Below are 108402 nucleotides of genomic sequence, written 5' to 3' on the forward strand. Positions count from 1 at the left end.
TTCTGTCTTAATATGATTTAGTATGTATTAGTAGGTTCAAAAGTTTGTTGTTTGTAATTTTTTTTTGTTGCTAAACTAATATTGAAAATTTGTTAAAATTAAAATATGTTTTAGCTAGGATGCTGAGCTGAGAAGGTGTTGTTTTTACAATGATATAATTATTTTTTTGATTCACAATATCTTTTAAATTGCTGTACTTGCAGACCTGAAAGGTACTTTATTGGGGCAAAAATTAAAAAAAAATTCTTAGCTTAATTTTTCAGCTTAAAAATATGGTGCTTTTTCCCTTAGAAGGGATAGACATTTTTTTTTATTTCACTTTTTCAAGCAGTCTTAGGGATTTAGGTCTAAAACAAATTAGATTGAAGGTAGTTCTAGGACGGAACAATATGTACAATTTTTTCAAAAATGTGTAGTCAGACAAAAAAAAAAAAAGGAAAAATTATACTTTGACCGTAATCAATTCAGTCAGTTGTATGCGCTGAAGATGGTATGGAGTATTATTTTTGTGTTTAAGGGTTTGTTTAAATATTTTATTGTCTAATAATGAAAATATTTGCATTGTACTGTTGTGTGTAACTATGGCGATACATTTTTATAGACAGACATAATTATTGTCATTGGGCCATAACCGCTTTGATCGATATTTGTATTTTTATCTGTGAACACTGAACTTTCCTTAGGTCTTACTCTAACTAACTATAATGTGAAAAGGAATAAAACAATAAATTCTATACACGTATTAATTGTCTTAGCTTTAATGCAACTAGGTTGGATTTCATACCCATGCGGTATAATTACTTGAATTGGGAAAAAGTCTGCGTTATATCTTATAAACTATTAATTTTCAATTTTCTCTTAAACTATAGCTTGTCAAGAAGATACTGAATATGATTAAAAAAAAAAAAAATTATAAATAAACTAAGTTTATTACAGTTTAAAGTGTTTTCATATATAGATCTAACCGATGAATTGATTTTGTTATTTAGCCTGCAACTTAACCGTGAGTTTGAGATTTACATTGGACAAGTAATAGTAGTCGAATTAATTCGATACTTTTTCGGCTATTCGCATCGAATGTAAAATATAAAATAATTAAAATTCTTTAACAGTAAAAAAATAATTAATTTACATAAATTATTATTGTATATATATTTTTTTTTACGACGTTGTAACGAATAAAATGCTAGAATTATTCTCAATCTCGAAACGCTATTAAATATTAGCATAATACTATTGCATGGTGCAAGTAAAACATTAATAGAGAACTGCAATTTTGTGAGTGCTATTTTCTAATAGCATTTATTTACAGTTACTAGTATTGCACTTAAAATAATTTTCATGGGAATCGTGTTTTTATGCAAAAATGCGTTACAAGTAATATATATTAACATGGATTAAGAACAACACAAAATGTACTCAAGTAGTGGCCAACGTTCGGCTGGTATATCTATAGCAACGTTATGCTAGCAATGACAACTATACACTGATTTTAAAGAGTATTTTTTTTTTTTATAAAAATGTACATATGACAAGTAAAAATATATATAAATTGCAATTACCATGATTTGTACTTGTGCGTTCAAACGATCCGTTGTATACCTTGAATCCATATTTGAATTGCTACAGATTAAGTGTAAGAAATTGATATTTTACACGAACGTATTGTTGGTGAGTTTTATATTGTAATATTATTTTTATCGTTTATAAAAATTCCATTTGCATTAGGCAACTAACGTATTGTATTTTTTATTTCAGATAAAATACAGCATGATAAGATCTCAATCGCCGATCGATTGGTACATTGTCATTACCACGATAACGTTGCTGGTTTGTGCATTGTCTAATTAGTATTAATTTATGTTAAAACATATAAAATGCACTAATTATTGTCTAAGGAAAAATTACCACTATATACAGAATGCTGAGCAAAAACACTTGTTATGAAATCAAAAAGAGAATGACTTTAATGTTAAAAACTGATTCATTATCAATGTTCAAAAACATGTTCAATAAACAATTAACATCAGTGTCAGTCCTAATAAAATACAGACAATAGGTTTGGCTTAGAATAAGTGTTGGGCGAAAAAATTGGCTACACCTTTACTTTAATAGACAGCATAAGACGACTTATTAATAAATCATCTTTTTGGCATTTTAATTGTTACTATTATCGATCAATTGATTTGTCTGTCTATTTATTTTCAGCTGGAAGAACTGGTGATTTACATGAACAATAAAAACGAATGCGTCGCAGGCGAACGATGGCCAGTTATAATTTCGTATATGCCTAGAACCAAACAAAGATTCGACGCTTTTAGTTCGTATAAAAATAATTAAAATAAGAAGTTAGTTTTTTTTTTATTAAAATTACAAGTTTGTTTTGTTTATCCAGTCGGACGGTACTGTTTAGAAAATTGGTCGTTTTTATTGCAACTCACGTCGGTTGCTTGCGACCTCTTAGTGCTGGTGGCAGTTTATTATGTAAGTAGATGTACTAAATCTATTCTGCCAAATTTTCGACTGAATAATTCACAACAATTGCAGCCGGTTTCGCCAACTATTGTTAAATACACTCTTAAACACAATGTCAGTTAACAATTCATTTAAATTTACCATATAGTTAAATGAAATACGTTTCACCGTAACATTATTATTGTTAAATTATATTTGTTAAGTTAACAAAACGTCAGTTGGGTTACCTAAGCGGTTACCTCGATTCCAACGTTCTCATTGGTTATTAAGATATGTGATAACTGATAAGTGATTGTATATTTTAATTTGTCAGTTTGTTATTATTTGGCATTTAATTTTACTTTCTTTTAACGTTTCGGTTTATATAAATAATTTATATATTATAATTGTTTAGACAGTCTATACCTTTCTAAAAATAGTTTGCCATCAAAGTCATTAAAATAATTTTTTTCTATTTTGAAGGCCTAAAAAAACAAGTAGGCAGTGATAAGAATTATTTCCATTGTTATACTTAGGACAGGCAAGACATAATAATATTATCTAAATTAGGTACAAAATACAATAAATTATGATATTTGAGCTTATAATGCAAGTCTGTGCCATTCCTTTTTACCTAATCTACATAAAATAACTTCTGCTACCTAATGAAGAATTATCGAAGATGTCTTTTCTATTGTTTCCCTATAAACTCAATATAAAGAAGTTCCTCATCAAATATGTAAATCATTAACATACATTATTACTAGTATACTCAGTCAACAAAAATTATAAGACAATTTCTGAACTATAATAATATAAATATTATATATAAGTACTACTATACATTGTAACATGGCGATTAACTTTTTAACAAGCCGATTTCGGGTGATTAATTTAACAATGTGTTAAGGCTAACAAATCTCGATGAAACCAAATTTTCACTAACTAGTTGTTAAATATAATTAATAAATGTTGGTGAACTCGGCTGTTGATGGATAGTGGATTTAGGAACGATGATAAAAGGAAATTGCTAATTAATCAGAGATTATTGATAAGAGAATCAGCTGATAAAACTGAATGACCACTCTAACTAAATTACCGCGTCATAAATAAACGTAACTTGTATACAGATCAAGTATGTAAAACCAATATAATTATAAACTAAACGGTTCTTAAAAAATAATTTAAACTTAATTGTTAAACTAATTTTTTTAAAAAAAATTTTTTTTAATTTATTACCTATTTGAACGTGGGAGTTGAGTCTTAAATATTTTAGACACAAATTGGGACAAAGAGGCGTTTTCTTTGTAGGTATACCTCCATTGATATATTTGTATAACTGTATGGTCAGGACACTCTGTATATTACTTTATTGGTTATTGTTTCATTAACTGTGTATTTATTTAGAACGTGCCACAACTGACGCAACCTTGGCAACTGGTCGTAGGCATTCGTCTGTGCCTCGAGATCCTTTTCATCAACATTGACTATTTCAACTGTGGAATAAAACCTACTATTCAACAAGTATTGTGTACGGGTTAGTTAAATCATCTGAACATCTGAACCATCATGACATAACAGGCATATGTTTTTTTTAAACATAGATTTTTTATTAAAGTACAATAAAATTAAATAATTTTTTTTCTCAGAAATTTCGTTTTTAAATCAAAAAACCTATAATATGTACTATGAACCATCAACTAAGTATCATTTGTAAATTTATTAATATAAATATGAATTTGTTTAAAAATATATTCATTAAAACGAGAAATAATTGATCTATTCAACTAATGAATTACATGTTCAAAATAATAAACAGACAAATTTTTAGGTTTTAACAAGATTTGTAAAAATGTTTTTTTTAATTATTCGATATTGTACTACAAATAACAATTTTCAAATAAAATTGGCTACAACCTAAAAAATCTACAATAGATTAAACGAAACCAATGTATAATTTCATTAATCTATTGAACAGATTAAGATTGTTTCATTTTTTTTTATTCGTTAAATATTTCTTTAAACATAATTAATGATTTTGTTAAATCATCGCAGATTTTTGTTTGATTTACTGGAAAATTTGGTTCAATGTATAAATCAACAGCAGTCTACGCCTCTAAAACAATACCATTTAATTGACAAACGATTGCTTTTGTGTTTGAATTTAATTACATAAGAACGTTTACATGATATTATTTTTAGAAAACGACAAATTTAAATATTTTCTTTTATACTATTTTCCCACATTTGACTAGGCCCACTACGTCATACAATTTTTTAGGGTGTAACAATAATTGACAGATAGCTCTGTGTTTACATTGTAGTTTTACACTAATAGTGTGATTTTATTAATTTCAGCGCACATGGCGTACAACTGGAATTACATTGGCCAGTGGCAACGTTAAATAAAGGAAAATTTAATATTTAAAAATTCACCAAACCGAAACCCAAAAGAACGAATACAACGTTGAAATTTCCATTAAAATCCGTTTGACTTGCACTTGATGATAGTTTAATGATTCATCTGTCCTACCAATATAAAAATTGTAAGCAAATAATGTGTGCAAGTTTCTCAGTGTAATTGAATTTTGTTTGGACATGTTGGCATTTGACAATTACTCTGCAATGTGTACATATTATTATTATAAGTGTGACGTCATGCCTTTGGTATTGTTCGGATCTTGTTCGTCCTCGATGCTGATGACTAATATTATTACAATGACGGAAAGGGGTCTTCTTAGAAGATAAGATTCAAATGAATGAGTCTACACTACACGCCGTACACATTGTATTATTATGAAATTGTATAATAGTTTTAATATGTTCACTTGGCGCGCGTTTGTCACCAAATCTGGAGTTCGGTTGGTCTAATTGCATAATATTATGCGTGTCTTCACCGTCGATCAGCTGCTATTATGTTTTATAAGTCTAGCTGTGGAAACTCTCATGAAATGTTTAAGAAAAAACTACATTCCCTAACCCACAATGTGTAGTGTCTGTGGTAACTTCACAGTTAAGCTCTAAGACAAGCCATTCCTGATAGTGTATAAATATGCACACCAGACTTGACAGCTGGTTATTTGTCTTAGACCATAAATATACACCTAGTGGAATTATTAAAACATAGAACGCTTGAAAATGGTAAAATGTATTTTCAGTTGTTTGTACAACACAAATATATATATATATATATATTTCATTACATAATTATTCGACTTAACGTTAAGTACAGATATATTATAGGTAATGTACCTAATGAATAATAACAATTTACATAAGAGTATAATCGAATAATCTGATTTTATATTGAATTATTAATATTATAATAATATACTGTTATACATTTTTATTTTGCTCGTTTAAATATAATAATTAATATAGTTAAAAATATTATGGCGACCATTCAGAAGTAGCCTAAGGGGTAGCTTAGGTAAAAATATTAATAAGCATTATGAATACAGGTATAGATATATATATATATATATACAAAGTCATTAAATGTATAAATTTAAAGTAAAAAAACAAGTATAAAAACAAATAATGAACTAAAAATAGAATAATAAAATAATAAATTATATTTCTGCAATACAACATTAAGGCGGCACCACGGTCCAATGGAGTAGTACAATAATAATACAATAACAAAAATCATGCTAAAATTAAGAATAAATTTAATTTGTACAAGTTGTATAGGTTGTAATATTGTCAAAAGTTATCCAACTGGGCGTATAACCGAATTTTTGGGGATTTTTATTCTTAAGATATGCTCAAGATATGCTCATTGCATATTATATAGCAATAAGTTATAAGTAGTACACTAAAATTGCACGATTTTTTTTAAATTAAAACTAATAAAACAAAGTCTCAAGTAGTATCGATAAACATTCGACGGGGTACCGAATGCCAATATTATAAATTATAAAGTAGGTAATGTTATGTAGTAATTCGAGGGGTTGGATAGGCAATCACATTGCACGGATAACTAGACCCTTAGCAGATGTATCAATATGACATATTAAATTGTATCGCCACGGCAAAGGGTATTTTTTCAAGGTACAACTAATTACTAATTATTATAATAGTAATGATAATAATACCTAATAATAAGAGTAATAATTGTCAACAGAGGTATATGTCCAATGGCCCGGCAGAAGAAGGGTCTTGTGCTCTATTTTTACACATAAAACGATAATATTAGATAAATAATTTAATAAATAAAACACACTTTTAGTGTAATATGGTACATAAACCTAATGGTAACAAGTATGATGACGTTTACCGCGTTTTAATAATAATAATAATAATAATATTATAATGCATTTAAGTGATATTAAAATTAAGTATAAGTAATATTATGATATTATTATCTTCAAGACGCACAACCTTATGATAATAATTAATATACCACTTAAGTAAAAGGTTTTGTAATTTAATGATATTTAATAATGTAAATTTTATTAAACCTATTTATATGTATATATATATATTATATAAGTAGTAGTAGTATAACACTCGAAGAAACTAAACACAAATTTTCAATACTTGGCATTGTTTGGTACACATTTGACAGGGCAATATGATATATACTATTTTAATATACAAATTTCAGGATAATAATTATATATATATATATATTATATATTTGTGCCCTAACGATCCGTTTCGCTGTAACATAGGAGAGATGAGTGTCTCGAAATACTGAAGTCAATATATACAATAAGATAAGAATACAATATTGTAGACTGTAGTACATTGACATGATGTTCTCAATTACTGTTGCCGTTGGTTTCCGGAATTTTGGGCAGCGTTATGTGCGGTAAAGACGTTTTGCACACTTCGCTGGTGCTGATGGTGCCTTTTTCTTCCAAGTCTTTCCAATATTGATAATTGGTCCGCATGTAGTACAACATCTCCGGCATGTCTATGAACGCTGTGAAACAGTATAAGCGTTATTGCGACAATCAGAGTCTGAAAAATTTGGCATTTTATTAAAATACTAACAGTCCCAAGTTTCAAACATATCGTTTATGATGTAATCCATAAATCCTATTTGCGACTTCGGTATGGAACAAGTGGCTCTGTCAAACATTGGCATCACGACGGGCAGATGGTTGATTTTTTCTTCGTCAGTCTATGCAAAAAAATTTAGTTGTAGAAGCAGCAAGATAAATTCAGGATAAAGAAAACTAGGTGGAAAGATAATCTCGATAACTTTCAAACGGCTGTAGTTTGTGAAGTATTGGACCTACAGTGCTCTGGTAGGGCTTGAATGAAAGAGGGAGTTATCAAGTTTAGAATGACAGCCACTAGATGTCTCTCCACTTTCCCGTTTGTCAGAGACAAATAGTAGCAATCATTCGAAACTTGACAACTCCCTCTTTCATTCAAGCCCTACCAGAGCGCTGTAGGTCCAATACTTCACAACCTACTGCCGTTTGAAACCCCACCATTCATTTTCAGACACCCTGTATAATATTATCAACTATCTATTGAAATTGGAAAGAGCTTATTTTGAAAACTCAAAGCAAGACCTGATTGAAATATTCTTCGGCAATGCGTTTAGCCCATTCCACGCACTGTTTTAACGGTCTGGTCGGATTCGAAACGTCTGCACATTTAATCAACATCCTTTTAACTAGATTCACTTCTTCTGCGCTGGTCGGAGTCACCATTTCCGGACCGACTTCACTTGGAGACTAGAGAATACAACGCAATACAACGCCAGTGTTAGTTTTAATAATTTGTAGTCTTTAATTTGGCGGTAAAACTTACTAAACCGTCGGCTGTCGCATCGTCCTGTTGCGAAGGTTTGTTACAGACACTGACAAACTTGGCCAAGTGCTCAAAGTGTTTAGTCATTTCAGTGGCTAATATCATATCGATAATATTCTGTCTGACCACTTTGTAAGTATCCTTTTCTAGACCTTCAAAAAAAAAAAAAAAAAATGCACATATTTTAATAAGAAATTCTAAAATCTAATTGAGAATACTACCTTTGAAAATGTTCACCCGATCGTCTTTGATGGTGAGTTTGAACGTGAGGGCGGCATGATGCGATTCCAAGACGCTTATGTCGTTGTACAAGAGGGCCAAATCGTTTTGGGAATTGCACAAAAAAGCGCTACAAAAAAAAAAAATGTGCTTTATGAGGTAAATTATGATGTAAAAAATGTTACATTGTTGCTGTTCAATGAGTTAATTGGCTGGATTTTATTTTACAGAGATCCTTTCACAATTTATTGGTATTCCGGTTATCCGTCCAACTGTAACAACAACTATTTCAAATTGACTCTTTATAATATTTTTCACATCACGAAGACCTCCTCCCGGTGTTAACTATAGTAGTATGTCCACTATATAATACAACTCGTGTGTTGCATAATACGAACACACGTTGATGGAAAAGGTAAGAATCTAACATTCCAGTCGGTTCGAGATATTTTACCAACACACATATTTAGCTTATATAATATGTGCACAGAGGTCAGCTATCTAGTTAGTTGGTCTAATACTTAGCGAGTTACTTAACAATAATAATTGTGCACAGTAGAATAGTTATTTTTAAACGAGCTTATATAAAAGAATGTGTACAATTTTGAATCGAATTTATGTTGCCTTTTGGCCTCGTTTAAATCGTATAGCTGTGTATAATATATTATTCTAGAATAGTGGACCAGTAGAGAAAATAGGTCGAATTGATATATATAGCTTAGCATGTTATAAAGAGAAGACCAACCAGGCAAATCTAAACCTCGGTTATGTGAAGCGAGCTTTGCGCAATTGTAAGCGATTGGTCAGAACCTTTAAGACTGTACCAGCTTTATTGATTTTGGTTAAGTATGACGGGACAAAAAAGGGTACGATAGTTCGGCACACGTTGGTCTCACCTCGATTTACCAGGATGATCTATATCGTGAGTGATGGCGGCGATCAGACAGCAAGCCTGGTCCAATTGATCCAATAGTCGTTTAATGCGATCCTTCTCCAAGAACATAGCAGTCGCTTGAAGCACGTCCGCGGCGTGTGTAGAATTGTGGTAAGTGTTCTTGGAATGATAGTGTCCCTCGACCACAGTTAACCACCCTTGCAGAACGCGTTCGTCACAGCCCAACGTCTTGTGCACTTCAAAGTGTGTGAGTAAATTCATTCCCAAATGCACCAACGGCCTAGAATGCATTTAAATGAGTTTAAATGTCCTGCGGTGACAATAAAGATACAACACCGTCGCTGTGGCACGTACCTTTTCATGGTAAGTTCTTCGAGTTTGAAAATGTTGAAATCCCAATACAGAGACATGTCTAAAAGCTCTTTGATTTGAGGCGTTACGCTAGACATGAAGTTTGTCTTGGCCAGGCTCAACCCGTACGGTTGGTGCTTGACCGTGGCCGAATCGTTGGAGCTCCTTCTAGTGGACGTCACGTGCATAGGACCTTGCTGCAAATTGTGGAACATTAGTGCGAGAGAACACCGAATGAGAGGAAAATAGACGATTGGAGGAGTGTGTAAACGGAAAACCGATTTGAAGTTAGCAAAGGTGACGTACAGGGTAAGTAAGTCTAAGTATAGTATACCGTGATTAGAGCGCCGATCAAGTCCGAAGTAACAGGATCATCGTACTTAATGTTTTCTGTTTTCAGGTGAGACGAGTAAAGTTCGGTGACTCGCAAAATGTCTACGACCTAAGACACACCGGTTTTGTAAATATAATGAAATTTTAAATGGATTCACAGTAACCCAAATGAGCTGTTAATGGTATATCCTATACTAGATGATCCATGTAAGCATGATAACGTATGTATTTCAGCAAATACAGTCTAGTTCTCTACTCACTTTGTCGAGGATCTGTACCACTTGATCGCTGGAATTCTCTTGGGCCGCACAAATCAACGATATCACTTTGGTGATGGGTGCTTCTAGAGGCAAGTTGTGAAGTTTGGCCAAACTTTGTCTTCTAGCTGACTGAGCGCCTACCGTTAAAACGTACAAACATAATATTTTAAAACAACACGAGTAAAACTAAAAAAAAAAAATGATTAAAAAAGTTATCAAGTCTGATGTGGGCCTAAACAAATCACACTGACATCGATTAACCATTGAAATTAATCAGAACAACTTTTGGGATTTTTAAGATCGCATTTGCTGAGTTTTTTTGGCTGCGCTCTTTGTTAGAGGTAGACATTTTTGAAAATGTTTTATTTCATGTGTTTTAGGTACACATGGATTAGGTGTATCTTAAATCTAGTTTTTCAAGCTTAACCGCCTAAAACGGGAACCCTAAAAGAAGATGCACTAAAAATACTGACTTATTCAAGTAGGGAAGATTAGAGCTTTTTTTTTTTGACCTATAGATTAGATAAATTAATATTTTCACACAGTAACACCTCCCCCCCCCCCTTTAAGAAAAAGTATGAAGACCAATGACGTTTGAACTCCACGTCATAAGACAACATTTAAGATAACCGCACACAGATAGCTGCTTTTATCGAATAAAATGTAAATTAATATCCGTATTGACCTAAACTGGAATATCACGTTTTAATTATTTATTACATATTTTTGGTTATATTTCTTATAGACAGGTGTGTATTTTTTTTTACTATCAATAAAATAGCAAATGAAATATCTAATATTTCGTCTTACCATCGCTGTTGATAGATTTAAGATCGTATGATCCTTTGCGAATGGACGGTACACTTCCTCTGGGATATCCGTGACCGTCGCCTATGGTTTCTTGGACGTATACATAATTCGTAGTCTCTCTGAAAGTGTACAAGCCATTATTGTTAAACCAATTTTAAAAACGAAACATGCGAGTACACATTATTGGGTTGTTGTTTCCATTATGGTCCGTGGGAAACACATAATGTATTTGAAATAACATAAAAATATACGTTACAATAACAGCTCCGTCGTTTGTTTAGTTTGCTGCCTGTAAATGTGTTGGTTCATTCATATAAAACCAAATCAAACAATACAGCCGGCAAATGTAAGTACACGTTTTTACAAGTATAGTACAAATAAAACACACTTCTAGGACTTGAATCGAACGGTGAAACATTGTAACAGTTATACTATGATTGCTTATGATTGAAACCAATTGGGTATTTATTAGTTTTTACTGCAAATTAAGGCTAGTAGAACTTTATGTTTTTGAAGATAGCTTACTTCCCAAATGCTCTGAACGGGAATGCTCGGCACTGGAGGTAGACGTGTTCGCCGTTTTTGCACTTCCACGACACTTTGCCTTCCCACTCGATGTTCTTCTCCAGCTTCTTGGTTATCTGATCGATTTCACCGAGCTGATGGAACAGTGGCAACGGTTTGTTCAGCATGTCCTCAGCGCCGTAGCCCAGGATGGACGTACCCGACTTGTTCATGTACTGTCATAGAGGGTAAAAAATAATATCATATAAGTAAGTTACCTGAGTAATTAATATCGAAATTGCGGTGTATCGGTCCGGGCGGGTACACGATTAAAAGCGCTAAAGTAATTAATTTATTCATGTTTTAACGTTATCTTGCAGCTCAGTACATTAAGAAAATATCGGAAACTGTCTGTGTTTTCGCTCCAACTCGACAAAAACTTCTTGCAAACCAATTTGAATCCAACAAGGTGAATTGTTAATATATTATGTATATATTTCCCATCTACACTAGTCAATGCCCAGTCATTAAAATGTAAATTATTTATTATTTTCTCAATCGATAAATTACAGTAAAATTTGCATATTTTCTTTTGTTTAATGGCCACTTTCAGTACTGGTTTTTACACACAATGCCTGGTCTATGTGTATAGTAATAATTATCAACAAAGTGAGATATTAAAATATGCATATTTTATGTAAGCCATTATTGTTTTGTGTAATGCATAATGAATATTTTCCCTCGATTGAAATTGCTCATCAGCGTTCAAATTTAGTTTAAAACTAATATTTAGTTAAAAATACAAGCAAAGTTAGACTTAATATTGAATTTTTTTTATCAGTTAATTTAAATATTATATTTTTAATTATTTTTCACAAAGTGGCCAGAGTACTTGACGGATAAATGGTCAACTGTGGAATTGGACGCCACACGTTTCATACTCTTTTAATTACATTCGAATTAACATAATGCGCCATTCCGCCGAGTTGAATGTTCTCGGTGAAATTTTATTTAAATTTGTTTATTAACTGTATTAAAACTATAATTTATGTTTTAATTTCATGTGCATTCATAAAACTATACATAAACAATAGGAAACAATACGCTGACGTTTCCACTGGGCGTAAAAATCATTCGAGGCGTTCATAAAAACCTTAATAAAAGTTTATTAAATAAATTAAACTCGACAAACAGTGAAAAATATAGGTAGATGTATAGGTATACATATAATATAGGCATTATATTGATTAGCCCTTTTAATGTCTTTGTTACCTATATGCGGCTGCGTTAGAATATTTTTTATTTATTAGTTACTTATAGGAAAATAAAATATTATATCATACACTTTAGTGGGCAACAAAATATGTTAATTTTAAATAATAAACTACTCGGAAACAGTTGCAATCGTTTTGATGCATTCAACATCTATTGTTTTGTTATAGTAGTTTTGGTACGGTTAAACAAATTGAAAAAATAAGTAAAAATATATTTAGGTATACTTTTCAGGTACTTCATCTTATTAGTAATACTTTTTTTGGGGTCATTTTATGTTGCCAGCAGTGATTTGAATGTTTTGGGTGTACCTATGCGTTTTCTTATGATAAAAACCTGAATAATTGTAGTTAAGGGTTGTTTAAAATTATTTTTAAATATGTACACCGGAGGGTTTAATTGTGACGGAACAACTTCTGACTGTACATAAAAAAATGGAAAAACTCGGTTCAGCTGTTAAACGTTTACCAAGAACACTTTATTTATTTTATTTATTGAGCTGTAGTGTCGTAAAAACCGTAGCACTGCAACACAGGAAATCCCAAGTTCACTTTGGAACATAACATTATTTTATGTCCTTTTACTAGCTAATACCCTATACCTACCCGCCTACGGGGGTTTCTTATGAAAAACACTAATTGAAACTTACAAAAGCATTGCCCGACTGTGTGTGCACGTATATTATATTGTGTTGACAAAAGTTTGGCGCAACAATTGGAGAAAATTTTGTTTGTCTTTTAAGCCGAGTGGTCGTTTTGCATCGACATCGAGAGCAATACAAACAAAACCACCCGACCATTGCGGAATCGTCCGAGTAAACATCACGGTCGAATAACAGCTGTGGCAAACTGGTAAATTCTTTCAACGTGTCTTACACTCAAAAATAGTCTATACCGAACGGCGTACAAGAAATAAAATTGCCTGCCTAACCTTTACCACATCATACAAGGGTGTATCAAAAAGAATAGTGGGGTTTCAAACGGCTGTAGGTCCAATACTTCACAACCTACAGCCGTTTGAAACCCCACCGTTATTTTTGATACACCCTGTATAATACCTTGTACACAGCAACAAAGTAATCAAGAAGGCGAGCGACAGTGTGACCACTTCATATAAAAAATAAACACTTTATTTCATAAGTTGTTAAACACTGCACAGTATCACCCTTTTCAAGTATGTAGGATCAAACTTCTTTTTCTTCTCAGCTTACCGGTCCATTGCTGCCTTCAACAAGTCTTTCCATCTCTCTCTCTCTCCATTATAGGTTAGGTTAGGTTAAGTGAAACTATTAAGTGTAAATATTTTTCCTAGGGAAATGTAATTTCGTTGTTTTGGTCACACTGCATCTCGTCTTTTCGCTTGCTTCATAATATCTTATCTATTGCGACCAGTTTAAAGGGCGAGAACAGCTGATAAATTTACTTGTATGTTGTGCTTGAGGTCAGTAATAATGACTAGGTCTTTGGTTTTGTCCATAGCCGCTAAGACTGCGTCCTGCTGAGCCAACATGGATCGGACGGCCATGTCCTCCCTTTCCAGCTGTTGTAACTCCTTGATCCACAAATTTTTATTGTACGTTTCCACAATGATCTAGAACAGTGAAAAAATCAAAAAATAGTAAGCAAAAAATATTTTACATTTTTAATTAGTTATAACTTTGTTGTGTAACGCCATCTTAAAATATATAGAACATTTCCCTCATCCTCAGCATTTTAGTTCCCCCAAGAGATGATGTTAAACTTTTAAACAAAAAAATTAAAATCGATTTGGTAAGACACTTAAGAAAATTACTTGGAGTTGTAAGTTTTAATTTGTGGGTAATTTCCCTTTTTTTTTTTTTTGTTCCTCTAAAATCATTAATAAATCCTTTTTATTGAGATTATTAGAATTGACTGACAACGTTTATTTGTCATCTCAACAATTAGGTTTATGCACAAAATCCTTATTTACAAATGGATACCAAGATTTATAACTTGTCAAGTGTCAACTGACGTTGCAAACCATACTTCCACTCCATCATCACTCTTGGTAAAACTTAGTAATTATTTTTTTTTACTCCTAACATTATTGTTTTCATAAACAATTGATCATAGTGGAACATATAAAGCGTGTACAGTGGTATAGATGATAAATGAACACAAATATAGGTGTATGTACAATCAATTATAATACACTGACTGAAAAGTTAATAAGTCGACACTTACAGTATTTACAAAATTAATAAATATTTATACAATTTTTTATGCATTTAAAACTCTCTTTACTTCTTTTTTTTGCATCAATTATTTATTGGACTATGGCAAGCAAAACGATGCTTGTGATCTTTTAATAAAATTCCATTTAATCTTTTCAAGTTCTTAACAATTCATAATAATAACTTTATATATGGAAAATTTGATAATTAACATACCACGATAATTTGCGCTGCTAAATTTTTAATCTAAAAGTAATTAACTTTCGGCTATTTCGTTTTAATTTAATCAAGTTATAAAAGACCCAAAAGGGGATTGAAGTGTATTGGATATAAACCTATCACGGTTTAATCGTTTTACTTAAGCTCAAATTAAATTTACCCTAAGCCCGTCCTTCCATTTGTTCGCCATCCATTAATTATATTTGATGTCAATAAATATTTAATAGATATGTTAAACCATTTCATAATTTAATCAACATCCGTTTTTAGTACACATCTTGCCATGCATTTTTAATAACACTGTTCATTTTTATATTCTTCAAGTATGTTATATAATATTTCATCAGGTTATGGGCCCATATAATATAATATTTCATCATGTTACAATATTATGTCTTTGAGATATAATATAAGACCGAGCAGGACTTTTGGAATAAAATAATTATCTTATCCGCAAAAAAAAAAAATTATATTATATATTAATACTTAAACTAACTTAACTTGTATTGTAAAACTAGTATCATCTCAATTTCCAGATTTATAATATCCAAACTAAAAGTTAAAGTTTCAATTGTAAATTTCACAAGAGGTAGTTTTATTAAAAACTTAAGTCTTTTTTTTTTTTACTATACCACTAAACATTATTAATCCGGTAATATTGCAACGGTAATACCGATGAAGACAATATCCTTGTCGAGGGTTGTATGAACTAATATAAAAGTGGTCAACTAATTTTCAATAGATGACAGTGTTAAGTTTTAAAAAATGAATTTCAACAAATATGTTTTACATTATATGCTAAGCCAAAGTTGTTTCGTGGAAATGCAAAGAATTCGATAATAATTTATAATACTTTTGAAACTCATTAAAACTCTAATAGATTTTCTGGAAGAATACTCGTTATGAACAGTAAACGCATTCCAAAATTGACAAAATGTATCAGCTTTTGTCATCTTACCACACAAATTGAATATATACATATTAGCATTACTAGAAAACTATTTACCAACACTTTTCAATAGAATTTCACAGCCCTGTCAAATTTCTATAAACTAATAATGTTTTAAGTAAAACCAACTAACATAATATAATTTGAACAAATTACAGATACATGGCGAACCAGATGAAAGTGTTTTTTTAAGGCACCCCTGGCTGAACATTACTAGAAAATAATGGATCATCACCACCTTTTTAGTTACTTATTGATCTTGATCAACTGAATTAGTCAGATATTGTAGGTTAATAGTTTAAAAAAACCTCAATAATGTAATTTGTTTTAAAGAAAAGCAGTGGTTTTGACATACAGGGTGTATCCAAATTAAAAATCTAATCATAAGAGGTTATACAATAGTGCTGCAATGAACCATGGGAAATATTGAATGTTTTCTTCGAAAAATGTTGGATTTTTATGTATAATAAATATGAATGAAATAAACCTGTCAACGATATTTCTTGTACATGCTGAAACGTTTTCGATAAAGACAGTATGCCTACCTACCTACCTACCTATAGTGAATAATTGATAGAGTGTATATTGATCTTTTTTAGTTTCGCATAAAATATGTCAAAATAATATTCTTGCGTGATCAATCGTTTTAAGTGCGAACGTTTGCTGATGAAATAAAGATGAAAAGATGAAATAAAGTGGTTTTTATAACTTTTGACGACATGTCCTAAAAACGACAAATGTTTTTATATTATTATATTTTTATATTCGGTACAAAAGGGGTTTAACGGGTTCGGATACACCCTGTAGCGTATAAATCTTGGCTTTTATTATGCTTTCACGGTGTGAAACGTGCACGAACAAAGTTTATCCGGGGCCGACGGTGTGGTCTTTGTGGTGTAATAAGCGCCAATTTTACAAGCACCACACGACGTGCCACTATAGAGGAGCATTTATCTCCAGCAATAGGACCACAGCCGCCTGCAATGTTTTATACGGAAAATCTAATACCTGACACTTTTGAGTTTGTTATACGAGCACAAAACACACAGAGAAGTCGCCAAAGGTCCTCATATGTTACAGCGGTGCACCGGTATAACACACCCAACCTTACACAAAACAGTAGCTATGGGTACCAAGACATTATCTCGATCACATAGCCCTGCCTGGACCGTGTTAATCTGACGTTAATCAATTTACACCGGTGTAAACCCGCCTGGGTTGGCTTAAAGAGAATAGAATAGTATATATAAGAAAGAAATGCTCACTTTGTTAAATCCACTGGCCAATATTGATGTCACGTCTTTTTCATTTCTCTCGACCAGGCTGCAACACAAAATATTATTGCAGGTAAGTATTATATACATATATATATATATACTAATATAATACAGGGTGTATAAAAAATAATGGTGGGGTTTCAAACGGTTAGGTTAGGTTAGGTTTCCCTCTAGTGTTTGCGGTAACATGAAAAAAAAGGTTAGGTTTGGTTGGGTTTGGTTAGGTTTGGTTAGGTTTGGTTAGGCTAGGTTAGGTTTGGTTAGGTCAGGTTAGGTTAGGTGTGAAGTATTGGACCTACAGCGCTCTGGTAGGGCTTGAATGAAAGAGGGAGTTGTCAAATTTTGAATGACTGACACAGCCGTTTGAAACCCCACCATTCTTTTTGATACACCCTGTATAACATCAAAATTGTATTGTACAAAAGATAAAGTCTAGTTTACCTTTTCCTGACCAAAGCTACGAGTACGACGTGAGCGTTCCTTTTCATTGACCGCAACGACCTGTTGACAACAAAATAAGGTGTTACTGTGTTTTTTCTTAACAATTGATTATTTATAGATAATCATTAGTATCATTCTTGTCATAATTATTATAATTAATTGAACTTAGGACGGGACTTGTGCCCTCCTTAGGTAGGCATTGGATTCACTTCTATAAACTTAGGTTGGTCAGGTTAGGTTTGGTTCATGTCGACCGTCAAAACTGAATAATTATTAAATAATAGTAATATACAAACGAGTACTATATTGGAAACAATGTTTTAAAATTGCTCGGCTGTTTCTCTCGGTAGAGTTTTTAATTAAATTTGCTCTGTTTCAGTTCACATACCAAAAACATATTAAACCGTTTAGCTTTGTGTTGGATTTCTTGTAAAATGTTTTAGAGACAAAAAAAAACATTGTTTAATATCGAAAGCTATCTGGTAAGTAATTTAGAAATACCTTCTTATACGGTTTCAATAGTGGTTACAGTTAAAAAAACTTTACTAGTTTGAAAAAAGTAAAAACTGTTTTTTTTTACAAAAGAAATATTTAACAGTGGCCAAAGGTTAGGTTAGGTCAACTGAGATTATTTATTTAACCGTATAATTATTTTAATAATCTGCTGTATAATTAATTTTTGAACTGTGAATTACACATAATGTTTATTCAATCAGGAAACCTACAAAAAAGCGAGCAAATTATTCATTTTATTATTTTGATTGGCAAATTAATTTCGGTTCTCTTGTACACAATTCACAATATATATTTTGTTCTTTTTCTTAGTATATAAAGTGAATTACTGCCAGCAATTACAGTACAACAATTAGTTATTTATTTAGAGAGGAGTCGATAATACATGTTGAAACACTAGTAGCATCGCAGTAGCAACTCCAGAATAAAATATTTCCACTAACAGAATTGTGTGCGATATTTGTTTTTGTGACTTTCGGTGTTTTGTTTCTGAATATATTTTAAATCAAAAGTATTCTTTTTCTACATGAAACTTTTAACGAATGCAAAATATATGGATTGCTCCTGTAAACTTTTACAACAGATTTATCAGGCAAATCGTAAAAGTTATATTGGAATTGTGTAAAAGCCATTCTTGTTCGTCGATATAAAATTGTCTACTTTTTTTTTTTTTTTAAAGTAAAATATCTTACATGCAGCTACACTGAATCACATTGGCTGAATTGCAATTTTTTTTTATGATTTCTATTTTACTTTGACTTCAGCAAATAAGTACCGACCTCTTTCACACATTGGTACAATACCCTATTATGACCCCTCTATAACTCATGGGTTATTATTAATACTATACAACTGTGTGTCAACTGTGCCACAAAGTGGCTTAAATAATTAGATTTATGACTTGCGGTTGGATTGACAATGCTGGTGTGTTTGCTCAAGGTTTACTAATACAATTTTGGCATCTATTATTTTAGCGACCCCGTTGGTGGTAGAAGTAAATTTTTAAAATATTTATCTATAAGTTTAAAATGTGTAGGAAAATACAACAAAAAAATAGCTACAAGTGTTTAATTGAATTCAAAAGGACAAACAAACATTACGCTTGCGTTACAATTCCTAAACAAACATTTAGAACAAGTTAGAATAAATTTGAAACAAACTCTACATGGCCTGTGCTTGGTTATTAAATTTTAACGGTCTGAGTCCTCTGATGAACTTTTGGTTGCTTTAGGTTAAGGTCAGGTCAGGTTCAAGTATTGTAATGATCAACTACATTTTTAACGTTTCACTAATCTATACTTATTAACAACACTTAGTTCTGTTCACAAAATTATATTTAGAATAAAATTATTTCATGCACTTAAAACATACCAAAAAAAAAAACACCATTCTTATAGCATTGCACGTCCAACTCGAATATTAGATTAGCACTCTTAACTTGTTTAAAACTTTATACTTGTTATTTTTCTTACTAAAATGTTCGGGACACATAAAAGCATTAGTGTTAACTAAATAATAACTTTTCTTTGGATTTTTCAAAACTATTGACAAGGTTTTGAGTAAAAAAAAACTGAAAAAATTAACTACTACTTTCAAAACCTAGGCTACATTATATTCAAAAGGTGTCTCAAGTATGTTGCAAAGTTTTTAGTGCACATGTTTCACAGTCTAAATCTAAATAAATATTCCATTACTATTACCTCTAGTTTTTTTGCTATTAAACAATTATGTTTTTATGAGATAATCGAAATTTTACCCCAATAGTTTATTTTGAAATTAAAATGTTTAGTAATTATAAAAGTTGATAGCTAGTCTTCTTTTTCTTTGCAAACAGAATTTTGTGCTATGGACATCACATCTGTATCCAATGTAAACGTGAATGCATGTTGTAGTATTCTAATGATAATTACACCATTCAATTACTGGTACCGTGTGAATGTAGACAGCCGGGAGCATAGAAGATAAGAAGAAGAGCACAGAGATATCAAGTTGATATTGCACCCATCGAAATATTCAATTAGCCAAGTGAAACGTAAGTGGATTACAAAATCTAACAACCTAAGAATTTTTGAAGTATTTCAGTGTTTTCATATTATGATTTTCACTTTGTTTTTCTTAAAAAAAAAAAAGAAACTCAAGATGAACAAAATAATTTATTTATAAGCGTAGTACGGTTTACAAAGACTACATCCAAACTATTGTCTGCTTCGATTTTTTTTTAAGTAGCTTTGGAAAGTTTTAAAGATTAGCACTTATCGTTTTTGCATTATACCCGTCAAAATTATGCACGACATTGTGAATATAGTTTATGAGTAAAAGTTTGAATTTTAAAATTCATTTTTACTGGAAAGAAACCTCCTAAGCAGCCACTCTAACGCAGTTATTGGGGTTTTTTTTTAAAGAAGCAATATTCTGCTTTCTATTTATTTATTTCAAAGACATCTTTAATGATGGACGATGCTAATAAACATATGCAATAAATAACTATTAACATAAATATGAAATTGTCCAGGACAGACAGTTAAAGTTATTTGAAACAATGTATGTAAGTACAATTGTCAATGTACTTAGCGCACTCTAGTGGTGAAAAATTCAACTATGGAATTATTTATCTTGGCTTGTGAAAAGTATACACTTTTTTAATTCAACCATGCTATTATTCGCAATTTGAAAAAAAGTGCAGTTAATCGGTTTGGCATCTGACCGCCTCGTTTCTAATCTATAGAATAGCCTTGTTATAAAGAAATCGGTTCAGACACAAAAATACACCATTGTAATAATAACACCTTCTCAGATCCGTGTTTAGAGGTAAAACGCTCAATCCATAAAATGAATAGCGTTATCCGTTGAGTACAAAAGAAGTTTTAAATAAAAATGAATGACGTTTAATAAAAGGCTTGAATACAACTAATAACGATAAGAGAATTTTTTCCCAAATACATTTTCCCTCTTTGAAGAAACTAATGTCTTGAAGGGTATTTTTGTTCTCGTTCATTGTTGTGTAAAATAATTTGAAACCTACGTTTGATATGGTTTTTTATTTTTAAAGTAATATATACACATAGATATAGTCAATTTAATGTTTAATATAAGGTTTCGTTAAAACAAGTCTTCCAAATTCTTTTGTTCTTTAACACATCAAGTATTGTTTTTGAACCTTTCAAGTCTCCACCGTGTGGTTTAATTGCTCTCACCCTCGTATTAGTGATGTTTTATTTTAGAAAATTTAACTCTGTACTACTTAAAACCCTACATCATACAAATTATAAACCAAAGATTCATTGAGAGGCGACAACAAGAGTTATAATATTATAACCTGTGATCAACGTCCAAACAAGTCACTGTCTCATTCGTCAACTTAGTTTTTGGAATAACTAGAACTAGCATATGTATATTTCGATTGACCCTATTTATCTAAATTGTTTTATTAAAAAATCTTCTCAAAAATTGTAAGCAATTGAAATTGGATTTTTAACTAGACGTGTTGGAGATACAGTCTAAAGCCAAATTCTAGTTCAGCTAACAGAGATTCGCTGAACTCTCTGTTGTTCTCTTTTGTGTACATCTTCAATTGTAAATTAATAACATAAACAAATAAATAACACAGTTGAGTCCACATCAATACTGAAATCGTCACAGCTACGTTCGGTCCGGAAATTAATATATTTTTTTGTTCTCCAAACGGGGGGGGGGGGGGGGAATTTCAAAAGGCAATGAAAATTGAAATTTTCAAAAGCGTTTTGCCCCTAATTACTTTTGGATTGATTTGCTGTCGGCAAAGTGGTAGTAATCGGTCCATCGAATCCAGACAAATCGCCTGTGCTGACTGACGTTATTGTAAAACCAATGATGCTGAACGTGTCGAACTCTGAGGCGTCAAAGGTAGAGGTGTAAACGCAGCCAATGTAATATCCGAGTCCTCGTCGGTTCTGATGGGATTACCGACTCGGATGCGAGGGAGGTGCAACACACACACTTATACGTGAAGGTTTAGGAATAAATAAAGTCAGTGAAATACGTTACTGATGTAAATTTAAAACAGTACAAAAGTATCAAAGTGAACAAATGTAATTCGGTTGCACCAGTGTACATAGGTAAAAGTCGTTTTCAATTTAATCTATATAAAAAATACAGAGCACAACACACCCACTGTGTGACGTTGGTATATTTTATTTATTATCAAATAAGCAAAAGCCTGGAGGCATTTGGAAAATGCGACCTGTCGTTGGATACGTCAGTGTAACGTTATTATTTTCTCTGTGTAAAGTACACACACGTGCGTTGAGCCTTTTGGAAAATACAAATATTCCCCCAAATTCACTATACGAATACCCTATTATAAGTAATAAACATTATATAATGATCAGAATGATAAATTTCAAACCAAGTGCAAACTATACTTCAATGACACGATTTGTCGACCGAAAACTATTTTGGCTTTGAATGGTGACGTTACACTACCGAATTTCTGGCCTATACAAACACGCAAGTTGCTTAAATGATGTTAATTAAAATCGAGATTGTGAAATTCCATGTTAACCATCAGAGCAAAGATTTTCGAGGTAGAAAATATATAAACACCCTGTATACTAGGGTGGCGCGAAAAAATCTATCTTCGAAATGTTACTGGACTAACATTTAAATGTGTCCTACACATAAAAAAAGAGACTCGGTAAAAATTTGAGATTAAAAAAAAAATCGTTTACTGGTCGCTCAACGCGTTTTAAGTAAATTTGACCGAAAATTCTCAAAAGAAACAAAAAATGACTTAAATGATTTTAGGTCAATAATCATTATTAGCACATATAAATTGTAGTATTATTAGCGTTGAGTACAACTGTTTGCGTTTCAAAATCTCAAGTTAAAAATTGATTACCTAATTAACAAAACTTTGTAATTAATTGGTTAATTTTCAATTAAGCTTAAAGTAACTAAACAATTTTTTTAAAATACAAACATTCCATGTGCACCAAAATGAACATGGGAAAATGTATATTATATGTCAAATAATAAAATACTTATCGTTATGAATTTTAGCTAATAATTGCTATTACAATTTATTTAATTTATATAATATGTTTAGTAAGCTAGCCCGATAAGCGTTTCACTTAGATACCATAATTAATGTCCAGAATTATAGCCAAAGTTAAGAGTTTTTTTTAAAAATTTTTATCAACAAATTTTACTTTGGTACACATCTTTATATTGTAATAGTATTTAACAATTATATGATTTTCAAATGACTTAAAAAGCGTTTTTTTGAAAATCCGGATTTCGGATTCCATCACTACTTAATAGCTTTGGATATCGTCTTAATTGTATTTATAGATTTAGATGATTATTAGGTGCTTTATTAGCATATGAACTAGTAAACCAATATTTAATATAAACTTTTACAGTAGTAGAATTCCAGTACTTGGGCTGAATATAAAAGTTGTATGTTAACATATAATAAAGTGCAGTCATTATTTGAAGTGAATGATTCAGTCGAAAGAGGACTTGCTTTAATGACACAATTCAACAATTCTTTAACGGCAGATGAGAAGCAAATACAATTCTGGAAATTAATTATGGTAGGTATATAAGTGAATCGCTTATCGGGCTAGCTTACTTAACATATTATATAATAATTTAAATAAATTGTAATAGAATATAACAGCTAAAATTCATAACGATAAGTATATTATTATTTGACACCTAATATACATTTTCACATGTTCATTTTGGTTTAACATTAGTGAAAAAAAAATGTTTTTAGTTACTTTAAGCTAATTAAAAAATTGATCAATTAATTTCGAACTATTGTTAATTAGGTAATCAATTTTTAACTTAGGATTTTGAAACGCAAACAGTTGTACTCAACGCTAAAAATACTACAATTTAGATGTGCTAATGATGATTTTTGACCTAAAATTTTATCATTTAAGTCATTTTTTGAGAATTTTCGGTTGAATTACTTAAAACGCGTTGAACGACCGGTAGACATTTTTTTTTTATTCTCAAATTTTCACCGAGTTTCTTTTTTTCACGTATAGAACAAATTTAAATGTTAGCCCGTTAACATTTCGAAGATAGATTTTTTTTTGCGCCACCCTACTGTTGTTGTATAATTTAAACGGGAAACGTGCAACTTATTCACAAATATTGACCAGCCACAAACGTGCACGACGGCCAAAAACCCAGAAACGTGCAGGATTTCCGGTTTTGGCGACAACTTACGCGACTAGTTGTGCACCTTTGGAGTTTCAGTACAATAATATCCGACCGGGGGTGGTGGTGGTGGCTGGTGGAGTTCATACATATTGTATACTCGGGGCCGGCCATAAATTATTATGGCCGATATTACCACCACCGACTGCAGACTCGGCGAACGTGATGGAAATCGCGGGGTCGGTACTATAAAACGGGTTTAAACGTTTTCAGCATTTCATTAAAATCATTTCCAACGTAGGAAATGATCAACGGCAAATAACATGTACATATATATATATATTAAGCGGAAAACACCGTTGCCATGGGCACGTGGATCGTTCGGAATTCCAATGTCTATATCGTCGTCGTGCATTACGGTCGTTCCACAGCAATAAAAAAAAAAAAAAAAAATGAAAAAAGAAAAAGACGGCGATCCTAATTCAATCGTTTCATCAAAGACACCGCAGCACCGTCGTGGGTGTATATTTAGGAAAAGGGCAGCAATGATTATTAGTGAGCACACTAATTTACACACACTAAATGTATAATTGAATGTCGCCATACTTTTGCTGTGACCATTGACGCGTATTGATGTGTACTCGACTATGTTGTTTAATTTAAGATACTAGAATTTGGCCTCGGACTATATCTCCAACACGTCTAGTTAAAATTACAATTTCAATTGCTTACAACTTTTGAGACAATTACAAAAAAAAAAAAAAACAATTTACATAAATAGGGTTGATCTCAAGTTTAGTTCTAGTTATTCTCAAAACTAAGTTAGCCAATGAGTCGGTTACTTATTTGGAGTTACCACTTCTCTATCGTTTCTTATGCCTCATTAAACTCCATTGACACAATCAAAAGCTATAAAAGAACCAACCTTATGCTCTTTATTTAAATACACATTTTCAACAGTGTTTAACCAAGTTAAACTATACTACAATATAAGCCAGTACATCATTTTATAAATTTCCATTCCACACTATGTCGCCGAAACAATGTTTTTTTTTGGTTTATTCCAACTTGTTGTTAATAACAATTATACATTTTTATCAAGAAATTAGACTTTTAAAAATATACATTGATCAGGACTTGAATTAGTATTCAGCGTGCGACCTGTGTGTTCCTGACACGGGCCAAATGAAATTCATCACACAAGGTGTAGGCAAGCGAGAAAATAATAATTCTAATTTCAGTTTTGTATTTTTAGCATGTTTTTAAACAGCTGGTAACAAATCCACACATAAGACCCATATATATTTTTGATCTTATTTAAACATTGTTAAAACCCCCATTGAACTGTAAAAATGACTACAAGTTTTCACGTTATTATTATTAGGTACACGAATACCACAGCCCGGGTAAGTTCAGTTTCTACTTGGAATGAAAATCGACAAAGTTGAAAAACCAAAGCAAACTTTTAGCGAGTCAGAACGACTTTTACTTTTCAAGCTTATCTCATTTTGCCACACCACACATTATTGATTTGTCATAAGCATAATATGATACGGGTAAACTTTCAAAAGCAAAATATACTTTACACTTTTTTTCAAATTAAAACAAAGACAAATGTCTTGTCATGTTGGTTAATTATAATTTAGACAGCTGTGGGTGTCCACATCCCATATGATTTATGTAAAGCCAAGTATATACAGTAATAAGTATCGCGCACGGTTTAATTAACATTCAATTGTTATATTAAGCCAAGAGTATTAACGAAATTACCACGTCCACGACCGTAAAACTTTTCGCACAAGTCGCACTTTTATTGGACAACTTTCGAGACGGCAATATTACAGCTATTAGCTTTGGAAATGTAGACAGTGACTTTTCTCAGAACCTCGACAGCTAGTTAGTTAATTGGTTCAAGACCCCGGGACGTCTAAGACCATGGAAATGTTTTGCTTCCTCAAATAGGAAGCTACAGTTTCCCGGGAAATGTATTTTCCCGTTATGTCTTCTCATGGAAAAACTTGGTAAATTCTGCTCGTATACACAATCCCTTCAAGAGGGTTGAATAGGGCTGGGCTAATTTTTTGATTTATGAAGCTGGCTTTGGACTTGTTTTTTTTTTTTATCCGGCTGGGATTCGACAACAAGAAGGCTTACCTCGCTATTTGATGGCCATCCACGGCTTTGTCGTTTTGGTATCTGCAATCTACGAACACCACTGCCGGCACGCTGTTTCCTTTGTGGAAACACTCTAATGCCTCCTCGGAGCTGTTCACACGGTCCACCGCCCAGTCTAAATGCCCAGCTACCGTTTCCATAGTTTGCCAAACCGAGTCCTCTTTTGGCGCCACTAACAATATCTGAAAAACGTGCAAACGGTAAATTTCTATAGAAAATTATTACAAAATTAGAGTTTGGCAAGAAAAAAATTGCACCAAAGTAGACCATGGTAAATAGTTGTACTTGTGTACACATACAAGTGTAGCCAAACTAATAATATATAAATATATATTCATGTAAAGAAACCACCGAATGAATTAACTTATTAATTTATATGTTTATTAAAATTTACAATTTAGTCTGATGACGACACAAGTGAAGTATGTTATTCCCACCCTATTCCTTTGTAACTATGTCTTTTTCCATCTACTTTTCTACATAAATTTCCACTTCTAATATGTTTTAATTTTCCTATTTAACTTGTTGTTCCTCTCTAATTTAATAATAGCCAATGCTTACTTCCATAACTCATTTTCCCCTAATGGTTTTATACTGTTTTATTCACTTTATAATTAGTTTATATTATCTCTTTTTATCGGCCATTTTTTTTTTTATCAATTCAACAATAACCGCACGAGTCAAATTAACTCTCGGGTTGGAATACATTATAATTATTATTATTATATAATAGTAATAAATTATTACCATAACATAATGTAAAAACTTTGGCCGTCCAAAAGTATACATTATGGACACTTTACCAGTTGGCAGCTATAAACTGTGTGTATACACATTATGTCATATTTCATCCCCGTTTGATTAATGGGTTTTAGAGTGTATGGAAGAAGAGTCTAAACAATTTTATCTTTTTATGCAGCAGTTGACGCAACGTTTTAACGCGATCATTGGCAGTTTAAAGTATGTCTTCAAGTACACTGCCTTTATTTAACCTACCACCGGATACATACACTACACAGAGGGACGCAATATAATCTATCAGCTGTTGGTGTAAGCCGAAAGTGTATTTATTTAAACTGTTATATTAACACAATACAGGGTGTATCAAAAAAGTATGGTGGTGTTTCAAACGGCTGTAGGTTGTGAAGTATTGGGCCTACAGCGCTCTGGTAGGACTTGCATTAAAGAAGGGGTTGTCAAGAACATTTAGTGTCAGAGACATCTAGTGGCATTCATTCGAAACTTGACAACTCCGTTTGAAACCCCAGCATTCTTTTTGATACATCCTGTATATTATGATGTACCTTTTTCAAAGTAGAGTTTGGCCGAACATCTTGCATGTGCTTGGAGCAGCCAAACACGAAGCTGTTTTCAGGAGTCTGAAAAATAAACATATTATACTTGTTAATAACAGCTAACAAGGAAGGCGCCAGTGAAATTTAATGCTCATCTAGCTGTTGTAATATGAGAGATTTGATATTAACGTGCCAACGTAAGAAATAACATTAATTTGGATAAATGATGGAACCTATACACGGTGCTCGAGACACGTGTTATTACAGTGCATTGCAGTGTTGTTGGGCTTCAATACATTCGCCTTAGAAACCAACGCGAGGGGCTTGTTTGAATAAAGACTCAACACCTAGTTAATTACCGTCGCCACAAGTGAGTTTGCCTTAAGTATTACCACTTCTAAGTTCTGTCTGAGGAATATAGATTTTGACCGGTATGGCGTCGTTATGGTTGAGGAAATTTACAAGCCAACACATTGCGGTTTAACGACGTTAGTGTATAAAAATTTGACCTAAATGACAAACTGTATTTCATGTCTGTATTTCAGGTACACGACGGAAAAGTGTACCTGAAAATATTATTAAACTAAATTACTAAAAAAAAAAAAAACTAGTACTCGCAGGCAATTTGGATTATTTAGACTTAAAAGTTCATACATATAAGCGGGAATTCAATTAGAGTGGTTTAATAATAAAAAGAGTTTCCTTTTCCTCGCCTTGTCCTTGTATAAATGGGGTGGGCCAACAAAATGCTTTAACTACATTCCACCATGTCGTTATTTATCAAAAAAAAAAAATCCTCCCACTTCTTTTTCTAAGTGTCCTCTCACTAATAACCCTTACCCCTTTTCTTACTATTTTTCTCTCTTACTTCAAACACAGCAAAACCATCCAAATTACACTAACGGGATAAAGTTACGGTTTGCAGTGAGTAAACGACTAGACTATATAATTTTGCTTTACCAAGCAAATAGTTCTTTGACTTAATAATAAACATTTAGACGGGTAATCTGCGTTTAATTTGTCCCAACTAAAATTTTATTTCCAACTTTAAACAACTATTTATTCAGTTGGTATATTTTTGCTGACATAGTCTTATTTTTTTAGCGCTTTATCTCTAACTGTTCCTACTTTTGGTTCAACTTCCCAACTATCTAACAAACATAAAAATTACAATGTATGGCCTTCAAATACTGAAATAAAGCGTATGTACAAAAATTACAAATTACTAATTACAAGGCTAAAAGGGGAATTCATAATTCACCCATACATAATAGCATAAAATCAATAATTAGCCATATGTTTATCCGTAAGTATCAACTTATTATTTAGTTAAAAATTGTGTAATAAAAAAAATATACATAATCATTATAATAGTATTTTGGTATAATATACATATTTTATTCCAATAAGTTAATGACTTTTGCTCGAGGTGCTAAAACAGTAGTAATTAGACTGGCTCAATTAACTATAGTGTAGCTTATAATTATTGAAGTTGATGAAGTACCACAAAGAACAGGGATATTATGTTTATTAATATTTATAAATCTGCTTGCAAAGAGAGCCTTAAGGGTCCACAAACTTCTATTTTTATTGTATTTACATTTTTACAGTTTTTTTTGTCGTTCAGTAGTTTTAGTCATAAAGTCGCGGTGATTAAAAAAATGTCCAATTTTAATATTTGATTAGTTCAACACATTAAAAATATGTTCATCCAAAGTTGTAAAAATGTGAAAACCAATATAGGTATAATAAGTATAAGTAAAAATACAATTCTTGAAGACAAGTTTATAAAATATATTGTGTGAATAGTAATAAAATATAATAAATGCGTTTTTCTTTTACCTAACTCTACAAGCGTTTGTACTGAAACGTTTTGTACAAACCATAGTTGATATAATAAACATTTTATTGTAGTTTATTATAACACTATGTATTAAACAGCGTGTTAGGCTTAACAATAATAATTATACTACTTACCGCCATTTGTATTGTACGGATCCTAAAACACGTACGGTTTATGAAAGAAAAATAAACTTGTTTATAATAAAACTAAAAGGAGTTAAGCAACATATGATGTTTTCATTGTATTAAAATGAAAAATAGATATCTGTTGAATTGTTTAGTATATTATAAATATAGTTTTCACATATAAATGCGTAACCAAGCATAGTTGTTTGTATTAATTAAAATGACATACACAACTATTAAACCTTTATATTATTATAAACCTTTGAGAGCCATACATGTATTTCATATTAGCTGCTGGCAAAAATCGATATTCGGCCACATTTAACATGCCGTTCACATATCATCTCCTGTAGGTTATAATATTATGTTACATTAGCTTAATAATTATAAACAGTATTTGAAAATGTAGCAATTCATTTTTGTAACCTTTTTTTTTTATAAAATTCTAACTCATCTGTTAAAAATACTAGCTGTTCATGTTTACCAGAGCACTTAAACGAAAGTAATATTATCTAATTTTTCTACTTAATTTTTTATCGTTAAGCTGTTGGATTAAGCATGAAAAGTGTGTGCAAAAAAATCTACAATTCGCTGTTGTCCAATCCTTTACTCAATTGAGTTCCATATAATATACTTAAAATCAAAAAAAACACATAAATATATTATGCAAATTAAAAACAAACAAAAATCGTACAGCACATCACTCTCAGTCCAATCAAATGCATCATGTAAACAAATTGAAGGAATACAAACAACAATGTATTTGTACATGTGTTAAGCCTAACAAATCTCGACGAAACCCAATTTTCACTGACTAGTTGTTAAATATAATTAACAAGTTAAATTCTTAACAAATGTTGATGAAACCGACTGAATATGTATGTGATGACAACTAATTAGGGTAAAGTTAATAAAATGTACATTTATTTGGCGGGATCGCATGATTATATAATAAAGAAACAATATGTAAGTAAATGAAGGTGTACAATTTTTTACTATTCTAATGTCTAATGAAAGCACAAGTGTTAGAAAAGTTGTAATATCAATTTAGGACCTATGTAACATATCATAAATTATTGTATTTATGTAGAAAAGAAACAATTATTAGCTTGGTGGCCAACTTATTTTGCTACATCATTATTTTAACAATATTTTTGGAAAACGTTTAGTTAACCCACATAATCTAGAGGTATGTTATAGTTTATAAAAAATGAAAGTAATTTTATCTAATTTTTCTAGTTTTTTTTTTTTTATCGTTAAGCCTTCTGACCTTTTCAAAACGACTGAATTCACACCTGTTAGATTAAGCATGAAAAGTGTGTGCAAAAAAATCTATACTCCTCTGCTGTTGGGTAACATGGTGCGCATATTTTAATTATGCACAACATGGAGCAGTTTGAGTTGAACAAATACTATATCAGTTTTAACGAAATCCCTGTCCGGCCAAGAGTAACGTCGACCTGACATTGATAAATGACAAGTCTGACATATGTTGATAAAACACTTGAGGTGTGTACGGCCAAAAGTGCTTTTATCGACATCTCTCCAAAAGGGGGGATCAATAACCGGCGAGGGGTAAACGTTGAAATCATATTAAATTTAAATATTACAAAAGTGCGGCACAATATACCTGCTGCAGATGGGCAAACATGTTTATTCGGTGGCCTTTTTGATAAATGACACATAACTAAAACACAATTGATAGAAAAAAATAACAAAGGTCGTGAAAAAAAAATACTGTATACAAATACTGCTTTAGTGTGTAAAGCTATTATGTTACAGTGTTAACGGTGTAACGCCTCGGTACATTAAATAAAGATTTATTTAAATTAACATTATGTATATACAAAGCATCTAAATCTAAATTTATATGCAAGTACTTTAATTAAAACTAATCATACACTTGGTTAATTTATTTATGACAAATTGCCAAAGACATTTAGGACATAAAACATAATCAGCCAGTTTCACCAACTATTGTTAAATGCACTCTTAACACATTGTTAGTTAACAATTCATTTAAATTTAACATCTGGTTGAATAAAACAAGTTTCACCATAACATTATTATTGTTAAATTACATTTGTTATGTTAACAAAACGTTAGTTGGGTTACCAAAGCGGTTACCTGGATTCCAACGTTCTCATTGGTTATTAAGATATGTGATAACTGATAAGTGATTGTATTATTTAATTTGTCAGTTTGTTATTATTTGGCATTAAATTTTACGTTTCTTTAACGTTTCGGTTTATATAAATATTTTATAAATAATTGTTTAACACATTGTTTAGATAGTCTATACCTTTCTAAAAAAGTTTGTCATCAAGGACATTAAAATATTTTTTCTATTTTGAGGCCTACAAAAAAGTAGGTAGGTAGTGATAAGAATTATTTCCATTGTTATACTCAGGACAGGCAAGACATAGTAATATTATCTAAATTACAAAATACAATAAATTATGATATTTGAACCTATAATGCAAGTCTGTGCCGTTCCTTTTTACCTAATCTACCTACATAAAATCACTTCTGCTAACCTAATATAGAGTCATGGAAGTTGTCATTTCTATTGTTTTCTAAATACCCAATATAAAGAAGATCCTCATCTATTGTGTAATTCATTTCATTTTAAAGGGACCTGTGAATAATTTTTCAAGAGAAAAACGAATTTTGATAATTGATATTTGATTCATAGCCATAGATTTATATAAAAATTAAAAAAAAAAAACTGTTTTTGTTATTGAAATAAACAAATATTCCATAACCGATATTATAATATGTATTATGTAATGTTAATAATATATCTGAAGTTTATGAAGCACTTTATAGACAAGACAAATATTTATTTTAATTTTATTTTTAACGATTTGTCAAATTACTATATTTTGTCAGTGACCAATATCGATTTGTTAACTTTTATTTTTACACTATATGGACATTATCATTACATTTATATTACAGATATTTATACTAGTAAACTTAGATCCATCATTCGAGGATGAACCACGGGGACTGATGATTGATTTTGCGCATGCTGTTTTGGTAATACCACTGACATGCAAACCTTTGCTATTTTAACAAACCAGCTTGTTGATTTAACGATGAATTATTATTATTCATTATTAAAATAGCAAAATATTTCGGTTTATGCACCGAACTAGATAATATAAAATTATATATTTTTTTTAAATTAATTTTTTTTGTTTTTTGTAAAACCATCAATAACAGAGTTGACGTATTATCGTTGCCGCGTGTTAATGGATTAATAAATTCGTTTCATTTTACAGTACATTATTTGCGGTATTTTAATAGTTATGTATTTGTTTGTTTTTGCTTTTTACCTTTTTTTTTACTAGAAACGTTTATTTTTGTGCTTTTGTTACCACGGTGACTTGGGTTTCTCGTGGTTTCTAGTAAAATTAAAGAAGAATTTTTTTTTTAAACAAATTATGTGCAGCAGGTTATTTTTGTCTTCAGTTTTTGTTCACTAAAAATTAAATATTCTGTTTTTATCTGTAATAGCACATATTAAATAAAACCAGACTGTCAGTGTGACCAAAAAATAATCATTCTGTTCTACAGTGTGGCCAAATACATTTGATCAAGCATCTGTAATGTTATCACCGTCGACCTTCGTTATCAACAACTTGTTATCAGTAATTCTTATCAGTTAACGTTATCATTTTAAATAGCGTGTAAAATTATACTGTAGGCACTACATTTGGTCGTACTGCATTAAGTTTAAGGCGATCAAAACTTTTTAATTGGAATATCTAATGTTTTGCAATAGATATTTAATCTGTGGTAATATCGTGTTCAGGCTTTATAAAACGTATATACTATTTGCACACGGTCACCTTGGCTGAAATTTATTTTGTTATTCCGTAGCTCGCTGCAAACATTCGGCGGAGGCACCGGCGTCAAATAAATTTGTTGGCCTCTCACATAATATATATTTATAAGTAATATTATTAGTTATTCGAATATCGACGGTTTATTTATTATGCGTTCACGGTCGGAAACTATTTCATTAATCGGTCAGCAGCGCTGCTCGGTCGGTATTCTCAACGCGTACTTAATAACCGTAATCGATCAGTTATAATAAAATATACATATATATATATATATATATACCGTAACAGTTACCTTCTCAAAAGCTGCTTATAGATTTTCCCTGGTCGGTGTTTATTACGTTCTGGACTAAGGGTTTAGATTAATGGACGCGATGTAGTATTATATGATGATACGGGGAAAGAGGGGAGGAAAAATATACATATAACTGTAAATTGGCGGAATTCCCATTAAACACGCAGCACAAAGACTTGGGAGGGTAAAACCAACTACTACGCGGTGGCTGTTGGCTCTGCTTTTCCACTATAAGAATCAACATCCGCCGGTGATAAGTGGTCTTTTTTTTGTGAGCGAAAAAACGGGAGCAAAAAAAAACCTATACTTACAAAGTGGATCCACTGTACCTAGCCCAGCCAGTTGGACGAGTAGGTCCGTTACAATACATAAACAATAACCCTTTCGAGGTGGCGAGAGTAAAACTAAAACATAATTTCAACGATGGTAGGAGATTTCCTCTTGATAGAAAATACAGGATGTATCAAAAAGAATGGTGGGGTTTCGGACGGCTGTAGATCCAATACTTCACAACCTAACCTAACCAGACGGGACAGACGGGCAACGTGCCTGACTTTAACATCACCCGGATTCGGAGCAGCAACGGAAATTGCCGCCGTGACTTCCAAGTCACTGGCCAGCTCGTCCAAACCCATCACCGCCACGCGCTCGGTATTGCGGAGTTCCCGCACCGTCCCATCACTCCCCAGGGTGGTCTTGAGAGCCTCAGTGACCGCCCCCACATTCTCCGCTCCTTTCCTGAGCTCCACAAGCAGCTCTCCCTGCCTTGTCCTACGCATGGACGTGATGTCTCCCGCGACACGGAGCCAGAGCGGCCCCCGTCCTTACCTTCCTCAGGGTGTCCAGGTAGGGCCCCCCCTCGCTGATCCTCACCATGATCGCCGGTGAAATCGATTATTTCACCTGCTGATCGCTCTCCTCCTTCTTCTTTCTCCTGTTGCCCTTTCCGCCGGCGATCTGCGTCCAGGTCGCTTTATCCCCGTGCTGGGGTTCAAGCGGCTGTTGAGGCTGCTCCACTGGCTGCTTCAGCTAACCTAACCAAACCTAACCTAACCTAACCTAACCTAACCTAACCTAACCTAACCTAACCTTACCTTTTTTTTTTTTTTAACCTTACCTAACCTAACCTAACCTAACCTACAGCGCTTTGATAGGACTTAAATTAAAGAGAAAGTTGTCAAGTTTTGAATGACTGCCACTAGATGTTACTCCGCGTTCCCGTTTGAGTTCGCCAAGCGTAATTTAGTTTCGACTATGAAACATCTAGTGTCAGAGCCATCTAGTGGCAGTCATTGACAACTCCTACTTTCATTCAAGCCCTACCAGAGCGCTGTAGGTCCAATACTTCACAACCTACAGCCGTTTGAAACCCCACCGTTCTTTTTGATACACCGGCAAAGCCTTGAGATTAAAAAAAATCTCCTTACCGGGTCTTGTCTTGAGGGTAGGCGAAGATGAACAAGGGACGACCGGGTTAGCGTTGCCCTGCAATTGGCACTTACTCGACACCGCCCACGCGTTTATTCTGTCACACAATCATATTGGCAAATCGGGTTCTAATAAATAAAAAAAAATAATAATAAAAAAACGGCGACAGAAATTGAATTGTCGTGTGCGAATAGAAATTGCCACAGCATAAGGCGTGGACGCGATTGCCTTGGTCCTATATTGTTGTTGTGTGGCAAACGCATTGTAGGTCCCTGAACGTTATTAGCGCCGAATCAATAGCAAAAACGAAGAATTGTATTTCTTATTACATAATAAGAAATATCCTATACGGACCTTTGACAATGGCGCGAAATAAAGCAAACAGTTTAGACGGAAAGACAATACTAGTTTTCAACTAGGCGTTTCTTAAAACAATAATAGGTATCAAATATCGAAATCGATAAAAAAGCAACCATTAATTTGAGAGAGTTTTACCTATAGATAAATGTTAGTCAAATGTAAGTTTGAAGTGGAAAGTTCTCTAGTAGTACTCCTGTTATCGCTACCTCATGTTATCACTTCTCTTGCTATTATCACTAACGTTATCACTCCTCCTCCTGTTATCACTAATAAGAGGTAATTGTTTTTAGTGGCTTACTTTATGTTTTTTTTTGGGGTGCTAAACACAAATCTGAAGTTGTCCAACAACATTTTTCACGGCAAATAGGAGAATTCATTAAAAAAAAAAACGCTAATAATGTTGGTTTTTGGCTAATTACTTGCAGAGTAAGCTCGTCAAACCACGAGGTCATCGGCCCGACCTCCTGTAAGCCCACAAAATCAATGTTTTTGTATAACACACATTTTTCAAATTTGTATTAAATATTTTTGACAGGGATTTAATACCATAATATCCGAATTGTTCTTTCAAAACCTTATCATTTAAATATTTCATTGCAAATGTTACAAATATAGTTTAAAAAACACAAGTCCCGTCAATCCTATCAAGTTTAATCGCAGTTTAAATTTAGTAGTCATACATTAATCATATTCACATTGATTTAGTTCAGCATCATCACCCTATCATAAAATTTAATTGCCTTGAATCAATGTAATGACCACACAAATCATATTTTTTAATTCTTGTTGACTTGTGTCCTTGTGAAAACACATGTTATCTTGATAAAATATAATTAAATTTAGTTCAGCAAGTCTGAGACAATTAGCCATAGCATAATGTAAAATAGATCAAATAAATGTAACCCAATGGTAAGTTTGGAGCAAACACAGAGTAAAAAGGTAAACGCCCAAGTTCTGAATCCGTCACACGCCATTGGTTGTGCAATAGGTATAAGATTGTCTACTGTCACCAGTGGAGCTGCCTTTGGCTAATTGATTTATAGCAGTTGAAATCCAGCAGGATTTTTTCATAGCCACGGTCTAAGATGTTATTGCATAAAGGGGCGATCGCGAAAACTAATAAAGCAACCAGAAAACAAATATCCGTTTTCGGTGGGAAATGGCACAGCCAATTTTTAGAGTAAATGCCACCGGATTTGATTAAGCTACTCATCAAAATACCTATGAATTGACTTGTCTGGCGGGGCTGTGTTAGAAATAAATCATTACTAAAATTAAAATAAAGCTGCGAACGACACAAATTGTATTCACTTATGCCGGTATTGCTGTGGAAATCTGTTAAATCAACGGCCGTTGGATTCACTAGAAATTCAGCCTTATATTAATGCCTTTTTGGGTCTGTGCCAAAGCTATTTAACATGTATATTGTACATAATTGTCAATAAACATACGTTTTAAAGAATAAAAAAATAAAAACGCTCTCTTTTAATGCACGTTTGTTAGTTTTATTGAGCACCACCCGACAATAGCAAATCAAAAATACAGTTTTTTATTCATTGCAAAATCTACGCTCGTTAGGATACATATGCCAGCCACGTTTCAAGTGTTAAACTTGCACAATTATTTTCAACTAGCATCATTTTAGCCTGAAGGATTCAAGAAAAAACGGAACAGTATTAGAAAGAAGGAGTATTGTCAATGAAAACATTGTCTTGGGCTAAATCAAATGCAATGCAAACATATTTTTATCGCCGTGTTTTTTTTATACCGAGTAAATATTTTGCACGGCTATAGAATTATCGTGGGGTGTTGAGAGATAAATAGACGGCCAATTCTATTGGACAATATTTACAACTTGCCTCGTTCGGTTTACAAGCCAGCCAAAGTATGTGCACGCGTATAGGGTGAAAATAATAAAAACAAACTGAAAACGTTTATACAAACACTTAAGAAAGGTGTTGTGATTTCAGAAAGACTCGGAGACCGAACAGCAATAATGGACAATCATTAACGATCGTACGGCGGCCGTCTACCAAAGGATAATAAATAATATCACTGTGAACTTAATGTGTATTTCTACTGGTCTTAATGGAATTTATGTGAACCTGAGCAAGTGGCGAATCACTTCTGTTGATCGGCGAATAAGCATCTCCACCCGTGCCTCTGGACACGTCTGTGGGAGAACCTCTCCGGCGGCGGCAACAATTGTCCCACATTTCTGACGAGATATTCAGTAACTGGAAAAAAAAAAAAATAAAAAATAAATACACAAGGTCCATTAGTAGACATATTCATTCAATTTAACAACAAACATATTACAACATGATCGACATAATACTTACACACTATACACCTACACAACAAACAGCTATTGATCATAATAATAATAATAATGGAATCCAAGTAAATTCATTTTTAATGATATTCAGCCTAATACATTAAAGTCGTACATTATTCATCAGATGTATTGTTTTTATATAACCTTAGCTACATTAACGACAACCGGGTGCAATATTATACAGATATGAATATTTTACACATTGAACAAAAAGGCCAGGAGGCACAGTGGGGGAGGTGTCACAGGTATAATGAAATTTGTATTTTTATCAAATAAAAGTTACCATGCCCATCTGTAGACGGTAATAAGAATATAAAAACCATTGTAAAACCCATACAGCCAGTTTCTCCAACTATATTGTTAAATAATTCACTCTTAACACAATGTTAGTTAACAATTCGTTTAAATTTAACATCTGGTTAAATGCAAAAAGTTTCACCGTAACATTATTGTTGTTAAATTCTATTTGTTATGTTAACAAAGCGTTAATTGGGTTACCAAAGCGGTTACCTCGATTCCAACGTTCTCATTGGTTATTAAGATATGTGATAACTGATAAGTGATTGTATTTTTTAATTTGTCAGTTTGCTGTTATTTGGAAGTTAATTTTACTTTCTTTTAACTCTTCGGTTTATATATAAAATTTTTTAACACATTGTTTAAATAGTCTATACCTTTCTAAAAATAAAGGTCAATAAAATAATTTTTTCTATTTTGAAAGCCTAAAAAGAAAGTAGGTAGTAATAAGAACCATTTCTATTGTTATACTCAGGACAGGCAAGACATAATAATATTATCTAGATTAAAAAATACAATAAATTATGATATTTGAACTTATAATGCAAGCCTGTGCCGTTCCTTTTTACCTAATCCACCTACATAAAATAACTTCTGCTTACCTAATAAAGAGTTATGGATAGTTGTCTTTTCTTTTGTTTTCTAAATACTCAATATAAAGAAATTCCTCATCTAATGTGTAATTCATTATTATATATTACTAGTACACTCAGTCAACAAAAATTATAAAACAATTTCTGAACTATAATAATATAAATATTATATATAAGTACTACAATACATTTTAACATGCCGATTAACTTTTTAACAAGCCGATTCCGGGTGATTAATTTAACAATGTGTTAAGGCTAACAAATCTCGATGAAACCCAATGTTCACTGACTAGTTGTTAAATATAATTAACAATAAGTTAAATTCTTAACAAATGTCGGTGAAACTGGCTGATAATGAGCTATTTGTTTACGTTTATCGATAGTGAAGCGCTGTAGTTTGTAGTTGAAGAATATGTACATTTTTTGGGCGTTTTTCTCCATTTTAAAGGGGGAACTGTTCAAATTTTTGGCTGTATAAGATTTCTGATCCATATAGCTTTGCTACTCAAAGGAATCGATTCGGTGGTTTTGAAGATATCGTGGGTAATCCAATAAAAAAAATTCTTATTTTTTTTTGCGAGGAAAAAGTATTTTCAGTTTCGTTTTAATATTATGCGAAACGACTGGAAATGAATCATAAATTACGGGCATTGTGCTGCAGACGAATGAGTACACAAATCGAGATTGAATAGTAAATTAAGAAATAATTTTTAATTCTTAACCTTTTTAGTAAAACCGGAACGTCGAGAGACCGTTTGCGTTTCATCCCGAAATGTTATTACAGTTTTCTTTGGCCACCCGAGGAAATTATATATTTAAATGAAATATAAATTAAATTAACTTTTATTTTATTTTATTCGCGTTGAAAACTTTCCTCGGACAAGTAAAAAGTGTGCTCATAATTTACAGAACAAAATAATATAGTGCGAACTGCGTGGCAACTTTGCAGGCGGGTTAAAACTTAACAAATTAATCAGTTGACATATATAAACCACATACATATATATATATATATATATATATATGTATGTATATATATATATAATGTTAGGTATAGAAAATATTCAAAATCTTCGAAGCGATATAATTTAATTAATAAAAACTAATTGGTCTTGTTGTTAAGATCTGCGTGGCAACGAAAAACGGTAATAACACCATTCAATTTGCATTCAGTTTAATACGTTTTTTTGCTTAAATGGATAAAAAACTATTCGGGTAATATATGTATATGATAATAATACGAAGACTAACATGAACATTGAACCGTTCAAATGGGTGCCAGTTATAGCAAAAGGTATCGACAAAATAACGATCGGCTTATAATAAATAATATATAGTTTTTATAGCTCTGCCTGAAACACGTGGACGAAAGGCATTCATATTTAAAGCCATAGTTTCAGAATAACGATGGTGTACAACATATAACAAGTAGAAATGATTTGGACATTTTCCACCGTTTGCACTTTCAACTTTTTCCCCGAAGTACATTCGTTTACAATGTGTGTACGAGCAAGCTGTCAGCTTAGGCCTCAGTACTATTACTGTTCGAAATAGATTGTTTTTTTTTTTTTTTTACGACATAAATACTCTTATATCGGGAGAATAATATACTATACTGCCCGTTTGTTTCCTCCCTCTTAAGTTGTTTAAATGTTCCCAACATGTTTTTTTAGCAGTATGTTATCGTTTGCATAATTTCGAGTCGTTAATTAGAGTTTATTTTCACCTACTGCTGCTGCTGTTGGTTAGTAGTGCGAGGAAAATAACAACAGCTAAGGTTGGCCATAACTCGTGACGTTATTTATTCATAATTTACAAATATCGTTCACGGCGGCGTATGAAATTAGATATTGACTTAATAATTAGTTATGAAAAGGGTGAAAAAAAACCCTATTATTTCTTACTTTTTAGTCTGTTCCTCCGTTGCTTGTCAGTTTCTGTCTGGAAATATGCACTACAATATTTTCTACCGATTCCATTAGTGGTCTATCCGAGACACAGCAAGCCCATAAACCGATTATCACCGATTATCGTACAATCGCCGTAGTCGAATGTCGAGCATTACATACATTACAAACGTTTTTGTACCAGGATTGCTACTGCGGTGGCAATAAAGCTTTAACGGTTATTTGAGTTAAGGAGGGCACGCACAATGGGGCCGGATAAAAATAAATAACCGTATTATTGGAAAACAATTTTCATAAATTCCGCTCACGGACCGTTAATGGCATTTATAAGCCTACTTACGGCCCTTTGAAGAAGACCGTCGCACAAAGGGCAACAGAACAAAGTCGGGTGACTTCACAAAATTAGCATAATCATAGAATACCCGATAACAGCGTTTGGCCTTTTCCTCTGTCTGCACCATAGCACACGGTGTGTGCTTAACGGTTTAATGGACTTACAGATTTTCCAAAATAATAAATTAAGGTAAAAAGTGATGAATCTCCAAACGACCGCACTACACGGTGGTATAGATCACACAGAACCGGACAAATTGGGGTTACGCCAATCTCGTTATAGTTTCTTTGTCGTGGACACAATACAAAACATTAGTTGGGTATTGATAAACAAATGTAATTAAAAAGAAACACATACTTGGTACGTCAATACGTGATCGTATTACTGCAAAACTGGCAGTATAATGCAATTACAAGTAGACACTTCTGGTGAAAATAAAGTATTCAGTGTAAACTTATGCAAGATGATCTTTAAAAAAAAAATAAACGTGTTCAAAACTCTTACTAAGCGTTTTTGGTAAACAAAAAAAAAATGTATGACAACAAAAAATGTTTACAAAGTTTTAATCAAACTTGAATAAAATTCACATAAACGATACAGTAAAAAAAAAAACTACCTGCAAGTTAGGAAAAGGACATAAAACTGAATTTGCACTTTTTAATTTGTACAAAGTTGAGTGTAAAATAAAACAAATTTGGTTTTTAGAAATTGTTATATTTCTTTTTTTTTTCACAACTGTTTATGTGTGAAAAACGTTGCTCCATTTGTGACTTGATATTTATTTTTAATATAAATTACTTAATATACTGCTGGACCAAATAACCCATCGACAATGAAAGGGTTGTTACACAATAAACATTAATTACCAGCTTGGCTGCGTGCTTGTCCATTGGGCCGACAATTGGCAATTCCAAAGTGTTTGTAGTATTTAATATCAAATTTACAGACAGCAGCAGGTCTGACCTCCACGACCCGAATTATCCTTTTAATCTTTCTTATCTCGGTGTATGGATATTTATTGTATTGATATTACTACACGTTTCATCATTTATGCAATAGTAACAAATAGATAAAACATCATATTTACCCTGGTCACCAGTAAACCACTGTTCCTTTCCGGATTCCTCGCATCCCGTGCATTTGAATTATCTGTAAAAAAACAAATAATACAGAAATATCATTATTAATGTAAAACCCTTCGATAATTATAAAGATTATTGATAAACTATAATATGAAATGTACAAAAACAACAATAAAAACCGCCATGGAGCTTAGGAGCTTTATTATTCAAACATGGCTGTTGTTAGAAAAATGTATATTAAATTAAAGGAGTTTGAACAATTTATTACAGATTATGACGATAAGACAGGAAAAGCTTCGAAAAAATGATATGGATTATTTTATATACAATATATGTGCAAAATAAGATAATATTATAATATAGATGCGACAATCGCCTAGCTAATATAAACTTCAGTGTTTAAATTATATTTCACTACAATTGCATCAGTTAGAGCTTAGGACAAAAAAACAAAAAATGTCGACCAAGTACATTTCTTTATCAGTTCACGATTAGGCAACGACTTACATAATTATTCATGGCCAAAGTTTTACAACCCTTTAATTATTTCAGCTCGTTTGGTAACAATCATTGAGAAAATTTGCATAAAAGAAAAATCGTTAGGTGGATTTATTCAACGCAAATACTATAATCGAATAAGTGACATAATATAGACAAACGATTTATACACAAAAAAGAATTCGATAGCACTGTAAACAAAGTTTCAATATTATTATGTCGCGTACAATATATTATAATATGACCAAGAAAGTTTCAGCGGCCACCATCTAATTGATTTGGTAATTTAATTAATTGGATGGTGTATGACTAAAAGTAATTACTGTAAATGGAGTCGGTCTATATAATAATTAAAGCCTAACAGGAGTGCTGAGCTAATGTTTATCATTAAGTAACGGTTGTGTTGTGCAATGTGTAATGCAGAAAAGTTAATAACATAATATTATGTAGAAATCACAAAACGGGCGAATAAATAATTAAAAAAACGTCATTTGGTTACCGAGCGGTGCTGTTGTACTCAAAAATGAATATCATCAAAACAATCGTTTAATCTAATAATATGATATATTTTTTTCTTTTGTTCTAACGAGTACCGGGGGTTGTCTAGAACGGGCAAGACTCCACGGGAACCTTTGTTAATCACCCTGTATAAATTGTTCGTTTAATTGGACGACATCTGTCTTGATAATTGTACATTCTGCTGCACTGAAAATAATTTAATCCAATCAATTTCAAGTCCGGATGTCGCAAATGTTGCTGCGAATCAGAATTATATAAAAAAAAATGTCTCATAATCAATCGGCCAGGACAAGTGACAACATCTACTGCAGTATAACGTGCAATTGACACGGATAGTGTTATTGATATTCAGCCGGTTTCACCGACATTTGTTAAGAATTTAACTTATTGTTAATTATATTTACCAACTAGTCAGCGAAAATTGGGCTTCATCGAGATTTGTTAGCCTTAACACATTGTTAAATTGATCACCCGAAATCAGCTTGTTAAAAAGTTAATCGGCGTGTGAAAATGTATTGTAGTACTTATATAAAATACTTATACTATTATAGTTCAGAAATTGTTTTATAATATTTGTTGACTGAGTATACTAGTAATATATAATAATGAATTACACAATAGATGAGGAATTCCTTTATATTGAGTATCTAGTAAACAATAGAAAAGACAACTTCGATAACTCTTCATTAGGTAAGCAGAAGTTATTTTATGTAGATTAGGTAAAAAAGAACACCACAGACTTGCATTATAGATTCAAATATCACAATTTATTGTATTTTGTAATTTAGATAATATTATTATGTCTTGCGTGTCCTGAATATATCAATGGAAATAATTCTTATCATAACCTACTTTTTTTTAGGCCTTCAAGATGGAAAATTTTAATGACTTTGATGACCAACTATTTTTAGAAAGGTATAGACCATCTAAACAATGTGTTAACAAATTAAATATAAATTATTTATATAAACCGAAAAGTTAAAAGAAAGTAAAATTAAATGCCAAATAATACTGACACACTACAATAACTGACAAATTAAAAAATACAATCACTTATCAGTTATCACATATCTTATCAACCAATGAGAACGTTGGAATGGAGGTAACCGCATTGGTAACCCAACTAACGTTTTGTTAACTTAACAAATAGAATTTAACAATAATAATGTTATGGTGAAACTTATTTCATTTAACCAGATGTTAAATTTAAACGGATTGTTAACTAACATTGTGTTAAGAGTGTATTTAACAATAGTTGGCGAAACCGGCTGATTATATGTATATTTTAACGGCCGTATCGGTGCACTGAATATAACAATAATATGTAATCGATGGCAATAATGCGATAATGTTACAAACAAATAGAATTACTGCCGAAAACGTGATGATTTCGAGGATTCGTGCAAGTAGGTTTCCACAACATAGTAATATTTTAATCCATTAACATAGTGTATGGCCAATGAAAATCGAACGACATGCCTCATACATTTTGCAGTTTAAGCTATAAAAAAAAATATTAGTAGATCAAAACTCAAAACCACACGTTTTAATTGGATTAATGGTTCATTTTCCATTTGTTTTTTTTTAGTTCAAAACGCTCTTTGTGTTAGATTTATAAAATATATTGAATTATATTAAAAAATGCATTTGATTTTATCCTAATAAATAATTATGTAATACAAAATAATGTACTATACCTATGCCTAAGAGAAACCAGTTATTGCTTAGGAGTAAACCATCATGACCAACCGAGTGTGAAACTAGCATTGCATCGCATAAATACTAATAAATTGACTGTTTGTCTGTTCCAAGTTTGTATAGGGTCAATTTGAGCAATAAAATGCATTAATAACTCTCATAATGTACTCCAGAATGTTTTCTACTGCTAGTCGATTTTTCCCCGTGTATAATCAAACTTTATCTCTATGAATATCTCTCTTCAACAACAGATATTATATTTATACTAGAGTTATGTAGGAACATCCATTTTTATAATTAGAAACCCTGTGATCACACTCAAATGTGATTCTTACACCTTATCAAACAAAACTATACTTTTACATTAAAAAAAAAACACAACTTTCAAGTCAAATCGTTTAAAAATCAGTAAAAATACTTTAAAATAACTAATTCTTAAAAGGATAAAATAAAGTAATTTATTGGAACGAAATGATAATTTATTGATGTATTTTAGTGAAATTGTATAAAAATTAATTGTATATTATACTAGATAGTTTTTTTTTTGTACTAATTTTCTAAAGATGTCTATAAAAATAATTCAACTTGTTAAGTGTACAACATTTGATAGTCCACATTCTAAATTTAACGGGTAGCATGTATCTGGTTACTATTGATTCTATCTATTTATAGTCAACCAATGTATGTATAAATGGACCGTTAAAAAAAAAAACGTTCAAAACAGATTCTTTAAGTACAACTAAGTAGCTATTGTTTTTTTTTCAAACAGCTCTTTTACATTTGAAACATTTTAATATGCGGCTTATTTATTTGCTCCGACGAGTATTATTATTATAACTATTAAAATCACCCTGTATATTAAATTTAATGTGTTAACAGAGCAGCAGCAGCAGCAGCAGCAGCAGCAGCGGTGTTAATGATATACTTAGGGTCACTCCAAATTTAATTTGTAGGCCTAATAAATTGGTAGGTAGAAAAAAAAAACTGTATAAAATATTAATCTTTCAGTCTCGTGCGAACCGCGCAAAAGGTTAATGGCTGAAAGTGAAACCTGCGGTTTGGCTGGGGAAAAAACAACCGACACTACCTCTAGTTGTAGCAGCACTAATGATGATCGCTATCTCCCATATGATATGCGTGTTGGGCGAAAATAAAATGACATTACCGCACACGAGTATGTTGACAAAAAAAATGTAATAATGAAAAAAAAAAAAAAAAAACGTTGGACGCCAGTATTACAACGACTTGTGCTGCCTGGCTGAATAGAACCTAGCTCAGCGACGGTCCATCAATTTATTCGGATGCTCTTATTTGGCCCACCCTCTATACCCGATTTGCGAGAGACCAAATTCGGCTACATACAACACAACCGACAAAATATTTTTTCCATTTACTGTCACTGTATGAAGTAAAAAACACATTAACCCGGTACATAGCGTTCCTGTAAAATTTTAGTCGAGGACAGACGTAGACTCTTACACTCGATTGTTGTTCAGCAAACGGTATAAGATAATATGACTAATTCACAAGTCAGATCCTTTTACGTCGGGTTTCTATTCTGTTGTTAAGTGTAAAAGTGAAGAAACATTTTTTTTTTTTTTTTTTGCAACGCGTTAGACATTATCATCCCGGAGACGGTCGTACCGCTTATTAAAAGTGTAAGACCTGTCCGTCTGTCAATCACTGGTTGTCACACACACACACACACCAAAAGCTCAACCCCATAAATTATTATTATTGTTATATTTCCTCCTAACCGGAGACGTGTTACTCTATAAATCTTTACTATGTATGTCTTTTTTTTTTTTTTTTAATGTAAAACAGACTGCATAACAGCCGTTAGAACAGACGAATAATAACCGGGAATCATATCGTTAAACAATAAGAGAGTGGGTTTTTTTTTTTACCACCGAGACCCAACACTGTTTTTGATAGTGATTAATAGTTGCGAACATACAGAAATATAACACGACCGAGTATACCCAAACTGGCCTACATGGTCGGGTTGATACTTAATACCAAAAAAAAAAAAAAAAAAATACTTTCAAATTTAACACTCGAGGTCGGCGAATATCCATTTTCGATCATAAGTACATAGTTCAAAACCTTGGTAACGACTAAAAATAAATATTTATACTACCGATTCGATTCAAAATAATATATATATTTTTTTTTTTATTAGTTGGACAATTTAAAACCAATAATTGTTTAATTCGTTTATACCTACACACGTTTTTTTAAAAATAAATCCAATAGATAAAGGTTGGTTAACAGAACAATCCGAGTTTTCCTCAGGGACAGTAGCGTCCCTGGCTTATACTATGTGAGGCTTGCAAAACACAATGGGGTCTAATCCATATTCCAAATAAAGTTTATTCTTGAAAAAAAAAAATACACAAAATTACAGAACGAACTTGCAACCCAAATTATGAAAAAATACTTATTATACGAATAATAATAATTATTAAAAACAACAGCGCAGCCAAGTAAATAGCGTGTAATTGATAATTTAATTTATGGTAACGACCGGCGTCTCCTTCGCACAATATTACATATGAGAGGTTGATGTTATAAGCAACGAGGCCATTTATGGAGAAGTCATAGTATGCCTACATTGTCTACTACAATAATGTACATTACAGTTGCACAGTAACATTAACAGCGGCATCACATCATATCAATTTGATCAAAAGTACAGCCATTTGTAATCGTTTAAAAATCATATAATCCACACCAGTTTTAATGGGATGTATCCTTACTCGAACTTGAATAGTTTTGAAAAAAATACAATTGAAATGCTATGTAATGAAACTATAATCAACTATGGAAAAATCATTGATGTAGCCTCCATTATTGCACTTCTTTTTTTAATAAATCTATTTGGCTTTAAGGTGAAACGAAATAATCTTATAAAAATACATTCCATAACAGCTATAATTAACATTATATATTGTTTATATTTAAACTCATGTTACGGATTGGGAGTTCAAAGATCACAGAAGATAAGCTTGTGAGTTATGATAACTGTTATGACTGCGCAGATTATTGAAATTATTATTTATTGTAGGTGCATTAAAGTAAAAACTGTAGGTTAGTTTTAATAGATATTTTAAAACTAAAAAAAAAAACAGTTGTTTTTTTATTATTTCATATGATTTGTTATTTTTTATGGTTATTAATTATTTTGTTTTTAAGCAAATATTTCACTTCTATACACTAATCAAAAAACAAATCTAAATGCATATTATGCACGGTTACAACCGTCCTTCAATAAAAAAAAATCCTCTTATGTAAGGACCAATTCGTGTGTGAGTAATTTTATCAGTTGAACAATTAAGCGGACGACTTTACTATGAATGAAAATGTTATTTATGTTTACACATAAACTAACATGTTTACACATGTTACTTTATGCGTACAACATGTTATTAAATAACATAATTAAATTGAATCTCTTCATGCAAAAAGGGCAAAAAGTAAAGTATAGAGATGTATGAATAAGGTTTTGTTTGTTATAGGTATACACCATTATAATATTAAAAAATTATTCAATTTTTACAGTTTAAAATTAATATTTTATTGTTTTTTTTTTTAATTATGTGTCTATTTTGTTGTTTTTAAAGTAAATAAAATTTGTTTTATGACAAAATTGTCGTTATTATTATTTTAACGCCGTGAACTAAAATGTTTAAAATAAATTAAATACATAAAATTATTGATTTTTGTAGTAAGGGTCTAAGTACAGTATACTTAAATGCTAACAATCTGGACTGCATTTGAAAATAATAATATTGTCTTACATAATGTAATTTTACTGTTTTACCAGCCGGTTTCACCAACATTTGTTAAGAATTTAACTCATTGTTAATTATATTTAACAATTGGTTAGTGAAAACTGGGTTTCATCGAGATTTGTTAACCTTAACACATTGTTAAATTAATCACCCGAAATCGGCTTGTTAAAAAGTTAATCGGCATGTTAAAATGTATTGTAGTACCTATATATAATATTTATATTATTATAGTTCAGAAATTGTTTTATAATTTTTGTTGACTGAGTATAATAGTAATATATAATAATGAATTACACATTAGATGAGGAATTTCTTTATATTGAGTAATTAGAAAACAATAGAAAAGACAACTTCCATAACTCTATATTAGGTAAGTAGAAGTTATTTTATGTAGGTAGATTAGGTAAAAAGGAACGGCACAGACTTGCATTATAGGTTCAAATATCAAAATTTATTGTATTTTGTAATCTAGATAATACTATTATGTCTTGCCTGTCCCGAGTATAACAATTGAAATAATTCTTATCACTACCTACTTTCTTTTTAGGCTTTCAAAATAGAAAAAATGATTTTAATGGCCTTGATGACAAACTATTTTTAGAAAGGTATCGACCATCTAAACAATGTGTTAAAAAATTATATATATAAACCGAAGAGTTAAAAGAAAGTAAAATTAAATGCCAAAATATAATAATAAACTGACAAATTAAATAATACAATCACTTATCAGTTATCACATATTATCTTAATAACCAATGAGAACGTTGGATCGAGGTGGTAACCGCATTGGTAACCCAACTAACGTTTTGTTAACTTAACAAATAGAATTTAACAATAATAACGTTACGGTGAAACTTATTTCATTTGACCAGATGTTTAATTTAAACGGATTGTTAACTAACATTGTGTTTAGAGTGGACTATTTAACAATAGTCGGCGAACCCGGCTGAATAGCTATTGGCATCGATGGAGCCCTCGTATGTTTATGCGTTTAGAAACGTATCAAAAGGTTTTTTTGATTTTTCCAAAAGTTCAAAGTTAAGGACCACGGCTGTTTTTGCACGAAGCTATTCAACGACAACGACTTTGTCCCAAAGCGCGGGTTTCAACCTCGGAAACGTTGCGGAAATAAGAAATGCGATCCGGCCTAAACGACGCGTGTGCGTGTGTCGTACCGACTGTACACGCTAGCCAATAATTATCATGCCGAGTAACAAGATAGCGTGTAATTTTTCTCACTGCCTACCTAAATGTATAAAAAAAAAAAACAGACGTCACACTCTTGCTATGTATTTTCGATCCTCCCCCCTGTCTCTGTGCGTAGATCTTTTCGCCGTTCTTCGATCGTTTAACAAGTCGGTCAATGCGATTTAACCGGTGGTCCAAGGTCTCGTTGCCTTACGTCACACACTACACACACACATGTATTGTGTGTATTAGTTGGCATGGTTACCCCCGGTGTTAACCGTAACGTCTTGTCCACGGGCCAATTCATCACGAGGATCAACGGGTGAAAGGCTTAACCGTGAGCGCGATAATCCGCATGCACAGCGGCCGGCCGGCCGGGCTGACTGATCGCAAACGGCCAAATACACTAATTACACATTATCAAGGGTGATGAACAAGACGAATGACACACTGTAAACTGTAAATATTTGTTCCATAATAATTAATATTTACGTGTGTGTATACCTATGCGGTGTGTGTGTGTGTGCATAGAATGTTATTAGTTTCGGCACTGCAGTGTTACTCACAGGTGGCGCACAAGAAAAGATAGACAGCACTTTGGGTTTTAACTTGGTTGCATTTAAATACGTATCTGTATTGCCATTTGGTCTCTAAACGAGCTACTCCGATGACCCTTTTTCCTGTACAACTACGCCTGTATAAATTCTAGTTTAGTGCGTTATAAGCTAATCAAATTTAATAACTGCTTTTTTTACGAATCGACACTGTAATCGGTATGCTCTATCGTTTAAACTAATTAACGAAAACTACACAGTCATTACTCGAATAGCATTTAAGAAAATCCGTACATGCTCCAAAAAAACGATTATTATAATTTTACTCAGACTACTAATGTACTTGGGCTCATGGTATAGCTGTAACAATAACAGTGCAGTGATTAAGGCATAAAGTTCCTCCAATGAAAATATCTGCCATTAATTTCGTAAATAAATAAATGATCGACAAGCGTAAAATGAACACATTACATTTTTTTTCCCGTTAAATTAGTCAATAGTATGGCATTTAGAAAAATTAAATTCCCAAAAAAAATAAGAAACAATTTCTTTGTATTGTAAAGATTTGGGCCAAATTATAGTAAATGCATAAATTATGTGTACATGTTTATAAAATGTTTTATTATTAACACAACTTAGACATGAAATACATTCAACAATATTATAAGACAGACCTAATCAAACACATTGTATAACACATTATGTAGCTTATAGCCGCATAGCTGTACCGGTAACTTGTTTTATCCAATATTTTATTTGTAAGTCGATTGTTTTAATGTCAATAACAAAGTTGGACATATTTTCTTTGTCGTAACAAGTATCGTAAACATTAAATTAATAATACAAGCCTACTAGCGAATAGACTGTGGAGCTCACTAATGAGCACCATAAAAAAAAGTCTGCTCCATCCAACATAATATTATAAATTGCCTATGAAACGTCTACCTAGGTTAAAGTAGCCGTTTGACCAAGTTAGGTCGTGAGAGCCGTTAAGGGAATAACTCAAATTGAAATTAAAATTCAGTTCGAGTATAATATTAACAGAAACATTCCTCGTTTTCACTTGCTAATAAGTTATACAGTTGCGTTGTATTATATTATTTCCATACTTGGGGCTGTTCGCTATTGCGATTTTCAAAACAAATGTACATAGGTACACTAATTTGTAATATTGTTGATATTTTTCCCCCAACTTATTAAAATTAAATTCAATTTTAGTTGCAAACAGTATTGCATTTTACTTAAATCAGATTTACCGAGTATATCGTCTGTTCGATTGATTCCACACATCTACAGGTATAGTGTTTTGTTGATTTTCTTTCTCAGAATGCTTTTTAGGATCTAGAAGATCAACGATTTCCTTACCCGATCGACGCTGGTCTTGGAGCAGGCGGTCCGACGACACAGTGTTACTCTCTTCGGCCGCGCAACTCTGATGCTTAAATAATTCTTTGCCGTTGGACGAGCAACCCATGTGCACCCCAGTCGCACTCCTATTCAGTCACCATCACCGTGACCGCGGCTGGGGCTCCATGTCGTTTACACCGACTTCGCCACCGATGTCCTGCAACAATCGTCGACTTTCTTATTAAAAAAAAAAAAATACTATTTAAAAAAAAAAACCGAGCACTTTAAGATTTGGAGATCATCACGTCATATTTTTAGTAATCATACGCCGGGTTGCACCAAATGTTGACACACAGATAAACTGGACTTAACTGGAGTTTTTAAATAAATTCTGTTGCATAAACCATGTTTTAAACTGTATCTGTCGTTAAAACAATGTATTTTACCACGAGTTAGATCACAGGCTCATATTTTATAGCTGTGTAAAAATGTATGTATAGTTAATTTTTCAAAAAAAAATTATTGAAGCTTGGGCGGGGTATTATATTTACACTATTTACATGACTTGAGGTTACTCCCCCTTGGATGTCTAAATTTTGTTATCAATGTTTTGCGTTAAAGTGGTGATAATGGAATTAGCATTGATAAGACCCTATATGATAACAATATTAACTCCTACTGCTGATACCATTTATTCGATAACCAGTATACTGGTAATAACCTGAATATAAAACAACCATTGAGCAACGCTAATAAATTAAGCAAAAGATTAACAGCCGGTTTCACCAACTATTGTTAAATACACTCTTAACACAATGATGGGTAACATTTCATTTAAATTTAACATCTGGTCAAATAAAATAAGTTTTACCATAACATTATTATTGTTAAATTATATTTGTTAAGTTAACAAAACGTTAGTTGGGTTACCAAAGCGGTTACCCCGATTCCCACGTTCTCATTGGTTATTAATATATGTGATAACTGATGAGTGATTGTATTTTTTAATTTGTCAGTTTGTTAATATTTGGCGTTTAATTTTACTTTCTTTTAACGTTTCGGTTTATGTAAATAATGTATAAATAATTGTTTAACACATTGTTTAGATGGTCTATACCTTTTTAAAAATTGTTGGTCATTAAAATTTTCTATTTTAAAGGCCTAAAAAAAAGTAGGTAGTGATAAGAATTATTTCCAGTGATATATTCAGGACAGGCAAGACATAATAATATTATTTAAATTACAAAATACAATAAATTATGATATTTGAACCTATAATGCAAGTCTGTGCTGTTCATTTTTACCTAATCTACCTACATAAAATAACTTCTGCTTACCTAATAAAGGGTTATGGATATTGTCTTTTCTTTTGTTTTCTAAATACTCAATATAAAGAAATTCCTTATCAAATGAGTAATTCATTATTATAAATTACTAGTATAGGTACTCAGTCAACAAAAATTACAAAACAATATCTGAACTATAATAATATATATATCATATATAAGTAGGTACTACAATACATTTTAACATGCCGATTAACTTTTTAACAAGTCGATTTCGGGTGATCAATTTAACAATGTGTTAAGTTTAACAAATCTCGATGAAACCCAATTTTCACTAACCAATTATTAAATATAATTAACAATAAGTTAAATTCTTAACAAATGTCGGTGAAACCGGCTGAATGTTTAACAAAAGTTAGTTTATAGTAAATAATTTACTAATGGATTACGACAAGTTCGGTGCAACTGGACAATAATGAAATCACTTTGATGATATGCTGTTTGATTCAAACTAACAAACAATCGCTACGCTGAAAATCCATAAACGATAAGATAATAATATACTTGAAACGTTTGATCTAAGTGCCAAAAAATTCAAAGAAACAGGTCTAGAAACAATTATTCTCAATGCAGCGCACTCTTATCTGAGTTGGTCTGACTTTTAGTTGTAGTTTAAAAGCCAGCTGGTTTTTTTCATTTCCCGCAAATCTGTTTTTTGGCACCTGGATCACTTTGCCCCGAAACTATTGCATGTTTATTTAGATTTCAATTCAATTGGATGTCAGTACAATCAATTTGTATAAACGCAAGTTGTTGCTTTGGTGATATTATAATTTGTCTTGGACTGTTTGAAGGCGCTTAAAAAAATTGTTTAACCATTGTATTTCATATTATGACTATTTGGAAAAAAATAAAGTTGTGCAGTGCACTCAATAGAAGCAGAGGCTGTGTTTTTAGCAGCACAGCAGTCGGACACACAATTTTTAGTACCTTTAAAAGTACATACAAATAGAGTTGATTACCCACATCTATCCTTGCAAAAAATTATATTTGTTCGCCAATTAATATAACAGTATGGGTTATACTTAGAGTATATCAAATAAGACAATAATTGATTTACCCTAATATTGGTAAGCGTCAAGAACAAAATGGTAAAAAAAAAATGGCTCGTTTTTCACCCTTAACTGTAATTTCATACTTAACGCTTTAATTTGTCATTTTGTTATAAAACTATTATTACGCAACCGTCCGGCGCGGTTAGTTTCAACAGAAAATTAATATAACTCATCAATTTTCTTTTGAATACTTGAGTAGCTAATAAAATTAATGTTGTTTGGTTTCGTCGAAAATTTCCCTGAATGTCATGTTTGACAAAAATCTATGTTTTCTTATTGAATTTCTGTTGACGACAGAAAACACAGAGTTAGTTATTTTATGAAATTAACGTTTAACAAGAAAAGTAAAAACTATATTGTACAGAATAATCGAATAAAAGTTGAATAATATATATTTGTATTTTCTCGAGTCGTAGAGAAAAGCTACCGTTTCCGTTAAACTGAATATTTATAGAATAGCCTCGGGCGTGATTCCTTATCGAGAAATGTTAAAGCCTTTGAACTGTAAGCAAGCATCGAAAGTTTTTAACTTGGGTAGGGTTTGGAAACCTTTGTACAAGTATCAAACACAAACCAATTTACCCACCGGGCAGGATCCTTCAGATTCACCACTAAACTACACCTACATGGGCTTATAATTAGTTAAGAGATATGAGAGACTATGAAGTGCCAGATTTTATTCGTTACTTCATAAACAATATTGGGAAACTTATCCTTATATAATATAAGCTGTCTTACTTAAAAACTATGTGCATGTTTAATAAAAAAATTGATAAAAAGTCAAATATTACGTTATTGTTTGTTGTTATTGACACACTTATTCACAACAGTGTAGTATGAACTGCATCCAAGTTCCTAAACGTTGCACCACTATTGTGTATGATAAACGGTTGTTCCCCTCGCTATCGGTTAAGTTAGGTTAGGTTAGGTTAGGTTTGGTTAGGTTAGGTTAGGTTAGATTCGGTTAGGTTTGGTTAGGTTAGGTTAGGTTAGGCTTCAGGAGCTTCTCGAGAAGTATTTAATTTTTCTACCGTGAGCGAATCCTAATTGCATTTAAGCACAGTATTTCTTGGAACATTATTAACGGTCTATATAGATTGAAATATATTACAAGCTTTCACGATTATCACGAGCTTCGACAAAATAGTCAAAACCTATAAAGCAAGCGTGACGTTCGTATGCAAAGTATATATAAGGGGTTTTTCCAAATGATGACGATGTGATTTTTCCCCCTTTAAAATTTACTGCGAAATGTCAACTTATATTCGCTTTATTCCAATTGTTGCACGGATTCGTTTTGTTTTCAACGCGACAAATCGAAAGACGGATGATGGCCAACACCGTGGATTACAAAAACCATTTATCTTGACTTCTTCAACATCGATACAAATTCATCGTGTCAAGTCGTGCGGTTAGGTATAGTTTTTTTTTTTATTATTCTTCTACAGCTCCACCGCAGGCCATCACCTCGCCATTCTTAAGCACACACGAACAAACGAAAAATACCAACACAGTCTTAGTGTCAGTTTTTGTGCACACTTTTTTTTAAATACTACCGACCATGACCTGCTGTTGTTGATACTACTTTTCGTGCAATCAACATTGTGTGTTTTGGCCGTGAGTTGCACACATATAAAATGTAAAACGTGTTTAAGGTGTCACGACCAATAACATATGACACCGGCTTGTACAAGTGTAATATAACACTTTGTGAATGTCTTAATTCTAAGCATATATATTAATGTACATTATATTAGTGTGTTATATAATTCTCCAATAAAATTTTTTTTTTAATGATGAAATACAATATTTACTACTGTAAATAAGGCAAACGCCTATATAAAAAAAAATTAATTTGCATATTATAAAATATCAAATGTATACAAACTACTAATTGAACACGAACGTCGCTCGCTTACTTATTGAACTGGTTTAGATACTATTTTGAAACACTCGACGGCGCGGACAGCTTACAAATACAAGTACAAAAAACCAACTTACTATGTTAAGTAAATTTAGGGCCCACGGTGGACTTTATGTTATAGTTGTATGTGCTAAAATACGGAACAAAATAAACCAAAAAACCACAAATAAAAATGTAATATCTAATAATTGATTCTTCACTTTGAACAGTCTCATATCTTGCACTACAAGAACCTTTCTAATTATACAAATCACGTATTTAAGAAGCTAAAAATAAAATTCTAGCGATAATAAAACTGGGAAATTAAGTAAAGATGTATTACATGTGTAATATGTAATAGAATTTATACGCTGTGCATGAAACATAACAGGTACAATTAAATTAATAGATTTTCGCAAAACAAGCAGGCTTTTAGAACAAACAAAAGCCAATATGATCTACATAGATAACATCGAATCATGAATGGGTACAAAAAAAAAAAACGCTGATTACACCAAAGGCTGTCATCGATATTACAACAGCATACTAATATACTTTGACTTGTATGAAACATATATTAATCACTGTGCTTCTCTAAAAAATACCATTAATATGGGGTACCAGGTATTATATATTATTACATCAATTATTTTCTTTAATATTAAATAACGCGAAGAGAAACTGGAGCTGTAAAACCCACTCCGATTTATGACGACTTCCGTGGGGTATAGAAATGTAACAAAATTGTAGTAAATTTCTTGATGATTAAATGACAAAAAAATATGGAAAATGATTATTTAAAAGTCAATAAAATGTTGAATTAATACGACAACACAAACAATATAAACTTAATAATTTAATTTAAAAATAATTCAAATTATATTTTAGAATAAAATATGTGACATACTTGATACATGGAAACGCTTGAAGAGATTTCTACTTGAATGTTAAATTGCCATCAGTCCACCAGATCGCTATCGTCGGGGTTCAGGAGGACAACGCCCTCGGGCGACTTGTAAAACTCAAACGATAACAGCTGAATTACATTGCCTCGACAAAATTGTGTAGAGATGGTACTTTTGCCAATAAAGGATTTAAAAAAAAAAAAAAAAAATAAACAAGTATATGATTCAGGATTTCTGCATAGATAGATACGATAATTGTGTAACATATCGACCGCCGAGGGTTTCCTACTTGCAATACATACTTACCCACGAGGCGGTTTAGCTTTTACTGTGACTCTGGAAGTTAATCATAGAAAGTTTATATGATTTTCATGGCGATTTACTCGATAGATATTTTTAGGCCGAGACACGTGTGTGGCTGGGAAGGGAAGAAGTACGCGCACATTTGTAAGGACAACGACCGCGAAAACACATAATCGCTTGGATCACAAATCGTTTGGCAGTGCTCGCTATATTAAAGTGATTGGAGAATAGTATAGCCTGTGATATAGATTAAGTACGTACTGGACCAATGTATTACTTTCTAGATATTTGTTTGGGTTATTTTAAATGTATATCAAAATGCCTCATAGTCATAACTCATATAAAACATATCAAGAGCTAGAGAATAAGGAAAGCTTAGACGAAAAATATTTGTCTTAATATTTTACAACTATTTTTTTTTGCTATTTGAAAAAATATCAAAACATTAAAATATTGTCACACTTTAAAATATATATTAATAGAAACATCTAATCCATCTAAATCAGCTCTCACCGATTAAGTGTAAAATTTAACTGTGTATTATTTTAAACCTAACCTAATCCAACCTAACCAAACCTAACCAAACCTTACCTAACCTAACCTAACCTAACCTGACCTAACCGGCCTAAACTAACCTAACCTAACCTTTTCTATGATTTTAGTATTGTTGAGCTGTACTTAATTTTCAAGTTAAACAACACAACAAACGAATGTTTACTGCCGGTGTATACACTGGCAATTGGTTAATGATGCTAGTGGCTGGTCAATGGAAGAGGAGTCCGCGTACCGAACCACTCTACTCTGAATCGGCTTATGATTAAATGATACCGAGACGCAAAAAATTACATTCCGAATTCCGTTCTTGCCGTCAACGGTATAATACATTGAACAAAAAGACAGAAAAAAATCCGGATTTGCAAGATTTCCGTCGCGCAGTAATAGCATTGGTAGCTATAACACCGTGCCGAGGCACACAGACTCACGGTGGACTCTTGACGTTCCTCCTTTAAGCAAAATATTGCATACTTGGAAATCCCCAAAGTAGCTATCATACATAGCACACACACACACACACATGCTGTATAAGTTCGAAAATCCAGATCGCAATTTGACTTACAGAAAAAAAAATATTATTAGGTATTATTATTCAGAAAAAATTCCGCACTACTGCGTTGCATTTGCTCGGAGTCGTTGACTTTAAAACTAGTATGCAAATTCGCATTCGATAAACCGATGAATACATTTACTCTACTATGTGTACCAGCTGTTGTCACAATAAAATCATTTACCTTACCTGCCATTGTACCCGCCACTAGGTACAACACAAATTCCCCGGTTCGGTTAGGTAGGTAAGAAAAATAGAAGCTTCCATCAATGGCACCGAGAAGAAACCCAATTCCGAACAATTTAAACGGGTGGTTCATTTATTTTCCCGATCCCTGCAATCAACTAAACGACAGACGATCGCTGTTTACCAGGTCTGTAGCTGTATTAATCGTCCGACAATTAATATGGAATATATTTTATAAGACTTTTACTCGTGAAACGAGTACAACAAATATATATTTCATTTACGCTTTGAAGGCAGGTCAATCCAAATGAATTAATTAGTTAATATCTATCAATCTAACAATGGATTTTTCACTTTGAGTAGTCTCGTATCTTGCACTACAGGAACCTTTCTAATTATACGAATCACATATTTAAAAAGCTAAAAATAAAATTCTAGCGATAATAAAACTGGGAAATTAAGTAAAGATGTATTACATGTGTAATATGCAATAGAATTTATACGCTGTGCATGAAACATAACAGGTACAATTAAATTAATAGATTTTCACAAAACAAGCAGGCTTTTAGAACAAACAAAAGCCAATATGATCTACATAGATAACACCGAATCATGATTGGGTACAAAAAAAAAACGCTGATTACACCAAAGGCTGTCATCGATATTACAGCAGCATACTAATATACTTTGACTTTTATGAAACATATATTAATCACTGTGCTTCTCTAAAAAATACCATTAATATGGGGTACCAAGTATTATATATTATTACATCAATTATTTTCTATAATATTAAATAACGCAAAGAGAAACTGGAGCTATAAAATCCACTCCGATTTATGATGACTTCCGTGGGGTACAGAAATGTAACAAAATTGTAGTAAATTTATTGATGATTAAATGACAGTAAATGGAAAATGATTATTTTTTAAAACAATTAAAATGATATTCTAGAATAAAATACGTGAAATCACAAAATACCTACCAACATAAACAACATGCCACTGAACATTTATAAAATAATAAAACAGCATTGCGTTTCCAATGATTTCAGATCTTAACCTTCAAAAATAATCAGCAGCTCACAAATCACGATAATAAAGCTCCATGTAAGTATTAGATATACTAGTTATTATGGTCAGTGTTTATTTTTTTTAATTAACAGTAAATGCGCAATCATGTATAAAAACGCATAACCGTGTTTGGCGTGTGAATTTCTTAACTAGTTCACTTTTTTTTCTATACTCCCATAACGATAAAATAGTTCTTGTACTAATAAAGTTAGCTCTGCTGACATAGGCGTTACCAGTTTAACACAAACATTAGTGAGCCACATAAAAGGAAGGGTTTTTTGAATTTGTACATAGTTGAATGCAAAAGATACGCGAATTGTCATGTGTTTTACTCATCAATGTCGTTAACTATTATTTTAAAATTGTTTAAAACAATATCTACTAATATAATACATATAACAAAAGGTTTTTTGTTATAAAATAGAGTATAATGGTTTTGAAGAGTAGGGGGAGACAGTTCTAAATAATCTTATAGTTTCTTTCATAGTGATTTTCCATGCTATCATCATTCGTCTATCAATCATAACCTATATACAGCCAACGTTTATTAAACGTGATGACTAAAGATGTGATTTATGTTGTGTCACTACTAAATTTGGTCCATGTCGGATTCACTTTTAATTTGTGGCCGTAAGAAATTCTTATTTATTATGTGTGTATATATATACAGATAATAAATACATAGAGAAAAAAATAAAGAGAGACCGTACGGATGTAGGATACACTACTTCCTATTAATCTCAACCTAACTTAACAGGAAAACATTGGTGTTATGTACAGAAAACTTATAATATATCAAAAAAATAAACACAAATATATTTGCACGTGTAGCATAATACATATATTTGATTTAATGTAGTAAAATGTCCATTTTATGGTTATGAAATCCTAAAAAAAACGGTTTTTTTTTTTTGCTTTTTAGTGTAAGCCAACGCAACTCATGTCGCCTAGAATATTGTTATACGCCGTAGTGTGTGCTCAGGTCGATAAATATCAATCAAGGATGTTTTTGCGGAACGGTTTTAAATTAAAATATATCACTTGGAATGCACGAGAAATATCTCTTGAAAAAAAAAAAAAAAATGAAAAGAAAGTCCACAGTCCGCACAAGAGCGATAGAACCATAAATTTGAATAGTTTCATGATGCTCCAAACTAGCCTGTCTTTTGACGTTTATTATTGTTATTTGCGGTCCCCGAGGGAGATGACCAGGATAGGGTTTTTCAAGATACGAACTTTGCCTATTTTCTCTACTTCTCCTGTCCGGGTTCCCAAAATCCATTTAGCCCACATAGCTATACACAATAATATATTATGTATAAAAAAATTATTTAAGAGTGGAGGACTATCAGATTCGAACCCATTATTGTGTACTTAAAGCGTAGGGCCCCCCCTATGAATAAGCATAACATATGTACATCAACTCTATAGAATTCAGTCAAATAGGATTTCCATTTTTGGTATTTAAAGTTAGAAGTCCTCGCGTTGTAGACTAGACAAAGTAAAAGGGTCCTTGACGGTGTTCTATAAGGAATCTAATTTCCCATAATATCCCTAAATGGGAAAGGAAAATAAGAAGGCGACTTACTGTATTCCGAAAATAAGTCCTAAAGTCAGGTAATCTTCTGCAGAACAACTATTGAGCGCCCCTTTGGGGAATATTCCTGTATAGAAATCTTCAGGGATGCCACTAGGATTCTCGTTGCTATTAGGATTTAAAAAAAAAAATAATAGAATAAATACGATAAAACACTATTAACTAATTTTCAAGCATCTTTCTTGGGTTGTCTTGGGTTATTCACGTCATATAACCTAACCTACCGGGGTTATCCGAAATAATTCACGTTATAGTAGGTAATTTTGAAAGTAAATACGTATTGTTTGCGCATTATATTAACTTTAAACGTGTCAAGAAAAAAAAACACCTTAATATAAATCGTTTTATTACCGTACGACCCAACAGAGTGAATTGATTGATTGCTCGAACATGGACGTTAACACGTGGTAGGAGTTGTTAACCAAAATGGTTTTTATTCATGGTTTTTTTGTTTAACCCAAACAAAAAAAGAAGGTAAGTTTACTACTTCGTGTAAGCTGCATCTGATTAAATTTCAAATTACCTATGAAAAAATAATACTTATTTAAACGACGCAAAGCGACCCAGTGAACATATTACTACACTAGGCGACTGCTTAATGTTTTAAAGCATTAGGGCCGTGCGTGAGGCGGGTACACCTATATCATTTAAAATATACATAGTATTATTTTATCTAAGTACTCGCGTGCTTACAAGCAGCAGTAATCAATAAATATGTGTATTTGGAAATAGATGTACGTGGGAACAAATAATAAATTACACAATCGATTAAAAATACTCGCAGCCGGTTTCGCCAACATTTGTTAAGAATTTAACTAATTTTTAATTATATTTAACAACTAGTCATTGAAAATTGGATTTCATCGAGATTTGTTTGCCTTAACACATTGTTAAATTAATCATCCGAAATCGGCTTGTGAAAAAGTTAATCGGCATGTTAAAATGTATTGTAGTACCTACTTATGTATAATATTTATATTATTATAGTGTAGATATTGTTTTGTAATTTTTGTTGACTGAGTATACTAGTAATATATAATAATGAATTACACACATTAGATGAGGAACTTCTTTGTATTGAGTATTTAGAGAACAATAGAAATGACAATTTTGATAAATCTTTATTAGGTAAGTTATTTTATGTAGATTAGGTAAAAAGGAATGCCACAGACTTGTATTATATAGGTTCAAATATCATAATTTATTGTATTTTGTAATGTAGATAATATTATTATATCTTGCATGTCTTGAGTATAACAATGGGAATAATTCTTATCAAAAATTATTTTAATGACCTTGATGACAAACCATTTTTAGAAAGGTATACACTATCTAAACAATGTGTTAAACAATTATATGTACATTATTTATATAAACCGAAAAGTTAAAAGAAAGTAAAAATAAATTCCAAAATATAATAACAAACAGACAAATTAAATAATACAATCACTTATCAGTTATCACATATCTTAATAACCAATGAGAACGTTGGAATCGAGGTGGTAACCGCATTGGTAACCCAACTAACGTTTTGTTAACTTTACGAATAAAATTTAACAATAATAACGTTATGGTGAAACTTATTTCATTTAACTAGATGTTAAATTTAAACGAATTGTTAACTAACATTGTGTTAAGAGTGTATTTAACAATAGTAGGTGAAACCGGCTGTCGGAATCTCTAGTTAAACATCCGTAAAAATCATTTACTTTATCCCGACCATTACCCTGTTAGAAAACAACAAACGAGTAGACATTTTCTATGTGTTAAAATACCCTGAAGCACGATCAAATTAAGTACAACGTACGTTTACAATCGAGGGTATGGCCAATCGCGAACAGATGTCACGGCCACCTCTATAGCTGGAACAAACGAATTCTGATCTATTAAAAATAAATGTAAATAATATAATATATCAAAGTCAATCTGACCGTATTGTCAAAAAACAATATGTAAAATATGTCAACACGGTCAAGGGCAAGGTATAGTACTGGTTTGAATTGGAGCGGCATTGGTGGTTTGTAGGGAGTTAATATATTTCAAAGTAATAAAGTAACTTTCACCTGTATGTGAAAATGGTAACCACACAACTAAAGTAACTTTGCAGAAACAATACTGACACTGATGTCAAATTTTAAATATATTTTATAGAAAGAAGTATAGTAAGTAAGTAATAAATTATATTGGCCAACCGAACTATTTTGAATCGAGGAATTGACTAAATAATAAAAGGCGTTTGTTAAAAAAAAAAAAAACTTGGATAAGGTACAATTTTTGGAAATTTGTTTAATTGAAAAGGACTAGTGGAAAACGTTAAATGTGTTGTAATTTTTGCCCTCCTTATGTTGATAGTATAAGTGGATACAATATTGTTCAATATTAACACCTTGCAATTGCAGATTAGGTATTTTTTTTTCCATTGACGTTTAAAATCATTATATTTTAAAATTATGCCATCTTTTATTTTATAACAATATTAAGATAACCGTGCTAGATTAAAAAATACATTTTGAGAGTACACTCTATATTTTATTAATTTCTCAACAATAACGATTACCAACTGCTTGCTGTTATTGATAGACATGTCTCCACAAGCTATTAATCATTGGACATGGTTAAGAGTCACGATTCAAAATACAATATTTTTATGTCTGCGGTGATATGAGTTTTGATATTGTAACAAAGCTCAATCATTAATATTGTCCACAGAGCAAGTACTGAAATTTATTGGAGAATTGTCAAAACAGAGGACGGATTTAGACATCCGTTTGCAAAAAATTGTGAAAAAGGTAAAGCTCATCTTTGCAATTATGGTATCTATTTAGCTAGTAGACTGAAACAAATTTTTCTTTATAACGAGAAAAAACTGACTTTTCTGATTATTTTAAATATCAGAAAAATTACAAAGGCACAATCACAGACATGACCTTTGTAACAAAATAACAAACCGATAAGCGAAGGCTAAATGTTGAATGAACTCGCGATCCTTTGACCTCTGTCACATTATCAAGAACGATCAAAACGTTATTAATAGACGTGTATGAAAATATGAATTTTCTGTTCGGACATATTTTCCCGGATTCCAACTTAAATCGTTTATACGACTGAACAAACGTTGGTGTCCACAAGCGGTTGCACTACTGTGTGTATAGCAGAGAAGGTGCTTAAAAGTACGCAGTGTTGTAAAATATGAGCTAAAACTTTAGTGCAATAGCCACTTGTGTGACTCGTCAAATACATTGATAACACTAGATTGGATAAACAAAACAAACTTGTCGATCAGACATAATATCAGACCGTTTCGCCAACACTAATGGCGTTAGTGGCGTCGATTGCACTTGGATCGGAGCACTTGAAAACATTGAATGTAATAATATGTAAATCATCGTCTGACTGAAAACAAACCTAGGCGTGCAACGTGTAGGCATTAAAAATGGTACATTTATTAAGTAATAACGAGTTTGTGTACTGCAGGTAGGCGAAGCATTAATATACACGGTGTTCCAAAAATAATGGGGGGGGGGGGGGGTTTCAAACGGCTGTAGGTCGTGAAGTATTGGACCTACAGCGCTCTGGTGTCGGAGACATCCGGTGGCAGTCATTCCATCTAACCTAACCTAACCTAACCTAACCTAGCCTAACCTAACCTAACCTAACCTAACCTAACCTAACCTAGCCTTTGCGTTTCGGGGGAACCTAACCTAACATAACCTAACCTAACCTAACCTGACCTACCAGAGCGTTGTAGGTTTGAATACTTCACATCCTACAGCCGTTTGAAACCCCACCAGCATTTTTGATGCACCCTGTATAATATTATTTATTATATTCGTTGTGTAATATTATAATACTATATTATGTTATAAGCCCTCCGATTGTACGGTGAACAAACAAATACTGTGCACAGATCGGATTGTTTTTCTTAGATAACGGGCCACTAGACAAACACTAGCATCGCTTTTTTTTTTTTTTTTTAAAGATAAAATTACATTGCAGTCGACGACGACGGTGCTAACAACACCCGCATGTACAATAATAATTATAGAGCCAAAATCGTCCGGGTCTAATTATGATTAAAATGAGTGTATGTTTTATTATAAGCCATCTTATGAGAACCGAGAAGGGAGGAACACCTTCTTGTCTGCTACCAAAACCGAGCCTAACGTTAGATATACCGGACAACATTTTTGAAGCTCTTAGCCCATCTAATGTATTCTTCAAGATTGATTAATATTATGTATAATTCCATTAAAACTCAGCTCCGCATCTAAGCGAATAAAACGAGAATGATTTCTTTGATCATTTAAATGTTTAATACAAGTATGATGCATTTCTATTTTTATTACGTTTTTAGTCTACAAACATCTCTCGAGTTCGTTATTAATTTAAAAGCTGTTATTGATTCAAAGTGAAAGTTTTAATACAGTTTACAGTTCTTTATGAATTTTCAGATGTAATACTTAAGGTCGATACATTATTTACCCCGAATAAACGTTAGAATTACTCATAATATAATATTCCTGAACGACACTATACATATTATATTACTTTTAATAATTAATATTGGACAAAATTCTATTTATACCGAAATCGACTACACTTCAAACACGACAACTACATTTTTTATAAGGTTTTAATGCCTGCAACGTACATAAACTCTGTACAAAAATGTTAACATCGAAGATTGTATAAGATTTAAGATAACCGACGTAGGTATATATTTTTTTGTTATTTAAATATATTATAACGTTTGTACTTTCATTTATCAACAATCAAGTAACAGATAAACGAATTGTTTAAAAACAGTTTCAACATTAAAAGTGCCCAAATCGACAGCAGCGTAGAAGAGGAACAATGACAAGCGCAACAAAGAGGTTTGCAAAACGCCGAGCCATTACTGTAGTCCCGAGGAAACTCAAGGACTTTGGTTATTATACTGTTTCTAGAAAGGAAGACGAGCGCCGGTTAAACAAGAAAGAAACACAAGGTATAAATCGAACCTAGGGGAATTCGGTATTGTTACTTTCGCAAGCTCTGAAAGGGTTGGCCTTGTCCGGGGTTCGTATAACCGGGTCCGTGGGAGTTTATAAGAGATATCCTCCACTCGGATACATGCAAACGGTTGATGACCTAATCCACGGTTTACTTAAGGAGTAATCAGACTACACCCAAACAATAGCTTGTAAAACACAAAACTGCAATAACGTTTGAATGTATACATGCAATTCGTGTACACTATTTTATCCGTTCCGACTGCTTTGTTTATGTCTAAAACACTAAACACTAGGTTTGAAAATAAGTATACTCTACGACGGTTTCATTATTAATTCATATTGTTATGTAATTAAACTAAATAAATATAGATATCGGTAAATAATAAACATTTTAGATATCAATTTATTCCAACATTAAAATATTATGTTTCAATACAAGGTTAAACGCTAATTTCATACAAAAAAAAATACCCAGCGGCCGTCGCGCAGTTATGAAATTGAAATATGATTGATTGTTCTATAATAACTTTACACATATATTTGTATATAAAACTATTGGTAAAGCTGGTCAATAAAATACTTTTGAGTGGAACAATAATACCATTCGCTAGCTATTTAATTAAATTTAATACATTCGAATCATAATTATTGGTGAGACATATAGTAAAGCATACATATGTGAGAAAACCCTCTATGTAGCATTTTATATTTAAATGTAATAATTTGTATTGTCTTATGAACGAAGCTAGGTGGCTAACCATTTGTTGTCAAAAAATAAAATACATTCAGCCGGTTTCACCAACTATTGTTAAATACACTCTTAACACAATGTTAGTTAACAATTCGTTTAAATTTAACATCTGGTTAAATGAAATAAGTTTCACCATAACATTATTATTGTTAAATTCTGTTTGTTAAGTTAACAAAACGTTAGTTGGGTTACCAATGCGGTTACCACCTCGATTCCAACGTTATCATTGGTTATTAAGATAATATGTGATAACTGATAAGTGATTGTATTATTTAATTTGTCTGTTTGTTATTATTTGGCATTTAATTTTACTTTCTTTTAACTTTTCAGTTTGTATAAATAATGTATATATAATTGTTTAACACATTGTTTAGATAGTCTATACCTTTCTAGAAATTGTTGGTCATTAAAATGTTCTATTTTGAAGGCCTAAAAAAAAGTAGGTAGTGATAAGAATTATTTCCATTGTTACATTCAGGACAGGCAAGACATAATAATAGTATTTAAATTACAAAATACAATAAATTATGATAGTTGAACCTATAATGCAAGTCTGTGCCGTTGCTTTTTACCTAATCTACCTACATAAAATAACTTCTGCTTACCTAATAAAGAGTTATCGAAGTTGTCATTTCTATTGTTTCCCTATAAACTCAATATAAAGAAATTCCTCATCTAATGTGTAATTCATTATTATATATTATTACTAGTATACTCAGTCAACAAAAATTATAAAACAATTTCTGAACTATAATAATATAAATATTATGTATATGTACTACATTTTTAACATGCCGATTTCGGGTGATTAATTTAACAATGGGTTAAGGCTAACAAATCTTGATGAAACCCAATTTTCACTGACTAGTTGTTAAATATAATTAACAATAAGTTAAATTCTTAACAAATGTTTGTAAAACCGGCTGGTTATAATTTATTTTAGTTTTTTTTTAAATTGTCCGTTACAGGTGTACTGGCTGTAAATTGCAGGATCCAAAATATAATTTATGAACGTTTTGTCGACTCATAAAATATGTATTATGTTATTATAAAGGTAAAATGTTTATTTTAGTATTAAATTATGTAAAACAATATTTGACTAAACGGTCTAGTACTATAAGAGGAGAGTGAAAACTATAACAACACTTGTTGTATGTTTTGATTGGTAAACCCCAAGTGAAATGCGACATTGTTGATGTTTACAGTTTTACCATTAACAGCCACCTATGGGGAATGAATATATTATTTCAACACACATCGACTAAATTACAACGTAAAAAGTGTATACTTTACAATCATAAAAAATATAACAAAACTAATAAATATTTATAATAATTCGACACAATTCTCGAGCACACGTTTTCAATTAGTATTTTAATGAATAATGGTGTTTACGATTAATCTCTGCGAATAACCATAAATTATCTCAATTGTATTAAAATCACAGATAATGGACGTTTGGTTCTTATAAATGATTACAACAACTTATGTGAAATAGTTTTATGCTACTAAACAAATTGTTATCTATCTAATTCGTGATGAAATATTGAGGTCGATTTTTGAAAAAAAATAAAAAAATACTTTCACCAAGAGTGCCAAAAACGTACCAATGTAATTTTTCAAAAACATTTTCTTCTAGTGTTTACAATTTTTCAAGTTGTACCGAAAAAATACTACTTATAAATCAGAAGAAATCAGTATACAAAATAAATAATATGGTATTGAAATACACCAAATCTTACATTTAATCACTCGAGGCCAAATAAATGTTATCTAAGTATATTATTATACGTTAAAAGAGAAACACCCATCCATTCAATCAGCACTCATACACTTTAAGGTAGTAAAACCGTATTATACAATACAGATGCACCTAAAAGTGTAATAATAGAATAGCACTGGTAATAATTAAGACGATGGAAAATTGAAGAGCAGACAAAACCATATGGCCAGTTTTTATTTCCTTTCTGAGCATACTTACTAACAAAATGTTGATATGAATTATAATCTATTATTATGTTCATCGTTAACCCAATAAAAATGGGTGAACAAACGACACTTAGAGTTTTCAAGTTTATTTGTAAGTCGATATTGGTTTATTTATAATTTATATAAGTGTGTACAAAGTAATGTAACCATGTAATGTGATCCGTTTAACGTTAGACACTCGTTTTCCGGGTAAGTAATTACAATTTTATATTTATTTTTAATTTTTAAAACACATTTGTTCGTGTTAATATACAATAATAAAAAAAAAAATTATTACAAATTTAGGACACCAAGTGGATTGCGGTTGAGTAATGTCGAGTAAATTTAATAACATTAAAAGCAAAACCATATTAAAAACTGGCCTAACCGACCAGTCGACATTTTTAGCAAATTATTGCTCTTTTAAAAACATGGATCACCCGGTACAACATTACAAATTAATATACACTACCTTCATGTATGTGCGTGTTAATAACAATTTAAAATTAAATAAACAACAATTATTACAGTTTAGATAGCGTTGTAAATGGAAACGCTACAATTTTCGGTTATAAAATATGCTAATTAATTGTATGCATTAGTTTCGACGATAGCACAAATGGAGTGCTCTAACTTTTATTGACAAAATCGCATTGGCTGGAAACTTTATCGTGCCTAACTAAAGACTGTACTAAATGATATACGCTGTCAATTGCCGTAATACAATGCAGTTTACAGTTTTCGAGTAGTACATCGAATACAAGACGTTCGTGCAATATTGCAAATTACTTTAATTTAACGTTCTCGATGATTGCACGAGCAACATCGCGGTAAAAACATTTTGTGGTCAAATAACGGCTAATCCTGGCCAAGCTTCGAATCGAAATCGGTTAGACAATAGAAAACTCGTAAACGAAAATCAAACCAAACGGCAGTTTTGTGACTTACTGAAATTCGCATGTCTTATTAAATATTAATCCTTTTTTGGCCGCGCCGGACGTGTAATCCTCTTTCGAGAAGGGCCGGCCGTGGACACCGTTAAAACGCGAAAAATATCGTTTCCGGTTGAAACATTTGCGCCGGAAAAAAAAATATAGAAATTTTTGTTTTCCCCAATCCGACACTTAAGCACCGTATTCGGACGTCATGACCATTATTAACCCGTTGATGGTACACTCGCGAATATCCGCACACGGCCGCACTACAATAATAACCGCCGACACTGAGGTAGCGCGCTCGCTTGCCCGTCGCCGGTTGAAGTGCCACCGTCCGTGGCCGACCGTTCGCTGCCGGCCGGCTTCACTACCCAGCGCCGTTCAATCAGCGCGCGCTCGCGGTGGCGGCCGAAAGCTCTGGTCGTCTCCTCCTACTCCAGTGGCAACTCACGCGGCAGAGGTAGGCAAATCTAGTATGTTTCATGTCTGAAACGTTTCATTTTGATGTTTATTGCAAATTAATTATGATTTCACTATTAATCCGTCGAATGTTTTAAAAATAAAATTTGTTGTTTTTTTTAACCCGAATTTAAAATATCCACAACTCCTTGGTTTACTAGACTGACAATTTGAACCACTGTCGTACATTTGCTTTTATTTTCATCTTCTTATCGACAAGTACATTTATCTTAATCTAATAAATTAAATTTTAGTTTAAAGATTTCTTGTCTACTTCAATCTTCATGACATCCGCTACTTGATCTGCGTACGCATTGACTGCTTAAAACCATAATAGCTAATTGCCATTCATGATAAGTGAAAATATTAAATACTACAATAACTATAGGACTTTATCGGGCCAAAAATTAAAAAAAGTCGCCCCTCCCCGTCAAAATCGAGAAAACACCCAAAAAATTTACAAAATTTTCAACTTAAAACTAGGATGCTCTATAACTTTTTTAAAAATTGTCGAAAATGTTCCAAGTTTATATGAATTGTTCTTCAAAAATAGTACTATCGATAAACATTAACAAACCAAACAAATATCATAAACCCTTTCCCTTAGAAGGGATAGAATTTTTTTCTTTATTTCACTTTTTCAAGCAAAATTTTAGACATTTAGATGTGAAAATTAGACCGAAGGTAGACCTAAAATTGAACTATAACATACACAATTTCTCTCCATTTAAAAATGTATTTTGGAAAAAGTGGTCTTATAACAATTGTGCACTAAGCCGTCGTTGTATAAGCTTCGTGGTATTATTTTTAATTTAAATAATTTTGCCTATGAGTAAAAGCCATTTTAGTTCATTTTTCCGTTAAAAACTACCCATTTAACTTAAATCGGACCGATCATCGTATTAAAGCGATTTGACTTCTGAAAACAGATTTTAATTTGTCATGAAGTCTACTCGAGATCCGCCGGAGAGCTTTTTTATAGCTTATTCCTACTGTGTATAAAACGCGTTTGAACATTATATAAAATTCTATAATTTAAAAAAACTTTATTGCCATTATTCATAGTGTTTGAAGTAAAATGAAACATTTCATTTTGATATTTATTTGTATTCATTCCTTCACTATTAATCTGTTGAACTTAAATCCATTGATTGTTTTAAAAGTAAATTTGTTGTTTTTTTTAAACTCGAATTTAAAATATCCACAACTCCTTGGTTTACTAGACTGACAATTTGAACCACTGTCGTACATTTGCTTTTATTTTCATCTTCTTATCGTCAAGTACATTTATCTTAATCTATGAATTTTATTTTAGTTTAAAGATTTCTTGTCTACTTCAATCTTCATAACATCTGCTACCTGATCTGCATACGCATTGACTGCTTCATTTAAGTTGACTTTAATCTTAGAGGCATATCAATTTTTATTTCTACATTCAGTTGTAGGAGGGTAACGGTATCGCCACTTTAAATGTTTACACATTTAACAAGGTTTTCTTAGTGTTTTAAATATTTTCTTTTTTTGTTCTTCCGATCTGTTTTTGAATTTTTCTATTTTATTATTTGGATTTGAAATAGACATAACTTCTTATTTTTTTAACCTAACTGAATCTTCCATTTTCCCTAGTTCAGTAAACAGCTCCTCCGTTGTCACTATTGGTTCTCTGTCTAGTTCTTATTGAATTTCTAATGGTAACCCTACTACAATCATATTTATCCTTGATGAAAATGTCCCGGTTTTCTCAGCTTCCAATCATAATCTTTCTTTCGTTAAAACATAGTCCACCAAGGAACCGCCTAGATATTTGTAATTATAAGCTTTTCTTGCATTAAACCAGCCTTTGTCTGCAAATAATATGAGAAAAGATTTTTTTCATTCATACCAATCCTTAGCGGGCCCATCCATAAAAACTAAGTGGTTCAATCTTCTTAGTAACATTGTTTATCACTTGGTAATATACACCGCAGTAATTTATCTTCTGATAAACCAGCTAACACAAAGTCACCTTCCTCTTTTTTGACAATATGCACTAACCATTTTCTTGCTTTTGTCTTCATGCTTTTTTTTTGTTTGTTTCTACATGAAGGGTAACAATCCAAAACGTTGTATTTCCAAAAATGACAATTTTCAGAAAATCGAGTTTTCTGTTTCGACCACAATTTAAATAAATGTTTAAAAACTATGAACTTTATGGATGTAAAATGGCGAAAGGATTCAAGTTTGTAAATAAAATACAATTATTTTCACTTACTTAGGTAGTTTTTTACACTTTTTATTAAGTTTGATGCAAAACGTACTATTTCCGGAAATAGTACAGAAAAACAGATTGGAAATAGCGTAGTTTAATATTGATAAACAGATTTAATTCAAAATTTATTCTATTTAACTATATGTATCTACTAATCATATGTAATAAAATAATATTTTTTTATGTAAAAATTTACAATTTAAACGAAAATAATGACTGTAATATAACACACCGTATACGTTGATATCATACAATTCGAAATGTTATCATTAATAACCAAGTACCTGTTAGTTGAAATTGAACAGGTTTTTTTTTTTTAAGTAACCAGCAAATGTATATAATAAAACCTCTTTAAAAAAATATACAGATTTCAGTCAACTGATTTAATAATTTGCTTTAAAATTAAAGGCTACCAAACAAAAGAAGACAATAGGAAAATAGCACGTTTTGTTGTAGGAGATAACATTATTATATATTGATACTAAAGGAAATAGCACATTTTGAACCAACAACAAAAAAAAAACATATTAAATAATTTGTTTCGAGTTCTATTCAATATTTTATTTTCCTTAGGCTAATAATTATATTTTCTTTGTTGACATAATTAAAAAAAAAATGTATTGCCACTGTTCATAGTGTTTGAAGTCTGAAATATTTCATTATAATATTTATTTTTATTAATCATTTCACTATTATTCCATCGATTGTTTTAAAAGTAAATTTGTATTTTTTTTAAACTTGAATTTAAAATATCTACAACTCTTCGGTTTACTAAACTGACATAGCGCTAGCTTTTAAATCCTTTGTTTCTACGCTATACAAATGGAATAGAATAATAAAAGTGCCAATTCCTCGTTTAGTTTACAATAAGAAGAATCAATGTCTAACTCAATTTATTCAAATTTGGCAGTACAACGTTTTGGATTGTTACCCTCCATGTATTATGTACCGTGTAATTTAATTTGAAAAGTGGTTTTACAAAAGTTTTTTATTCTGAAAACAATGCCTACATACAAACCTTGTTAAATACAACAGCTCAAATAATATAAACAAATACAAAAGAATAATTAAATTACGAGTAACCGTATAAGTAAGTTTTAGTACAAAATAAAATAATAAGATAATAGTGATCGTTTTATATGATATTAATGACACACAACAGATAATGTAAATTTGTACAATTTGAAAAGAAAGAGGAAGTACAGGCCACGGCTAGAGGGCGCTATGGTTATGATATACAAATGTAACATTAAAAAAAAACACCTCACACCGGTAACGAAAATAATTATAAAATGTATAATTTAGAAACATAAAAAATATGTAGAAATATATCACACAACACCTTTCTCTCCAAATTGCTAGATAACAAAATAGATAATTCATTTTTATTAAGTCGATTAAATTGCAAAGTTAATAAGATATTAATGCTAATATTATATTGTAAATTGGACAGATTATGTTTTATATTGTAAGTTTTTTTGTAATATAAATTTGGTTTAATATAAATTAGTGTGTGACACATACATTTCATAATACTTAATTCAATGATTTTGGACATTGTTGAATAGGGCCCACGTTTTTCTTTTTAGTAAAAAATTAAAGACGTTTAACATTATTTAAAATTGTACTTAATTTTCAGGTCTCGTTTTTAAAGTAATTGACATTTTAAATTAAATGCGCTACAGTTGATTGGAAAATTGTTCTTGTAGTAAAATTATTTTTTACTTTTTAGTGCACTTTTTTACTATTTTTTGGAAAGGGTGTTTTTAGAAAAGCATGTTTTTAGAAAAGCATGTTTTTATAATTCATTTATTTTACTTTAACTTTTTAGTCCTATTAAAGGTACTTAATGATTAAAGACTTATCAACGAGGTCGGTGTATGTGAATGTTTAGTTTCTAATATTGTTCGTTGACACTGGTTTTGTGTTACCTAACATGAAGGTAAAAGTTAAACGGAAAATTTGCCATTTATTTTTTGGATTATTTGTAAATCAGTTGTAAAAAAAAAAAATAAATCATCTGTGGGCACAAATCTTTTGCAAATAGTATATCTGGTTCGACAAAAACTGGCAACTTATGGTATATACAATATAACCTTTGAGCGTTATATATACTAAAAATTGCACACACAAAGAAAAAAGTTAAGAAATTATATGTCTTTCGAAAATATATTGTCGGCTTGTGATTTACATATTATAAACTGCGAATTTTCAAAATAAAAAATTGTGCCAACAATTGCACGCACAAAAAATATAAAAACAAAATTTGATTCTACTAAAATAATCTTAGTAACTGAAATTTGAGCATAGAAAAATGTGTCAGATGCATTTATTACAAACATAAAATGTCGCATCTCAAAAATTATCTATGAAGGATCATATTTTGTTCACCCTTAAAAACGGACAAAAACCAAAGCAGTGACAATGTCTATCTAAACTGACTAGTCACTTAATATAATATAAAAATAATATTTAAACAGTAATACCTTTTCAGGTTAGATTTCATAAATTTCAAATTAAATTCAATAGGTAGTCTGTGTATTTGAAGAAACCCAAAAACCATTAAAGGGAAAAAATGCATCAATGAAATCAAGTACCTTCTAAGCTCCACTTGGAATCTAAAATGTACATTGCTTATTACTATCTGGCTTTTCATAAAACGAAAACACTCTAAGCGAAATTCTAAATTCTATTTATTCAAAAATTTATAAATACGGTTTTTTTTTTAAGTTAAAAACTTTAACATTTATTACAGCATATTGTACGGTGCTTGTGACAATGTAATCTCATGGCAATTGTCTATAAAATATCTATTCAAATTTACTATATTAGATACTTTATTTTTAGACAATTGTTTCTCTCTAATGTAATAATCAAACGGGATTTCAATTGATACCTACTCATATAAAACTATGTACTAGAATGGTTATTTTGGCTGTTAATAATACATTCAAGGTATCAAATGGAACGGTCAGTTGCTTGTAAAACGAAGACGGCGTGAAAAAACTAATAAAAAAATCGCACGAATATAATAGTATATAAAAAAGTTATATATGTAGTTTAGAACTCGAGCGATTGGTTTTGTTTTGCTTGTAAAAGGTCTACATTGAATTTGCACCTGTGCATATGGGCTTTCCTAATTTTTTTCACTTACTGTGGCGGTGTTTTGCAAATTTTAAGTTTTCAAGTTTCTTCTAACATTGTAGGTCGTGAGAAATATTTGTATACAAATAAAATATAATACATAGAAAGGTCATTATCAAGTTCATCGACGCTTTTGGTTTTACAATGATTTCAGCTTTTTTTTTGTGTTTGAGTGCACTGCAACTTTTTTAAAACTGGAACAAAATTCCTTCGAGTAATTTTTTTGTTTTTTTTTTTTGTGGGAGGGGAATAATCATTTTACACCTAAAAAAACAAACCTTCAGGAAGTGTACAGCAGAGTAGAGAAGTGTTGGTTGTCATATTTTATGAGATTATAAAAATACTAATTATAAAACTTTTTTAGTATTTTCCATAGCTCTGACCACTCAGAAAAAGTATGTAAAAACTTTGATCAATATTTTTCCACTGTATGTGCACTCATATCTACGGTTTTTAGCTTCGATGTTGTTGTTACAATGATGTGTTTTTTTTTTTTTTTGTGTCTGGACCCACGATATCTCGTAAGCCGCTGAACTGATTTCTTCGTGTAGCAACTCTATAGATCAGAAATCATACCTGGAAGGTACTTTATCGGGCAAAAAATTAAAAAAAGTCGCCCCTTCCTCGTCAAAATCGAGAAAAACACCTAAAAAATTTACTAATTTTTCAGCTTAAAATTAGGATGCTCTTTTTAACTTTTTTAAAAATAGTCGAAAATGTTCCAAATCTATATGAATTGTTCTTCAAACATAGTACTATCGATAAACATTAACAAACCAAAAAAAAATCATAAACCCTTTCCCTTAGAAGGGATAGAATTTTTTTCTTTATTTCACTTTTTCAAGCAAAGTTTTAGATATTTAGATGTGAAAATTAGACCGAAGGTAGATCTAAAATGGAACTATAACAAATACAATTTTCTCAAAAATCTGTAGTCAAATTTTTTTTTATTAAGGAAAAACCCCAAAAATAGGGTAATTTTACACTTTGGCCGTAGTCAGTTTCTAGGTTGCTATGTGCGAGTGAATCAACAGTAAACAGGTAATGAAAACATTTTCATTATATTGTTAATTACGATATATGGGTAACTATGACAGTACATTTTTATAGACAGACGATCGACCCTTATTTTTTATCTGCAATCCATAGTTTTAAAATAGTCAACCTTCTCGGCAAAAGCAGTTGTTTTCGTCATAATTAATCCTTTTTAAAATGATCAATAATTATAAATTTGATCTCCCGTAGGACTGTATTATAAATTATTGGTACAATTTTTGCATAACTAAAATATATAACTATAAAATATGATATTTAATTAATATATTCTATTATTTTTATCTGTTACAATACAATTATAATTTGTATTATTATTATGTATACAATGAGTTTATAATTTTTGCGTTTAGATACATTCGAATGTTATTTTTTCTGTAGATTTATAGCTTCATGAACATTTAATGTTCCCCAGTTCCTTTTACATCTGATCCATCGAATTTTGGTTGACTTGTCTCGTTGACATTGGGTTTACCGTCTCCTTGAATTTGTTTGCCTCTGCAAAAGACCAAGTCGATCAAGCGTTCATCGACTTGAATGTCTTGGGGTAAACCATTTAGGCTGTTGGCTGCAACGTCATTGGTGTCACCCACAATTTCTTTTTTACATTTCTCGTATAACTCTTCTAATATCTGAAAATCGTTAATCAACATAAAGGTAGTTCTAATAAAACTAAGGATATTTTACTTAAAAATATGACTGGTTGATAACAAGTTTTGAAAAACTATTTTTAAAGTTATAAGAATTCAAAAGTTAGTACGGAAGGGGAAGTGTCCGCAGATAAAAATAATACTACACTCGACCCTTCCTCCTGGAATGAACTTCAATAACTTCAAAATAGTTAATGAATTATATTCGTTTTAATTCAGTTTCAAAAGTTGATATAAAAATACTTGGTCGTTCGAAAGGGGTGTAAGAACATACAAATTTGTGGAACACCGAAATCACATTATATAAAAACACTATAGAGAAAAAAGATCAGTTACTAATATAGATATTATTGAATCACAATAAAATTACCATCTTGTATGAATAAAAATATAAATTTGATTTGTGTATTTAACTTTTTTTTTTTTGAGGGGAGGGGAACAAAATTTAGTAACCAAATTATTTATAAATGTATCTTCTAGACACAATTTCATTATTTTCTGTACCACACAACCCGTATACTTAAATTCATAATTTTGTTTTAATTATTTATTAATTACATTCGGTTTTACAGCTACTAATAATTAATTAATACATCAAAGTGTGATAGAGATTAATATTTTGTTGTTTACAGAGGTAGTAAATTTAATAATTTTTTTGGTTTAAAAATTGTATTATATTTAATGAAATTAACTCGAATCGTTAAGTTACGAATCTAACTTTAATCTAATATACCTTTTTTTTTGCAAAATAATTTTTTTAACAAACAATATTAGAAACTCATTCTGTCTAAAAAATATTTATGACAAGAATTTCATTAGTAAGTGTTTAAATATTAAAATAATAACAGTTTCCTAGATAAGAAAATTCTATTTAGGGAATATTGTTCCATTATTAATGATTTAGAAAAATATTGTCAAAAACCTAATAGTTTTAAAATAATACTATAAATTACCTTATCTTCATCTAGGTCGGCTACAGTTTTTCTTTCGGGTGCAGCTGAAACTGAAGCTTTACCCTTACGCTCCGTATCCATACAGCTAACCGCTAGGATAAAAAATAGAAACGAAAGAGAGAACTTTAAAGACATTTGTTATAATGTTATCTGAAGTTAAACTGCGAGGCAAATTGAATGAATTTTATCATCTGCGAATGCTTGTTTTATCAAGAATCGAAAAACCAACTAAAATTACACGAGTACACATATAAGTATATAAAATATGATGTCTTTGAATTTTCGTGTTGAGGTGTTATTATTTAAATTGCGTATTTGCACAAATATATAAGAAGTACACGAGTGAGTTTGTTGCATAAAAACCATACCAACACATTGATGTCTTGTGACTAAGAAGTGTTTGTGTTTTTGTTTTTTTATTTTGCAGAAAAAAGATCAGAAACTGTTTACCGCAACACCATTGCATATATATTTTAATAAATTTCCACGCCATCAAAGATCAGGACTGTGAATCTATGGCCTGAGTTATAATAGTAGGTGTCTTCAGATCCTTGTCGACGAACAACATCATTTTCGTCCACGTCGCTCAATAACCACGTGTAACTTTGGCTTTGTTGACTATGTATTTGACGCTTTTTCAAGGGGTGACCAAGTTGATGATGTTTACACCGATTTCAAAAAAGCGTCTGATAGTGTGAACCATGCTGTACTACTGAAAATTCTGCAGAGTTGTGAGTTTGGAGAGCCTTTATTATCTTGGTTCTAATCTTATTTAGAAAATTGCAAGCAATATGTCAAAGTGTTTTTAATGTACTTTCCGGGGTTCCGCAGAGTGGTCATCTCTCTCCGTCGCTGTCCGCGCTATTCATTAATAGTGTCAAGAGTGTTTTTCGAAACTGCAACTTTCCTTTGTTCGCTGATGGTCTAAAGTTGTTCGGGAAAATTTACTCAATAAATGACTGTCTGTTGTCGCAATCTGATCTCAATGCATTAGAGTTGCATGGGCAGGATAACCTTGGTTTAGAGTTTAATGTCACCGAATGTCGCTCAATGACATTCTGTAGAAATAGCATGCCGATTGAATTTGGTTACTCGCTTAATGATTTCTCACTTATCCCCTGTGGTAATACAGCCAAAGATCTGAACTATTTGAACTATTTGGTCAAGTTCCAGCAATTCCAGTGTAAGGGGTTGAATCTTTTTCTATATTTAATTTTTTTAACATAGTATTGAAACTCAAGGTCATACAATTAGATACATTTCAAATAATAAATTGAGAGCCATACCATTGACTGGAACGTTTACCTATGTGTTAAATCCGAAGCGGTTTGATAAGTATATTTAATGGGTAATGTTAGGATATTATATTATATGGCTCACTACTATGGTATTCTTAAAAATGTCTATCACTATTCGCTTGGTCTGGATGCCTTTAAGTATACAGTATTGGAAAACGGAGGGTTTCTGTGTGTATTTTATGTAAAGTTGGGTCAAAGCAATTATTAAAACTTTGGTTTGTCAGTAGTTAAATGTCTAAAGAATATTCCATACCAATTTTGAACTAATTCGACTATTTTAAAAAAAAAGTATATAAAGTCATAATTTTTAGTTGATAAGTATGTATACGCAGACAGACCTACAAATGAAAACTATATCCTAAATTGCCAAGGAGTACTACAGTCATTATTATTACTCCTACCTTCTCTCTCATAATTAAAAACAAAACAAAATTGTAAGAGTGTCGTCAGTGGGCGGCTTTTCTTTTTAAGCTAACCATGTCGATATCTTCTACTTATAATTAACGTGTTTAGTTATTATTTGTAAGTATGGCAGTTTTCCTAACAATTGTAAGTCGAGTCGTTACATTTTAAATCGCTATATAGATTGAGGAACACTTCGACTGCCCTAACGAAAAGGGTCGTGTCTCGATTTTTGTCAATATTGAGATATCACAATCGTCTGATAACGAATATTTTCCTGTATTTCCCACGAAAAAGATCGTATGTCTAGTGAACCAATAGAGATCAGATATTAATTATTTTTAAACAGATATGTTAAAAAACAGAATAAGAATTTAAATTTGAATAATTGTTTGGTTACCCTGAAAAGTGGCAAAAAAACGAGATACGACCCTTTTCGTTGGGTCAGTCGACTTGTATACACCAAAAAACGATTGTCTTAAATTTTGTATTTTTATTTCAGCACGTCCAGATCTTGTACCATATAAAAGTATAAACCTCGTTTTCTATATTTCATATTTATTATTTATATTTACGTTGAAAATAATCATTTGTGTCTATTGACAAATACCAATATGACCTATCGGTTTCAATAATAAAAAGTATGTAGGTACATTAAAATGTATTTTGTTTTAAATTTTAGAAGCTGCTTATTTCCTCAAAATAATGGTACAAGACGTACAACGTATATCAGGTAAATATAAAACAAAAATAATTAGATATTTTTGTAGTTTTAAAGAAAAACTCGCTTTTGTCATAAAGCTATATATTATGTTTTATTGTTAAGCTTTAGATGTTATGCATTAAATAATATTGATCTAGGTAACCTCAGTTATAGATATAATGCCGTGTATCTAATATAGTAACCTGGTTTTATTAACTTCATAATAATTTGATATTTGATGTATTTTTTAGGATTTAGCGTACAACGATATGATATGGGTAATCACGAATTTTTAATTTTATTTCTTTAATATATGGTGTCAAATAATTATATAAACTAAACTTTTCTGTTGAGGAAAGAGAGAGTGTGACTACAGTGTTACTGTTTAATCAATTCTCTGGGACTTTAAGTTTCAATACCAATAATAGTTTCAAAAAAGTTAACCGTATCGTAGTTCTTTGCAATGATTATGTATAAAGAGCGACTAAAATAATATTGGCTCTCTGGTGGAAATTATTTCAGCGTTTATAGTGTTAGCAACTTTTAGCAAAGCACGCCCTTTTGGAGTGGTCAGTGTTGATCCCCATTGAGAGTGTTTGGCGCTGTAGTCACCACCAGCAATGAGTCGGTCTCCTAGCATTAGGAGACGTTTGACCATAGGTGTTATTCGTTGTTACTTTTTTAACTGATTTTTTCTGAATACGCAGTTGTCTTCTTTGGATGCACTCGTTCTTCAGCCTTTTTGTAGGCAGAGCACCTCTTCCAGTTGGCGGCGTGAGCTTCCCCGCAATTTGCACATTTAGCTCTTTATTTTTTTTGGTTTTGAACAGTTTTCGCTACATTTGACAAAAAACCGGTTTTTTGTGACAAAAGTTGCGGGTATGTAAAAAGGATTGACAATTTTTACACTGTGGCACTTCTTTTTTTTTTTCTTGGAGGTCCGACTTTAATTTTGTGGTAGCAAAGACTGTCTACTCTATAGATATATTTGTTATTTGCTTGCGGATCTAGGTCCTTTTGTGAAATTCGTTCATCATGATAGAACAAAAATTCCTTATTAATCAAAACTAGGTGTTTAAGTGTTTAATAATTAGACTTACTTACTTACTGATAGATCACCAATTTTTTATAATATATAGCCTAATTGGTAATTTTTATAATACACTTTGCAGATCCTGAAGTGAAGAAACCGTATTTTGTTGTGTTCGACACCGACTATGTATCATACGCAGCAGTATTCATTTGCATAAAAATATCAGATGACGAAGGCTTCTTACATAATGTAACCATTTTATCCAGAGAAGTGGTCTTAGACGAAGTAGTCCGAAATAATGTAAATACAAAATAAAAATTGCTTTGTTTTATGGATATTTATCGTTTTAGAATAAAAAGAAAGATAAATTAATAGAATCTGTTTTTTTGCAGTTAAAAAAATGCATTGTTCTTTCTTTAATTTACAGTTGATCGTAAATATATTTTCGGTAGCAGTTCTAAAACTCAAACACGTTAACCACAAGGACTGTAACTATGAGAGTCTCGTTGAAGAGATTTACGATGAGAATGCCATTGACGACCATATACCTTATGTTTCTATCAAATGGAAAGGATGACCTACAATTACATACCAAACATTTTAAATTCTTAGGTCTATTTGTTTGTTTTGAAGATAGCTTTAGCTTAGTATAAATACATTTATTATGCTTGTTAGATAAAATTAAACTGCACCAGATAATATTTCAAAGTTAAACGAGTGCATTTAATTAATGACAGTAAAAATATACATAACGAGTGCAAGTCGGCAAACAACGGGCCATGAGAAAAAGTACCTTATTAATTTATTTATGCGATTCGTTTTGTTCTAGGAAAAAGTCATAGTCCTTCTTAAAGTTATCCATTTCGACCGAACCGTTATGGGTCCAAGTAATTTGATTTCCTGTATTTCTGACGATCGTAGTGTGGTAATAGGCATTCCAAAGCGTCAATGACTACTGTTGTGCCCACGCCTTTGGAAGATTTGTGGAAAAAATTCACAACTATTATCATTTTTTCGACCAGTGACTTATTCATGTCCATTGTCTCCCAAAACCGTTCCATGCAATCCAAGCTCTTCCATGCCCTTCACCGCCACTATTTTAACGAATAAATTGTTTATACATTTTATGGGTTCGCTGTAAAAACGGGTTACCGTGATCGAAGATCTTAGCGATTTATCTGTGTAGTTTGCCGGGGTAACAGTATTTCCGTCCGCCCCTTTGTTTAGTAAATCTGACACGTCGATTCTTTCGCCATTGATTAATTGTAATTCTCGATCTAGGGCTCTTGTTACCAGTATCAGGATATAATTTGTAATCTTTCTTTGGCCAAATTGTAAAAGCCTCTCACGCAACTATTTTGAAAATAATATACGATTTTATCATTGTTATTACTTTTTTGGATGGTTGTATTTTTTACTATCTTATGCGGAAACGTTTTGAAACACATTTTAAGTCGTGTTTATTTGGTAGATCGGTGGACGTCTTCCTTCCTCTGCCATTCACGTTATGTGTATAGCTTCATGAAATTGACTTTGTGTACAAAATGAGTATGAATAGTAAAAAATGTAGTCAACATAAAAAAAAAATTCCTCCCATACACGAGTTTATTTTGAAAATATTATAAGTTTTATCATTGTTATTACTTCTCTGGATAATACGTTATCTAGGATTTTGTTATGCGCATGTCGAACAATACTAATTACAATTATTAGAGATTTTAGTTATTTCTCCCACTTTTTTCAAATTCTTTTTTACAAATATACATACAACGCGGTATAATATAATTTACATGCATAAAATTTGTATAAAAAAATTATACTATATTATATATCCAACAAAATTTTAACGTTTTTTTCTTTTAGTTGAAAAATATATTATGGCCATTGTGGTGTCGCTATCGTTTCATATGAAAATATTTAAAAACAATTGCACTGTGCTTAGGCACACCACTGTATGAAAATCGCGCAAAATATTCATGTATACTCAGGTGTTTCACACGATGCCTAATGTTACCTGGCGAAAAACACCTTTATACTATAAAAAAGGCTGTATAAAAAACAAAAACAAAACAAACACTTTGTACGACCATGCCAAAATTATCAAAAGTATTTTGAGAAATGTCTTATCTTCGTTTATAATGTTATAGATACATATTTGTTCTGATTCCTGACAAATATTCAACCTAAAACTTAATGACATTAATTTTTATAGTACTGAAGTGATTTGGTTTAATTATTTTGTATTATAAAAAGTTGATTTCACGCACAATAACTATGAAAATTAAAACACATACATTTCATAATACTTAACTCAATGAATTTAGACTTAGTTATATAGGGCCCACTCTATTCTTTTTAGTCGAAAATTAAAGATGCTTAACATTATTTAAAATTGTAGTTAGTTTTCGTTTTTTTTTCAAATGTAATTAGCATTTCAAATAAAATGTGCTAACTGTTCTCGTGGTGAAATTTTTGTTTACTTTTAAGTTTACTTTTTTTATATTTTTAGAAAAGCATGTTTTTAAAAAGTTTTTTTTTTAAATTTATTTTATTTTTTACTTTTTAGTCCTATTAAAGATACTTAATAATTTGTTCACCAATTGGTGAATAGATGACTGAATTAATTTTGGAACATTTGAATGTGCACGAAATTTTAGTGAAAGGGACCCCATAATATGACCCCTCCCCCCAGACATTTGTGACCTGGATATCCGAGTCCCGATATTATTAGATGATATTGTACTGTCATCCAAGATGAGTGTCTGTGCAAAATTTCAGTCCTCTACGAAATCGGAAAGTGGGTTATTCGTAGTTAAAGAAAAGCATGTAAAAAACACATGAAGTAAAATTGATAAAGCGTACCAACATTTCTTATACAGGCACGTTAAAAAACAAATATTACCGTTTAACCGGATCGGTAAAATTTTAAGGTAAATATCATTTTTTTTTTTTTTACATTAAATTATTTTTCATCGATAAAGGCATGAACGATTTCAAGGCAAAAATCGGCTAATAAGTCGTTCAGTTTGAATTTTTATGTGCAAAATAATATTAAGTATAAAAAGCCAGCACAGTGGGGTCGGGGCATAGCGGTACACTTTTTTATTTTATCAGCAACTGTTTTACAGGCGACGAGTAATCTTAAGTATACCAACAAAATAGTATTATCAACGAAGCATAATTCAATAAAACCCGTTTTGATATATATTGTAACATAAACAAAGCAGTATCGTTCCAACAAATTCAACCCTTCTCTTTTAGTATCGAGAAAAACATCCTGAAAATGTAATTATTGTATTTTGTTTTTGGGAATAGTCAAACTATTTACAAATTCGTATGTACCACTTTTAATATAGCTTGATGTGTTAAAAAATTCGAAGGTCATAACGAAATCAAAAGTTGGCGATATTCTCGAATAACACATCATATTTTAGGTGTCTTTCACACAGATGTCTCGCTATATTGTTTTGTAACCGTTGTAGTTATTATGTGAATTTTCATCCAACGAAATGAACTATTTTCTATTTCACATCGTTTTTTGGTGTATACAAGTGTTCCTCAATCTATATAGCGATTTAAAATGTAAGGAATGAAGTTAAAATTGTTACGAAAACTGCCGTACTTACAAATAATAAATGGACACGTTAATTATAAGTAGAAGATATCGACATGGTTAGCTTAAAAAGAAAAGCCGCCCACTGACGACACTCTGACAATTTCGTTTTGTTTTTAATTATGAGAGAAAAGGTCCCTGCATCACTTTTAATCGTTTAGGTGGATTGTTGGGCATCGAGGGTAACGTAAGGTCATTTACAAGAGGGTTTGGACGGTTTTCCAGAGAGTAATAATAATGACTGTAGTACTCCTTGGCAATTTAGGATATAGTTTTCATTTGTAGGTCTGTCTGCGTATACATACTTATCAACTAAAAATTATGACTTTATATACTTTTTTTTAAAAATAGTCGAATTAGTTCAAAATTGGTATGGAATATTCTTTAGACATTTAACTACTGACAAACTAAAGTTTTAATAATTGCTTTGACCCAACTTTACATAGAGTACACATAGAAAGCCTCCGTTTTCCAATACTGTATACCTAAAGGCATCCAGACCAAGCGAATAGTGATAGACATTTTTAAGAATACCATAGTAGTGAGCCATATAATATAATATCCTAATATTACCCATTAAATATATTTATCAAACCGCTTCGGATTTAACACATAGGCAAACGTTCCAGTCTATGGTATGGCTATCAATTTATTATTTAAAATGTATCTAATTGTATGACCTTGAGTTTCAATACTATGTTAAAAAAATTAAATATAGAAAAAGATTCAACACATTCCTTACACTGGAATTGCTGGAACTTGGCCTAATAGTTCAAATACGGTTATAATGCTTGAAATCGATAAAACAAGAACCAATAGAAAATAACAGGTTTTCTTTGAACATGGAAAATATTATAAACATATGGCTTTTGCTAATTTCTGCTTGTATATTTAATTGTATAAATGGCATGGCTAGGCCCCCCTTGGAATCTGTGACCGCCCTGAAAATACTTTGCACCCTGTCATCCTCCCGCAGCTGGTTTTTTTTAAATAAAGTTTTCAAACTTGTAACTAAATTTCGGTAAAAATATTTAAAACAGTGGCATTTGAGCTCAGGCACACCAATGTATGAAAATCGCGCAAAATACTCATGTATACTTAAGTGTTTCGCATGATGCCGAATGTTACCTGGCTAAAAACACCTAGCAGTGTTATTTGCTTTAAACCGAATACCTTGTACTCAATTTCTGATTCTTTTTTTTTTCAAAATGTTCAATAGTAATTAGTCGTATATTCCACTAATTATTATTTTTGGATTATTTTAAAAGTCGGCGGACATTCAACAAAATGTATAAACATTAATTTTATGTGGATTGAAAAAAAAAGGTAGTTTTAATTCCAATTTTCTTTGCGTTCCGTACAATATGGGTTGCAAAATAATAAAAATACAGTGTACGATGATGTTCTTTACATAGTTAACGTATACAAAGCCACTGTTTTCCAAAACTATACAAGTTGTACTTAAAGGCGTCAAGGCGAAGCGAATGGCGTTACGCATTTTTACGAATACCACAATAGTGAACCATATAATATTATATTATTATTGGTCTTTAGTTCCAAAACTTTATAAAAAAAAAAAATAAATAAAATATAGAATACATTCCACTCATCTATGGATTGGAGGGTTTATGAAATATATTTGTGTTTTGAAAATGTGTTAGTGGCCTCTATGAAAACCACTTTTATTCGTACGGCAGACGCGCAGAATTATTGTAATGGTTCGGAAATTATCCATTGTGTGGCATATGTGAAGGCCACTTGTAAAAATACCCTAGACGGGCAGAACTATTTTTTTCATTAAATCGTTATTTTAGAATACTATTACCATTCTACTACTTATTTATATCATTTTTGTTTATGGGACCATCAATGTCACTTTAAAATTAAGTCCTGTAGACGGTGGCTGAAATAGATGCCACCAAACTATAAAGGGCTATGAATTTTCCTCGACTTAGATTGACTATGTACTTATTTTATACCTACATGGTTTTAAAAGTGTCGATGTACCGTTAAATAAAATTCAATCGCAATCATTGAATGAAAATTACTCACTTAACTATACAGTTCAGAGAAAATGAGTGTCTAACGTTAAATAAACCAACCACATTTTCGGGATCTATAGATTTAAACCGTTTGTGCTCATAAATCTTCTTTGCGCTAGTAGTTACATTAATAAATAATATACTGTTAAAAACTACAGAATATAACGATTTCTATGATATATAATTTAATAATTTTAATTTACTAAACCATTTTATAATCGGCAATTAAAAATACAGTTTTTTTCTTAAATAGTTCTTTTTGTATTTTTCTTGAACGCAAAACTTGTGTAAAACAGAACAATCGTTTATCAATAGTCTACCACCTATGTAAAATGTTATAAATTACTGCACAAATAAATATTAACAATTTTTATTTATAAGAAATACAGCGTACCGCTCACGTTCAGAATTGACAAGATTGCACAGTTTACTTACTCATTAAGTACATAAATCCATAATTGTTCGATTGTAAGGAAATTGGTAAAATTAAATAAAACAATGGATAAAATCAAATCAATAAGACATAGTTATCATTTGATGATTTTGACTAACACCAAAAAAAAAAAACTATTCAGTGTCCGTTTAAACCGTACACATAAGCAACAAAATATGTGATTATAATAGTGAGTAAAACTGTTTATTGTGAAATATGTACCAATACGTATCAATCTAAATATTTAAGTGTATATTTAAAAAAATTATAAGACAATATAGTCATAGCTACAATATTCACGCTATAACATTTTACTATGAAGTAAATTTACTTACATTTTTTAATTAAGTTTGTAATTTCTTATTTCACTTGTAGAAAAAATGTGAAAAGTCAAAATTTGTCAGTCGAAAGAGGTTATGTTTAAATATTATACGATTTTTGTATAAACAATAAAATATATGGTTACAATGTGTATCAAAAAATTTTTGGAAAAAAAATGTTGTTCGAAATATTAATATTTCCGAGAAAATGAGTGTCTTATCATTAATGAATCACCATGTACACTGATTTACAAATTTGTGCAAATATGTAATTTTGTGTAAATAAAGCCACATTTAAAAAATTCAATAAATATCATATATCGTATACTTATGTGGGTACTCGAATAATTTCAGTTTTTTTTTTTTGATACTATATAAACAGCATTCAAAGACGGTAAAATTCATTAATTTCGTCTCGCAGTTTAACTTCAATTAATACTTTATAAAAAGTAACACAATGCTTTTAAAAATCTCTCTGTCGTTTCTTTTTTTTATTTTAACGGTTAGTTGTATGAATTCGGAGCGTAAGCGTAAAGCTACATGTCTACCAGAATTGAAAACTGTAGAACAACTGTATGATGATACGGTAATTTATACTATTATCTAAAAAATATTAAGTTTTTGTCAATATTTTTCTGAAACATTTATAATATAATAGAAAAGTTTTCCTAAAAAGAATGTCTTTTTAGGAACACTACTACAATTAAAATTCGTGTCATAAATACTTGTAATCGAAATAATTGTTTAACATTGATTGTTAAAAAATTGTTTTGATATTTTCATATTAAATTGAAGTTAGAAGTAACTCAATCATTCGAGTTAAATTTATTCAACATAATAAATGTTTAACCCAAAAAATGTATAATTTTTGCTATTTTGTAAATTACAAAATTATTAAGTTCTTACACTTAATTTAATAATTCATTACTGGTAGCTGTAAATCCGAATATAATAAATAATTAAGTTCTTGTTTTAAAAATAATGAAATGGTGTCTAGATTTTTGTATAGTTTTTTTTATTTGGTTACTAAAACATTTTGTTAGTTATAATAATACATGTTTTAACAGCTCAAGTATATTTAAGTTATTTAATAGCAATCAATAAAATAATGTTAATACTTGGAATGTCAGCTACTAAATTTTAATTATTTTCTAAATTTAACAAAAAAAAAAAAATTTTAAAAAGAAACTCCTTTTTATAGTCGACTAACTTTTTTTGGAATCCGAGTAATAAATATTTTATTGGAAAAAAAAAAATTCAAAAATGTATAATTTACATTAGTAGTAGTAAAAAGTGGGCATTCCCAGCCAACTTACAACCAACGGGCATTGTCTCATAGGTTAAAAGTGCGCTGTGAATGCCCATTGGTTCAATTTGTGCTCTAAATGCCCTTATTACTACTACTTACATCCCCCCCTCCCACAAATAAAAAATACATAAATTAAATGTATAGTTTTATTTAAATTAAATTAATAAAAATATATAATTTGTTTTAATTGTTTCGTAATTATCACACAGGTATTTAAGTCTATGCGTTTTTAAATCAGATTTTCCATGGAACTAAACTTTGTGTTGACTTTACAATTTCCAGATTACAGAAAATGCGTTCGCGAATTGTAAAAAATGGGCAGGAATAAAAGACGAAGAGACAGATGGATGTATTCCAATTTTTCTATACTACTTGTACATGGGTGACAACGTAAACGATTGGAATTTTATAGGATCGTACTTAGACCAATATAATCAAGGATATCTAAGACAAAATAGTAAAAATTATTTACACACTTTGCATATCATTTAATAAGATTTCTTTTATCTTCGATGCACAACTGTAGAGCAGTAATTGGTTTTAAAAATTATCTTCATTCAGAAATACCGTATAATATGTAAAATACTTATAAATGTGGTGTGACCCAAAAACATGCTCAAAAAAAGTATAATTAAAAACAAAATTGCCACTTCTCTGTCCGGACACAAATGTTAGACAAACAAAAACACGCCATTATAAAAAAAAATATATTTTCAGCTGCACATCGAAGCTAAAATAAATTATTTTATCGACATCTGCATTAGTAATAACATATATTATACATATTTAAATTGAACATATTTGTTTGTTTTAGATAACATAGATGCCCTAATATTTAGTGATCTGTTTAAAATGCATTGCCAAATTAAAGGTACACCAATTGATGGATTTGCCAACGATAGAAAAGCGGTAACAGATAGAAAGGAAGTAAATGGACAGGAAGTGTTTGAATACTTCCTTAATATCACCAGAAATAGAAACGCGACGGATCGAGACAATGATTTAATGTGGGAATAATATATTAAAATGTCTTATAATGTTATAATTTGTTTTTTTTTAAATCTCTTAAAGTGTTATTAAAAAAATATTTCAAAATACAATACGACATAACGACATTTTATAAATCCAAAATCGCTGTTTCTTTTTAAATAAACAATTATTAGTTACATTTTGTGCAGTATTGTTTTTATTTGTAAGAAAAACGAAAATTACTATAATTTTAGTAGTAATTTGTAAAGGCAAAAATTTGTACAAAATGCCATCAGGTATAGCATTGTTGAGTACATCATCTACATCATGCTTAATATAACCCATTACGATACCGTTCTTTTTTAAATTATCAACCAGCTAAAAGTTTGAATCCTCACACTCAGCCTAGCTCTGCCTCGAAATTTACGGAATATAAACTACTCATTTCCAAATCATGATCAAATAAATCAGCCCATTTGGATATAGTATAGGGGTAGAATATAGTTTATGATAGGGTTAGTTGTTACAATTTTAATGCCTCTTGAATTATTTTTTTATTAAATTAGTTAGATTGTAGTTAATGTTTGGTAAACATGTTTACTTACTTGAACTTCAACGCTTAAATAATTTTTTCTGCTTCTAGTAAGGGGTGGTCGTAGGTGTTCGATAAGCATCGAAATGTCGTTTTTAGAGAGTGTATACAGTTTTTTGAAATTAAAATCACTAAGCTCAAACGGGTTACGTTTATCTCTTAAAATAAATTTATGGAGAGTAAAAACCCTATTACGCACATGGAAGATCCATTTCATCCAACGACACGTTTCCTAAAAACGTCATAATTAACAATATAAACTAAAATTAAGTAAATGTGAATAAAATGAAGTGACTGTGAAATAACATATAAATTCAGTTCATACAACAGGTGCTCGACTTACGTTGATTTCTATAGCATTTTGTACCATGAGATGTGTGTTAGTTGTTGACACGCGAGAAATATTCAATTTCTGATTTATGGCAACTCCAGCGGGTCTAACATTTTTTAGCTTCGATGCAAAGCGAGAAGGTGTTGGTTTTACTCTGATGTGGGCTTTTTTTTTCGCTGTATACACTGTAACTTTTTTAATACTGGACCAATTCCTTCGAGTAGCAACTCTATAAATCGCAAATTTCATCTAGTTGGTACTTTGGGGGGGGGGGGGGTAAAAAGTTTTAAAAATTTACTTCTTCACAGTCGAAAGTTGAAAAAACAAAAAAAAAACCGTACGAGTTTTTAAGTTAGAACTTTTACCGGCTATAATTTCGAGAAAAACAGTCGGATCGAGTTGAAATGTATGAGAAATAATTATTTGGTATGCCCGCACACGTCAGTTGTGTCAAACTTAAACTATACCCGTTTCCCGACCCCCTAGGGGAAGTACAAGTTTTTTTGTTTTTCGGGGTTTTTAGCCGTAATTTTAAAACTTTTGGGTTGAAAATTTGCCAGTAGTTGGAACTCATATGTACCCATAACACATTAAACGGGAAAAAAATTCAGCACTCAGTTTTTTTTTAATTGCCGGGAAACTGTGTTTTCGCAGATTTCGTATATTTTAACATAAACACCTAAAATCTTTAAAAAAAATTGATCAAATCATTAAAACAATTTTATGTGTATCTATGCAGAATGATACTATTAAGTTTTGTGCTCAAGTACCACTTTTGACTTTAAGTTTACACAAATTCAATTTTTTTTTTTTTTTTAACTAAAAACCCGGTGTACCAGATGTGAGAAACGAACAGACTCTAAAAACTATCAGTTGGTAACGTCTATCCGTGTTAGGTTAGGTTAGGGCCCTTTGGTCGTTATCATAATATTGCGTTTTTTACATGATATCACAGACGACTAAATCGTGTACTGGTTTTTTTTACTTTGACTTAATTTTTAAGAAAAATATTAGTCAGTTTTTTCCAAATAAAAAAAAATTGAATTTAAAACCACAAAAAAAAATTAAAATCGGATTACAGAAAATAGCAAATAATGATTTCTATATTTATAAGAGCGTAGCTGCGGTCTAGAAAATAAATGCCTACATTTAATATAAAAAGCCAGTACAGTGGGGTCGGGGCATAGTGGGGACGGGGAGGTCACAGGTTTACAGGAATTTTTAAACATGAAAGTGATAAAATCACTTTCGAAAAAACGCTTCGATGCAAATCGGTAGTTAGTATTTTCAAGCCAGTACAGTCCAAACCAAGCACAGTATAACTAGCAAAGTAAGAAAGTTTTAAATTGAGGTTCTGTATTTACAAATGAGCATCAAAGCGTTTATTTGAAAGTGATTTTATCCGAGAGGACTAGTACAGTATAGGCATAATTTAATCAAAGCAATGAGGATACAGAGAGGTCACAGGTCTACAGGAATTATTATAAATAAAAGTGATAAAATTGAATAAAATCACTTTCAAATAAACGCTAATTTATAAATAATAGCGACGCGCCGTTTTTGGAAAACCGAAGAAACATAATAATTGTTAAGAGAAAATGTAGTATCTTAACAAAGTCATAGCTAATGACCAGATAAATGAAAATAAACAATTGAAACAAAAAGATATTTTTAAATTTGTTGACTACACGTGTATGTAATTAAAAACATATGTTGCCATGTAAAAACAAAAATCCCCCTTTTTGGCTTATAAGGATTGGTGATGACAATTTTTAAAATATTGAAAAATATAGTACAATGTGTAACTAAAACTTTTAGCTGGTTGATAATCAAAAGTAAAAAAAGCATTCGTAATGAGTTATGTTAACCATGTTTTAAATATTCTACTTAAAACTACTATACCTGTGGCAATTTTGTACAAATTTGTCCCTTTTTAAATTACTATACAAATTATAGGGATTTTTTTTACAAATAAAAATAATTTTGCACAAAATATAAGTAATATGTGTTTATTTAAAAAGAAACAGTGATTTTTTAATTATAAAAGTCGTTAAGACGTATTGTATTTTGAAAATTTTTTTTTTTAATGACATTTTAAGAAATTTTAAAAAATATTTAATACTATTAGACATATTAAAATATTATTCACCACCATGATATAGGTCTAGCTCAAAACGATATGTACAAGGATCGAATTCATCCTTTGTATTTTTTTTCCTATTATCCGTTACGGCTTTTCTCAGTAAAGCAAATGTTTCAACGGGAACTTGTTTTTTTTTACAATGCAGGTTAAAAAGATCGCGAAATTATTGTGAGTTTAAGTAAACTAAAACAAAACACCAAACAAAAAATTTGAATTTAATTATAAATATTATATGTTATCATTGGGGCATGATATTTTATGTTGCAGTTGTCGATGAAATAGTTTATTTTACCTTCGATGTGAAAACTAAAAATATGTTGTTTTTATAATGGTGTATTTTTATTTGTCTAAATTTGTATCCGGACCAAGAAATGGAAATTTATTTTCGAGCATATTTTTAGGTCTAACCCCATTTAATAGTATATTACATATTATATGTTATTTTTAAATGAAAATAATTGCTTAAAACAAATTACTGCGCTGCAGTTTCACATCGAAGATAAAAAAAAAAAGTTTTGTAACTTGTGTAAATAATACTTACAATAATCTTCTTTGTTATCTTTAAGATACTCCCCTAAGTACGGTTTTATAAAATCCCAATCACCCTTGTTGTCACCCATGTACGAGTAATAATCAAAAATTGAAATACATCCAAGTTTCTCTCCCAAGCCTACCCACTTTTTAGCATTCATGAACGCCTCGTGTATGATCTGAAAATTGTTAATCAACACAACGTTTAATTCCAAAAAAAAAAAAAATTGATTATAGGATTTAAATACGCGTAGACTTAAATCAATACGTGAGAATTAATATTGTTTTGATTACACATATTTATGACAAGAATTATATTGGTAAGTCTTTAAGCTAAATAAATAATAGTTTCCTAAATAAGAATGGCCAATTAAGGAACTTTTTTCTTCATATTAAAAATGATTCAGAAAAAAATATAGTAAAAAACCTAATAGTTTTAAAATGATAGTGGGTCAATCCATGCCAAATCACCTAATGTGTGTGCGATTGGATTTTTGAAATGCCTCAAACTTACATACACTATGCAAATAGTTCCATAAAACCAAAAAAGTATAGAAAAAAATTTGGAGTTAGGCGATGCTATATTCCGGAAATTTGTTGTGAAAACACCTGAAGTTCACGATCACGTTACTTAATGACTAATTATAATATCCTAATGGAATTTTCACTAAACAATTTAAATTTAAGTGTTTTTTTTTTAAATATACTTGAAAATTAATTTTTTTTAATTTTTCGAGTAATTAAGAATTGAAAAACAAATTCACAATTTTATGAATTTCAATCAATTTTTTTACTGACTTAAGGTCAAAATTTCAAAACTTTTTTCTTATTCTGATACACCGTACTATATTTGTTTGATTCATAACTTTGTTTTAGAATTTTTTTTTTGTTGTGATGTACAAGGAGCTTCAAAGTTTGGAATTTTACTAAAAAGTGATATACTTAAGACCCTATAACTTTTTATGACATAAACCAAAAACTCTGACATTTTTACAGCACTTACTTGTATGTATGTTAATAATTTAGTAAAAGTTTTGTACTGGAGACTTATTTTTACTTTAAGCTCTAAGATTTTGAATTTCTCATTACAGTATTACAATACGAAATTTGAGAAATTCAAAGTCCTACAGCTCATAGCAAAAGAAAGTCTCCATTACAATACTAAAACAAAATGTTCAACATACATATAAGTAAGTGTTGTAAGAATTTCAGAATTTTTGGTTCATGTTATATCAAGTTATAGGCTCTTAATTATATCTCTTTTAGTAAAATGCCAAACTTTAAAGTAACTTATAAATAAAAAAATTGTTAAAAAGAAGTTTTGAATCAAACAAGTATAGTATGATGTATCAAAATAAAAAAAAAGTTTTTAAATTTTGACCTTAAGTCAGTAAAAAAATTGAATGAAATAATAAAATTTTCAAATTTATTTTTCAATTATTTTACTTAATTATCATTTTACTCATTTGCGCTATAAGCACCGTAGTTTTTATTGCACTTACCTGTTTTACTTTTTTTAATAGGTTTTTTATTTTTTTTATTACATATTTTTATTTTTTTCAAGATAGCGCTTATAAAAATAAATCTACGCGGTTTACTCTACCGCACTCTACCTCCCGTCACCAGTCATCTTCACTTTCAAATGAATATAACTTTTGAACGGATGAATAAAAATACAAATTTTTTTTACCAACTCTTTTTTAAAAAATTATTTTGAAGAAAATGGCTTGAAAAAAAGTATCTTTGTGGGCCACCCTGTATATTTAACAAACACCTCATGCCATCAAATATCAAGACTATGAATCTATGGGTTCCAATATGTATTTAGAATGTGTAGCAGAACATCAGTTATTTATCGTCATCAATTTGTATCTAGTGCATAAGAAAATGTCCGGTCCTATGGACTGATTTTCTTGCGACCTCTATGGATCCAAAATCGTATGCGATTCGTACTTTGGTGGGTCAAAAGTAAAAAAAGTCAACTTCTTCTATCCAGAGACCAAAATTTGGGTTTCCAATTGATAATGTATTTGGTTTTATTTTAAACCCTGAATTGCCGTTGTGTGAAATGCGTTAGTGTATAAACAACTCATGGTTAGTGATATTTTTTTCGTCTATTTACCTTAAATTCGTATAACAGATGTTTGCAAAATAAAAATGAGTACCATCATGCTACGATCCCACTGTGCTGGCTTTTCACACTCAAAATTATTGCACAAAAATAACAGACCCCGAACTACTGTTAGCTGACTTTGCCCTTGAAGTTGTTTATGCCTTTATCGATGAAAAATACTTAAGTAATAAAGTATATAAAAAAATACCTTCGTCTTTTAATTCAAAATTTACCGATCTGGTTCAACGGTAGTATTTGTTTTTTGACGTGCCTCTATATGAAATGTAGGTACGCTTAAATAATTTCGCTTTTGAAGAAAATGTAGCATTATATTAAACGCAATGATATATTATGACCTTGTGGTGTAATATGTTTTTTTGACTTAAAATCAACTTTTAATACTTCAAAATAATTAAAACAAAACCCTTTAATAATATTAAAATTATTATTATTATTTTTGTAAAATAAAACATTTATTTATATATTTACAATCTCTAACAAAAAAAAAAATAATAAGCACATATTTTGACAAAGATAAAAAAATACTAGACAATGACGTTTCTCGAGCGGAGAGTCCTACAGCTAAGACTTTCTTTTACTTGGACTTACTGAAGCATATCCCTTAACCAATTTCGGCGAAGACCCAAATGTCCGGTAGAGATCCAGTAGCGAGCTTGTAAACGAGATAGTTCCGTTGTGTATAGAGTGGAATCCCGAACCTCGTATAGTAAATTATGACACTTTCGCGAACCGTTTTGGCGTTTAAGTCTAAACAATTATTTATGAACAATTCAAACTAAATAAAAAAAAAAAACGGCAGCACATTGGCGTTAGGGCATAGTGGAGACGAGGAGGTTATGGGACTACAGTAATTAAAATAACTGAAAGTGATAAAATCATTTTCAAATAAACGTTTCGATGCGAATCTGTAAACCAGCACAGTAAGAAATATTATACGTAAGCGAGTAAGTAAGGGAGGTCCAGTGTTTACAGATTAAAATACAATAATTGGTAAAAGCATTGTACCTAATAACAAAAATTATGTGATTAAAAATAAATGTTTAGTACTAGGATGGATACGATTAGGGTTGATCGTCATGTTATAGTTCCAGTCTAGATCTACCTTCGGTCTAATTTTCAGACATTAATCCTTAAAACTTTGCTTAGAAAAGTGAAATAAAGAAAAAAATTATATCACTTTTTGATAAAAGGGTTATGATATTTTTTTGGTTTGTTAATGTTTTATGTTTTTTTAAACATTATCAAGTATTTAAATACATGATTGCAAACTTGTATTCTATTGTTTCAATATTTGTTTTCTTCTATAGTTAATTTGATTAGTCTGTGTTAAGATCTTAATGATAAATGATGAATTTTAGTTTTTCAATCTATATATTTCTATTTTTTTTTTTTAACACTTCAATGATTGTTAAGTAATATACCAAGAGAGAGCACTACACTTCAGGAGTTCGGAGAAAGGAATATCGATGAAAAGCTTTCGTTAATGGAACAAAAATTTGTGGAAATTGTTAAATGTTGTTTCTTTTTTGACCACTTAAAATAATTTTTTGCGACTTTTTCGAATAATCACTCCTATGTGCGCTGTTTGTTTTGTAGTATTTTCATAATAAATTTGCAGGTAATATATTATCATTGAAATTACTAGAAATCTTTGTGTTATTGTGATTGTAATATTTTCCTATACACGTGACCCTAATTATCCATAATTTATCCAATTACTAAGGATGGATATAATATGATTCAATAGTATATACAACCAAAATTCGTATCATTCGTTCTTCTACTTTGATCATCAACAAATAAACTTCCAATCTAATTACAAAATTAAAAAGTAAATCTCCTATTATAAGTACCGATATTTTGTTCCTACTAATGTTACATGGGGCTTGTTAGACTTATCTTCAGACAAATTTTTAGTTCTTAAATATTAAAATTGCGCCAAACAAATTTTAAAAAATTTCCAGGGGGTTTTTTATGTGCAATTTTGTTGAAAACATTTTTTATATAAAAAATGCTAAGGTTATAATGAGTCGAAAATATTTTCGAAAAACAAACAATTTCGGCACGTGTGCACACATGTAAACGTTTTTAGTACATTTTTTTTTTGCCATCGATAAATATTCATAAATTTTGAGCAAAAAAATACGCCGATCCAATGACAAAAACAATACATGTATAAAATTGTCATTGTCCGAATTTCCCAATTTTTTTTTCTTTTTGTACACTTCTTAGTGTTATTTTTTACGTTGAAAATTCGAAGGTCATAGCAAATCGTCAAAACTTGAACATTTTATCGAATCTAATAACGCACTCATCACATACGGCTAGCGCATATAAATATGTTATTATTTTTCAAACTACTGCCTTTGATAGTCCGTAAAGCAAATAGTAACCTAACCTTAAGTATGGCTATCGACGAACATTCACAAATTTAAAAAACTAAATTGAAAATTAAAACTGCCAACTGGTAGTTGAGCACTCAAAACTTACCGGGTCTACTCCTAATAGTATCCGTAAAAATATTGACATGATTTCATATGCCAATATAAACACAGTTTTCCGGTAATTAAAAAAAAAATGTAGTTATCCAGATTTTTTTCTTCGCCTAATATGTTATGAATACATATTATGACTTCTGACAAATTTTTTCAACTAAAAGATCAAGTTTATCATCTTAAAATGCTATCCAGTAAAAGTTGAATTTAAAAATTGTATGGTTTTTTTTTTTTAATTTTAACTGTGACGAAGTAAACTTTTTCAAATTTTACTTCCCCAAAATTTCCAACTAGGTACAATTAGCGATTTATGGGACTCAAACAAATTGGTCTACTAATAAAAAAGTTTTCAATTTATTCTAAATTTTCTTTTTACAATTTTGTTTATTGCCGTTTAAAAACCAAACGAAGCAATTCTATTACTTTTAAAATGTCTATAGTGTTAAAAAAAAAAAATTAAATAGCAACAAATGCGATAAAAATAATTAGGATTAGAGGTAATAAAAACGGGAGAATTTAAGACAATAGCATTATTATAGTAAATAAAGCTCATTCAAATATCCCAAAAAAATATCAAAGCACACATATCACAAAACCAATTGCTGGTTGATAAAATCATTAAAAAAAAAAACGCATAAAATTGTAAATGTGATATTTTCGCCGATAGTACATTTTATATGTTAAAAATATAAATGTGTTATATAATATAATGGGTTGATAAAAGCACTGTAAAGACCATAATGTATTTAAAATTAGCCTATAATTATTGCACACATATAGTAGGAATCTCCAACAAAAACCTAACAGGGAAAAATTGTCAAGTTCTAGACTCCCTCCCAAAAAAGTCAGCCTATCAAAGTAGTGATGTCTACATTGTGGCCAAGTCTGCTATTTTTTTAATTCATAACCTCCCTTCATAAAACATGACCTTTCTGAATGAGGTATAAAACAGACTTGTCGCCATGTTAATACCCCTACTTTGATTGGCTCAGTTTTTTGGAAGAGGATCTGATCCTTTTTTCTCTTCTTCAGATTTATCTCTTACCCATCACACACGTAACTCTTAAGTAACTAAATTCGGAATACTGACAATTGTCCTACAATTTTAATTACTTAAGTAAAAATGAATGTACCCAAAATATCATAATTATCAAAATCATTTTAACGTTGGAGACTTTAAATAACAAAACTAGGTCGATTTAATAGATGTTGTTTTTGTTTTCGAATAGTTTCTTATTTAGTACATTGGTGTATGACTGTAACTATTTAAACAAGCATACATAAAAACACATCAAAATAAGTTTTCTTCTTATTTTAATAAATAACACAACTTAAAACGGGTTTTCAATACGTTTCCGTTTAAGAAAGTAAATATACAATTATTTAGAATAGTTATGACAATGATATACAATTTTTTGAAAGGTTTTAAAATATGAGTACAAAAGTAATATAGTAACATTATTCATGACCGGATGTAGACATTTTTAGGTGTTCTAAGACTAACTGTAGGAATATGTATAAAAATAAAGTTAATTTTTTTATAATAATTTATATCGAATACGTTGAACATAATAAAACTACAAGGTCTTTTATACACTAACGCATTTAATAGTACGACAAATCTGGGTACATCTACCATTATGAAGATTTTTTATGTGTATTATTATTACTCATATGTTTTTTCATACCGATACGAATTTAGTAAAAAAAATTGTGTATTCGAGTTAACCTTAGGCAAAAATTCGATGAATAATGCTTTATGGAAAGTCATATTTCGAAATCTTTGTCTGCATCTGAAACACATGTGCCAATGTACAAAATTATACTAAAACCTCACTCTCTAACAATTAAAAAGATGTATACACCTATGTCATCATCATCGGTCTCATCATTAATGACTGATTGGTTCGTATTGGCCTAAAAAGAGAACCCTAATATGTTGAAAATTTCTTACCATCTTATATGGTCACCGCCATTTTAAATATATTTTAACTGAGCGGAACATAAAGCACTGGGAAATTAAAAAATTGATAAACCTTTTTTTTATTTGACGCTAAAACCAAATGTTTTTGTCATAGTTTATAGATAAAATGAGTGCAGTTAAATTTTGAAAAATGTCTACGTAATTGATATAAAAAATACTGTCATGTAGTAAAATAAGATAAAGAAAAACAAACTTTGTCTTGGTAAAATTTGATTTTTCTTTCGATTTCGGAGTGAAACAATGCAGCAAGGAATCGATTTTTTGAAAATGTAAAAAAAACCTTTAAAAAATAATAGGTGTACTCATCCAGTTTTCGAATGTTTAACAATTTATTAATGTCCATTGATATTTATTTAAGATGACAGTGACTTTAAAATTAGTGGAAAAATTAAAAAAAATTAGTTGCCTCATCTTTGGTCAAGATGAATCAACAAGTCCACTGGTATCAGAATCCCGCTGGTGAGGCATATACATATAAGGCATTCTGAGTCAAACCCCGCGGTCATCGACCTGACCTCCTCAAATTTTTTTTTAAACTTCTTTTTGTCTAATATAAGACCTTTATTTTTTTGAAATTTTTAAGGCTAATTTTTGCCCCGAAAATAGAGGTTTTTTAAGTTAAGAATGCTCTATATATATAAAAATAACAGGATGATATTATTATATTGAATAGAAACCATGTATACAAATTAACAATAAATATGTAATTAATAATAATTATACGTTTAATATAAGTAATACCTAAGTAATAATAACAAACTACAAAAAGTTGTCACACCGTTTACCGTTATTATTTATGTTTTGACATATTATATGATATCTCGCAACCATTGCCGAAGTGATAAAGTAGTGTATTGTTGTCAGCTTGTTATTTTATACATATTTGAGATTTAAGAAAAAAATGTTTTAATCAATTTCGACCACGTTTATTAATTTTCAGGTTAAATTGTATAAGCCTTAAGATACTATTTTTAAATTGTACAGTTTTTTCTACGAGTAAAAGCCATTTTTTTCCAACAAGAAAGCAAACAAGACCTAAATGCCTGGCAAAACCTGTCTACTTACAATTAAAATGATTGGATTTCAGTTCTGTACCTACAAATATTAATTGAATCCTGTGTTGGCGTAATTATGCCAGACTTTTAGGCCTAAAATGTCCAACAAACAGGCCACTTCAACCCACTTAAGATGATACAAAAGACATTCATTGGAATTAAATATACAATTTCTATAACAGTTTTTTGGCTACCATAAATTCTGACTTAAGAGCATTTTCTTCAGTGTCTATTAAGTAAACACGCTGTTCCCAATACTTTTGTATTGCACGGATTTCAGTCCACATACTCGTTCAATCGAAATTGTCAATTACATTATTTTTACTTTAAAATATCAATTTTTATAATAACCCTTTTTTTGGCACATAAGAAAATCACTTAAGAAGAAAAACATTATTTAAAAAAACATTGAAGTTTTTTTATTAAATACGGTCCATTATGTTATGTAGCCTTCGAGCTACTAGGGAGGGTATTCTAGAGATGGGCTCCCCCCTCCCTTATTTAGGCCTATGAATTTGTATAGAAAATATCGCCTTCGATGACATATCTAACCTATGTTTAGGCTTTTGAGTTTTCAAGCAGGGTTTTGAACCCATTTTGGATTTTAATTTTACGGTAATATTTTTCAAAACTGATTATGAGTCGGTAGAACAATTTACATACACGACGTTAACCGCTTTAAAATGTGCTCAATAAACAACTATACTGTGTATAATACCTGCGCTAGAGAAATGTGCCAATATTTTTGTAGTCTTACACATACATATGAATATCGCAAAAAGGCGTTTTCATAGTAAATTCTTTACCGGAATCTAGCAAGTATAATAATATTATAATATAATCCCAGTCATTGCGTCAGCCCCATGGAGCCAAAATATTAATTATTAAAACATTTATAACAGCCTCAAATAACTCACATTTTGGCACACTATAACAGCTCCACATCAAGAGCGGTAGTATTTTTTTGTTTTGTATGTACTTAGAAATTTTTTTATAATAATTATAAAATATAACTTCTTAAACATGACAAAGGCCCTTTTTATTTCAAGAATGTACTGATTACTTTTTAGCAGTAACATTATAATTGTTTATAATTGGGGCTAATAAAAAAATGTATTAAATAGGTACTACTCTATTACTTGTGGAATAACATATTATATTTGTAATATTTTGTTTTTTTTTTTTTTATAATGCACCATACTGCTTTTAATTTGTTTTTTTTTTGGTTTTCATCATCAAAATCGTATATTATGGCCGGTTTTTTTAAAAAAATGTTCTCAACTGGCAATATAAAATATAAGCAGATATTTTTTTGACGCTTAGGTTTCAATTGAAAATCTATTCATTTGATGTAAAACGGAATTCTTTTTGTGTTTTCTGCTGTTGTTGTAACTCTTCTTATTTGTACAAATGTTTTGCAAATATGCAAAAAATATTTCACTAAAAAACAACTTTTTTTTTGTTCTTATTTTTATAGGTCGGTATAGTAGTACCGACCTACTAACTACTATTAGTTCAAATATATTTATGTTAGCTGTTGTTTTCAAGTTTGCACAATATTTTTTGTCCCTGAAAATTAATTTTCTGTTAGACTACATAAAAACCAATTTTACACGTAATCGATTTACACTGTACAATATACCTTGGTTACCTCTTCTTAAAGTCTAATTTTAATTCCTAAAACTATGGTTAGGAAAAAAAACAAATTAAGAAAAACTCTCAGCCATTTTATTATTTGAAATATTCTTTGAAATGTATTAACATTCATTCAGAAAATAATTTAAGAAAATATCAAATTTATAACAACTAACCCTACTCTCCCCGTATTAAATTCAAATGAACTGCTTAATTTTATCATGATTTGGTAACGAGTAGACTATATTTCCTATGAGATATAGAGTGGCCCATGATAAAAGAACCACCCTGTATTTATACTTAATATGCTTCACTCCGAGGGATACTGATAACTAGTGGACTTAATGGTTCATCTTGGTCTAAAATGAAGCTTCTAATTTTTTGAAAATTTTCCCACCAATTATAAAGTCACCGCCGTCTTAAATATTTTTCGATGGACATTTATGAAATTATTAAAACATTTTTTTGTGTAATTGGACATTGAAAATCAAATATGTAAGCATCCTCGAAGATTGGATGTGCCCAAAAAATGTTTTTAAACGTTTTTTTTAGATTTTCAGAAAAACATCTCCCCGCTTTAAAGTACTACACCGAATCGTGTTATAATCACTTATATCAATTTACTTATAATTTAAAAAGAAAATTACATTTTACCAAGACAAAGTTTATTTTTTTATCTCACTACATGTAACCCTTTTGAATATTAATTACATAGAAATTTATGAAAAAAAAAATCCTAACTGTGCTTAACCCTTCTTTAAACTATTCAAAACATTTTTGGTTTGAGTGTTTTGATCTATGAAAAAAATAGTTTTATTAATTTAAAAAATGCCCATGGCTTTGTATCGCACATTGGCATTAAAAAGTTGGTGGAAAATGTTCAAAAAGTTATAGGTCTCATTTTAGGTCAATACAAACCAATAAGTCCACTGGTCATCAGAATTTCAAGGGTTGTATATTTATATACAGGGTGATTCGATTCATTAATAAGATGATCATACTATATACCAACATTTATAAATCGTTTTAAATTTTATAAAGTGAGGTTTTGGTAAAATTTCGCATATCGGCGCTTGTGTGTTTCAAAACTGACACCAAGTTCAAAAGTAAATACAAATTCGAAAATATAATTTTTTACTAAAATATAGTTTATCACATTCTTGCCTTACCGAAAACATTTTTTTTCGGTCGTTAACTCAAAAATACAATTTTTTTACATTAGAAAAACGCTTGTGTGATTTGATGTGCGTTCCCATTTCCACTGTATACACAAATGAAAATTTAGTAATCGTTTAACTAAAAAAAAAAAAACTGTGCACGTTTAAAAAGACTGTAAGCATTATTTGGATACCCAAACCGAGCTTTCGCTTTAATAATGTTCACCTAACATCGACAAACACAGGGTCTTTAGGCTTTCATAGTCCATCATCGTGCACCCTGGATGGTACAGGGATATTCCACGTGAAATCACCTAATGGGTGTGCGACTACACTTCAAAAATGTTTGAAATTTTGTTCATACATTCTTTGTAGGTCCTTTATGACAAAAAAAATGTTTGAAAAAAATTATTCAAAAGCCCCTCATGTTCCCGTCTTTGTAATTTAACCGCCGATAGTGGTATAGACATGAAACCTGCCCAGTTAACATTTTAATTAAGCGTGCTTTAACCGTATTTAAAAAAAAAAAACAATTTTATTTTTTATTTTTTCTTCTTCTTCTTCCTCCGGCATGTCTACTCTCTAAGAGTTTTTGCTACCATTACTACTCTTCGCCACCTATCTCTGGCTTGGACTGCCTCTCTCCAGTCCTCAACTCCAAGGGTTTTTAAATCTTCTTCCACCTTTGTCGATGTCGACAAAGAATAAGGGTAAAGACGTTTTTGTTTGTTCATGTTCACATTTGTCACGTTTTTCACGCTGAGGTAATGTCAGCAACTGGAGTGGATGGATGTAGGTTTCTGATAACGACTCTTAATGGTTTATCATTATAATTGTAGTTGATAAGTAAGGAATTGGGCTTCGATATCTTTTAAGAAACGAATTAGCTTCCTGTAGTTGTCCGGGGTATCGGTTTGGATTTTGAGATGAGTTGAAGTTGATTTACAAGAGAAAGTTGAGAGATTGTTGGTTATTTATAATCAAGGTAACTACAGCGGTAAAATTGCCGAGTTTGTTTAAAATTCTAATTTCACACAGTTATGTGATCCTACTGTAACCGTTAAAACAGCTTTTGTAAAAGCATAATATAATTAAAAAAAAAAAAAATACTGTTCCGTCCAATGATATATTTTTTTCATTTAAATGTATTACGTTGAAAAACATAGTCTAAACTCTGCTTTTAACCAATGTTTGTAGACGATAAAAAAAAAATAAACCAGTTGTTTAAATAATTGAACATACTATCTACACTGCAAAAAAATATTTGGATTAGGATTTTTCGGTCGAAGTAAAAGCCCATCGCAAGTAGTACCATATAAGTCGCAAGTAGTACATTTAGTTTCAAAAGCTGAACAAGTCGATTGTTGGCCGAGAACATCTTACAAGCTCCACAATAATTTAAGTAGGTATTTCTATTAAACTCTCAATATTGTAAACGCGCTTAAACTCAAAAGGCATGAGCATAATGAATCAAAAGTTATAGTGTAAAAAAACAGTCATAAGGATTTTATATTGCTAGTTATTTTTTTATCGATTCTCAATCAACGTTCTACACAATCGACATTTTGGAGAGAATTCTATAATAGATGTTGAATTTTTGTCGTTATTGTGCTTGAAGTGTACTACAGGATGTGTAGTGAAAAACAAAAAGTTTTTAAAATCGTTTTCACAATAACTCACTAAAGTAGAAACTAAAGTGTTTTCATAATATCTGGCCTAAAACAATTCATAAAGAATTTTACCCCTTAAATTATTGAATTTATTGTTCAGTTCTATTTTGAACGTTGTGAATACAACATATGTATATACCCTCACCCCCATTCCCACCCCAACTCCATCTCTCATCTCCAATCTCTTACCCTCTATCTCTTATCTCGAATACCCCTCCCAACCCCATTCCCAACCCCACCCCAACCCCAACCCATCCCTCATCTCTAATCTCTTGGTAACAAGTTTTTGGTAACACTTTTTTCGGTTATGTGCCAGAGCTAATTCTCACCCTCACCCCCAACCCCATCCTCATTCCCACCCCCTCAACGCTTTTTTGGTAACACTTTGTTCGGTTATGTGCCACAGCTAAGACATAAAAATGTCAAAAATTGTCTTTATTTACTACAACTTGGTTTACTACTTGAGTAAGATAATTTTTATAAAACAGATTTGACATCCTTCCGAAAATATTATCTTTTTTCCACTGTAAACTTATGAATAGTCTCGTTTTAAATCCATTATGGGTTGACAGACTGACTAAGAAGCATTATGCATGGTCATGTGCAATAGACGCTTGAAAAGAATATAATGTCACTTCATAAAATCTAACTGTAACAACAACATTAAGAAAATATTTTTTTCTATTTTCTACTTTAAATAGTGTAACCTAACTTTTTTAAACAACAATTTAAATAGTTAACAGAGACTTATTTTTGTCTATTTTCATTATGGTGGAATCACATTAAACTTGGCTAAATTAAGTACGATTCATCTATCTATGAACAATTTAACTATAGGGGATATATCTGGATTAAGTAAGATATTATACTTAAAATAATATACTAATATATACCTGTAACAACTGTGAATTAGTGTGTAAGTCGATTTCAGGTCGTTTTACAGAGGAGCGATTTTAAACTGACCAGATGCCATTAAATCAGCCATATAATCAGAAACTCTCAAGGTTTTCTTGTTGGTCTAAAGAGTTAGACATTTATTCAAAGTGTGCCAGACACTTCGGACTACATCGTAGCGTACTTAGTCAATTTTGACCAAAATTCGACTTGCACAATTATTCACAGTTGTTACAGATATTGAAGCTTTGTTTTTTGTACCAAATAATCAAGTTATTGGTAAATTAAAAATTATAGTTTTTATTAATAGTTAAGAGTACACCGGATATGTAGAATAGTGTGCATAGCAATATAATATAAAATATACAGAACGTTCCACAATGATTCAACAAATGAAATAGGTAACTTTTGTTCTACCTAGTGAATACTTTTAAGATTTTTTTTTAAAAATTAATATATACTAATTTGCGCTATAAGCACCACGTTTTTAATTTATTGCACCTAACTATTTTACTTTTTAAAATTATATATTTATATTTTATTTTTAATTCAAGATTTCCATTTCGTGGAGTGCGGTAGATAAATGCACGCAGATAAAAATAGCTCTTCAAGCTTACTCTACCGCGCTCAACCTCCCACCCTACCCTTTAACCTGTAGTAACTTAAAAAGTAATTACCGAAATCTTGTTATCAACATTTTCAGCAAACTATTCTTAATAAAATAGCTATTTTCAATTTTTATTAAAAAAATGTAACAAAAATTATTTTAAAAAGTAAAATAGTTCAGTGCAATAAAAAACGTGGTGCATATAGCGCAAATGAGTAAATATTAATATTAAAAAAAAAATCTTAAAAATATTCACTAGAACAAAAGATATTTCATTTGTCGAATCATTG

General features: G+C 31.0%; 2 protein-coding genes across 4 annotated transcripts; one reads left to right on the forward strand and one right to left on the reverse strand.

The window, feature by feature from the left end:
* Window positions 1–5744: 5744 nt before the first annotated feature.
* On the reverse strand, window positions 5745–70607 carry LOC126841478 (high affinity cAMP-specific and IBMX-insensitive 3',5'-cyclic phosphodiesterase 8). 3 transcript variants are annotated; one of them, XM_050577975.1, is made up of 20 exons: window positions 70269–70607; window positions 52153–52351; window positions 42542–42603; window positions 38091–38222; window positions 28093–28167; window positions 26768–26970; window positions 17951–18010; window positions 17498–17555; window positions 14293–14460; window positions 11620–11834; window positions 11095–11213; window positions 10285–10421; window positions 10026–10133; window positions 9695–9888; window positions 9342–9620; window positions 8448–8575; window positions 8227–8378; window positions 7986–8150; window positions 7456–7585; window positions 5745–7384 (listed from the first exon to the last, which is right to left on the reverse strand). In XM_050577975.1, exons 2-20 carry the CDS (start codon window positions 52259–52261, stop codon window positions 7221–7223), a joined length of 2658 nt encoding a protein of 885 aa, XP_050433932.1. In that variant the 5' UTR covers window positions 52262–52351; window positions 70269–70607; the 3' UTR covers window positions 5745–7220. The 3 variants fall into 3 exon arrangements, with proteins under 3 accessions (XP_050433932.1, XP_050433934.1, XP_050433933.1); XM_050577976.1 differs by lacking the exon at window positions 52153–52351 and having other exon boundaries at window positions 5746–7384; window positions 70269–70606; XM_050577977.1 differs by lacking the exons at window positions 42542–42603; window positions 52153–52351; window positions 70269–70607 and adding an exon at window positions 41118–41255.
* An 18421-nt stretch (window positions 70608–89028) lies between these two features.
* On the forward strand, window positions 89029–91081 carry LOC126841491 (uncharacterized). Its single transcript, XM_050578001.1, has 3 exons — window positions 89029–89192; window positions 90198–90372; window positions 90730–91081. Exons 1-3 carry the CDS (start codon window positions 89064–89066, stop codon window positions 90930–90932), a joined length of 507 nt encoding a protein of 168 aa, XP_050433958.1. The 5' UTR covers window positions 89029–89063; the 3' UTR covers window positions 90933–91081.
* The last annotated feature ends 17321 nt before the right edge of the window (window positions 91082–108402 follow it).

The sequence above is a fragment of the Adelges cooleyi genome, unplaced genomic scaffold (assembly GCF_023614345.1).
Source record: "Adelges cooleyi isolate 19-005CV unplaced genomic scaffold, UGA_ACOO_1.1 ACOO_flye_CR_arks_rails_tigmint_CR_PRNA_384, whole genome shotgun sequence".
In the NCBI taxonomy this organism is placed as follows: Eukaryota; Metazoa; Arthropoda; class Insecta; order Hemiptera; family Adelgidae; genus Adelges; species Adelges cooleyi.

Excerpts from the sequence above, each read along its gene's own strand:
- LOC126841491 (XM_050578001.1), top strand. The coding sequence starts at position 89,064 with ATGCTTTTAAAAATCTCTCTGTCGTTTCTTTTTTTTATTTTAACGGTT. Across the intron at positions 89,193-90,197 it reads AACAACTGTATGATGATACG|ATTACAGAAAATGCGTTCGC; the intron begins GTAATTTATACT and ends TACAATTTCCAG. Across the intron at positions 90,373-90,729 it reads AGGATATCTAAGACAAAATA|ATAACATAGATGCCCTAATA; the intron begins GTAAAAATTATT and ends TGTTTGTTTTAG.
- LOC126841478 (XM_050577975.1), bottom strand. The coding sequence starts at position 52,261 with ATGGGTTGCTCGTCCAACGGCAAAGAATTATTTAAGCATCAGAGTTGC. Across the intron at positions 26,971-28,092 it reads CAAACTCTACTTTGAAAAAG|ATATTGTTAGTGGCGCCAAA; the intron begins GTACATCATAAT and ends CACGTTTTTCAG. Across the intron at positions 7,586-7,985 it reads CCGAAGAATATTTCAATCAG|ACTGACGAAGAAAAAATCAA; the intron begins GTCTTGCTTTGA and ends TTTTTTGCATAG.